Source organism: Copadichromis virginalis, linkage group LG1, assembly GCF_057382275.1.
Source record: "Copadichromis virginalis isolate Kocher_CV1m ecotype Utaka linkage group LG1, C_Virginalis_male_GT1.1, whole genome shotgun sequence".
Classification (NCBI taxonomy): Eukaryota; Metazoa; Chordata; class Actinopteri; order Cichliformes; family Cichlidae; genus Copadichromis; species Copadichromis virginalis.
This window is the reverse complement of record NC_140618.1, coordinates 5,640,161-5,784,339: the sequence shown is the minus strand read 5'-3', so window position 1 is coordinate 5,784,339 and position 144,179 is coordinate 5,640,161. Positions and strand designations below refer to the sequence as shown.

Genomic DNA, 144,179 nt, shown 5'->3' with positions numbered 1-144,179 from the left:
TACATTAAAGATAAGTAGTCAATGACAAACAGGTCTGACACACTACACTTAAATCTCACCAGAGGTTAGGCATGACATATAAAGGGGTGCTTGCAGTCCCTGCATGTAGCACATGTTAAACCATTTATATGTCAGCTTCTGGTTTCAGTTCTGAGCATTAGTTACATTTCAAACTCAGGTTGCTCTGCTCCAAGAGGCTGCAAACTACAATCAAACTGCTTTGAACTTTAAGCAATACTGTCTTCATTAGCTCTATTTTCTGTTTGAAGTAGTCAGGTTGTTCCTTGGACCATTGGAGAAGTGTTCCCAGTAATCCCTTTGAGCTCTCATAGTCAAAGCGTAACTGGAACCCAAATGTTAACCCTCAAGCACTGACGTCATCCTGTGGGTGGTTTAACATGAGAAAATGTAAATCACTGGTTCCAATAAATACAAGCTATTTAATGGTGCAGAAATGACACATAGTGCAAGGCGAGCCTTCACAAGTAAATCAAACCATTGCCTGGAGTGGTGGATAAAATCAATATACTCTGAAAAATCTCCCACATTACCAGTCTCAGACTTTTCCTGCTGATGAAATGATGCCCAAAGGCCAAAAGTGTGCTTTTAAGACATGTCCATTTCCATTTCCTGAGGCCATTTGTGCTAGGGCAAAACCTTGAAGGACAAATAATAATAATAAAAAAATAGACACATAGCACCAAAATATACTATGACACTGAAGAAAAGACAAAGTAAGAATACATCATAGACAGCTCAGTAAGTATTTCATCGTCAGCTATGCATCTCTTCCACAATGCAAGTAAATTTCAAAAATTGAAATCATACAGCTGTACTTCCTAGATTAATGCAGTGCAATAAACAGTGATTACAGGCCCAGTTCCCTTAGGGAAGTATGTAGTGCTGTGAATATACAATTCACTTGATTGATATGTTTAAATAAAAAGAAAAAGTAATCAGACTGAATTATGCTGAATGTCTCAGCAATGGAGACGTCAATTAAATCTTTTTGTGTACTTCCTAACATAGCATATTCATATACTCTGTTTATTGCTTAATATAGTAGCTCTATGGAATAGCTTCATTTTTTAAAAAAGTCAAAGCTGCCATTGATGGTAATATGTCAAACACACCTGGCAGCTGGACAAACAAAACTTGGACTTTAATAATAAAGACTGAAAGTGGTCCCACTCTACAGCCCACAAGCAACGATTACACTGATCAATGAGGTAAAAATGAAAACTTTCGTGGATAAATAATGTTGTTCATGTTCTTCTAGAAAGATCACGAAGGGTCAGTGAATAGTTGGCGTATGTAGTTGACTTGAATTATGCTGGGGCTTCCAAGACAGCAATCCTATCTTAACACCACGGGGAGAATTCGGAGCTGGCTGTGCGGCAGCACAAGCACTGCCATCATTAAAACACCAACGATCTAACCAGAAGAGTCTCTGAGTCATGGAAAAATCTGACAAAGACTGAAGCTGTATATCTGCACCCTTCAACTGGAGAAAGAACTGAAAATGAGCCCACATGCCAGGTAGCTAATAATCCATCATTGTAGAGAAAACTGAGTGTGCATAGTTACTCAAAGTAAAGGAAAAATATAATCCAGTGGTGCAGGTGCCCAAAATATAATGACAAACAATATATCTAGAGACTAAAGAATTGTATTCTTCAGTATTGGGTCTCCAATGTTGTTTTTTTAAATTTTGTTTTTAGATAAGTTGTAAACTGTGCATGTTTGAAACAGTAGATATTTGTTGTTTAATTAAAGCTGCTACTTTTTATAAAGTAATAATGCTTTTTTACAAAAACTCTACTGTCTTTTGTAGCAGAATTTATCTACAGCAGATCCTGGTCCCCAGATCAATTTTTACCATATTTCAAGTATAGTGAAAGAAGACATATAGAGGGCTGTTGTGACTGAGGAGGATGCTGGGCGCACGGAGTGAGGATGGCGGCAGATGATCTGTCGTGGCAACTCCTAAAGTGGGCAGTTGAAAGACAGAAGTATAACGTATTCAGTGGTAGTCCCTCTTTTGAGCCAATATACACATGGTTTAATTCTAAAAGTCTTTGTCTTTCTAGCTGCCATGTGCCTCATAGGTGAGTCTTTTTTCTCATAGAACACAAAATACACTTAGGCAAATAAATGCACACATTTATTGTCAGTGGACTTCATTCTGAATAAGAAAGGAACACCAAACATTTAATTCTGATAGTGTTCACATATCTACACAAAATCTTATCCAGGTGACTTAACAGTAATGTACAAATATGGATAACCAGAAACTTGGAAACTTATTTCTATTGAGGTGATCAAATAAAACAATGGAAAAAAGTTTGGTTTACCTTTGTCGCATTGTGGACTTGCAAGGGGTGTGTTGGTTTATGTTGAGACGTTTGCTGTTAAAATGTTAAAGCTGAATGATAATGATGTTGTGGGTCTACACAGCTATTAAAATAATAATAATAAAAATATTAATAATAATAGAGAATGAAAATGGCCTATTCAGAAGCTCTGTGAGTGTGCTGGATTTTTTTTGCCTGGCATATATCCTCAGCCTACAAACACACAAGTGTAAAATGGAAAAAAAAATGGATGAGATGGTATGATTTCTTTGTGTGTGTACCTTTGACTGAGACTAGAAGCGAGATGGAGAGAGAGAATGGGAGGGAAAGAGGAGGAGGAAAGAGCAATTTGTACATCTCCGCCCACAGCACTGCCAGCTCTGTGATGTGAGGGTCACCGTGTGACTAACCTACGAGCTCTGGCTGGGCTGCCCTTTCTGTCTCGCTGCACCTGTTTCACCACATTAAACACTTCACATGTTCCTCAGGGTCCCAGCTCCACACTGTTCTTTACACTCATACACATGGCCTTGATAAAAATGCTTATACTCACAGACAGCCAAACATAAGCGCATTTTCAAAAACACACACACAGAAGAATGCAGGGCTACTATGAAATGGAGTGAGAATGAAGGTCGAGAACAATAAAGATGATGTATTGAGTAAAGGTTATCCTGTCTCTAAGATGCTAATTGTTCTGTCAACAGTATTCATTTGCCAGGACTCCCAAAGGGCATGCATCCATTTTGTTTGTTCCAAGCAGATGGGGTCTCTCTCTCTCTCTGTCCTCTCTCTCGCTCTCTCTCTCTTTCTGTCCGTGTATACGTGTGCGCATAAACGTGTTTGCCTCATGTAGTTATGTGCCTTTATTCATGCAGATGTTGTGCGTTTGTGGTGTGCACATAGCATGTGTCGCTCTGTACCAGAGATACATGATTAGAGCGCTGGCCTTCACATCTTTGCATGCAATGATCCAATTGCACATTGCAAAAAGAGGGAAATAGCATTCAGCTCTGAGGGTGATGTGAGCAATAATGTGATGATGGGCGAGACTCAGAGGATTAGGATTTTAAGTTAGTATGTCACACTTACGCTGCCCTATACAGAAAAGCTTAATATGGCGTCTTTAGATTACTGAAAATCTGACACAGCCTCTAAATGTAAAGACTGGAGGGAGTAAGAAACATAAAAATACATAAAAATACAATAAATAATGATGATAGGAGGTAAGAGCCCCTTTTATGTAACCCTTACACTTTGGCTGGATTGAATGCGTAGCATATGCAGAGCAGATGGGTTGCAGAAAGTACACCTGCAGCAAATTTTTAAGTCACAGACAAAAAAACAAACAAAAAAAAGCTAAAATGAATCAAAACAGCAATTTTCTAATAGGATGTTTAATAAATCATTAAAATAATACTCAACCAAAAAACTCTCTTAGCTGATACATTTATCTGTTTGCTCAACCCTATGCCCCCTGTCTTATAAAAACTATAACAGTAACAATTACTAGACCTACATTAACCTACAACATTGTTAAGATCAGATTACGGCTACTGTGAAACTCAGCTTTTTCTTGGCTGCACAAAAATGTGTTAAAGACAAACACAAAAGACAGAATTATGTGTCCAAGGCCTCCAGCTGTCCTCATGTTTCCAAATTGCTATAAGAGTTAAAATAAAAATGCTTGCAAGTTATTTTAGTAATTACTTTTAAGAAGGAGGTTTGTTCAGGTCATCTCTTGCCACAGCTACTGGATTATTAGTTGCCAGTATAATGTCTTCATGTTAAAGCGACTTGATGAAATAACTGAATTGTTATATTTTTTTTAGCTCTCTGTCCACTAAAGCCTGTGACATTTATGGTTATTACAACATACTGTTGGTGAATGTTTTAGATATTTTGGTATTGTGACTCCACCACACACGTATAAAAACTATGTGTTTACACAAATCTAAGTGTGTTTAAGTGTACTCTGGAATTTGAAATATGCTAGTGATTATTTATTAACCCAGTTTCATTAATAATAAATATAGTAATATTTTGATGATAGGACTTTCTTTACAGTGACTTACAGGTGCACAGTATAACTTAATGGTAACATAGAACCTATAAATATGCATCATAGTGGGAAATGACTGCTGGTTCTTATTAACACAAATAGTTGGTGAAATTCCACTTCCTGAATCTGTTCATATAACAGCAGGAAAAATAAATAAATATTGATGCTAGGTAAAGCTACTGCAGTTCTAAAAATAGCAGTACACACACACACACACACACACAAAAGAAAAAAAAATCAGATCTATGTTGAGCAAGGAGACTGTAATCTTCCATAGATAACATTGGACATACATACATGCCATATTTTCCTTATTGCTTTTCCACTATATTATTTATCCATGTCTTTCATTTTACTGCAATTGATAAAAGACAACTAATTGCAATTTATATACATTCACATGCTCATAGTCTTCAACTTCAGTATTTCTTTTTTCCCCCAGATGCAATTCAGATTTGAAAATAATCTTAAAAATACTTCTCTTTGAAGAGTGCATGATTAATTTAAAGTAGCCTTGGTTTTTGGTGTCCACGTGATTTTTACTAGGCGGCCTAGCATCAAAGGCCCTTCCATTAATCTCTACAAAGCGACCTGCAGAAAGTTTATGCCAGCACCTAGGCATCAGGCGGTCTGCATGTGAACAGTCAGGTAAATAAATGTCCTAAATGACAACACAATGATCACACTGCCGTTATCTTTAAGAACCGTTCCAATCAGTAAACTGAAGTCCTTAATAGTTTTGTGATTCATTTATAAACATAATGTTTGGATAAAAACATGTAGAAGACTTTGCTTTTACACAACTTCTGTGGATGAAAACCCACTCCCCAAGTGCCTTAAAATGACATTCTTTCTAAAGGGTTGACTCCTGTTGTTTACAAAAAGAAATCAGATTGCATAGAAGTCAATGGGGAAAGACCTCTTAGTAACCTCAGTAAATGCTTTTCTGACAAGTTTAGGGTCCCAGTTTCGTGTCTTCATGTCTATGCTTTAGGAGGATCCTGTGCTGTGATGGACCAGCCATTTTCATTTGAACACATGTCTCTTGGTTTGTCTGTCACAACAGACAAACACCATACAGTTTCATCAAGATGGCCATGGTGAAAAAGGCTTCATAAAAGGACTTCATGAAACAATGCGTTGCATTGTGATGGTAACATTTGTCTTTTATATACAATTTATGTTAATTAATCTAAATAAACATAGTATCTTTTAGGTTGTTTGTTTGTTTTTTTGTAAAATTGCAAAAGTTAGCTACTTACATAGGGGGCAAAATGTGATGGTGATGATGATGAATGGGCAGATAGGTGCAGGTGAAAAAAAACATAGCTTGAACAATTAATATGAAATTAATATGAAATATGAAGTTCTTTTGGGGATTATGAACTCAATTCACAGTTCCTAAATTAAAGCATGAAGATGAATTAATAAATTTTAGTCTGTGTTAACTTGACTGATCATCTCATGTAACGTTTTTTGTTTTTTTTTAATTGACTTTATATTGTTATTGCTCTGTACTGACCCAGGAAAAACAAGTCATCATCAATCATTGTTTTTCATCTTATCCACCTAATTTCTGCTATTCTATCAAGAAACGTTTAGCCAGGCATCATTACTATGATTTCTTTGCACTGGACTGCTTAAAGATCACTTGTCAGTCAGAACAGATGCCTGATGTCTTATTTGGAGTCTCTGCTACTCATTTTTGTTGACTGTTGTTGATTATTTTAACTTAATTATTTTAACTATTTGTTTTTCTAATCTATTTCAAATGTATATAAGTACATGTGTAACAGGTTTACTTTGACATAAAGCATTTTATGGGAGGATATGACAATCCAGAATACAATCATAACCTGCAGGCTATGAAACTAATATTAAAATACACTACACACTTTACAAGTGCTGCATGTGGTTTACAGGTATATAAATCGCATGCATACTTAAAGAAACGCATCAGGATGAATGGCACTAACATGCAAGGTTGAGTCTTCAATTTGGTGGCAGAGATGGAATAAATGGCCCTCAGTGGGAACAGTAGGTTGTCCCTTTGCCACAGGCTTGCTTTCAGTTAAAGAGACAAAGCTGTCAGAGTGTGGCCAGTAATGAGGGGCACACAGCGACACAGCTCACACTTATGCCGTACAGTCTTAAGGTTAAATGATATGACAGTCTCTAACTAAGTCTTTTTTGCCTTAAAGGTCAACTGAATATTTTATTGCCAGCCAGGCTTGGCAGTGTATTGAAATGGTAATGTTAATACCACTACAGGACAGCTTCAGTGAGGGAGGTCCTCTGAAAGGTCAGCCAGTCTCCCAACTGTTCCCTCACACACACGACGCATACATCCAGAAACACTCAAACACGCATATTTACTATAAGTAAATGCAGCACAAAGGGAGATTCTTACCCTGCCACATACAGTAAGAAAAGACACACAAACTCATTAAACCATGCTTTTATATCCATCTACACTTTTATTAGTTTCCCCTTTTCTTTTCCATTACAGTCTGTGTTAAACTTCAATGCACAGTTTCATTTTGCGGCATCATTAGAGCAGAAGACAATTTCCTGCCCACAGACCAGTCATGGACATGAAATGAAAATGACTCTGATTGGCTGCTGTAAAAGATATGAGCTTAAGGGCAATGTGAGTTTTTGACTGGTAAGACACATTTCTCTTTTAATGCAGGAGATTGGGAGGAAAAATAAAAATAAAATCTTAACAACCACATTTCATGACAGTGGAAGGTTCTCAGAAGGGCCAAGCATAAGGTAATGCAAATATAGGCTCAAATGACTTCCTGTAGTTCTTTATGTGCTGTTATATTGCCTCTTATTGGAGGCAGCTTCATCTTATTAGTCAGTTCCTTCTAACAGGTGGACGTGATGGAACCACCAAATGCACATGTTGCAAATGTTCAAATACACATTGAAGCGACAACAATACATTGTTTGGTGTGTTATTCATGTGTTATTGACTGCAGTGATGTCATCACTTACATGTGAACACGTCCTGTGCCTTTTCTCATCTGATATCAGGCACACCCTCTGCCATGTCTGATATCAATATTTTGCCGATAAATAGCACAGGATTAAGGGAAATTTTGCTTGTAATGTTTCAGTTTTTACGTGCAATTTAATAAAGATAACAGGCATCTAAAAAAGTGAGAGCATTAGAAGTGTCATCCAACCCTCAGCATTCCAGGTATTTATGCTCTTAGCGGAAACGTTCACATACAACTCAGTTCATTATGCCAGCATACAGAAGATCTGCTGATTCAGCTCTAAAGGGAGTAGCTCAAAGAAAAAGAAGACCTTATGGCAAAAGAGCATTTCTTAAGGGTGATTTCCTTGCTTACATATTATTTAATTACTACACTAATGTCTGATTGTATAAATTACAAAATTATAAAATACAAAAACGTCAAAATACCCTCGAGCATTGTTAATGTACTCCTATCACTGTTTCAATGCACCAAAACATTATTTATTAATTCAAAAAGGTCTTTAGAGACAAATCACAGCTTTTTAATTATGTAATATTCTGTTTAACTGAGTGATATGTGGAAGGTGGACAAGCAGTAGATAGCAAGGTGATTCTGTGTCCATAGACAGGGACTCATTAAACTTTTACTGCCACATTTTAATCCTCTGAAAATGGAAGCCTCCATCCTCTGCACACACACACACACACACACACACACACACACACACACACACACACACACACACACACAAACATACTGTGTTCTCCATTCTCCATCCCTCTCTTCATCCCTCACCTCCCTCCATTTGATTTTGTCTGGGGTCAGCAAAGCTTCCTTTGCTCTCTTCCTCATGGATGCATTCCAGGCTGAGTTTCCACATATGCTAGGTGGTAGGGAAAGTTGCTGACGCTGGTATAACAATGTGGAGCCCTGTAGAGCACATCTGTGATTTCAGCCCTTACTGAGACCATGCAGCGCAGCAAAAATTAACCTAATCTTATACACACTGGTGGAAGGTTAGAGTTTGAAGTCTATTTTCACAAATATCACCAAGTTTTTCCTTGTCCTTATTGATCCTGAAAGCAATGCTGGATTGAAAAACTGAAAACTTCTCCCTCCCTTACTAAGCATGCAGTTTTGCCTTCTTGCAATGAAATTCTAGTAACAGTATTTTTCACATTCAAAATTGAATTAATTAAATGTTGGAAGTAAATAGTTTATGATTGGATTTAAGGAAAAGCAGGACAAAACCTGTATTTCCTTTGCCTTTTGTCCTCTTAATGTTTAATAAAATCACACACCATTTGGAGAAGAAAAAAAATTATTGTTATGTAGTTTATTATAACAATACTATTGCTCTTTCTTGTCTGTTTAGGGCAGTTGTGGTGTTGTGGATATACATCCATAATAAAATTGCATATGTACACTAACAATGTAAGATCCAAAGGACAGTAAACTGATTTAAACTATTATTTTTATAAACAGAATCTGTTAGTAAAAAGCTAAAAGTGCTTAAAGGTGATGAGAGGAGTTTTTGACCACTAGTGGTGCTTTAAAGCAGTGTCTGTATCACAGGGTCCCAATTGTGTTTGGATGTCGAATTGCGAGCATTCACAAATTTCTGACTGGTTTAAGTTCATTCTACTTGGTGCAGTTAAGGTTCATAAGTATTTGGACAACAACACAGTCTTTCTATTATTCTCCCTCTGTAGACCACTACAGTGGTTTTTAAATCAATCACAATGTGATTGAAATGCAGTCTTTCATTTTTGATTGAACAGATTGCTAATGTGATATTAGTATTGGATTAACTATTACAGAACTAGAGACATTTTTAGTGAATCGTTTTAAGAGGCACAAACGTAACCAGACAAGCTAAACTTATTTTAAATAAAATGACTGTTTTAGTTACTTGATTGAAATTTTTTTGAGATCAAAGATTGCCTGAAAAGGATGGCCATCAGCAAATGCTGTGTTTCCTCCCATTCACTGCCTTTGCTTTATTGCAGCCACATTCAGTTTTTGCTTGTTGTGTTTATCTTCCTTTAGTTTTGTCTGAATTAAATAAAAAACATGTTATATTGGGTTGAGGTCAGGTGTCTCACTTGAAAATTGAAGAACACCCCATTTCTTTAAGAAACTCTTGGGTTATTGTCCACTTGCACTGTGCTCTGCACCAGTTTGCTGAATCTGAGCAGACTAAAGCCCTGTGCATTTAAAAATTCATCTTTATACTTCTATCAGCAGTCCCTTTGTCAATACAGGGAGTGCAGAATTATTAGGCAAATTAGTATTTTGCACGGTGGCACGGTGGTTAGCACTGTTGCCGCACAGCAAGAAGGTCCTGAGTTCAATTCCACCATCAGGCCGGGGTCTTTCTGTGTGGAGTTTGCATGTTCTCCCCGTGTTTGCGTGGGTTCCTTCCGGGTACTCCGGCTTCCTCCCACCGTCCAAAGACATGCAGCTTGTGGGGATAGGTTAATTGGATAATCCAAATTGTCACTAGGTATGAATGTGCGAATGAATGTGAGTGCGAATGGTTGTCTGTCCCTGTGTGTTGGCCCTGCGACAGACTGGCGACCTGTCCAGGGTGTACCCTGCCTCTCGCCCTATGAAAGCTGGGATAGGCTCCAGCGCCCCCCGCGACCCTGAAAAGGATAAGCGGAAGCGAATGGATGGATGGATGGAGTATTTTGTCCACATCATCCTCTTCATGCACGTTGTCTTAGTCCAAGCTGTATAGGCTCGAAACCCTACTACCAATTAAGCATATTAGGTGATGTGCATCTCTGTAATGAGAAGGGGTGTGGTCTAATGACATCAACACCCTATATCAGGTGTGCATAATTATTAGGCAACGTCCTTTCCTTTGGCAAAATGGGTCAAAAGAAGGACTTGACAGGCTCAGAAAAGTCAAAAATAGTGAGATATCTTGCAGAGGGATGCAGCAGTCTCAAAATTGCAAAGCTTCTGAAGCGTGATCGTCGAACAATCAAGCGTTTCATTCAAAATAGTCAACAGGGTCGCAAGAAGCGTGTGGAAAAACCAAGGCGCAAAATAACTGCCCATGAACTGAGAAAAGTCAAGCGTGCAGCTGCCAAGATGCCACTTGCCACCAGTTTGGCCATATTTCAGAGCTGCAACATCACTGGAGTGCCCAAAAGCACAAGGTGTGCAATACTCAGAGACATGGCCAAGGTAAGAAAGGCTGAAAGACGACCACCACTGAACAAGACACACAAGCTGAAACGTCAAGACTGGGCCAAGAAATATCTCAAGACTGGTTTTTCTAAGGTTTTATGGACTGATGAAATGAGAGTGAGTCTTGATGGGCCAGATGGATGGGCCCGTGGCTGGATTGGTAAAGGGCAGAGAGCTCCAGTCCGACTCAGACGCCAGCAAGGTGGAGGTGGAGTACTGGTTTGGGCTGGTATCATCAAAGATGAGCTTGTGGGGCCTTTTCGGGTTGAGGATGGAGTCAAGCTCAACTCCAAGTCCTACTGCCAGTTCCTGGAAGACACCTTCTTCAAGCAGTGGTACAGGAAGAAGTCTGCATCCTTCAAGAAAAACATGATTTTCATGCAGGACAATGCTCCATCACAAGCGTTCAAGTACTCCACAGCGTGGCTGGCAAGAAAGGGTATAAAAGAAGAAAAACTAATGACATGGCCATCTTGTTCACCTGATCTGAACCCCATTGAGAACCTGTGGTCCATCATCAAATGTGAGATTTACAAGGAGGGAAAACAGTACACCTCTCTGAACAGTGTCTGGGAGGCTGTGGTTGCTGCTGCACGCAATGTTGATGGTGAACAGATCAAAACACTGACAGAATCCATGGATGGCAGGCTTTTGAGTGTCCTTGCAAAGAAAGGTGGCTATATTGGTCGCTGATTTGTTTTTGTTTTGTTTTTGAATGTCAGAAATGTATATTTGTGAATGTGGAGATGTTATATTGGTTTCACTGGTAAAAATAAATAATTAAAATGGGTATATATTTGTTTTTTGTTAAGTTGCCTAATAATTATGCACAGTAATAGTCACCTGCACACACAGATATCCCCCTAAAATAGCTAAAACTAAAAACAAACTAAAAACTACTTCCACAAACATTCAGCTTTGATATTAATGAGTTTTTTGGGTTCATTGAGAACATGGTTGTTGTTCAATAATAAAATTATTCCTCAAAAATACAACTTGCCTAATAATTCTGCACTCCCTGTAAATACAGAGAACTAGTTCAACTGACATCCACACACTAATGCCACATATTTTGTTTGATAGATGCTGTGTTATGCTTTAGAGCAGCAGCTGTACCTTTCTTTCCCCATATTTTATTCTCCCATTACTCTGGTAAAATTTAATCTTGGTTGAATATGTCTAAAGATTTTTTTCCCCCAGGAATGTTTTTGACAAAGTCTGTTGTGACCTTCGTGTTTTTAGGTGTAAACAGTCCCACTGTGCAAAGTGACGTCTACTGAACATCTCATGTTGTGCACATTGACAAAGACTTTCAAGCAGATAGTCCAGTTCATACACACTCGCACAAACTTCTTGTACTTTCTTCTCTCAGTCATGCTGCTGATCACAACCACATTCCCTTCTTCATACAAAGCTCTTCACAATAAAACAAGCTACTATATATATATATATATATATATATATATATATATATATATATATATATATATATATAATGCAAATGCTCTTCTAAGCGTATTAAACACATTGTTTTCCTTTTAAAAGCATACATTTTTCTAAATAATTTAACCATTATTATTTTATATTTTAACATGGAATTCAACATTTTTGATATTTCAACACCTTTTAATAAATGACGGTTTTAACCTGGTTACAAACAAATAATTTGATTAACTGAAATAAATTAACTAGTTAAACAAAAACAAAAAAATGTAAAATAACAAAAAAATTATCCACGTGTACTGAATAAATCAATAGGCTCACACATAACAAATTGTGTTTTAGAAAGAATCCATTCATATGTATCATATTCATAACAACAATGTTGATTTTTGTAAATAAAAATATTACTTTTATTAATCATGCAAATTTCCCGCACCTGTCATAGACATCCACACGACGTCCAAAAAAACGACCCAGTCCAAAGTTTTAATGTTGAAAATCATATTGACATATTGATTGTTTTACTGAAAATGTCTGAAACTGCTGGCATACAGTAGCAAATTACAAAACTTTTATTGTCCAAATATTTCAGTGTATATAATGAACCGCACCATGTAATGTTGCTTAAAATGGATGCATTTACCAGTCGCAGCAGAATGCAGATGCTCTTCCCTCAGCATGGTTCTCCCGGACATTTTTTCCTGTTAAAAGGAAAGCGTTTTTTTCTCCCCACTGTCATCTGCTTGACAGTGTTTTTTTTTTTTTATTGTAGTGTCTTTGCCTTACAATATAAAGCATCTTGAGACAACTGTAATTTGCTGTTATATAAATTAAAATTGCATTAAAAATGAAGTGAATGAAGGTTTATACTGGTTTACTGGTTAGTTTTAGTTGTATTAGTCAAGTATTACCTATATAAGAACATACCAAAGAATTACAACAAAAAAAAAGACTTCAGAAGTAGAAAAAAGTAGAAAAAAACAACACCTAAACACCCTTTCACCTATTCCTCCAAACAGCAACTGTGTGGCCACACATATTCAGATCAATAAGACAAATAGGGCCAGTCTGGAAACAAAGAGTGTGCCGCCCAAGAACTTCATGAACCTATTTATAACTGAGGCTTTGTCCATTGGAATAATGATCCCACAGCAAGGCTGAGACATCTCCCCAGGCCAGGATCCATATTCCTGTTAAGGCTGCCACCTCTGCAGCCAAACACATGCCAGGAGCATGAAAATAACTCCTGGTTGTGCCCTCTGTCATGTCTTGCACATTATTCAAACATTCACTATGTGTGTAATCAATCTCATGAGTTATGTAAAGGTTGTTAGTTTGCAACTCACAAAAGTTGACTTCAGTAAATCCGATAAGCTTTTAAACTTTGAATAGAAAGAAGATGTGGTCTAGAAGAGACAGTGATTTGGTTATTGAGGAAATAAATTCCAAATATCTAATTCATGCAGGCTAAGTAAAGTTAAAAGAAAATACATTTTAGACGAATAGCTCAATGCAAATGCTTCATTTATGCACAGAGTAATGTGGTTTTCAGGGAAGACAAGGCACTTAAATATTAGTAAATTCAATAGATGGTCTCATCCACTGTGGTCCCTATGAGAAACCAAACACAGAAAATTGAATTACATACTGTAGGTTTTTGTCTTTATTTCCATAATGTGGACCTTTAATGGAATTACTTCACTAAGAGCAGAATTTTCATTTATCATTTGAAATTCAGATGGGTGCATTGTGGGGAAACTTGCTGACAAAATTGAAAAACATAAAAGTGAAACACAAGGCCGTTTCACCCCATTTAATTACAAACAGCAGCAGAGGACAGACGGGAAAAAAGGCATGCACACATTCAAACTGTGTGTAAGAGGAATATTAAGAATACATTTTTCTGTCTTTTCTTCTTCTTTTTTTTTACAGTGAGTTGGAAAATTAAGATTAAGTATTCTGATCTCCATTATGTCACTGTTTTGTTATGCTGGGACAAACACACACTGGCAAACAAAGTTATTAGGATTTATAATGCATCACACTAATATACTAGCGCAGTATAGTCATTAAAGCCGAGGCCAAAGCTGTGACATATTGATCATGCAAGGATAATTCAGGGTTAATGTGTCTGTCTTTTCCTCTGACGTTCTCCAAACAAATAGATTCTGTCTGAGATTTAAGTTGCTGTGATTGTTTTTTTTTTTCACAAATTATTAAGGAGAAATTCTGCGTTTTGCAATTCCTTCCCCCTGATTTTGTGTAATCTTTCCTATTATTTTTACCGTAATCGTCAGCTCATCAGAAACACTCTGCCATATCATCCTGCTGTGGAAGCTTTTATTATAATCCTTGACAGAAATTTGTATTAGACTATTAAAATAGACAGAAGCACACTATACAAAAATGTGAACTGGTTCTGTAAATGAGTGTTTATGGAGCACAGCACACTGCAGGGACAGAAGCACTTTGCATACTTAGCCAATCAGTGGACGCTCACTTCAGCTCTGCTCTACCGCTCAGCGCACCAATTCATGGCACATTCTGTCGTCAACTAAGTAATCAGTTAGCACTTCCACCTTCCACACTCCCCATGCTGCATTTGGAGATAGTGTGCCATTTAGACCAAGAAGAAAACAATTAAAATTTAAATGTGGAGTTAAACTCTTTGTGCTTTCCTATGTGTCACTCTTGTAGAAATGATCACAGTGTTAAATGTTGTAATTCAGTGTGAAATCAACATTTGCCAGAGTTCCTTTTTCACATTCGGACAAAATCAAGGGATTCATCAGATTTCCTGTAAAAAGCAATCAACTGCAATTATCACAGCTTCATGTCTTGTAATTGGTGTCAGGGGAATGTTGCATGTTTCCCTTTTACTCTATTCAACCCATTAAAAATGAGATTTTTTCTTTTTAAAAATGCACAAACTAAGATGTTTTGCCCACTCAATCACAGATTCACTTCAATTTGAACTGAATAAAGGTAGCATGAAAGGGAGTTGATACATGTTCTGCTGTACAAGGAAATCCAAATAGATATGAATGGCTCTAAATGTACAAATTTTAAGCAAAAGTCAACAATTGTAGACTGCAAACACTCTCAAAGTCAATACTGAGCTTAGCTGTATTTAAATGAAAACAAAAAGCAAAACAAAACTTGATATAATGATACCATTTGCTAACAATTAACGAGGGTTGATACAGGAATATATTTAGTTCCTCACATCCATCACATGATTCTGTTTTCACTAGTCTTTTTTATTATTTATCAGTCAATGTGCATACAGCAATAAACTGATGGTGTGTCTGCAGTAAAACAAACTGACCAGGTTTCTTTATAGTTTAACATTATAGTTTATCTGAAAAAAAGTGTTGGCATTTCCATTTCTAGGGTTGCTTTCCCCCTCTTTTTCTCCCTATTTCTACAACTTTATAGGACTATAATTCACAAGTTATTAGTTCAGTTCGGCAAAACATAGTTAGTACTGGTAATGGCAAACACATGTCAGTGTGGCAGGTGGAAGAGCTCAGTTTCAAATTGACTATTGCATTGATCACTGATAGCAGTAAACACATTCTGAGCTGACTGCATGTTAGCTTATTTTAAAAATGTTGCCTTTTTTTCACATTGGAGAATAGTTCATTGTTGCTGATGTTGTCTTGTAAGCCAAACATGACAAGCTTGAGGTCAGCAGTCATTATAATTATATCACACACAAAAAAGACCATTAATATAACCATGCAGGTTTATTACACGAGTGCAGCACTGATGCTGCAACTTAATGCTTACCATTCACTGCAAATACCTAGTTCTACTGTATTTACCTATGATGGGAAATTCCTTTATTGGTGTTGAATGTTCTGGCTGGCTGTTTGCCCGAAGGTTGATACAGAATAGATGTGAATGAGGCTTTTAGAAGATGTGGGGATTTTTGGACGAGGCTATACTGGCAGCCATCAATAGCTGCATGTTGGCACCACAGTAACTGTTATGTTTAATATTAGATTTTCTGTTTCTTTTTCTTTAATTATGTTAAAAGATTATTATTCACAATGAAAAGTCAAGGAAAGTAGCCCAAGCATCAGATAAATAGTTTGTTATTCGTCTGATACTTGTGCCACCGCTTCATTATTCCATGGTAAAGAAGCTGAGTTCATTTATTTCTACAGGAATAAATAAATATACTGATTCTTTCAAATGCTATAAACTTTGTTCAAACATGATTTTTTTCATGAAAGAGGTATTGAATGAGTAACAGTAAACCACAGTTTATTACCCCGAAGGTTTCATGTTTGTACTCAATGATTGCCATCACACTCCGATTGCTCATGATAGGATGCCAAACTGACATCTGTTGAGTGGGAGTCCTACTTCTAGAAGTTTAGAGGGGCCTGTATGCCTTTAAAGTGGCATTGAACTGTAAAGCAGAGAGCATGTTTTATTCAGATTTCAGACTGAGGTGGAATCGGGTTCCCTTCACATCCATCTGCAGCTGAGAGATAGCCAGGGATTGATGCACAATCAAGAGAAGTGGGTTTCAGTGTAGTGGAAATCATTTCTTTCTCTTTTTCTTTTTCTGTTTTTCTACTTCCCTTTCCTTTCCTTCATCTCTTTTAATACAAAAATTCTGTGCCGTTCATGGAGGTTTGGGGTTTTTTTTGTTTTTTTTTTAGCTTGTCTGCCTATCCTTACCTTTATTTCTCTCTCTCATGAACACCACTGTAGACAGTTCAAGCTGACTTGGGTTATTTGGGGGGGCAGGGTATGTGAGTGTTGAAAGAAAAGGGAGTCTTGAGTGTCTATTAGATGAGAGAGAGAGAAAAGAATGGTCTAAGCAAGAAGGAAAAAAGAAAAACAAAAAAAAGAATAGAGGAGAAATAGAATAGGGAAGGAAAAAGGAGCAATGAAGACCATAGAAGGCGAGAGCAATTGTCCCCAGAGACATAATTAGGTCTAAGAAGGCTAATGATTGGACATAAAATACAACCTCTCTTCCTGTATTAACACATAACCTCTTCCCTCCACTGCCAGGGGGATGGAGGACCCTATAATCACTTATCTAGTGTCACATCTCTTCTAAAGAGGATGTGCAAAGGACTAGGACAAGATGCTTTGAGGTAAAAAGAAAGAAAAAAAGTCAGAATCAAAAGCTTCCAAGTGGCAAACATATCTATGGAAAAACTGTGGTGTTCATTTTTTCTCATCTTCAGCCGCTAGAGAGTTTATGAAACAAGTGAATTGTCAGACATATTGCCTATATGTCTGACAAATTAGTAAGCCCGCCCTGTCTTCCTATGAATGAGTTTTAAATCTGGCTGTCAGTTCAGTTCCTCTGCTCCCCTGCTGTTTTGTTGCATGGAAGGTACCAGCCATTTGCCAGCTCAGCAGGGTGCCTTTAGATCTGTCTCCCGATGGCCATATTGGAAAATACATGATCTCAGGGTGAGAACATATTTGTAATGATTAAAACATGCCACAGTTATAAAAGATTCAAATCAATTTTTTGAACTTTCAATCTGTTTCATCAATTCCTGGTTGTTAGAGGGATTTAATAGATTTTTTAATGATGCATGGATCGGAGATGAGTCAATACAGTATCTGAAACAAGCTGGTGTTGACCTGAATACTGTATGCTTTCAGTGGAGCAGAGAAATTGTAAACTTAAAAAAACTTGTTAATTCAGCGTTGAGTGTCTCTAGATGGCAACATTTGGCCTAAAATACCCTTAGCTCTCTTCAATTTTTTCTTAGCCTGCTATCACTTCATCTCCATGTCTGCTCTTTGTCTCGTTCTTCAAATACTTCTCTTTCTGACTATCCCTCCCACTATCTCACCTCCCGCTGACGTCGTGTCCCTTGGTCCTGTCACATCTTTCTCTCTCCCTCTCATAAAATACAATATTTATCTCAGTCTGTTTGAGTTCACTCACCCTTATCATTGGGTGTGCTCCCAGTGGCTCTGAGGTGGATTAGTCGAGGACTCATTGACATTACATTGGCCATGAAATATGCATATCACGATCAAAGGTGATGGTGTGCAAGGCAGCATTTCTACAAGAGCTCACAACCTGGAGTTTATGTGCTTCTTGAAACCCTAAGCGCCTTTGGACCATTTTGTCCAAAGCTGCAATTTTACAAATAAATTACTTATTTAAAAATAGTTTTAGTTGATGTGAAAGGGTTTGTGTGTTGTCTCTGAAGACTGAAAGAGAGAGAATGGATTAATGTACTTACCATACTCATGGAATACTGTGATCTGGAGGCTTTGGTTTTGATTTGAATATAATGGTATTGATTGCTTGTAACAGAGTCCAGCTGGAGATTAGCTGCAGTCATCTTTTTTTTTACCTGAGGCTTTGGATAGAGAGGCCTGCATGCCAACTCTTTTATTTCCCACATCAAAACAACTCACAGGATGAATAATACATTTGGAGGGAAAGAATATTACATTTGAACCAACAGGATTACCAGCTAGGGAACATCAATATATACATATAACCTGTGAAACCATTTTCAACAAAATAAATGGTCAAATAAAATGTTGGGCATGTAGAGTCAGATTAGCGTAGTAATTCATGTGGGTATCATATGTCCATGGAGTACATATATATGTATATAGTAGTTAATGGATCCAAGAGCACAGTAACCTAAGTAAGAGGCTAAAGAGGCTAAGAAAGAAAGAGTCTTGGACAGTACCAGGCCCTGACGCGATTCACACCTACTGGCTAAAGATGCTAACTACAACTACACTTCATCAATCTCTAGTAGCACAAACAAACAAGCTCCTTATGCACAATACTCACCCTGAATGGACAGTCCCGATCCACAATGATCCCCAAAAGGGACCGGGCCCATCCAACTACCTCCAAATAACCTGCCTCAGTACCACATGGTATCTCCTGGCAGGCATCATAGCATAGCACAAGTTACCATCAAGTGCAAGATTTAGCAAGGAGACGCTCTGTCCCCACTGCTGTTCTACATAGGCCTGAACCCCTTCAGTGAGATCACTGACAAGACTGGCTACAAAAACCAACTACAGAATAGGCCAGTCATTAGCTATCTCCTCTACATGGATGACTTAAGGTTGAATGCCAGGAGTTAATAAGACATCGATTCACTGATCCACTCCGCTAGGATCTACAGCATCAACATCGCAATGTTATTTGAACTGGACATTGTGGACAGTTACAGGTACCTGTGAACTCCACAGGCACCTTCCATCCCAAACACCTCCCTAAAAGTTAAACTTTTGTCTCATCAGTACACAGATTTTTTCCCCCTTACATATACACACACACACACACACACACACATATATACATTGGGGTGCACATAAGTGGTCCGCAGGTGCGCATTCGCTGTCAAAATAAAAGACGCGCACCAGATAAGAAGTTGCAACGCACGTTTGTGTACGTAAGATTTTCTGGAGGAGGACAGACATTTGTTTAGATCTCCTAGCAAGCAAGCAAGCTCCTTTAAGCAATTACTTCGGTGTTCCTCCACCTCCAAAGAAATGTCAGAAAGGGGTCCGAACCGCAAAAGAAGCACGTATTCTCGGAAAAGTGGTTGCAGGAGGTGAGCTGGCTTCAAACAAATGATGAACGCACAGAGATGAGGTGCAGAATATGCAGTGAAAATCCCACTCTAGCGGACAAAAACAGTGCTTTTTGTATGGACGCAAACGTGCGTTGCAACTTCTTATCTGATGCGCATCTTTTATTTTGACAGCAAATTCGCACCCGCGGACCACTTATGTGCACCCCCGTATATATATATATATATATATATATATATATATATATATATATATATATATCTGTCCATATCTGAGGCCTTGGAAACTGCCAAGCAAAGACTCACAGCCTTGGCCAGCCGCTTGAGGAGGTACACAAGAGAGATAGAAGGCAGAAGAATAAACCAGCTGTTCTCCACAGAACCAGCAAAGGTGTACTCTCAGTGGCAAGGGAACAATAAGAGAACAGCACCACCAAGGCTGGAGACGGAGCAATACTGGAAGAGCATATGGGAGAAGGACGCAACCCATAATGGCAATGCTCAGTGGCTAGAGGATCTGAGGGCAGACCACAGCGACCTCCCTGAACAGGGTCCAGTAACCATCACAGTGGCAGATATCCAAGAAAGGGTCTCCAGTATGAAGAGTTGGACAGCACCAGGGCCCGACATGGTTCACGCCTACTGGCTAAAGAAGCTGACTGCACTCCACGAGCGTCTGGCAGCACAAATGAACCAGCTGCTAGTTAACGAGAGACACCCGGAATGGCTAACTGAAGGCCGGACGGTCCTGATCCCCAAGGACCCCAAGAAGGGACCGGTCCCCTCCAACTACCGACCAATAACCTGCCTCAGTACTACATGGAAGCTCCTGTCAGGCATCATATCGGCTAAGATGAACAGGCACATGGGTCAATACATGAGCGGGACACAGAAAGGAATTGGCAAGAATACCAGAGGCGCAAAACACCAGCTACTGGTAGACAGAACAATCAGCCGAGACTGCAAGACCAGACTGACCAACCTGTGCACTGCCTGGATTGATTACAAGAAGGCCTATGACTCAATGCCCCACAGCTGGATACTGGAATGCCTAGAATTGTACAAGATCAATGGGACCCTAAGAGCCTTCATCAGGAACTCAATGGGGATGTGGCGTACAACACTAGAGGCCAACTCCAAGCCCATAGCACAAGTCACCATCAAGTGCGGGATCTACCAAGGAGATGCTCTGTCCCCACTGCTGTTCTGCATAGGCCTGAACCCCCTCAGTGAGATCATTAACATGACTGGCTACGGATACCGACTACGGAATGGAGCAGTTGTCAGCCACCTCCTGTACATGGATGACATCAAGCTGTATGCCAAGAGTGAACAAGACATCGATTCACTGATCCACACTACCAGGCTATACAGCAATGACATTGGAATGTCGTTCGGACTGGAGAAGTGTAGTCGGATGGTAACAAAGAGAGGGAAGGTAGTCAGAACTGAGGGGATTGAACTACCAGAAGGCAACATTGCAGACATAGAGGACAGTTACAAGTACTTGGGGATCCCGCAGGCGAATGGGAACCATGAAGAGGCCGCTAGAAAAGCTGCAACCACCAAGTACCTGCAGAGGGTCAGGCAAGTCCTGAGGAGTCAGCTGAATGGTAAGAACAAGATCCGGGCCATCAACACGTACGCCCTACCCGTGATCAGGTACCCTGCTGGGGTAATAGGCTGGCCAAAGGAGGAGATAGAAGCCACTGACATAAAGACAAGAAAGCTCCTTACCATGCATGGAGGGTTTCACCCCAAGTCCAGCACCCTGAGGCTGTACGCTAAGCGGAAGGAAGGGGGCCGGGGACTGGTGAGTGTCAGCACCACAGTCCAGGATGAGACAACGAACATCCAAGAATACATTGGGAAGATGGCCCCAACTGACCGAGTGCTCAGTGAATACCTTAGGCAGCAGAAACCCAAGAAAGAGGAGGGAGACGAGGAACCATCATGGAAGGACAGGCCCCTGCACGGTATGTACCACCGGCAGATAGAGGAGGTGGCTGATATCCAGAAATCCTACCAGTGGCTGGACAAAGCTGGACTGAAAGACAGCACAGAGGCACTAATCATGGCAGCACAGGAACAAGCTCTGAGCACAAGATCCATAGAGGCTGGGGTCTATCACACCAGGCAAGACCCCAGGTGCAGGCTGTGTAAAGATGCCCCAGAGACAATCCAGCACATAACAGCAGGGTGCAAGATGCTAGCAGGCAAGGCATACATGGAACGCCATAACCAAGTGGCCGGCATAGTGTACAGGAACATCTGTGCCGAGTATAACCTGGAAGTCCCGAGGTCAAAATGGGAGATGCCCCCAAGGGTGGTGGAGAATGACCGAGCTAAGATTCTGTGGGACTTCCAGATACAGACGGACAAAATGGTGGTGGCTAACCAACCGGACATAGTGGTGGTAGACAAACAGAAGAAGACGGCCGTAGTGATCGATGTAGCGGTTCCGAATGACAGCAATATCAGGAAGAAGGAACACGAGAAGCTGGAGAAATACCAAGGGCTCAGAGAAGAGCTCGAGAGGATGTGGAGGGTGAAGGTAACGGTGGTCCCCGTGGTAATCGGAGCACTAGGTGCGGTGACTCCCAAGCTAGGCGAGTGGCTCCAGCAGATCCCGGGAATAACATCGGAGATCTCTGTCCAGAAGAGCGCAGTCCTGGGAACAGCTAAGATACTGCGCAGGACCCTCAAGCTCCCAGGCCTCTGGTAGAGGACCCGAGCTTGAAGGATAAACCGCCCGCAGGGGCGTGCTGGGTGTTTTTATATATATATATATATATATATATATATAGTAGACCTTAATGAACCAGTGTCCAATGATTAACTCATGTATGCCATGTCTACATTATGACCACTGCATCTGCTGCTTAAATGGCAAATAACTAATCATTACTTCTTTATGTTAAGATTAGATTTTTTTACATTCTTTAAAATGGTGCAGTTTATGTCAATACTGCTTCATTATTACTTGGCCATTAGTGACTGCTTTTATGTGCCCTTAAATAGGGTGTGAACAATACTTATTTGTTTTTAAAATTTATTTAGTATTTAATACTATCAACTAAAAAATCAGCATATAAGAATCATTTATGCCACAGTCTTATTTTGTTAAAAGTAAGGAAAAACATTTGGAATTTACAAAACATACATATGTAAAATACTCCATGCCCCTAATCTACTGCTGCTGTCATCTATTAAGAATAATATGCTTTCAGGAAGAGGAGATGAACCAAATGTGGGTGACTGCAGGCTGATTGTATAACAAAATATGAGTTGTTTTATTTATTTATTTTAACCAATGCAAGAGATGAACTAAAACTCAGTAAAAAAAAATGGAGCAACTCAAAAGACACACTAAACATGGAGATGGGCGATGTGAGATGGACTCACACCAGACATGAAAACAGAGACCAGGAGCCAGGAACTGAGTTCAAAACGCAATTCCTGCACCATGTCCTGGATCTGCCCAGGGGCCTCTGCTAGGATATGCTTGTAAACCTCACCTGGGAGGCACCCAGGAGGCATCCTACTTAGATGTCCAAACCACCTCATTGATAAGGAGATGCGATTCTGCTTTGAGCATCTCCTGAATAACTGTGATCCTCACCTTATCTTTAAGGGAGAACCTATCCACCCTTTAGACAAAGCTTAATAAACAGACGTTTAAGTATCTAGGGCCTTGTTCACAAGTGAATGGAGAGTGGAACAAGAAAGTGAAAGATGGATTGGTTCATTACTGCTGGTGCTGTACTGGTTGGTCATTGTGTAGAAAGAGCTGAGTTGTGTTAAATATTTAAGTTTATGGTAATTGCTGATTTAGATTACTAAATACAGGGGTGCATAGACTAAACTTGTTTTCCATTTGGACATTATGGAAAGCATTGAAAAATACATATCTCAGCCCATATTTTCAATTGTCATTTACAGTTCTGGCTGCTTATTAGTTTTATGTAGCTTTTATTGAAAATAAACCAAATTTAAAAAAACAACAATAGATGTGAAGATGTAGGTGTGAACAGCTGTAACTCTCAATAGCGCAGTGTCTAACCAGCTCTACGTGTCTGCTCATAAAACCTGAACTGTACTCCAGCAGGACCAAGTTTCTTTAATCCCAAGAGCAGCTGTGAGGGTTCCGATCTGCTCAGGAACCAATTTAGATTCCAGCAGGTTTTTGGCTGAAGCTGAGAAAACGGTGCATGACAGAAACGGCAGGACAGTTATGGTGCATTTCTGCTGGCTGTGCTATCCACCAACAGAGGTGCTAATTAATGCTAATTGCAAGAGGGGTCAATTATACACTCCATGGTGCATGATTAGGACCACCGTGTTAGCGACCAATGAATCAAAACAACAGCTATCCTCTCTGATGCTAAAACTGGAGCCCACACACAAACACACACCTAAAAAACAAACAAAAAAAAACCCCATATTGGTGCTGAATTAAAGGTATAATAAGAGAGACTTTATGTTTTTCCAAGGAATGACCAGAATATTTTTGAAAGATAGATTACAGCTGAAAACCATAATTTAACATATACTTGGATTTGTGAATACATTTCTGACTAAAAACTACCTTCCAGGCTCTTGAACAATAAATCCACATAAAGAAAAATTTAGTTTCGTGTATGTTTGCCTGCTTGTAGCTGAGGATACTGAAAAAAAAGAAAATAAAGAGTCTGAATGAATGAATTCTCTGTTTTTTGTGGCTGGATTTCTGCTGTAGCTTTTTTTTGTTTTGCATTCTTGGAACACAAAATTTATTTATATATATTTTATTAGTTACCGTCTGACACAAATCAACAAACCAGAAGGAATGGAAGTTCCAACTGTAGCTTAACAGAATGTCAAAGTTTGCTGACTGAGATTTGGTCACACAGTCTTGCATGTCAAGAAAACTTTGAACAGTGCTAGGAGAATGAATTAGTCCAGCAGCTGGGACCATATGGTGTTTGTGTGGTTTGGCGGTTCAGTGACCAGTGGTGAAAACACAAGATTAGTTAGACCATTCTCATGATTCTTTTCCTGGTAGGATTTAATCCCTTCAAATTGCTTTCCATTCTGGAAACAAGCCTAGAGACAGTTTTTCTTTAATGTTGGGTGTTTTCTTTTCTGTTTTTTGTTTTTTGCTATTATCATTTGTGTAGAAACATCTATGTATTCCATTATCGCTGTACCTGAATCCAGTTTTTACTTTGATTTTCTTTTGTAGTGAAGATCAAAGTGGACTAAATTAGCTATGTAAACACTGTTTGATGGAACATAATTAAAAAGCTACTTTTAAGGTTATCCTATCTGAATAAGTTCAATCATAATGAAGGAATAAATTCATAGACTAAAGAAGCAGGTTTGTTTGTGAATTCTGTTGGGATTTTATTGAGAGAAAAGGTAAGAAAAGTATTTAAGAGAAACTGTACAGGGCTTAGTTTTTCATACAGTAATATGTACAGTATGTATTTGGAAGGCTAATGATTTCTTTTAGCAATATCTTTATGAGCAGCTCAGTGAGTTAGATTACAAATATTTAATTTTTTGAGTTATTTTCAATCCTAAGACAGGGGATGTATGTGCTACTACTACTACTACTAATAATAATAATAACTTTATTTATAAAGTGCTTTCAAACAAAGTGCTGTACAACTAAGAGATAAATAGAATAAAAGCGATACATAGCAATACAGGTAAAAGACACAATACAAATTAAAAACAATAAAAATTTAAAAACTAAAAGCCATAGAATTAAGACATGTAGGATAGGGTGAACAAATGTGTCTTCAACTTAGTTTAAAAAACCTCCACAGAAACGGGGCACGAAAAGAAAAAGCACACTCTCCAATTGTTTTTTTTTTCTGGCTCTAGGAACCTTTAGAAGGCCAGAGTGCTGAGATCGTAGAGCATGAGATGGAACATGAAGGTGTAAAAGGTCGGAGAGGTATTATTATTATTATTATTATTATTATTATTATGTACTAAAAGGCAAATGAAAGTCCTACTAAAAGCTGCACAATTATTGTCTTTCGGTTGGTCATTGTTAATTTAACTTTGGGAACTAAATATGCAGCTAAAATGTTGAGAACATTAGGATAAATTTATATATTACTTATATTCAAATTCAAATTCAAATTTTATTTGTCACATACACAGTCGTACACAGTACGATATGCAGTGAAATGTTTAGACAACTGCTCGTGACCTAAAATAAAAGACTATAAATAGGATAGGAAATAAATATGAAAATTAAAATGAAGGGTAAATTTAACTAGGAAAGAATAAAATAAAATATAACAATTAAAGTTAAAAATAAAATAACTGTACAACAAAATACACAATACACAAAATACACAATATAGAAAATATATAAGAATATATGAAGAAATATAGAACAATAAGAGCAGCTGTACGAGTAATAAATGGTAATGAAAGAAATGTAATGTCCAGGGTTGTATCCACATATTTAAGTGTCTTGTGCAGTGCAAATATGCTTAAAAGTGATTTATTTAAGTGACTTGTGATAGAGTGATTTGATTAGATGACCACGCAGTGTAGTTGTGCAGTGGCCACTAGTGTAAACAAATGTCCAGAATGTCCAGTGTGTGTGTAAAAACCATATGTGTGGGTCAGTACTATGTGGTGGTGTGATTGAGAGACCGTATTGCCTGCGGAAAGAAGCTTCTTCTCAGTCTCTCTGTGTTGGTCTTCAGAGATGTGTTACATTTGATTTGTTAAAGTTTTTAATTGTCATTACTGAAATTCTAAACCATAACACTTTTTTAAAATAGCAATAGCTGATAGGATGAATAGTGTTCTGCAGCAGTATAGCATGTTTGAATCAAGCTTTGTTCTTTTCAAGCTCATTAGCTCTTTGGTTAATTGCTTTATCATGAAGTTTAGTGTTAGACATGATCTTGCATTAGCAAGATGATTCCTAACTCAAGACTTCAGCTCACTGAAGGAATTCCTCCCATTCAGACTGCTGGCAATCATTTGGCTACCGTACTTCTCATTCCTCTATTCTCTGACACTTTTAAAATTAGATCAGTGGAAACCACCTCCAATTTTCCCTAATCCCCCATCAGTGGTCCTCACCCGTCCCAACACTACCAGTAAATATTAATAAAGCCAAGGTGAATATGAAATAAATAAATAAAAAAAACAAACACAAAAAACTAAACACACACACAAAAACAAACAAACAAAAAAAAACACAAGAAGAAAAAAATGTGATATCTGTAGCTCAAAGCCAGAATAGAAAGCAGCTTTCTTAATTTGTATGCACCAAAGTTTGTTTATAATTGGGGGCATCTCTGCCAGGCAACAGTAATTACAGTTTCTACACCACACGAGTTGGAGCCACAGGGCTGCCATATAAAATCTGGCACATATCAGCAGGGAACAACGAGCGCAAAGTTGTCACCTGAGGGACACTTCCATTACGTGACAAAAGTGAGAAGGTAATTTGATTTACTCTTTAGTTAGGCAACTTCTGTCAAACCTGCAGCCATACACAGCAGTGGGGGAGCATGAAGATTGACTACAAATGAGTTTGCTGACCTGCCGGGGTCGCACATTCCAAAAAACAATTTGTGCTATCATTTAGCTGAAGATATCGGTTGCTAAAATGTGTTCCATGGCTGATTTTGACTAATGGTTCAGGTGCATAAAGATAGCAGCCTTCAGGCTTAACATTATATCCAAACCCAGAGGCCAATAGCATCTGAAAAACTAAGACCACTCTGGCAAGTTTGGAAAACTAAATGGTGAATAATAGTGTGTAGAATCAGATTTTTTTTTGGTTTTTAATTTAAATGTAACTAATCACTATAGCTAGTATTTGTATTGTTTTCATTGCAGCAGTATTAGCTGTGCATGTGCACTCTTTAAATGCTGTAGGCATTTGTGCAAGCAGATTAGCATGATTTTTTTGTCTTTCAGTTCAGTGAGGCAGTGTCTGTATTTGATACTATCAAATATTTTTTGTATTTATGAGAAACCTTGATATCAGATAAACCCGTAAAAATTCCAATCTTCCAACAAGATTAACAGAAAGAAGACATCAAGAAAAGGAAATATCGTTAAGAAATAACGCTATAAAGGCCAGGAAACAGGAGATCCAAAAACATAAATAAATAAATAAATAAATAAATAAATAAATAAATAAATAAATAAATAGCATGGTCAGATGAGCTTTACTGTAACACAATAGAATCTCTCTGGTTTATATCTGAGAGGAGTAATAAATCAGGTTTAATACACAACGGTATCTTGATATGGCACAGTTTAAATGTTAAGACTAACAAAATGTTTTAGATATTGACAAATGTGTAAAAATGCACACAGCATGTGTAATGCTTCTTGAGTCTATCCTTCTTTCCCTCACTGACTCTGCAACCATAAATGACTGCTGTATTCCAATCTGCATGACAAAGCAGTACAAAGTTCAGTCCTGCTGCACTGTTGGCTACATTCTCGCAAAACTAGAACTATTCCATCTTCATAATGTCAAAATGATAAACAAAATTCTTAAGACGGCACAATTTCTTCAAGTAAGTGGCAACTTTTAAGGATGAAAGGTTACCTTCAACATGACAGCTGTTTTCAAGGAAAGTAAACTGGGAAAGGGGAAAATGATAAGCACTGACATTCTTTTTCTCTATTGATGTATTTCCCTATCTTGATGCTGCTTTTAGGATGCAGGTTTAGTCTAAGGCTGTTTTAACAGAATACTAATTCAAGTGGGTTAGAAGTCCATTTTTGCTTCCCAAAGCAACATCAACAACACAGCAAAACTGACTTTTATAGCATTCAAGCAGCGCAGGGCCAAAGTATGCTAGGTGACTAAGTGAAGAACGGTGTGGGAAATATAATGCTACAGGGCAGCTTCTGTCTTTATCATGCTGTCTGATGATGCACAATCTTGCCAGAAGCATTTTTAGAGAACCAGCACAGCCATCCCGGTGTTTGGAGAATGGGTCCACTTGTGTCTGCTGATCTTAGATTCTGTATTTCCTTTAAATCTGAGTGCACTTTTGTGTAAAAATGTAAATGATTTTGCTTTTTTAAATAGGTCTTCTTCAACTAATTTATATACTTGAATCTTACTTTCAGGGAGTTTAGGAACTTGCAGGCACAAGGTAATGAACATAGCTTAAACAACAGTGGTATCCTAATATTTCAGTAGTCAGCCAAGTTGGCCTGTTCTCAGATGTCTTACTGACATTTTGTCAAAGCTGCTTGTATCTTACAGATTGGTCTCTCACTCCCAATTTATCACATATAGAGGTTCGTGAAGGAGTCCCATTGAAAACCATAGGTGGTGGGGCTACCCCTGTAGCATACCTGACAGAGCTGCCTAGTTGTTGCTGTAGCTGCCTGGGTTTCAGTCACCCCCAGGCCATTTGCTGCATGTAACTCAAAATGTTAGAAATATTCCAGTGTTAGAAAATCAGCACTGCTCAGTGTTAGCCATTGTTAATCTTCAAAACTGACCAGGTTACTTTTAAACATATAACACTGTCAAAAGTGTTAATTTAACACTCAACAGTATTGTATTTAACACTCAGAGGTGTGGACCCATGTAGACACTCTCTAGTGTTAATTTAACACTGGAGATTTTGCTGTGTAGCACTGTCTTCAACGTTTTGTAGTGTTGACCTCTAGCCTGTATAAGAAAAGCACACTCATTCGGCAATATTTATAAAAATATATTTCACAAAGTAGGAAACAATACAGGGTATCTTAGATTACAGTACAGGGAGTAAATAATTGAACATACACATTTATAAGCATTAAAGCACAGTAGAAAATATGATCTGCATGTAGGACTATTCCATATATATTGTTTAGTCTACCGAGAACTGCCATAATACTGTATCAGTACAAACTGAGTATGCACGCAGCTGTAGTGCCATTGAAATTCTCATAATGTGCAAGAGCTAACGTGCAGAGACAAAACCTACCACCTCATTGAAAGCTAATGACGTTAGCAGTAACTCTATGTACAGTACAAGTCTTTTTATTGATATCATACAGTGTAAGCACAATATGCACATGGTCCTGATCCGCAAATTCATTTTTCTTGGGCTAACACAATCTGTGTTTCCTAAATGAGATTTGATGTTTAAAAAGAGTCACTTAGTTCTCAATTGGACTATTGTGCTCAGACGCTGCACCTCGGAATATATTACGAAATATATTTTACACAGAATTAGCATGTGTCAGAAAGATCCCATTTCTGAAGTCCCAATTAATGAATTCATCTGCATTGCTACAGTAACCTAGAGGTCTTGTTTGCCTGCTTAAATCTAATCTACATCATCAACTGCAATAGGTTTATGATATGGTTTGGCTGTTATGAAATAGTGTTTGAGTGGTTAGAAAAAAACTGTTGAATGTGAAATAATCTGAACACACTCACTTCAAATAGTCAGCACAGAAAAAAAAGACTTAGGAGCAGATATACAAAAACTCAGAACAATAATGAAGAATCAACACATCTCTTGTCAAAAACAGTAGATTACAATTGTATTTAATGTTGCTTCTGTAAAAAGAAGGCCTCAGAGTTTCTACATTTCTCTTTTTTGTCTTCACTTCAGTCTTTTATAGGCTAGTAACGCTTGCAACCCACACCTGTAGCATGTAAATACAAAGAGTTGTATAAAGCAAGCCTTTCTGGGCTTTAGATAGTTTATAAATGTGGCCACCAGAGAACATATCAAATGATAACAAATTCACCTTAAAGCCAATACTGGTTTGTCTTTTTGCTTTTTTTCAAATCATACATACATTCATCATTGTAATGAAGACCATATATTGCTTTGTCATTGTCTTGTTCCTTGCAATCACCATCAGCTGCATGGCTTAGGGAGACAGGAAACCCTCTCCACCTTCTGTAGTCCAGCTTGTTGTCCATGGAGCATCGAGCATGGTGTCCGCTCAAGCTTCAGAGAACCCACAAATATCTGTTCACTGAGCAACTACCAGCAATGCCAGGGTTTTTCTGCTACTGGTAGTCACAGTAAATGACTAACACCCAAAATACTGCTAGACACTCCACAACGGAATCTAAGTTACACTCCACAAGAATCATAGATCTCCTAATAAAGACATTGTTTGGCTGAACAATTATAATGCGCTTGACATAGTAGATGACAACTGCTATACCTCACTCTAAAAAGATTACAAAAAGGTGGCCTCCCTTGTTATTAACTGTTTTTTTTTTCTTTTTAAACACCAGTTTCTAAAAGCCAACAAACCCCCTAGCGTTCAATACACAAGTATGTGGACAGAAAAAAAAAATCTTAAGTCTTTTTTTTTGTTTGTTTGTTTTTAAGAAATCAAAGGTCAGGTCTCACGGTCACTCTCACCCACAGAGTAGAGCTCCCCAAGTCTTCTGAAGCGTGGACCCCATTCTCTGAGATAGTCATAGTTCTGGTCAGAGTCTGATGACGCTGTCTCCAGTGAGCTGAGGGAGCCAGCAATGGATCCCCGGCCCTCGTATCCATAGATCTGGATGGAGTCGTAAGGTGGTGCTGTTGGATCATTGTCTGCCTCGTGGAGCCGTACGTTGATGAATTCATCTACATCCACACCATTTGGACCCGAATGTTGACCTGCCCGTGGCATAAACTGCAGGTCAGGCTTGATATCCTTGCGTGGCAGGTACCCATTGATGCCATCCGGGTTCTGCAGCGTGGCAATGTCAAATGCTTCGGTGTCCTCCTCACCTCCTCCTTCATCATCATAACGGATAATATTCTCCCTCACATCTTCGTCATCCTTGATAATCAGAGGCTCATTCTTGTGTCTCCTCAAGGTCACGAATAGTACTACTATTACTGTCAGAAAGAAAGATTGAAAAATAGGTAGAAAAATACACGGGAAACTAGGTTAGGATTGGTCAAGTGGATTTTTGTGTTAGTACAAGTACATCTTTTATGGAGGAAAAAAATCTATGATGTCTACAACATCCATTAAAACCACTTCAATGGAATGATGCACAACAGAACGGATACCTCACCTAGCAGTAGTATAATGCAGGCAAGGATGGCAATTAAAGCCCCCATACTAAGTCCAATGGGTAAGACATACGCCTCCACGTTGCAAGACTGGACAATGCCATCCTTACTGCACCCACAGACTCTGATCGTCAAGGTGTTGGTGCTGCTCATCGGCGGATTCCCATTGTCCGTCACAATGATTGGCAGGAAGTACATCTCCTGTTTCTGTCGTCGGAAGGTATCATGCTTGGCTAGGACACTGATTGAATTGTCTGTCAGAGAGATGTAAAGCCAGAGATGAATTTTTGCAAGGGCGTGAGAAAAACCCATTATTATTCATGGTGGTGACAGACTGAAGTTCTATTATTAAATTGTGTGAAGATCAGTGCAGCATGAGGGTAAACTAATTTCACATCAATCGCCATTAGGCTTTTTAGCATTCTCACATTCCAATGCTGTAGATAGATTCCAACCACCTTCCTTCGTTTCTCTACAGTCCAATTTGAGGATTCTGAAGAAAGGTGAATCTGAATTCGCCGTCCCTCTTTGAAAGTGAAGGAAATGAAGGGACCACGGCAGGCGACACTGGCTAAGAAGATGGCACATGTCGACCCAGAAAGGTGCCAGCTGCTCTTTGATGGCACTTCTGTGAAGCTGTCTGCTCATTAGCTGGCACTCCTTAGCCTCCTCACATTATCAAACACTTGCAGTCCCATAAGAACCTACTCCTGCTGATCTTATGGAAAACATACAAGATTTCTGATAGTCTAACCTTTGCCTCGCAGCTTGAGGGTGATACAGAGAGAAGGGCCAAGTTGAAACATTCGTGTTGACAGAGCAAACTTAATCATAAGATGGAAGACTTCATGATAGAATTATTTGCTTTGCACAATCTGTAATTGATGTGAACATATGCTCAGATTTATTTTCTTATGAGTGCTGCCACAAAGTGATACACTCTGCTTTGTGAGCACCGACATGTCCCTTTTTATTTAGATCATTGAGCACTGCATAGTAAGAAGTATAAACTATAGTGAAGTAAACCATTGGGGCATGTTCTGATATGCAGATGATTTGCATTTTCCTAGCAACTATTGATGGTAAAAAATAGAATTGCCAATCGACATACGGAGTTTCTACTCAAAGAGAAAGACAGCTGTGCACATAACCTTCAAACAGACTGAACTCACTAGGTTTACAACAATGCTGTTTTTATTACCTTTTATATATTAGGCCACTTGAACAGTGTTTCATCTACTGATTGTTAGCGTTCTGATGAACACTGTGTACATTGAAATATTAATTGTCACTATGACAAAAGCAAAGCCTTATTTAAATTAAGATTTGCTATAAATAACGTATTATGTGGGAGGCTACAAATGACAGCAGTGACAGCAAAAGTGACACCAACAGTCTAAACACTTTCAAATTCCCGATGCCTCTGAAGTTTCACAACCTACATAAATTAAATGTTTTATAACCTAACATGAAAGGATCTAAGAAGTGAAAGAGGTCATATTGGTAGGACCAAATTTGCCTAGAAATAAATATGCAAAATGGTTAGGGTGTCAGTTTGTGTCACAGTTGTATTGTGTCCTCATTATTGACATGTCATTGTATGCTGTATAATCACAGACACTAATAATTAGTCCCTAAAAAAGCCTTTCCTTAAATCTGAGTGTAAGACTACATGTTTCACTGACAATCTTTCAGCATCACAACATTAACAAAATTAACATGCAGCAGTAAATGTTGTTTATAGAGCCGGAGACAATTTTGTGTTAACATGCAGTAAAGGCTCATTCAGCAGTGGTGATGAAGAATAAGGACTACAACAATTAATATTTAAACTGACTGACACTTGCAGGTAAAGTTTGAAGCTGTTCGGTGTACAGCTAATTGGCTAATTAGCCTGCAAAATTACATTAGCAAGCATTTTTCCTTTGCTAACCTTTGTCTTGTAGCTGGTTCAGCAAGTCGGGGTGAAAGACACAATTCTTTGGTGTTGTAGGAGGAAAGAGGGGGCATAATGACAAAACTTTGGGCAGTCTGAATAGTTACACTCTTATTTGAAAAGTCTGTTTATATTTAAATTTTTAAGAGACGATTTATCAGCAATGTATCATAACCAGTAACTGCGATATGGACTGTTGCAGTTACTGGACAGTGCTACTTGTCCCGCTCACAATGATGCTAAAAAAAAAGTAGAGGTAAAGTGAAGGAGCAATTTTAGAGAAAATTATTCAGCATCTAACTGTCTGTCTAACTGTATTAGGTCCTGGATTACAAGGTTGCAGTTTAAATTTGGATATACTGTGTGGATTGCATATGTAGAGTGTGTGCAGCAGGCACTCTGGCAATCAAAAGCAGATAAACACATGTACGGTGCATGTATGTATGACATTTATTCATAATATATCTTGATGGTCATGGAAATAGGAGGGCACCTAGAGATGAACCTCAAATATTGGAGGCACCCAGGAAAAAAAGTGTTGCCAAGTAGGAATTAAATTTTTGATGGACCCTTTAATTTTTTTAATAAACAAGGATCACTCTGAATAGTCGCAAGTATAAAGATAATGCTAAAAGGTGATGTAGAATTGAAAGGAGATGATTCTGTTCTATTAATGACGATAAAGTAGTACCTGTCAAAGACTATTTGACATTAGCCACCAGAAACTGTAGCGGTAAAACCCTTGAGCATAATGAATTTAGCAACAGTACATTTTATTCCTAATGTGTTGAACATTGCATTTGTAAAAGGAACATTGTGTTATTTCCTCATACAAATGTTAGTGTGAAAATAATGTCTATCAGCAGAATTACATTTTTTGCATCATGGTGAGTATGTTGTCTCAGCTACCAAGGATGGGAAGCCCTGCTCTGTTGCATCCCGCCTACTGAATACTCAGTTGTGAGGACGCTCAGTATCTTCTATATAGCTGGTCAGAACCTTCGCCATTTTCCCCATGGCAGGCTACCCCTAACCTCTTCACTGTGCATTCCCTACAATTAGACTCATCATCACAAACAAAAGCAGCACACAGAGGCTCACAGGAGCCCGGCGCTCTTCACTGAAGTGTCTCCCACAGCTGCCGCCTCAGATAGAAATAGTCACTCAAGTGCAGAGGAATATGGTGCAATGGTGCTTTTTTCTGTTTAGAATTAACATTACCATAGACAAGTGGTATGTAATATATGGAACCAAACCACAACACATATTTACTTTTGTTTCAGGCATTTGAGGAAGAGAGGAGGCTTTTTGTTCACTGGTCAAACACAGAGCTGTGCTTTTAGAGGTGAATCATTTCTAGTGGAGGTTTTATCTGTTACATCATCTTAAGAAACTAATAAATCTCCTCTGCACAAAAGGACAGGATTCAGGAGCATGCATGTTTTATAAACTTTGAAGTTGATCCAGAGTTAAGACTAAATAATCTGAAGCAAGTCTGTGCTGATGCAGCCTTTTATTCATAACACGTTGGGATGTTATGCACATATCCTGCCAGTGCTGTTCAGAAGCGCAAGGTTTGTTAAAAATATTATAATAAAAAAAATGGTAGCCCACTTGACCTGATTTATACAAACTCATCTTGCATCAAAGAGAGGTAGCAGTAACTTTGCCTACAGCTTCCACATCGGAACAGAAGGGTAGTACCATATGAAGATCTTTCTGCCCCAAGCTGAAACTATTACACAACTCATGGTGAACACAGTCGGTTCAGAGTCGGTAATGAAGGAAAGGCAAGAGAAGAGGAATGGAATAAAAAACATGAGAAAATGGCAAATAAACCATTCAGAGTATTTAGCAAATAAATTTAGTACCATCTGCCACACTGCAACAGCTCCTAGGAAGTCACCCTACATTTAGCTGAAAGAATACCAGGAAAAGCCATTTGGATCCCATTCATTTAGTTTCCCTCAAAACGCGCTGGGGAGTAAAAAGAAGCTGGTGTCCAGACAATTTCACATCTGCTAATTGTGAGCTACACTGATCCACCAGATTTCATCTCCAGTATGGCTAACGTGCCGCGGGTTGGAGATTAGACTGGAAAGCCATTGAAAAAATTTGCAGAAACTTCAGTCATTCTGCCACAAAAGACTTATTTTTCTCTGATGTCACCTGCTTCTCACCTTGGTTGTTTTTGATGGTAAAATTGGGGTTGTTTAGCATCTCAGGGACTAAACGATAGTCAAAGTAATGGCCCTGGATTGGGTCATCTTTGTCCACCGCACTGACAGTCTGGATCACCTGTGTTGAAAACAGATAGAAAAGCAGATTTACAGAGGAGGGCTCAAAACCATTAGAGGAGGCAGCCTATTCATTACTCTGTTTTTGCCACCGCAGATTGCCTCAGTGTAATAGTGGCTGGATCATACCTGATGAAATATGTGCCCTATTCATTCCTGGAGTTTGAGATTATTATCAATGAGGTCCTGTCTAGTCTGGCACACTTTCAGGCTCCTGGCTCTATCTGTTAATCTGTCATCATAGGTCTTATCACACTGTATGTCTTTATGATTTATTGGAAATTAGAATTCAGGCCCGGCAGGACAGTTTCATCTTTTCTCTGTTTACTTTTTTTTCTCTCTCCTCCTTTCAATAAAACTCCCTATGGTATATACACAGGTCCCGTGAATGAGGTCGATTGATGAAAAGGAGAATGCTAAGTACTTGTCCACGATTTTTGGCTGGGGGAAGCATTGTGCCATCTGGAGGAGGACATGAAAGACAGTCTTGAATTATGATCCACTCTGATCAATCCTGACTGCTCTCATTTCCCCTTTGCTCAGCGCACACTGTGTGGAAGGAGGACTTTTGTGGAGAAAAAAGACCGTACTCCCACCTCTGTAGTTTCCCACTGAAATAAATAGCCTATAATTCACTGTGGCCAATCATTACAAAGGAGGAGAAAGAGAAAGAAAAGGACAGAGAGTAAGAAATTGATAGATAACTGCTTTGATGAATGAGCGTCTTCTTTCCTTACCTGTCCAGGCTTTCCATTTTCACATAAAAAGGCCTCGTATTCGGTGGCAAATTCGGGTGCATTGTCGTTAATGTCCATTACTCTGATGGCCACAACTGCCCTTGATATCTGACTGTGATTTCCTGATTAGATAGATAGATAGATAGATAGATAGATAGATAGATAGATAGATAGATAGATAGATAGATAGATAGATAGATAGATAGATAGATAGATAGATAGATAGATAGATAGAATCATAAGGAATCAAAAGATGTAGAGGAAAAGTGGAGATTAATAAATAAGAAGAGCCAGTGATAGAAAAAATGTTATACTTGAAATCCCAGGTAAATTCTGTGACCTAGTTTTAATTTCCTTTATTTTCCATCTTTATTCTCCCTTCATTTCCTGGGCTGATGGGAGGACAGATGATAAGCCACATCAATCTAAATTTCAGCCAGTATCAACGATGCAAAACAGGATTCTAGGCAACAGAAATGGAAAAAAAATCCTATTCAAAGTGCTTTTGAAAATCCCCTGTACACTGTAATGTTTAAAACATGAGGGTTAAAACATGCATATTAATGAGTCATTGGTAACTGAAGTCTAAAAAGACAATAAAAGGCAGTTTAATTAGATTAGATTTTGATTGGAATTATTCATCACTGGTAATTGACAGTCGCTTTCGAGAGTCTCTGTGAATGGTGTATTTATTAATCAGTGGTGCAAATGCCAACTTTAAAAGCAATTATCTATTAATGTGGACCCAAGAGGGTTGTGTCACCATGGCCAGTGACAATAGTGATTTTTGTTTAAATTATTTTTATTGATTTGGAAAATTATCAATTTAAGAGAATGCTTTGCAATGTTATTTTAGATGTACACTACATTTTTCTTGAACCGTGTGTGTGTTTTTGTAATTTCCTTTCATTTTTACAGATTAGCTACACTGAGGACATGCTTATATACAACATACTTTATGCTGTATACCAGGTACCACATCATAAAGTCAGCATATGTGATCGCATTTTCCCAGAGTTCTCAGATTTTATCTGCTAAAAACATCGGGCCATACCAGACAGAGTGAAGCTGCAGCAGCAGAAATCCTGAGTGCCGTGAAAAGTGCCAGACTGCCTTTCACTGCTTATGTTCTAGGATAAGTCCCGCCATTCCAACAGCTGTTGTCTTTAAAAGTTACACTGTCACATTTCTATGAAGAAATTAAACCACTGTCACAGAGGATTACATTAATATACATTTCTGAGCATGGAATACCAAATTATTTGCATAAAAGCATTAGGTTTTTTTCTCTTTCATAATTTCAGTAAAACCTTAAAATGAAGCAGTAGACGCAGTAGAAACTCAGGGCCTTCAGCCTTTCCAGGAGATGAATTGAAAAAGAGGTAAGCAGTGAGGTGAGTGGAAATTGACAGTCTGATAGACAGTGATAGATGGATTAGAGCAGAGGGAGGGGAGACAGTGTGCCCTCCCCTCGCAAGCGATTTCCCCCTAGTAGCAGACAGGGAATAGAATCTGATTAGTCAGATGTCAACTGGTGCGAGGCAGCAGAACGTTCCTCAGTTTGGGTGGCAAATGGCATCGGGATAGAACTGGGAACACATCTATTGCTTTTCACGCCAGAGAAGACACCGGCTTCTCCTCCCCATCCGTGAAGAATAGCAAAACTGCTGTATTTATTTTGGCAAATTCCTATTAGGTGTTCTCAGAGATGCCACTATCTCAAGCCACAGTTACTTTGCCAAGAGGCATGAAAATGTGCTTTCAATGTAAGGGTGCACGACATGACAAGGGAACCAGCTTATCAAATGAGACACATTCAGTTTCTCCAATAGGCTGCTGCGACGGTGGGATTTGTCTTTACCGCATGGCCAAAACATTGCGACAGTGTACGGACTTTTTTTTCTTTCTATTTTCTGACAATTAATATGTGTTTTCTTTGATTAAAGAAAGAAAGCGACAGATAGATGATGAGACATAGAGAGGAGGAAGAGATAGAAGAGATGAATCGGACAGAAAAAAGTTACAAGCTGTGTAAATTTCTATTCCAATAGCTTAAAGGGGTACATTAAGCTTTATCACAACATACAGCCCCCCTGAAACAATCTGTATGCAAATAAAGCCTTACATATGGTTGGAGCTGTTTGTAGCTCTGCCGGCAAGATTTTCTACATAGTCAGTGAGTTTTGCGGTTCGCAGATGTTCTCTAATCTGTAATGGATGCTGGCGTTGGAGCAATCCACTCTGGAGCATGTCTTTAAAACTGTTTATTTGATACGTCTTAATGTTCTTGCACTTTCACAAATTGACTACTGAGCTGTTTAATTCAATCAAAACTCAGCAAATTAACGTATTTAATGCCTCTGTGGATTCAAATGCTAATTGTTTGTGCCATACTCTTGGAGCGATTAAAGTGCTGGTTTAGAAAGCAGCTCTATACTGTTGAATGGAGAACTTTGTGAAGCAGGTCAGTGATTCCTTTGACTGAGAACACCCATAAAGTTGTTCAAAGGAGTAAGATAGCATACATGTGTTTCTGCTGTTACCCATTAAAAAACAAAAAAACCCAAAGCTTTATTTTCTAAAGCTTTGGGGGTAAATCATTATGGACAGTGTGCACAGCAGGGGAGAACAGAGCCAGCAAATGTTACTTACTGACTTCTGTGGCTGTTACTGTAATATTGTGCCACATGTCTGTCTCTCTGTCCAATGGTTTGGCCAGCGTGATCCTGCCATTGTCCACATTGATGTTGAACTGCCTCTCCAGATCTGTGTGTCGATCAATGAAGTACCTACCAAGATAAACAAACACCAGAAATTTGAGCCAAAACACTGTTGCGGCAGCACCACTGAAGCATCTTTTCTAATCCTTGGGGTGTTGTGCCTAACAGGAGAAACCTGTAGATCAATATTCATTTAAAAACAATTGGAAATCAATAATTATCATCCGAGGGATAATTATTGCCTCCCCATGAACAGCAGGGGGCATTACAGCCTAGAAGCCCTCCCCCCCATCTAGGCGATGCCTCCTTCCTGCAAAAAAGACCATTAGTACATGTTATGTCAGGGTAAGAGATGTGGTGCTGTTAACCCTGTTTGGGATCTGTCAATACTCAATGGCTCCCAAAGGCTTTGCATTAATGAGTTAGGACAGCATTGTGTCACATACAACACCAACAACAGAGGGGCATGGGGGTGGGGAGGTAATGAATATTACAGGAGTTAAACAGTGACCTGCCTATTAAGAACCCTTGTCCGATTTCAGCAATTTTTTTTTCTTTTTAAACTAGTAGAAGGAGATGCTTTATTCATTTTTTATTTACGTATTTTTGTCAAGCTGTCCTTTTTCAGATTGAAATTAATCTATGACCCTGCCCGTGACACACTGACTGAGACTTGTATAGTCTTCCAGTTTAAAAAAAAATAGTGCAACACATAAAACTCCCCACCCCAAAAAATAAAAAAAAAGCAGAAGCACTGGAATGCACATAAAAGAGAATTTTCTGATGCCACTTGAAGCTGTGAAATCGCTCTTTCATGTTGCAGCACGCACAGCGCCAATTCTTGGGACAAGCCCACACAAAACTGACTAAAAAAGAATCTGTCATTATGGGTCATCTTTGGTTTCACACATTTCATTTGCCATTATGTGTGACTGTCATAAACATCCTACTCACCCAAAACACAAGGCTGCAGTGATTCACGTGAACTAATTACATGTACTGCACAGCACAAGGGTTTCCATACCTCCAGGACACATTGTCCCTGTTACTTTCTCTCTGTTTCCTCACAGTACCCCACCTACCCACCCACAATATTGCAAAAGTATTTTTTTTTCTTCCTTTTCTATCCAGCTGGGTCACAAGCTCTTACTAATCCAATCCCCCTATCCAATTCTGAGCAAACCCCCTTCCCCACACAGACATCCCGGCCATCAGGCACACTGCTCACCCTGTCTCTCCTCCTTCCTCACCCTGGGTCTCATTCTGTCTCACACTGGAACTGCTCATCCCTATCACTGTAGACCTGTTGGCAGGGAGTCTATAGTATTTATGTGAGAGAATGAATGAAAAGACAGAATGGAAAGGAATGCAGAGGAAAGGAAAGAAAAAACAGAAAAAGAGCACCAGAAAATGGCAAAGACAAAGTCACAATAACTATTTATATGAAGAAGGTTGCTGCTTATACAAGAATGGTAGGGAATGAAATAAATAAACCACTGGCCCAGATTCCAATTGTTGGGGAGATGTACCGAGCCGTGACATTTCCATTTTTGAGATGAAATGGTGTAAAATCCTCTAGACGCCAGGCTGGAAGAGGTCCATAAGGACCCCACCCCCCACTACCAACACCCCACCGCTCCTTCTCTTTCTCTCTTGGCCTGCAGACGCAAAGCACTTTCAAGACAGGCAGACAGCAGCAACCCACCTGGGAGCAGCCTCTCTCCTGCAGACTGAGTGGATCCCAGTCAAAGTCTGACAGCCTCACGTGGAAGAGAGGAGACAGACCCTGAAATGTTCTGCCACCTGTCACTCAAACTGACAATGTGATGTGAAAAGAATTAAAAGCAAATAAAAAAAATGATCTCCAACATTATACGTTCGCAGCTTTCCCGAGTGTGATGTGAGAACAGGTGCAAATGTATTCACGCGTCCGTGTATTTCTATCACATCATTTCAGCTTTGCTTTATGTTTCAGAAGATTTTTTTTTTTTCCAAGGCTCTGGACGGGCCTAGGTCAAACAGTTATCCATCATGTTGAGGTTGTTTGTGCCAAATATTTTATAAGTGCTGCAGCTGACATCCAAAAATATTCAGAATCACTATAAACATCATCATCATACATTAGTGGAACATAAGCTCAAATAGCAAAATAGCTACAAGCTATAATTAGACTGTTTTTGTTTGTTTTTTTGTAATTAGAACTTTGATGCACTGCATTTTTCACAGAGTGTCATCTATCAAACAGTGTGGCCAGGGTGGGACTTCTCTGTTGCAGTTTATGAGGATGGCCCCTTTTTGCCATGCTAGCTATCATTGGTCATGCTTACTATGCACAGTGATGTCTCTTTTCTGTCACAAAATTTTCTTCAGTCAATAACATAGACTAGGAACAAAACCTAATTACATATTATATATTATTAAAAAAAATTCTTTATGTGTTAAAGGAACAAAAAAGTTAAGTTTGCTTTTGTTCACATTGCTGTGCAGTGGGCCTACTCATAAAGTGCAAAATGAATCATTAAGATGACACTAAGGATTCTATTATAAAATGAGTATATTATGTTTTTTTCCTATCCCAAAATTAGGCTCTAATTCAGTTTCTCTATAACCAATTTTATATGTGTGTGGAAAAAAATGTACACATAAAACAGAAGCATTTCCTAAAAAATTTAAATTAAACAATTTTACATATGGCTTTGGCAATGTTGGAGGGAGTTTTATAAAGTACGATGAATTAAAATATTCAAATACAATGAAAAACCAAGAGAAAATGTTATGATAATAATAAATGAAACATTTGTAAAGTTTTCATTAGTTCAAATCGGTTAGAGTTAAAAGTTCAAAAAAGTTATTTAGTCGTTATGGAAGAATTCTTATTACTCTTATTTCAAAATGAAAGACATACATGAATGGTTTACTGTGGCCAAACTAGGCATGATAGTGATGCCTCCCACTTAACTGTTACCGCTAATTGTTTGATGTATCATTATGGAAGCGTCCGATATATCATATAAGCATGCTACACAACATGTGCTGCAGATATGTATGTCTACCTGTGGTTATCTATTATAGGCCAAGCAGCCATGGAAAGGTTTCTATGTCCATTTGTGTTTTTTCACACCCCTGACTGGCTGGGGTTTTATCTCCATTACAGTGTGAATGTGAGTGACTGAGCGCCTGTACAAGTTGGAAGACTATAAGGTGAAAAGATTGAGAATATATATATATATTTTTGTTGGCAGCAAACAAAATGCCCCTGATAATCCTGCTTGCTATTACGTCAGTTATTCCCCTGGGAGGATCACAGGGGTAAAATTAGTTTCCCCGACTCTTAAATGCTGACCATTTATGTTTGAACACAACATCTTATTTAGTTTCATTTCCAAGTTCTTTTAATGGAGATGGTGATTTGCTTGAGAGTTAGAAATAATATATAGTATAAATAACAAAATATTAAAAATATAGGAAAATATCCCTGTGAAGTAGAAGGTGTTTTCTTTAGTGACATTACATTTCCATTTGTTTCAAAACCATCTCCTTTGCTTGACTACTTGTATTACCATACATAGTATGCCAGCTGTCAGCTGTGCCGCAACATATTGAGCCGGCATAAACAAACATTCTTTAGAATTTCATTATGCTCCTGTAAATTACTTCAAAGTGAAAGTAAAAGTAAAAAAAACAAAACAAGAATGAACAAAAATATGAAAATCAAACATGTTTAAAATCTTTTGCCAATGCTTGTCACTGTATCAATATTTCCGATATAAACTACACATATTATATGAAATCAAACAGTTTGTGTCAGACAACCTTAGTGACTGCCAGATGTCACATTGCTTTTTATTTGTGATCAGTCAGGTAGAAAACGACAGAGCACAGGCTCCAGAGAAAAGCTGTACTAAGGAAATATTTCATGGAGTGCACCTGAAATGTTATTGGTTGGATGCATTAAGTACAGCTAAGGGGTAGTTTGTCTCCTGAGTGCAGAGGACATGGCAGCCCACCAGAGCACTCGCCTCGAGTGGTTTTGACTCAAACTGGTTTGGTCTGGTCTGGCAGGGGGGGATTAAGACAGAAAGTGATTCTAATCAGAGGGGTCGAATCAGGAGCTTGTTCAGATGATGGCGGGAGAGCGTCTAACTAAAGCTGCTATTACTGCTGCCACTCCAAAGACATAGATCCGACTTTACTAACGACAGCTTTCTTTTGTAGGAACCTGTTCTTTTAGAAAACCGAAGAAATTAAGAGACTAAGAAGAGAAAAACAGAGAGATAAGAACAAAGGAAAACACAGATTAATAAAGTGTATATTTTAAACCAGTGTTTTAATCATATATTAACTGGCTGCCTCAAAGCTCTGGGAGACGGCTGTTACAGGTGGGGTCACAATAAGGTCCTTGCAGTAATCCCCAAATATACAGACTTCCACAGGGTCAAAGGTAATAAACATTAAGCCCTACCAATCGAAAATATTACGTTTCAAAGGAAAGTAAACAAGACTGCAAAGGCAAGAACAACAGCCAAGTATTTTTCCTCTACGCTGCACCAAACCTTTGACTGAGGCGTTCAAGTCAGTCTTAGAAGAAAGCCTCTCTTTCCAGAAGTGTGGCAGTCAGGACATGTTTACTAAAAACATCTCGCCAGCTGGACCTCACTGTAAGATGGAAGGATGACCTCTCAGTTTCTCATGTTATAAAGAAAGCACCAAAATCTACTTGAATAGGCCATCGTCAATGGATGGCATAAAGCCTCATTTGTTATCAGAGTTGACTGCTGTGGATTCAGTTCAATTCACTTCAGTTTTATTTATATTGCCCCAAATCACATTGGCACAGTAACACAGTGGTCAGCACTGTTGCCTCACAGCAAGAAGGTCCTGAATTCAGTTCCACCATCAGGCTGGGGTCTTTCTGTGTGGATTTTGCATGTTCTCCCTGTGTTTGTGTGGGTTCTTTCCAGGTACTATGGCTTCCTCCCACATTCTAAAGACATGCAGTTAGTGGGGATAGGTTAATAGGTAAGTCTAAATTGTCCATAGGTGTGAATATGAGTGTGGATGGTTGTCTGTCCCTATGTGTTAGACTGGCAACCTGTCCAGCCTCTTGCCCTAAGACAGCTGGGACAGTCTCCAGCACACCCACCATCCTGACAAGTTGTGACAAGCCTGATAAGCGGATATGAATGGATGGATAGCCCCAAATCAAAACAACTGTTGCCTCAAGCCACTTTATATCGTAAGATAAACACCCTACAATAATACAGAGAAAACACCAACAAGAAGATGAGCCCCTATGAGCAAGAACTTGGCAACAGTGGGAAGGAAAAACTCTGTTTTGACAGGAAAAAGCTTCTGGCAGAACCAGACTCAGGGAGGGGCGGCTATCTGTCGCGAGTGGTTGGGGTGAGAGGAAGAAGACAGGCCAAAAGACAGGACAGAACTAATGATTAACTGGGCGTAATGAGTGAAAAAATGTGACTGAAGCAGAAACACTCCATGCATCATGGGAGGCCCCCAGCATGTTATGCCTATTGCAGCATTACTAAGGGAAGATTTGGAATCACGTGATCCAGACCTAACTATATGCTTTGTCAAAAAGAAACGTTTTAAACCTAATCTTGCAAGTAGAGAGGGTTTCTGTGTCAATGCCATTTCTTTGGGAAGATGAGCTTAGACTTTGAAATAATCAGGGTGACTTTGGAATTTAGATTATCCTGAACTTTTAGAATTTTCAAAAAAAAAAAAGAAATTAACTTACATTTTCACCAATAAGAATAGTGTGTTTGATTGCAGTCTACTTACAGTTGGGCTGAAGCCACATTTATGAATATTTACTTAGCATATATTTGTTTTGTATTTAGTGACTGTTTCTATTTAGTGTATATTTTGTATAACTTGTACAGCACTTTGGTCAAGAGAGGTTGTTTAAAACATGCTGTATATATAACTTTTGACTTTCATGGAAACAATGGTTGTCACTTTCTGGTTGTACAACAATGTTCAACATGTTCATTAAGATTTAGTTCATTCAATTTTCATTTTTAGTTCTTTTTTTATTGCTTTGACCACTCAGCTGCCCCAACTAAAAATGTGTGGGTGTATGTGTCACCAAACACAATGTGTGTTAAACCAATATATCACCCTGTTCATGAACATGATTTCTGCCTGAGGTATGACAGATTTTAATTGGCAATATTCTCACACTACTTGAAAACATCATTAAATTATCTATTTTATTATTTTGATTGAGAGGACCCCAGCAGAAGAAATTGGATACTGTGAAGAAATTGCATACTGCACATTTAATGTTTATCAATCATTCCAGTTTCAAAACATGGCTTCTGTGGTGTGTAAATGTTCTACTTTGGTTCAGTTTTCTATCATTGTGAGTCACTGAGCTTTCATTTGGTTTTATTGGACAAAGTAAATCATTTAGAAAGAAAATATGATTTATATGATATTCTTGAGACCAAATGACGACTCAATGTTTGACTTGTTGTATGATAAGTCTTTGTTTAGATTTTCTGTACTGTAGAAAAGACTTGGGATCTCTTATGAGGCATGAAGCTATAACCTTCTGTCAGCCAATATATTTACAAGGACCAAAAACTCACTGAATTATTTTCTCAGAAAAATGCTCAGAGTCACAATACATGCTAACACCAAACTCCAGAGCTGGAAGTGAAATCCAGTGGTCTTTAGTAAGAGTGGTGCAACATACTGAGACCCCCATGACAATAATTTGCTCCATCTCACCAGACAGATCACCTTAATGTGCTAGTTTAAAGCAAATTGTTCTGGCAAAATGCAACCTGGTGTTTGTTTGTATTTTGTTTCCCATGAAGAATGGCACATAAAGTTTTTTTTTACTGCATTCTATGACCTGGTCACCATTTCTTCTGCTTTCTATTTTAGATTAAAATTAGCTTAATTAAAAAAAATAATCTTGAAGCAATGCAACCGTTTCACTGCAAAATATTAAATTAGTGATTAAGAGCTTAGAGATTTTTTCTGCAATAAGTTCAACTAATAAAGAAAGAGAAATAAATATAAATTGCAAATATAGAAATGATCTAGTCAATCACTCAATTTTCACTGTCTCATGTTCAAAATAGTTCAAATGTGCCAAGACTGTGCCAAGAATGTGTTGATATGTGGACAGTTCCATTGCAACAAATGGCCAAAGAGATCATGTCAGCAGGGTTCTGCCATCTGCAGCCACACTCATTCATTATTTAATTACTTTTTCTTTCAATAATGATCCACTGAAGAGAGCAAATAGCAAAAGTATGTGAACACAACTAGCTATTAAAGCTACACCCACTTCAGAGTAAAATGCAATTATGAGATTATTGTATTTAATTATGAAGTGGACTTTCACACACTTAGAATATAATTTCACTAATTTATAGACTACCTTGTCACTCTCCCCAACACAGACTTTCACTAAAAAACATAAGAGCACCGTGACGTAAAACTGAGTTTTAAGGCCAAGGATGTCATTATATATGAAATATCCTTCTCTATTTACCAGGGAAGCAACATGCATCTGTGGGGTTCAATTCCTCCTGGCAATCTCATCACTAAACATGAGGATGACACCAGAAAAGAAAAAAAAAATAGAACGAACGGCCACTGCTCTATAACCTCAGCCAATCTATGAAACCCAGCCTGCTCTCTACCATGCAATTACACACAACCTGTTGAGTGTTGTCCCGGGAATGCGGTCAGCAAGTCACTGGAGAATTAATGAAATGCCAAGATGGAGGGAGAGAAATTGCCTGTATAACCTATCCTCAAGGTGCCCTTGTGGTATTTCCAAGACTAAGTCACACTAGAAGAGAGTACAGCAGGCCTGGTCATACAATGAAAGATAAAGTTGTGCGGCCTTCAACTCATAATCTACTTTTTTTCCGTACATTTGTGGAAATGAGAACAATCATTGAGTCCCTTCCTCACTGCAGAAGACACTACCACATTCTCCAAAGGTCAAAGACATGAGGCGGTTTAATTGCATGGCTCACTGTCAACCATTTTATTAAAACAAGTCATTATAGCCTGAAAAGGTTCATTTTGTTAACCTTCTCTCCACTGTTTGAAGTCAACGTACTTTTTGTGTGTGTGTGCAGATTTTGCTACCATTCTGCTGTGGTCAGTTAACAGCAAATAGTTTTGAGGCAAAGGTGGAAATTCTGTCACAGGCTTAATGTTAACTGCATCTTACCTGATAGGGCTCCCAGTAGCATCCGGGTCCCTGGCAGTGACTGTGCCTATGATCTTGTTGATGGGCGCGTTCTCATCCACTTCTAATAAGTACATAGGTTTGGAGAAAACAGGAGGCTCATCTGAGTCTTCAACCACAATTTTCACTGTAGCTGTGTCCTTAAAGGGCCCATTACTCCTGGGTTCTGAGCGGATGTTGGTAGCTTCAACTTTGAGTGTGTAGTTTCTCTTGCTCTCATAGTCTAAAGGCTGTAATGAGAAGATGAAACAGAAGTTTTATTTTAATTAACTAACCCTGCACCAAAATGTAATGTACAGTCCAGGGGTAAAAAGTAGAGTGGAGTGCAAGTGTTTAAGGATTGTATATCCTCGGCATTGATAACTTTAATACTGATTGTCATTCAACGCAAAACTGAACACCCTTGACATATGATGAAGACATGTGGTGTTATATTATGTATTCAGATAATGTTTTAAGCTTTTGAAAAAAAATTTTAATTGCAGCTGGTGTTTGAAAGGTATGGATGTTCACTATGCAGTAAGGGTCCAATGAAAGACAATGGTGGGTTTTATTAGGTGACATGTAAGAGCCTGTGTTTTTGGAGCTGGAGTATAGGGAACCTACATTTACCCTTTTAATCTAATTAACGATATACAATCCAATTAATATTACCTCGAACTCTGCCAGGTTATAAAAACATAAAAAGAGTCTAAAAGTGTTTACTACAACTTTTTATGTTTGATAATTAGGTATATTTCTCTAATGGGGTGATCGTGGCTCAAAGAGTTGGCAGTTCGTCATGTAACCGGAAGGTTGCCGGTTGCCGGTTCCTTGGGCAAGACGCTTCACCTACCGCCTACTGGTGATGGCCAGAGGGACCGATAGCGCGATATGGCAGCGTCGCTCTGTCAGTCTGTCCCAGGACAGCTGTGGCTACAACATTATTATTAATGTTCCTAAATGTAAAATTTTAAATAATTAAATAATTTTATAATAATACATTATTTTAAAAAATCTGTTAAAATTAATAATATTATTATAATTAATAATAATGTATTTGGTGTAAGGTACCAATCAATCAATCAAAAATCTAATAATGTTATCATTAAATTGTTAAAATGTAAATAACATGGCTCGCACATATCTCATCAATCACACACAATATCAAAAAAAAAAAACTATTTATCTAGCATTAAAGTGGCGAGAACCAATATATTTGTTTTTTACGTGTCCCCAAACCCCTGACAGCATCGGTGCCAAGACCAGCAAATCACACTCAAAGTCTCAGCGTGTAAAAACTTACCGTACTCTTAACGACACTTGCTTTAACCGGCTCTAAGCATATTCATATTGCACACAGACATTATTTTTGAAGAGATTGTGACTGCCTATGATAATGTCTAAGCTATTTGTATATTCTAGCAAGCCATTTTATTTGGCCAGAATTTATTTCAACATCACAACACATCAATTAGTCACTGTGCAATTTTCAGAGTTATATAACCTGAAAATATTTTTCAACCATTATCAACATGAAAGAACCGAAATCTCATCGCTAAAGCTTTCAGTTAGAGTAGATTATTGGCACTTTCATACTGCTATCACAACCAGCTCACAGAACGTAAATGAGACAGGTGTTTATAGAAGACTACCAATGAAAGGAGTAATTTTACAGAGGGAAATAAAAACACTTTGTACAGGAACATCTCATTGTGTGACTCGAATATCTATTTAATCTTTTTTTTTTTTTCTCAATTGATGGCCCATCATTAATATTTCAAAGAAAGAGGATAGTAACAATTTTACTCTCTTGGCATCTCTGAGGGCACCCCAGACTGTCACAATTTCATTCTGAATCACCTCTGGTCGCTCTCATACTACTAGAATAATGGGATCAAGTCACTTCCACGCTCCATAACCAGGATTTATAGGGAAATCAAAACTGGGCCTTGCCGCTTGAGGGGACAAGAGCTGGCTTGGGGGAGAGAGAAGGACTTGGAAGAGAGAGATGAACAAAACGAGAAATGTATTCAGTTAGAGAAGGTAGGAGTGCGAAAGAGGAATTGCCCCTGAGCTCCTAGAGGGCCAGTGCTGAGAGATCAGGGGCCAGAATGTGCAGGTGGGTGGAGGAGTGTCTTGGGGCCCAGCTTTGAGACACCAGCAAGAGCCGGAGGGACGCTGGAAGTGACCTGAGGCTCTGACTTCCACACTTCTACATTTCTGTCATCAGGCCACTAGTAGACCAAAGGCTCTGAGGCCTCTCCACGGTCGGAGGAGCTCTTTGGAACACTCATTATTAACCTCCTCTTCTTTTCCTCCTCACCCTCCTCCTCACTTGACACCCACCCTCTTCTGCCATCCCTTCTTTTTCTCTCTCACTGATCCTGCCTTCTGTGCTGAGAAAGTACAGAGTGTGGCTGGATCTTGAGCCAATGGATTACGCTTTAATTCAGAGGTAGTGGAGAGTAAGAGCTTTTATAATGTTTGGCTGGACACTTGAAAAATATTCTATGGAAATGGAGAAATGGGGAAGACCTAAATTTTAATATGAATTATTTTTGGAATGGCATTTCATCTGTATATCATTATCATCTCAGCAAACATTTTGGCCCATTAAAGCTGTGGTTTCATTTTGCTTTTTTAAATTTAACACAGATATATGTAATTAAATTATGTTTCAGCAAATGGCTATTCTATGCTTTTGCAGGTGTTTAGTTAATATAATTTTAGAATTTTGTTGAGGTTAAAAAAATGATATGAGTCTAACTTTGAGAAACCAATTCCATATTATAAAGATGGTGATTATTGCAGGCTTAAAAGTACTTTTCTGAGCTGCTTCTTATTTATATAGCACCAGTGGCACTTAATATTACAAGCTTATGATCCAACAAGCTTACAAAGAGATCCCAAAAATCACACAACTCTCTATGAGCAAGGACTTAGTGATAGTGGGAAGGAAAAACTCCCTTTTAAAAAGATGAAACGTCCAGCAGAAACAGGCACAAGGAGAGGCTGTTACAGTGGGGCAAAAAAGTATTTAGTCAGCCACCGATTGTGCAAGTTCCCCCACCTAAAATGATGACAGAGGTCAGTAATTTGCACCAGAGGTACACTTCAACTGTGAGAGACAGAATGTGAAAGAAAAATCCATGAATCCACATGGTAGGATTTGTAAAGAATTTATTCGTAAATCAGGGTGGAAAATGAGTATTTGGTCAATAACAAAAATACAACTCAATACTTTGTAACATAACCTTTGTTGGCAATAACAGAGGTCAAACGTTTACTATAGGTCTTTACCAGGTTTGCACACACAGTAGCTGGTATTTTGGCCCATTCCTCCATGCAGATCTTCTCGAGAGCAGTGATGTTTTGGGGCTGTCGCCGAGCAACACGGACTTTCAACTCCCGCCACAGATTTTCTATGGGGTTGAGGTCTGGAGACTGGCTAGGCCACTCCGGGACTTTCAAATGCTTCTTACGGAGCCACTCCTTTGTTGCCCGGGCGGTGTGTTTTGGATCATTGTCATGTTGGAAGACCCAGCCTCGTTTCATCTTCAAAGTTCTCACTGATGGAAGGAGGTTTTGGCTCAAAATCTCACGATACATGGCCCCATTCATTCTGTCCTTAACACGGATCAGTCGTCCTGTCCCCTTGGCAGAAAAACAGCCCCATAGCATGATGTTTCCACCCCCATGCTTCACAGTAGGTATGGTGTTCTTGGGATGCAACTCAGTATTCTTCTTCCTCCAAACACGACGAGTTGAGTTTATACCAAAAAGTTCTACTTTGGTTTCATCTGACCACATGACATTCTCCCAATCCTCTGCTGTATCATCCATGTGCTCTCTGGCAAACTTCAGACGGGCCTGGACATGCACTGGCTTCAGCAGCGGAACACGTCTGGCACTGCGGGATTTGATTCCCTGCCGTTGTAGTGTGTTACTGATGGTGACCTTTGTTACTTTGGTCCCAGCTCTCTGCAGGTCATTCACCAGGTCCCCCCGTGTGGTTCTGGGATCTTTGCTCACCGTTCTCATGATCATTTTGACCCCATGGGATGAGATCCTGCGTGGAGCCCCAGATCGAGGGAGATTATCAGTGGTCTTGTATGTCTTCCATTTTCTGATGATTGCTCCCACAGTTGATTTTTTCACACCAAGCTGCTTGCCTATTGTAGATTCACTCTTCCCAGTCTGGTGCAGGTCTACAATACTTTTCCTGGTGTCCTTCGAAAGCTCTTTGGTCTTGGCCATGGCGGAGTTTGGAGTCTGACTGTTTGAGGCTGTGGACAGGTGTCTTTTATACAGATGATGAGTTCAAACAGGTGCCATTCATACAGGTAACGAGTGGGGGACAGAAAAGCTTCTTACAGAAGACGTTACAGGTCTGTGAGAGCCAGAGATTTTCCTTGTTTGAGGTGAACAAAAACTTATTTTCCACCCTAATTTACGGATAAATTCTTTACAAATCCTAACATGTGAATTCATGGATTTTTTTTTCACATTCTGTCTCTCACAGTTGAAGTGTACCTCTGGTGCAAATTACTGACCTCTGTCATCATTTTAAGTGGGGGAACTTGCACAATCGGTGGCTGACTAAATACTTTTTTGCCCCACTGTATCTGCCACATTATTGTAAACAATTGGGGGTGAGGGGAAAGAGGAGGTGGCAGAGAGAGAGACAGGACAAGAGGCAAATTTAGGAGAGAGAGTTTAGCAATTGCTAATGTTTAAAAAAAAGAAAAAGAAAGAAAAAATGTGTGAAAAGGAAACATCCAGTGCATTCTGGGACATAAGCATAATTAGCATAACTAAGGGAGAGTTCAGGGTTACCAGTTTTCAGACTAATCTTAATAATACAGAGGGTGTCTGCCTCCTGAATCCAAACTGGAAGCTGGTTCCACAGTATAAGGGCCTGACAGTTTATGTGTCTGCCTCTCATTCTACTTTTAATTTTGCTAGGAAACAAAAAATAAGGCTGCAGTCTGAGATTAAAGTGAACTTGGTATAAGTACAGCAATTTTCTTTCTTTACAATATAGTTACTCACTACTACTACTACTCTAAAAGTAAAGATGGCGCCGGTGTACGTGGCTGCTCGTCTGTCGCTGTCAGTTTTGTTTATTTTTATATTGCTCCTGTCGTGTGTCACTCAAGAAATCGGGTCATTACTGGTGTACGATCGCCAATCGCTTCTGAACCTCCGAAGTTCTGGACAAAATACAGCTCCATTTTCTAACGGAGGTCAGAATTCATGGTGTCCGTTGCTGTCACATATCCCAACTTGCCCATGCCGTGCAGTCATGCTACCTCCCCGGCGTAGACGTCGGGGTAGGCGCAGTGGTCGGCTGGTTAAACTCAAGATCTCTTTAGCACACCATCCCACTACCGTCAAAGGAATACAGAGATTATTTCCTGGAGTTTTTGTGCACCGACGTTTCCTGGACCCCGTGGGTTCCTGCCTCATCCCCGTGGTCTGCCAGGATGATGCGCCGCTCCTCCGTGAACCCTGTCCGCCTCGGCTCAACGTGCGCCGGGCGAACCTCCGCAATCTGAGGCCGCTGTGTCGGACCCCCTGTGCCGCTGGGGTTTTTACCTCATCCCCGGCTCCTGTCAGGATTGGGCTGGTAAACGCCAGATCGCTGGTGAACAAATCTTTTATTCTGAATGAGTTATTCACCTCCTGGAAACTAGACTTCATGTGTGTCACGGAGACTTGGCTTAATACTGGTGAGTCCAGTACTTTATCTGAACTCTTACCAGCGGGTTGTTCCTATTTTAACACACCAAGGACATCAGGGAGAGGAGGAGGTACGGCGGTTGTTTTTAAAAAGGATTTTAAATGTAAACAGTGTGTTTTACAGCCTTCGTTTTCCAGCTTTGAGCTCACGTGTTTTGAAGTTAATCGCTCTAACTCTGTGCTCTTTGCTGTTATTTATCGTCCCCCTAAATACAATAAGAATTTCATAAATGACTTTTCAGAATTTCTAGCTGGGATTATGCCCAACTACGATCATGTTCTTATTGTGGGAGATTTTAATATCCATGTCTGCTGTCCTGATAAACCTCTGGTGAAGGAGTTTTTAAGCCTCATTGACTCTTTTAATCTGGTCCAGTCCGTACCTGGTCCCACACATGAACACGGACACACACTAGACCTGGTCTTGTCACACAGTCTACCTGTGTCTAATGTGGAAGTGACTGACACTGCTTTCTCTGACCATATGGCTGTATTATTTGATGCTGTGTTTTCACGCACTACAGCTCAAACCGGTGCTCCTGTTCGCCGCTGTCGGATTATTAACCCTTTCACTGCTGCCCAGTTCTCAACTGCTTTTAACCAGCTGTCTATCCCCGCCGATCGTACTCCCTTGGACACAGAGAACCTCAGCTCCTGGTTTCAATCTTTTTGCCTAACCATTCTGGACTCTGTGGCACCATTAAAAACCAGGAAGCCCAAGGCTAAAACCGATCCTTGGTTTAATGACGCCACTCGGACTGTGAGGAGGGAGTGTCGTAGAGCTGAACGCAGATGGAAGAGGGACAAACTGCAGGTGTCTCTTCAAATCCTAAAGGACTGCTGGCGCCTCTATCAGGATGCAATCAAAGAGGCTAAAAGAAAATACTTCTCAAAGATCATTTCCTCCAACAGTCACAATCCACGTGTGTTATTTAAATCTATTGACTTAGTCTTAAATGCTCCACAAAGTGACTGTTTGGAGGCCTCTCATAAACTGTCTAATGATTTTATGTGTTTTTTCATTGAGAAGGTTGCAACCACGTGGGCTCTCATTTCTTCTCCTGAGTCTGACCCCTCTGTCTTGATCCCTTGCTCTGCTGTTTTTAACCAGTTTGAGCCTGTGTCTCTTTCTTATTTAGAGGATGTGGTTGGCCACCTGAGGCCCTCTGGTTCCCCAAATGATCCTGTCCCACCACAATTTTTTAAGGAGATTTTTCCTAGCATAGGCCAGGCTGTTCTTAGTGTTATAAACAGCAGTTTAATATCTGGTGTAGTCCCTGCTAATTTTAAGCATGCGGTAGTACAACCCTTGCTTAAGAAACCTGCCCTGGACCACACTGTATTGGCTAACTACAGACCTATCTCCAAGTTGTCTTTTATGTCTAAAATCTTAGAGAAAATTGTACATTGCCAATTGATGGATTTTTTAAATGAGAATGGTATCCTGGAGGTCTTTCAATCAGGTTTTAAAAACTTGCATAGCACGGAGTCAGCACTCTTAAAGGTTTTTAATGATATCCTCCTTTCCTGTGACTCTGGCAATCATGTTGTTCTTGTCCTCCTTGACCTAACAGCTGCCTTTGACACTGTAGATCACAACATTTTACTGTCTCGCTTGCACCATCTTGCAGGCATTCGTGGTACTGCTTTGAAATGGTTTAGGTCTTATCTTTGCGACAGAACTTTTAGTGTTAACTTTTTAGGGTATGAGTCTTCCTCTGCCACTTTTCAGTCTGGGGTCCCGCAGGGCTCAATTTTAGGGCCTCTGCTTTTTTCATTATATTTACAGCCCCTGGGAACCATCCTCAGAAGGCATGGAATATCCTTCCACTGCTATGCTGACGACTGTCAGATCTATCTGCCTCTGAAGCAGAAGGATGCCTTCTCTATTAAGCCACTTTTAGCATGTCTAGAAGACATTAAATCTTGGATGTCCCTAAACTTTCTAAGATGCAATTCCAGCAAAACTGAGGTCATTCTGTTTGGTCCTAGTGGACCTTGTGAACCCTCCGCTATTGATTTGGGACCCCTGGCAGAGTATTTTAAATCTGTTGTTACAAACCTGGGTTTTAAGATGGACAGTGATTTTAAATTAGATAGTCAAATTAGGGGTACTGTCAAGTCCAGTTTTTATCATCTAAGGCGCTTGGCAAAGATAAGACCTATTTTATCTCAGCCGCATCTTGAAACGGTAATCCATGCTTTTATTTCATGTCGTTTAGATTACTGTAATGCACTATATTGTGGAGTTAGTCAGCATCTTCTCTCTCGTCTGCAGCTGGTCCAAAATTCTGCTGCACAACTTTTAACCAGAACTCGTAAAAGAGAGCACATAACTCCCGTCCTGGCTTCACTCCATTGGCTGCCTGTATATCTTAGAGTTCACTTTAAAATTCTCATGTTTGTGTTTAAATGTTTAAATGGTCTTGCCCCAACTTACCTCTCTGAGCTTCTGCATCCTTACTCACCCCCCAGGTCTCTCAGGTCAGCTGACAAGCTGCTCCTGGAGGTACCCAGGTCCAAGTGGAAGCTCAGAGGGGACAGGGCCTTCTCTATTGCTGCTCCTAATCTGTGGAACAATCTTTCCCAGCACATTAGAGAGGCCCCTTCACTGTCCACTTTTAAAACACGTCTTAAAACTCATTTTTACTCTTTGGCTTATGACACAGTCTGACCCTGATTTTATTGTTTTAATCTAATGTGCTGATTTTATTGTTTTAAATGTGTTTATATATATATTACTTATCTTATATTATTATTACTATTTTTCTCATTTTTTTTAACATGCTCAATGTATCATGTTTGGCATGTCAAGTGTACAGCACTTTGTGTTCAGCTCGTGGCTGATCTGAAAGCGCTATATAAATAAATTGCTTGCTTACTACTCACATGGGTTTGCTTTTCTCTTGTTAACATATTTCAGTATAACTCCCATGTGATATTATGTAGAAAGAACTCATTACATTTGTTTCCAGTGTCCTAACAGCAAAGGGGAAGAGAGAGGCTTTGAGGCATATTTAATTATACCAAATCCACTTTAAGGAAAACATAGTTGTAAACAGCTTCTTTAATTACCCTTGTTACTAAGTAATTTTAATTATTTTTTGATACAAATTGCAAAATCAAATAAAGCATCTATTCAAACTTCTATTTTAAAACTATTTAATAGCATGAAAACAGAATACAAGTCATATTATGACCAGTTCAAATTATTAATTCAATAAACAAACAGAGTGCTTTCACTGAATAGTCCAGGGAGAGCCACTTTGATTTTTATTAGCATGCATGGCGGCACTGTTATGGAGCTAGTGTTGAGAGATTCATGAGTGCAAAATCAAATGAGTAGAACTACGAGACATTACGCAGCAAACTTTGCATAGTCATGCTATATTCTCCAATGTTCCCACCAAACAACATAGCTTAATTGAACATCTGCAAGTATTTAAAACAGATAAAGAAAAGGCACAAACAGCAAAAGAAGAACCGTTCCTGTTTTTTCAGTGTTAACACTATCTTTGCTGTCGTGTCCCACCCCACCGTGTCATTCTTCTTTCTCACTCAAGCGTTAGCATCAAATCAGTATGTACACACAGGCCATTTAGAGACTTCAAAGTTCAGCACTGGCTGCAGGGGTGAAAGCTCAGCATCCCACTAACATCTCTCGACAGGCCTGGGGGCTAGTAGATAAAAAGCTTAAAACTCAAACAGAAAAGAATCTCTCCCCTGGTTTGTGCCTCTCCAGCCTCAGATCAATATGATTTAACCTTGCCGCAAAGTATCTTTAATAATTTTAATTCTGCATTAGATGGGAGTTCATAGACGTGTTCCCTTGTTGACAGAGACTAGGCGTGTTTGGGAAAAAACGTTATGTTAAAGGTTTAATCTGTCACACTGGATGGTGGATAAGTGGTGAAGGTACAGAATAGAAGAAGAAAAGTGAAACAACTGCTTCGTAAATTCCTTTCAACTTGAGACACTGTCATCTGGAGGGATGAGAAAACAGTGAGTGTGCAAATGTCTTGCTACTTTCCCAGTGCATTATCATCTATCTTGCTTCAGTTATGTAGGCAGCAAACTCAGGGCCACAGAGAGAAAACTGAGTAGACATGGGAAGACTGAGTGTCTCTGTGGGACATGGAAGTGGAGGTTGCCTAAAAGACTAACACATTTGACATTTGCTTTGTCAACAGTTAGAGATTTTATGACTTTGTGTCAAGTTTGTTCTGCAGCGCTGATGTTTTCTTTAGTGGCAATGAATTGTAGTCCCAGCAGATTGCCTTAGCTCTTATACATTCCACCCCCACACAGTTCATTGTTCACACTTTGACAAAGTCACACCACATGTCCTTGGGGTAATGTCATTTTACATCACAATGCAAAAGCATTGTGCATTTGAATGATACGTAGTCCTCAGCAGACACTGAACCAACCATGACTTAAGACTTAAAACCCTCCTCCATCAATCATGTGTATGATTCAGTCTATGTAAATATCTTCTACCAAGCTGAGCTTCTGTGGACTTTGAATATATAGAATACATACATATATAATAGATTTATAAATAGCATGTGCAGTGGTATGTTTGATATTGTTGAAATCTCAGTTTGATTTTCTACAGATGTCCTTGTGATACAGGTGCATCCAGATTTTCCTGCAGGTTATTAAAATGCATTGTACTTTTCAAATTTGAATTTATTATACTTTGGTATTAAGCACGGTATGGGAGGGGGTGCTCTAAGTGTTTACTGGCAAGTGATGACATCTAAACTTCTCAAGCTCTGAACCTGGAGGAAATATTGATATTCCGTGGCTAAAAATGTATAATAATGTATAATAATGTATGAAAATTGCTGGGATTCTTGGATACTTGTTCTACTAGCAGCACGGGATGAGTCTTATATGCTGTACTGTTGGCCTGATGTACTGCCTCGAGGTGAAAGGTTACATTTTGTGACAGAAATAATATTCTTTGATTTTTCTCAAAACCATACATCTGAAAACATCTTGATGAACAATGAGCATTGCCTTTTCTTCTCTAAAATATTGCAACTGTACCTTTGAACAAGGCGATTAACAAGCAACTGTTTTACTAAAGTTACTTTAGGGCCAAACTTTCGCACTGCAGTTTTGTGTTCAGTCCATCTGCTCTTATGGTGATGATGCCAGCAAAACTGAATTTGAGCAAACTTTGAATGTGGGGAGAACAAATTTACAATATGTACCAGTTTACCTTGAGCTAAGAGAAATACAACTGAATGGACTGTAATGCAAAATAAAAGTGTCTTCTCTCAACTCTTAGTCCAACGTATTCTCCAACTTAATGTCAATTCACACACAGTCTGCATTACTTCTGGCAAAAAGAATATTGTTAAAAATTACCTTTAAACTTATTCCTACTATTTATCTTCTTTCATAGATTTTTCTGAATAAAAGAAAAGTAGGTTTTAGAAATGTATTAAAAAAAATGCTCCTTTAGCCTCCAAGCTACTCAGGGGGAAGGCTTTCAGTGTTTAATATTTGATGGTGTACTGTTGAGTACTGCCTTCTCTAAAAGCATATGAAAAAAAATCGCTAGAAGAAGTACAGAAGAACGAGACCTACTGAGAAGGGGATTTAAACATCAATCTTTATACTGTATTGACTTATATGTATGGGAAGTAAAATAACTGATTTACTTAAATTGATTATAGAAACAGAAAAGAAAGAGACAGAAAAAAAAGCCAATCAGCTCTTATCCTGACATCATCTAGGTCTTACTTTTCTGAGCTGTAGAATCCCTTCCTGTGTCGTTGCGTTCGTAATAATCTCAAACACGCCTTGGTCGTCTCCTTCGATGATGCTGTACGTCGACTTGGCATTCTCACCGATGTCGCGGTCGTTTGCTTTCACCTTGCCACCCTCTTTCCCTAATGGTAGGTCTTCAGGGATCACAAACTCATACAAACCTGAGGATGAACAGACACAGCTTTTTGGTTTCTAGAAACGTTGATCAAATTAAGCACAATTACCGAAGCATATTACACTACTGCATCATCATTAGACATTTCACAGTTAGAGGAATTAGTTTCTGAGGAGCATGTATGATGACATTTACAAAATAACATTTATTTTTCCTAATTATTACCAATCAGAGAAATGCTCATTTAGAGCAGCAGTAATTTCTTTTCCCTCTTTATTCAATTTGGGATGGGTAAGGTTATGAAGTTACTTACTTTTAGAGAACTTTGGTGGATTGTCATTGATGTCTTGTAGTGTGATGCTGACAGTAGTAGTTCCAGACAAACCACCCATGTGACCTCCCATGTCTTTAGCTTGAATGACCACCTGATAATCCTCTCTCATCTCACGATCCATCCCATGCAGAGCAATTCTTATGGTTGCTGGAGGTGGAAACAGTTCATAACACATTCACCCAATTATAAATTTGACTGATATACTCTGCACATAATTGTAATGATGCTCATGTGAGTAAACGTAAGGAAGCGCAAGGAAAAAAAGGCATGCAGTCACCTTCATGCTCACATTATTCCCCAGTTTATAACATGCATTATTTTAGACCATGACCTTACCAAACATGAACCCCATACCCAGGAGGGTTAAAGATTTCCCTGCAGGCTTAGTCTCAGAAAAAGCACAGTCTGAGTGAATGTAGTAAGGTGCCCACGACTGAGCCAGTCGCAGCACTGAGAATCAGCTGTGTTTGTTTTTGAATGTGTTGTTCCACCGTCTGAAGTCATTTGTATTCTGATTGAGTGTGAATTATGCTGTCTGTCTTGTATAATCTTGAATATTGTATGCAGAATGGACCTTATTGACTCTGCCGCAGCACTGAATATAAAAAGGGCTCAGCACCGGCATATACGGATAATCCACTCAGGAAACAGAGGCCCGCAGGATCATCAAATGAATATAAAACCCCTCATAAAAGCCAGGCTTTGGCATGACACCCTGCCTTGGTCCTGAGCTGCCTCAGACAATGATAATATGCTTGGCTATGATGGGAAACATGGGAGGGGTTAGAATGTTGTCTGTGTCTGCATTTTATTCTACAGATAGATTTTTCCTCAGAGAAATTTCAGGGTCAGTTGTGCTTTTGGAGGTCACACACGACACAGACGATTTAAACAAAAAGAGAAAATGAAGGACAATAGTTGGACACCTCTTCAGTAAGACTGTACTGAAAAAAAAACAATGCCCTTGTTGTTCGAGTAATTTATTAAAGGAAGTCTTTTTCAAATATGTTATTATTATTTTCACAAGAAAAATATACATTTAGTGACTGTGGGGTGGAAAGACCAATGTGACTTGGACCAGTTGATAACACTGGGGTAATTGATTACTACTCCCATGTTCTAACCTTGAATGGGATTTTTCTGTCCACCAAATATGATGTCTTGATTTTTGCTCGTGTTTTATTAGCAGTAATTCTGCTTGACTTTTTTTCCTGCTTCTACAAACAGCTGAAAGTATAAAACTTACATTTCAAATTAACTCATTTTCTAATTAAACAATTGTATAAAATTTAGTTATTTTGTGTTGAAGGGTTTGTGGCGGAGGTGTGGTCCGGGGCGCGGCTGCATGGGAGGAGTGGTGCAGTGAGCTCGACGGGGCGGTGCTGGTAAGAACAGCTCATGGCGATTTTGGACTGATGGTGGTTTTCCTTCCCTTTATATAGTGAGGCGGAGAGGAGTGGAGGGCGCTAAGGGAAAAGAGACACACATCAGCTGGGATCGAGAGCTGTCAGTCTGTGCGTCATATTATCTGCTGTGTTAATATCAATAAATGTGGTCCTTGGCAATACGGATCTGCGTGTGTGTGCTTGGGCCTGGTATACTCCACAGGGTTCAATGTACTTTATTTTTGTTATTTATTTATTTTTGTTTAACAAAGGTTATTTTCTGACCTGGATGCACAATGTCAGTCCTTAACCAATGGGATTGTTTTTCTCGCCTTGACTGTTCCTGTTTGGTTATGCTAGTAAGGCTGCTTAGCCCACACCCGCCATAGCTGCACCTGTAAGAGGAACGTGGTTGCTGATTTGGAGACCCGAAGCTGTTTTTATGAATACACAGTGCTTTGCACTGGTGAGTAACTGAACTGTTATAGCCGCTGATCGGCTTGCTGAAATGTTGATGTTGTTCGCTTGGGAAACAAATGCTAACGGTGAAGGTCCTGCGCAAGTAGCTAGCGGGTACTATCTAAACTCACAATCCTGTTTGTTCACTGTTATCTGAGAACTTATTAGCTATTGTAGGTTAAGAAAAACAGCATGCATACCTGTTGCATTGAAATGTTTTGTTGTGTTATTTTTATTCACCATTGCTGTTAATTAACAAGGAGGAGAGTATATTGATTCTTCTGCTAGGAGCAGTGTGGATTAGATCTATGGACCTGATTAATTTTAGTTTTATGATTGGTGATAACTACATTGCCACGTAACGCAAAAAATTTTGAATTTGATAGTTGTACAACACGTTAGAAACAGAAATTTGAAACTGATTTTGTTCATGCTTTTTCCCTGAAGCAGAAATGTTTATGGATAATTGTTAGTTAAGTATGTACAATGTTCATTTGGAGTAACTCTGACCTCACTCTTAGGTCAGGTTTTTTGATTTGGAGATCAAGGAGCTGAGACTCTACAGAGAGCTTCGAATTACAGACCTTCTGGAAAATCCATAGAAGAAGAATGATCTTCCATTACAATGGATGGCAAGCCACAGCCCATATGGAACTGAATCTTGCAGTCTGGTTGCCTGAATTGTGGTAGGACAAACTGTGCAAATCATACATCGATCATCGGATTGAGCTCACACCAATAAACTGCCCAGATCACCTAACAGGCCTGAACTGGATCACACTGACAATTTAAAAGATCCGGGTCTAACTTTCTTTTCTTTATTTGTTGGGGGTCTCTGTGTCCGCACACTATTTTGGTTATTGTTGTTAGTTGTAATACAGTGCACAAAAATTTCTAATACAACTTAAGCATTGCTTCATCGTTTATATGGTTGTGTTTTCATTGTGGCGTCCTCTTGGCTCCTGACATTCCTGAAGTCTTCTGATTTGGCCATCGTCTATTATTTTTGTTACACACTGGTTACAAACATGCTATGTATAAAATTATTGAGGAAGTATCTTGGGTAAAACCAAACTTCTACATGTTTGTACATTTAGTGAACCGCATGTATTGTCACGTCAACAAAATAAGCTTGAAAACATTCGAGAATCTTTTTTTTTTTCTTTTTTTTAAATCAGTGAAGTAGAATGATATGAATAGAGCTATAGATGATTACACCAAGGACACACTTGTGATATTATTTGAAAGAATAATTACAGAAAATCTATTTGAAATTGTTTTTAAAAAAGTAACACAACAACACAGCTCTTGTGTTACATGTATATACTCTCTCTTACATGGGACACCCTTAGATGGCCTCAAAGATGAAGTGTGTAAAACCAGCATTTCATCAGCATCACCAAGTCATTGCTTTTTTAATGAATAGGCAGATATTATATAGAGAAATAGGATTTTAAATTACTTCTCTCTAATTTTAGCTCTGAGCTCTGATGTGCAATAACAAGGTAGACCTACCATCCGAAATGCAAACAAACAAATCAATAAGGAAAAAGAGCTACACAAACAAGTTACTTTTCCTCCTCCACACACACACACACACACACACACACACACACACACACACACACACACACACACACACACACACACACACACACACTCTTCCGTCATCCTGCTACAAGCAACACCGTCATCTCTGTTGATCATCGTTAATTATTCAAATTAATTCCTAATCACTGAAAAGGGAAGATAGACAAACACTCATTTCCATAGATATTTGTTTCAACTTTTTTTTTTTCATCGACCATTAACCAAGTGATGAATTGGGGCATGATGTTTATTTATTTATTGAATGCTTTTCATTTCCAGTGTGGTGTTGTAAGTGTCAAATGCATTCTAATGGTTGTTTTCCCCTTACCTTTTATTTTTCATTAACATTCATTAAAACATCTGGCTCACTTGAATGAGCCATCTGCATGTGCACAGCGATCACACAAAGCATGAATGTTAATCCTTAAACTGTCCATTCAGCCCCTTCTCGACAGCCCAAGGTCCAGCTGTAGAGGCTTCGAGATTACGACACCTATACCAGTGAGGACAAGCCCGGTTTTTATGTGTTGAAATTATGAAAGTTCATTCTAATTATGTACATAAATTTTGAGTCCTCCTTTCTTGAAGCTTGTTTATTGTGTGTTGTTTTCCAAATTGTGAGCCGTCAATTTCCATCTCATTTCTTATTAATGTAATTTCACCATTATTTAATCATATTGCTTACAGACACATGTTAAAAAGTCAGCTGAAAAAGCAATTAAAGATCCAATCTAGAATATGTTTTGAGATAACTTTATGCACCATGACGCTGCTGAAGAGTCTGCCTTGTGAAAGGAAGAAGTAATTATTATCATTGCCATTATTTGGAATTCATAACCCAGTGATGTTATGGACCACAGCATCATAGGAGTGCTGCCCCATTAGGACTTAGGACTTGAAGTCAGCTGAGCAAAACATGCAACTCACTGATGCAAAGCTCTCATATAAATCTCATTTGGGTTTCAATAATGAATTCCACGCAACTCGTGGGGAACTGTACAGTACCGTTCACTGTTCAAATGTGTTGACGTTACTTATCCAAGTTACACTTCATTGCTTGATTTATCCACTGAAAAAAGTTGGAATTGTATCTTTAGCCACATACATTCCCACTGTGGCCAAAGCACTTGCTGATAGCGGGTCATATGATTGTTGGGGTTTTCTCTGTTTTCTTTATAATATTGTAGGATCTGTACCTTCCAACATTAAGCACCTTGAGGGAAATGTTGTTGTGATTTGGTGCTGTATAAATGAAATGAAACTGAATTGAATTGAAAATTCATGCAAATTCTATCCTTCCTTTTATAAAAGGTTATGAATGTATAAGGTCCATTTAGTATTGTTCAGTGCCATCCCGAGTGACTGAGTACAAAAGCCATGGTTAGTTAATTTATTATAAAGATCCCCCTTAATTAATACTGCCAATATACAATATTTTATTTTTATTTCATGAAAATATTTTTGCATACTTAGATAGTCTTTTTGTTAAATCAAAATGATATGTTATGCAATATATTATGAACCAGTGTGTGTGGACTATATTTGTGTTTCATTCATTTCTATCAAGTTGCTCCATTACATTCATATCTGTTGTTTCAATCAAATCTGTACACCCCTTGGAACAGTTACAATGCTCCCAGGAAAAAAACTTGTTTGCCACTGCGTATGGTATAAATATTGAAACATAAATGTACATGAATGAACAGCTGTAGAGGGGAATTGTAGCAAAAGGGAGTGAGCCAGGAAGCCACATTTAACAGCACCCCCATGCAGCAATAACCTACAAGCATAAAAAAAACAGATGGTCTGAGTTACCTGCAGAACTGATGTTTTTACACAACTTTTCAAACTATTACATTGTCAGGCTGCCTTTTTACAGACATGTAATTTTGTCCCTTACAGCTTTGTTGAATAGAGTTGAAGTTGCATGATAATGGAGACATACAGCATTTGTTATAATAGTTAAGTGTCAGACTATATCCTCTTTTAGTCCTTACAGAAGGTGTTTGCACTTTATGCATAAATGCAATGCAACAGACTGCTATCACCTCAGGTGGGCAAGCAGGTGGGGAAGCTGTTGCATCTCCACCTGTTGGAATTAGTTCAACCTGTAGCACCTGCTAGCAGTGCACATGTTAAAAGCAGGATATCACTCTCAGCTCTTCTGTTAGTATTTATTTTGTATTTGAATCCCAAGTATTGGCAGCACATAGATATGAGGTACCAGAAAGTCGACTACATTAGAAATGAGCGGTTCCAAACTAAACTAAACTTCCATTAAAATATATTTTAGAGTGGATAAGTATACAGCCTAAATAACACAATAAAGGGGAGCTTCCTCACAGTATTTCATATCATGAATGGACCTTACTGCAAAAAACTCCACTTCAAGTCAGCCACCGGTTTGCAGTGGGTTCAGGATCAACTCATAGTATGCATCAGTGTTTTATTATAGTGATTTTAAATGGGAAAACAATTAAGCCTTGTGACTATAAAGGGCTTAAAAAATCCAGTCAAGTATTAATGCAATTTGTGCTGCGTAACCCTAAAACCTCTAAAATATTATCAGCTATTTAGTGAGATAACTTTCAAAATGTTTCAGTTACTGTTTAAACTTTCAATCTTTTTGATAGCTGATCAGATACAGAGTTGGGTCCATAAAGCTTAAAGCAGTCCCTATAGTTCAGGTGTGTCCTTAAAATACTTAGATTTATGCATAAGCTTGACCTTGGTAAAGTTATTCCTGTCATTTGGACATACTTAACCAGAGACTTGTCCACATAGTGATATACCACAACTTGACCTGAGATGACATTGTAAGCTCATTTATCTAGCTCAAAGCAGGTAATGAAAAAGGACAGTGTTTAAATACTAAAAGGTTCTGGCCTGATGTGCATGGCCCTGTCTAGAAGAAAGAGCCTTATGAAATAATCCTTAGATGGAATCACCATCTCTCTGTAAAACCTATTTCTTTCCTTTTTGTCCCGTTATGAACGCCGTGTTCATTCATTGCATTTTGTAATACATTATGCTCTCCACTGGTTAGAAGCAGACAAAGGACTTGCACATTGTATTAGCTCCCATTAAATTTAATGAAGCAACGTTTTGATCTCAAAGAAATCTTCGTCAGGCTTTGTCAAGCAAACAATGAATAACAGCACAAAGGGCTTTGCCTGCTCCATAAAGGTGCCCTCCATTTTTTTCTCCTTATTTAAAATCACTCTGATTACACGAGACCTATAAACTATTGCATGTTTCCTTTTTTTTTCTTTTGTTTTTTACTTAATATGCAACTAAATGTCATCCTGCACAGATGGCTCCTAAAAACAAAGGAAATGTAATTAAAATAAAATAAATTCCCTAGTTTGCATGTGCAAATATTTTAAATGCATGAATTTTTAAACCCACATGATTGTTAACTCACACAAGACTTGGAATCTGAGGTTTAATCAGCTTTTCCTTCATGAACGCAATGGAGTATTTGATCAAACTAATACTTTAGCTTAAGCCTAAAATTCAGCAATTATCAAGAAATTAGACTTACCTGAGTTGGGGTCAACAGAGAAATATGGTTGTCCCTCCAGTATGCTGTAGACTAGCTTAGCGCTGTTTCCGTACACCGGATCATCGGCATCTGTAGCTGTTACTGTGATAACTGAGGTACCTGTGGTGCAGAAAGACAAATGTATAAACATCCCTACAGGAAATGATCTCCATGTCTCTGTAAACTAAAATTCTAAGTGCTGAGTGAATCCAGATGAGACTCTAGTCCCATTTATCCCATCTTGTTCCACGTAAGGCCCCAATCACACAGGCCTAGAAACCAGCCTAGTGAATGCAAGTGGTTGCCAGTGGTTGCTTTAAAATCAGTTGCTAAAGGCCCATTCGTGGAGGCCTGGAGAACAATCCTAGTAACCACCTTTTGCAAGATATAAGTGTGTATTCTGCAACCATTAGCCTAGTTGAGCCTAGTTGAGGTTGCTTGTTGTCATAAAATTGGTCATTGTAGCTGGTTTCTGAAGTGGTCATTTACATGGAAAATTTACATGAAAAACACTGACTAGTCTGCAGACACTACTGGCCAAGTATTGAAAACTGCAATACAAACTGGAAATAACATTTGTTCTGTCTTACTACTGCGACCAATACATTTTAAAGTGTGAAATTTCTGCTTTGGAAGCAAACATTCTCTTGCCGGATTGGATGAGTGTGTGCAGACATGTCAGTGTATTCCATTCAAACTATGGGTAACCGTAGCAATCTGTTAGCAGTAAAAGCAATCACAAGGAAGTGTTTGGTGCAGCACCCAATTGTGGGCGATTTCACATGGCAACAACCAGGAACCTCCAGTAACTACTTGCCGAACAGAAACATTTTTCTGTTTTGACCAGAGGTTGCCAGTGGGCAGTGTTGGGAAGGTTACTTTTAAAATGTATTCCACTACAGAATACAGAATACATGCCCCAAAATGTATTTCGTAACGTATTCCGTTACGTTACTCAATGATAGTAACGTATTCTGAATACTTTGGATTACTTAATACATTATCATGCTTTTTACATGAATGTACTATTGCTGTATGATTTATTATTTTTACTGAAGGTTATTCACCATATCAATACCAACTAGATTTTTAAATCTTAATATAAAATGTGTAACAGTAGGGTGGACATTAGGTAAGGCTGCACTTTTTGCAGCGATCTCAAATATGGCATGAAAAATGGATCTGAAGATTTTATAATGAAAGTTTCAGTTAAGTGTGCAAAGAAGTTATTTAATTGTTAATTAACTGTCCTTTCTGTGGCATCTAGTGTGTCAGTGACATATATTTGTGTGTTAGATATTAATATAGCAGGCAAAGCAATTGCAGACATGTATGGGCAAATTAGACTACTTTTTTCACAGCTTTTGATCTTTCAGAACAGCAGACAGCATAAGTATTACTCTGTTGATGGTTATTTGATATTTGGATGTAACCACAAAGAAAACACTTCTCCTTCCATTAAAGTAGCGTGTTTATTAAGTTTAGTTTGTCAAATAAAAGTTTTTAAGTTTAAAATTAAAGGCTGTGTTGGTGTAAGTGTTGGCTCATGTATTTTTTAATTCTTATGGGATATCAAGCATTCTTTATCAATTACAGCAATTAAGAATTACCTTCACACCATCAGTATTCAAACATAAATAAACTTCTTTTTTACACCAGCTTTATAAGGTCTTTATAAGTAAAATGTATCCAAGGACTTTCATCAATATTCCAAGTCAGTCAAATGCTCAAATCAGGAAATACATTAGTGGCAATTCAATCCACCATTCACCTGTCCATCAAAAGGTATCGGGACAAAACGAGCACTGAAAATATTGATATAAAGAGGCAATTCGCGTAATTAAAATCATCCATTTTAATCCAAAGTGACCTAACTCCTCATGAGTCTCAGGGTGTGGGAGAGCATTTGAGAAGAAAAAAGAGAAAAGAACCCGACGTGCTGACAGTGAGCAACAAGCTGGCAGAAAGCTACAGATGGTATGGTAATTGTTTCTGTGAAAGATGTTTAGAGGTGTTCTGACAACAAAGTGAGATGTCCCCAGTCACAGACGGCGGAGGTCCTGCCACAGGCACCTAAATCTGTCCGCTGCAACTGAAAATGCTTGTTGCGCAAAGACCTGTGACAAGTTAAGTGCTCTGGCTCCAGAACTCTGATTCAGATGTTCGGCTATGGATTAAATAACGAAAAATAAATAAAAAAATAAAATAAATTTGCCAGATGTAATATGAGCAGTTGTTCCATAGTTTACAAAGTGTAACCCGCAAATCAGACATCTGTATTCTGTTGGTGTATCATCTTCTGCTATTTCTACAAGCACCGAAACAATTTTCATCAAGCCTGCTCACCAGTGTGCACCACAGTAATGACTTACTACTTCTAACCAATAAGGACTCAAACAATCTGAAAATACATGTTTAATATTCACATCAAATAGCTTCAGTAGTGTTTACCAACTGCAAAATAAAATGGGTTAAAAAATTGCAAATAAGATGACTTTCGCATCCATGTGGTGCAGTTTTTGATCTTATCTCCCATTTTATGCCGTCAGCTACACGTGTCACCTGCTGATTAATAGTCACAGCCGTGTCTGCGGTCTTGTAACAGCAAAACAAAGCAAAAGCCCCTTTGCACTCTAACTGGTGTAGCAGTTTCACTGTTGCAACCCAATTATTTCACAGGGAGAGAACCTCAAGTGGTCCTCTGAGACTGAGGTGTTCCAGTAATTCATAGTCTTATGATGACCCGTGCTGTTGTGTTGCCAAGGCTTACCTTGTAAATTTCCTGAGCTTGTTACACCCCATGCCTTTTGCAGTGTTTAGATCATAGCAGATCAATGAGCTCTTTTTCTCTGTTTCTGCTCACTGCACTAGCACTGACAAAAAAAAAAAACAGAAGAAGAAAAGAACCAAAACAAAAAAACAACAACACCCAGCGCAACTTGAGTTTCAGCTGCTAATACACTTAAATAGATGCATTGCTTTTATCTGCTGAAACTGTCATTCACATGAACTGTTCTCAGTCTACATTAAATAGAAATTTTTCACATTTCAGTATCTATTAATGTTTCAAACTCTACTCAACAGAAACTGCATGTGCACTGAAGAAAAATCAGTATGAGGGCCTCTATGTGACAGCCCTGCCAGAGCACCTGATGTAAAGTGGAAATTTCCAACAAACGTGCTACATAAGTGAATGAAGTATTACATAAATTGGTTGACAGAATTTAAGGAAACATAATTATTTGAATTATATCTCACAGATGTGTGCATTAATCCAAATTGGAGCGCTCGTACTGTATTTTCAGGAAGCAAATTATATCCTGCGTGCCATAGGTGTTTGCCAATTGTCAAATGAATAAAATGAAAGACAGCAAGGAAATTGCACCTCCCTTTTTCAGAGATACAGAGCCTTATCTGCCTTAAAGTTAAATTACTACTACTGCAGAGGGAGGAGGCAGCCATCTACACATCCCTAATTATGAAAAGTACCTTCGTACTTCTAAAAGGTGTCTGACTATTGCAAACAGGCTTTAGAAATTCAGTTACACTATGGATTGAAGTAGGGAAGTAGGGGTAGGAAAAAAATCTTCATAAAAACAGTGGAACCAGTGAGGCATGAAATAGCTCCCTCTTTCTTTCCCTCCCACAGGGGTAAAATGCTCCTCACTACCCCTGATAAAAAAAAATGAGGGATTAGGAAAGCCAGTGTTTTGGTCCTGTTTCAAATCAGTGCAGATTAGCTCGTCCTTCCCCTTGATAATGCAGAGAATTCAGGGACACTGCAGAAATGGATGCAGCTGTAGGCCAGGCAATGGGCACAGAAACTCAATTGTAGGAGGAATATTGTCTCTGGCTTTTATTTGAAGCCTGTAGCATTGTGGCGACTACAATAATAGCAACACAACACCTACAGTATAAATGTCCAGGGATGAAGAATATGAATGGTTGCTAAAAACAAAAAACATGCAGGAACGGATTAAGGATGTAAAAAGCCTACAATGGAATATGAAAACTATTCAGTAGAATGTCTTGCACACATCTTTCTTCCTCAAAAGCGTTGCATATTCTTGGTCAGACCTGTTACATACATGGAAGAAACGTGTAATTGCGCTATTTGGTGTCTAAAGGGATTTGTCTCACCTGTTTCCTACTGCTTAGCACATGCAAAGACTCAGAAAGAGTGCACAGAAGCTTCTCCCGGGAAAGCAAATCTCCCTCTATTGGTTTGGGCAGTGGCCCGCAGGGGAAAGCACATTAAGCCTGTATGAAAATACAGCCTGCGTTTACGGGTGTTTTCCCACATTAAGTGTAATCTCATTAATCATGTTCTGAAGTTCACAGGATTTAATACCACACCAATAATTTAAACACAAACTCATTCTCAAAGGACATCATTACTGTACAGTGTGTGAAAATTTACAGCCGTAGTGTTTTGGTTGAAGGGCATGTGGTGGCTAAAAGGTTCCTCGTGATAAAGACACGGGGGTCTATCCTTATGTTTTACCAAGCGACAGAAATAATAGGGCTCACACTTCCTATTTACTCTGTACACTGGCTCGGTGATAGGAAATCAATAGGAATCTTTCTTGAACCAGAGAGGGGATAAATTGGGAGATGCAGCCCAGTGTGACACACAATGGCTGTGGAAGGACGCTGCGGCTTATTTTCAATAACACATTGTACTGTAACACAGCTTGATCTGTATAGTTTGCTTATTTCCTTAGAAGAAATATAAGTATAATCAAACAGACCAAAGTAGTAAAACTTGCTGTGCAGAACAAGGAAAAAAGACAAAGTTTTAGCATTAAAATCTTCTGAAGCTTTATCTTTGAATCAAGATTTTATTTCACCTGTCAGCAGAATCTTCACTTTTAAACCACAAGATTTCTGTCAAAAAGAAAGCATTATTAAGTTCCATTATTATGCTCATTTTCCACAACTAGGATATACTGTAGGATCAGCTGCTGTACAAAAACCTTTGCCCAGTTTCTGACACTGCACTAAGTCTTCGTTATAATGTTAACTGCATACACATACTGGTTGCATTTTCTAACTGATAAACTCCTCTTTTTCCTTTATTGCCCCAAATTCACCCTCAGCATGCTTAGTACAATTCAGCAAATCGCACCGCAGGAAAGCACTCCTGAGTTCAAGTACCATCACACCTATAATCACTCCAAAGAATGTGTCATTACAGTTCATTTACTAACACTGGAATGCTACAATTCTCCTCCACATCTGTCTGTCCAACAAGCATGGCAGCTGTGTAACACCTCAGCTCTTCTCAGCTTGGACCAGCTCAGAACCGTGAAGGGTAGAAGACAGGGGGCATTCATATGTATGCAAGCACTGAGCCATGGAGAAGGGATATCACTGAGGCATGGGGAGAGCTGTGGGCTGCATGAGGCGTGGTGCTAACAGTGCCCTGCTGTGAGCCCTACCCGGGTAAAACAATACTGTTTATGTCTGACTGGCTTTACACTGTGGGTGTTGAAAGAGAGAGAGAGAAACCAGGATGGATAGACAGAAAAGAAGATGGGCGTACACATAGGTGCACAGAAGATTAAATAGCTTGTTGCTTAATATGCAGATTAGACACTGATATTACAATATTTTCTTTGAGGAAAAAAATTGATAAAACAAAATTTAATTCTATTAAAACAACCTTTTTCTGAGGAGAAAAATTAAAAAGTCGTATTTGAAAATTTAAATATTTGAATATCTTAATACGATTTTGTTAACTCCCAATGGCTATAGTGTGTTTGCTATAAAGCTGTCTGATTTTCTTTAGCTATCTGCTCAACTAACTAATTTTATCAAAATGAAACTAAATCAATCAATGAATAAATAAATCTTGCCCAGCACCAAAAAGCACAAACTCAAAGCTACCAATCAGGTGGTGACCATAGTGGAGCAAAGTAGAGCTTAAACAAGATTGAATACTGGACATGCATTCATCTTCTCATCTGAAACACAACTGTTGATGTGTGGTTTTTGTCTATATTTTACTGTATTATATGTTTGCAGCAAGCAAAACTATCAGTCACTTCAGTGTACACGATTAAGAAAAATGTGAAAGGGATACTTCAATTCATTGAAGTGCTGCTGTATTTATCATTGCACCCCGTATACTTACATCAGCAGATTGATGCCAGCTGTACCAGCACAGAATTGAATCAATGTGCTGCTCTGGACAGTGCGAAAGTAAAATTGTAATGTAAAAAGTAATGTAATCACGTAACTAAATCAGTATGTGTACAGATATATATATATGTGTGTGTGTGTGTGTGTGTGTGTGTGTGTGTGTGTGTGTGTGTGTGTGTGTTTCCAAACAAGAATAAGATACTGTTTACAAAATATTTTCTGAATCTTACATCATGTTTTAAATCCCTTTGTTTCCCTCAGCTATATGACGATGTGCTAGTTTTTCATAAATTGCAACATTATAATAGTTTTAAATAATCTGTCTGAAATCCAGAGGGACTTTTGAGTCCCTCTGGATTTCAGACAATTTGACAGTGTATTGGAAAACTCTTCACAGAAATTTCTTTTTTTTCCAGCTTGCTGCCAGGAATTATTTCATTACTATCAGCAATACACTTTCAGCTATGGAGTGCAGATTAAATGAATTAAAATCAATTATGAAATAGGGAAGCAACAAATGGAGTAACTGGTGACAATTGTCAACTGCATGTTTACTGTAGCTGTAAATATCTTTATTGACGCTGTCTTTTTCAGAAACTATGTTTAAAGTCTTATAAGCATGAAACTTGTGCAATTTATCCAAGCATACTGACCATGTAATAATCTTACTGGTATTTACTACATAGTATTTACTGATTAAATGAATCCAGCCCTCACTTAGCCATCCGACCTAGCCTCAACCACTGTGACCCCCACCACCATCACACACACACAAAACAACCGAACCTTTTTTCTAGGTCAAAAACGATGGTCTGCCAAATCCCTTTTTGTGAAATGGCTTGTCTATGAGGCTGGACTGTCCCCCGATAGCACCATTGCAGTGACAGGAAAGTGATTATGTATTGATCATGATCACATAGACACTGGTGTAGCTCTCCCTCCTGTCTGTGGGCAGAGAGGATAATAGCTCATGATCAGACAGGTAGACTGACAGCCCATCTCTCCAGGCAGTGCTGCAAGCACTATTTTTGGACAGTACCACCTATGCAATTGAAATTCATGTTCACGGATGGGGAGTAATGCAAGAATTAAGAGGCGATTAGCACTGTGAGGCAGAGTATTGTCAAACACAAAGTGTAGCGCGGTGCTGTAGTGTGGCAGGCCAAAGCTCTTGATAACACAGAAAACGGTTGTAACGAGGTGGAGAAAACAAGCGTGTCGAGGCATCCTTTCATCCATCCAACCATCCCCATCCATTTATTCTCTCAGAGGAGAAGATGACATACTTGGAGCACTGCCAGTTGATTTTCTGACAGTAGTCAAAGCCACTTTGAGATTCCTGGGCTACAGATGGGCATTTATGGCAACAATGCAGATGGGCATTAAGAAAAACCCTTAAACAAATAAGCATGCTCATAAACACCTGGCATGTGAGAATTTTTCTCATTTACCAGTGCAGCCTCACAACTCCCGTGCTTTCATTTGTCACCATTTTCACTAATCTACAGCCCAGACATCTTCACTAAGATGATTTACATTAATATGAGGCAGATGTAAGTATTTTACAAGGCAGGATGGTGAGGTTAATAATTGCAAAGCAGGGGAAAAAGGGAAAAAACAAAGTCTCCTGTAACACATCAGTGTTTATAACAGAATTAATGCATACTCATGGTAAGCTGCATATTTAGGCAGGGCTTCAGCATGCAGGTGAAGAACGGGTTAAACGAATGAGGAACAGCAAGGAACAACTTGCACCAGATTTTTTCTTTAAAAAAATGTAATGGCTATAATTATTTGTCTCTCGCTCATGTTCCGCGGTAGGCTTGGGTAGCATTGGGTATCTAGTGTGCATGACCTGACTGGGATTCAAACCCTGACCTAATGTTGCAAAAACAGTGATGCTGCCACTACAGTTTCCAGCTGTATCATCATAAACTCAGCAGGACTGTGGAAGGCAACACTGGAGGCCAACTCCAAGGCAATGACACAAGTCGCCATCTTATCACTAAGAGTGAATACAGATATAGATTTAGAAATGGAGTGATCATCAACCTGTATGCCAAGAGTGAACGAGATATCATCTCACAGTGATCCATGATGAGGAAATCATGATATCACTCTGGTTTGGCTGAACGATTACAAACACAGGGGAAAGCGATTGGGACTGAACGAGTGGAGTTTCCAGAAGGCAGAATAGCAGATATACGGGACAGCTAGAAGTACCTGGGTATCCTGAAACTGGAAGAGTGGCTTCAGCAGATTCCCCTTGAGGGGTGAGATTGTTTTTTTGTTTCTTTTTTTTTTCTAGATAAGATATGGTTGTCAGCATCCAAGAAATAGTTCCCCAGAGCCAATGATGGATAAGGGATGCTGCACCTTTGAAGAGTATGGGGACCGTTACACTTAAGCACTTACATTGTCATTGTTGTAGTACAATTACTAGTCTTTTATAAGACAGAGAGGGAGCCGTCACAGAGAAACCGGAGCCAGTGTTTGTGTATGTGTTTATGTGCTGGTACGTGTGTCTCTGTGTGTACATGACATCTCCTTTTCAAGTAGTCGGCTACTGAGTCTGCTGCCTTGACAAGCCATTTACAGGAACGGCAGGAACAAAATAATTAAGAGGGTCTTTTGTTCCCCACTGATGGCCCTGACATATGCCGCCATTTTAAAGGGTTGTGTCATTGATTCACTTTAATTAGTTCATAGGAAATGTGTGCAACATGCAGATAGAGTTCAGGACTGGAAGTCGAGGACGGAAAATTGGGCACTTCACATATTTAATTGCTCCCAAGGCATTTACAATGGCAAGGTAATAACAAAGAATAAGGCAAAGTATATTGTCTAATGAACAACTTTATCATGGGTAAATGAACAAAATGTTGCTTAATTTGGGAACTCTGCCACAGGGGCGAGGGTGTTTAATGTGAATTATTCTTCCTCAATGGAAGAATAAAAAAAAAAACATGTTTCAGCACAATGCAAAACTGAGGTAGGAAATGAACTTGCGGTTAATATTTTTACCACCAGCTCCTGAGTGCGGAAACCAAAGATCAAAGTTATTACTTAATATCAGAAATGAATTGCTTGTGTACATTGTGCCTAAAATACCCTTAACAGTGTATGTAGCCCTGTACTGTTCCAGCGGAGCTGCTCAGTGGTCATGAGAACACCAGGGAAGACAAATCCCTGTGTGTACGCTGATTTATTCTGTACATGCTCCCACGGACAGTATTATAAGCATCCTATCAATTGAAAGCCACAGTAGAATAACACAGTTATTGGAATATGGTATATTTATATATATATATATCTATGCATGATATTGCACAGTCTAACATCCTATTTCAAAATCCTTGTTTAAACACAAACACAAACTGTGCGGTTTCCCTACTGATCAAGTTCAAGCTCCTCACAGTGCATTAACAGCAAATGTCCTCAGGATCAAATCTTCCAGAAAAACATCAGGCCACATCAGTGGGGAGAAAAAGAGCAGCAGATAACTCAGCAAGGTTCCCTTGAAACCCAGACAAGAAAATAGACAGTACTGTGCAGACATGAAGAAGACTTGCTGATTCAATATAAGGAAAAAGCACTACCAAGCCAGAGGAACTTGAAAATTAGATTTTTTTTCCTTCAATGAGTTATGTCTCTTAATGTTCAGTTGTGGTTATGCTTAAAGGCTCTTTAACCATTTTCTTGCAAGCTTTTTATCACGGGTTTTCAAGTCCTAGTCTAGATAAACATAAAGAAGTCTGACTGTTTGGGTTATTTTCACTGAGATATTTCTGAGTGTGGGTTTGTGTGCGTGTGTCTGTGTGTGTGTGTGTGTGTGTTTCTGTCCTCTTATCTGTGTTTTGAAGCAAGTGGGGGTCAGTTATAATGATCAGAATTACAACAGATTTATTTATTTAAATGTGACTGGGATGACAGTTCACAGGTGTTTGATTATCTTACCAGGCCTCCGTCAATCACATGATGGTGAATCTTTCAAATGTTCTTAAAAGTAAGTAAAAGGCTAAATTTAATCTAAAAGCAAAAAATAAATATTTCAAAAAGTAGATTTTTATATGCATTAATACATTTTATAATGACACTCAAGTTCTTGTAAAACTGGATAGTATACTGATCGACAATAGCCTTTGCAAATGAATAGACTTAGTTTAGATTTTTCTAATGAAAAAAAATTGATTTGCCTTAGTTGCCAGCGTGAACATTGACATTCATTCAGAGTGTGTTATTTTAATATTCTAGGGAGAGCAGCAGCAGTGATAATAATATAGCATTAATAACAAAGGACAGAACTGGGGGGGGTGGGGGGGGGGGCATTAAAATCCCTCCCTCCGCAACGACTCCCTCAGGCTGCCACTACTAGAGGATGTTCTCTGTCGATTACATATTTTCTATTCGTATAGCTTGCAGAGGTAAATAAAATAAAATAAAAATTCAAGCCTCTCAGAGACAGTCATAGTACACAGTTTGCAGCCCATAAGCAATTGGCCCATCTAAAAGTACACACAACTGCATTAAGACACCAAACTTAACTGAATCCAGCCATACTGTGGGTCTTTGCAGGGAGCACCTTCTAAGTAACATACACTGTCGTCTGACAGCCGTGCTGGAGCGGGAAGGGTTAAAGCATTTTCCCTGAGGAATCTTGAAACGTACTACATCTACGTGACTGGTGACTTAATGTCTCCATCAGCCGGTAAGAGCGGTGCTATGCTGGCATCTGACAAGTAATCCATCACAGAGAACACACAGACAGAAAGCTGCACGCAGCCACATAAAGTGTCCGCACATAAGACATGCTAAAATACATGCCTAGAGTGTACGCCTACTGATTCGTGCCGACAAAGATGCGCATGCAGATCTATAATGAACGTATAGGCACACAGATGTGCACTTGTTATCATGCTTGTTAACATGTCACAAGTCACAGTGACACACAGAAACCCTTTCCAAATACTGAGCAAACATCCAGCACAGCAATAAACTCTCAAAAGGACGTGGCCAACAAACAAAAAGGGGGGGGGGGGTGACTGAAGAAAAGAAGGTACAATGTGGATTTACAACCCCAGTAATCCCAAGGTTTGTTTACACTCCCAGAAGTGAAGTGAAATTTTAAAGGGCTATCTCTGTTGCGTGCTGGAGAGCAGATTCACCCAATTACACAGCAGCCCCCAGTGTGACATAGCAAACCTGCTGTAGGATTGACTGTGTATTTGGTTGTGTGTGTGTGTGTGCGTGTGCGTGTGCGTGTGCATACTCATGTGTACACCAGACTGTGACTGTGGTAAAACTACAAACTGACTAAATCCATACTGCAGTGTTGAGAGCAATACAGCTGCCAATGCTCCAAAACACAAAAAGGTAGAGCTCAACAAGGTTGCCTGATGCCAAAAATCAGCAGCCCGTGTGATAGTAAGACAGGAGGGTAAAACACACAGTAACACAAGTGGAAATTTGTATCACTTTGCAAAAAACCACAATAAAGATTCATCATTTAAAGTCATCCGTGAACAAAAATCTAAAATAAAAACTGAAATATGAATTTTCAGGGACATATGTTTTGATGACAAACACTGCAAAGACTTACTTGATTTATTTAATGTTCTACTTTCTCGTCATTGTATCAGACAGCTGAGCCGTGGCAACGACTGTATGTGCCAAGCCAAGGCTTTAGTTAATGGGGAAAGACATCAAGAGTAAGGCCTCGCCCGCACTGGAGATTTGATCCTTTCGTCTTATCAGCTTCTTTTTCAAATGACCTTGCTGTACAGACTTTTATGCCTCTCCCCTTTATTCTCTACCAGTGATTGGATGGGACTCTCTAGTCTCAAATCTCTGCCACCTTGATGAATGTGTTCCACCCTCATTTATGTTGCATTGACCAATCCCTCTCCACTACAAGCTACAGTAGGCTGCACAAATCTTAATGCAGCCACACACACACACATGAACACTCACACACACACAAACAGCTAATAAAGATTTTTGTTAAGACTTCCTTTTTGTCTTTCTTTATGCAGTTTCTGCTTTATTTCTTCTGCAGTTAAATTAAGTCTACGCTCTTTTGTGGGAGCAAAATGTAACTTTAAAGAGTGTTATTATGGCATTCATTGGGAAGCAATTGCTGCTTTTAATTTTAGGTACTGACTGTTGGGTGCCTGCGGGGTCCAAATAGCTATAGTTGATAGCTCAGACAATTAATAATGCAGACATGGAGGGATGAGAGTGTGGGGATTCTTTTCTTTCTTTTCATCACTGTAAAATTAGATGCAAAAAAAAAAACATGCACACACAACATCTAACTCACACACTCACACACGCACACCTGCACACGCTATGTTGAGTGGAAAACCAAGGAGCAAAATCCTTGCTGTTTTTGAAGCAACAAAAGTAAGTGGGATTGACGGACGCAGTGCCAGATGCAGCAGGAAATAGACACAAAGGAGCAAAGAGGACTGAACACACCACAGGAAAATTGCACCAAAAAAAGGCCCTACAACAATACATTAAAAATCCACAACATTCTTCTTGAATAATTAAAAGGTGAGCCATGGCTGTGTACTGAAGTAGAAACCTTTCTGGCATCTCAGCAGATATGAGTAAGCATGCGCCAAGTTTAAGGTGCGATCTGGAACCATCCTCAGTTTGCATGCTATAGCAGTATTGTAGAAAAGACCTTCCACTCACCAGCATGACTTCAGTCTATATCAGCTGCTATGTATCACAGGTGATAGTACACACACACACACACACACTTTTTTTTTAATATCTTAGTGAGGACATCTAACTGACATAATGCTTTCCCTAGCTGCTTACCCTAACACTAACAATAAAAAATGAATGCCTAACTCTAACCCTTAGCCTAAACTTAACCACAACCTAATTGTAACTCTGGCACTAAAACTGCATTTGAGCCTAAAATATGCCTTCAACCTCTTGGGGACGGGGATTTGTCCCCATAAGGACTGCTGGTCCCCACAAAGATATGTAAAAATGGTACATGCACACACACCCATACACACATTCACAAAGTGTTTAAATTTCATCAAAAATATCTGAAAATTAACTTTTGAAGTGTGATATTGAAGAAATAACAGATCTAAACTTTAAAAAGGGAAGAAAATCTACATCTACATGCTAATAATCAACTTTTCCCCACTGTGTTTATGCTTTTATAAGTGAAGAGATATCAAAACCAAAATGAACGTGTAATCTGTGTAAAATTATAAAAAAGAACATATTGTACAGTTCAGCATAGCAGAGAATGTGCAGCAAATGGTCACATCTCAGTCTGTTATCTGCAGAGCAGGGGGCCTGTAGGCAATTAGTGAGCAAGTATAGGATTGGCTGTGTAAGACAATGACTGTTTCAGCTGAGCTATACCAGATCTATTTCCAGTAAGATGTGACCTGCTTAATAAATGTAGCTGATGGTATCCATAGCAAACTTCACAGATCTCGGATGAAGATATGAATTCTAGTACTGTCAGCTACACCTGTTGATTCAAGGGTGATGCCACTGAGTTTCTTTCTATTTTCGGGGCTGGAATAGCCAGTGAGGTAGGGCCAAACTACATCCAAAAACAGTTAGCGTAGTGCAATGATTCTTTTAAGAAATTTGCTTTACATCAGTACCACAGTAGTGCAGTGGCTAGGACTGTATGTTTTCCTCATGTCTGGGTGATTTTTCTTCAGGTACTTCAGGCTTCCTTCCACAGTCCAAGCACAAGCATGTTATGTTTATTGATGATTCTAAATTGGTTGTGGGTGTGAATGTGACAGTGAGTGTGAAAAGTTGTCCGTGTCTCTCTGTGTTAGCCCTGTAATAGATTTGCAACCTGTCTGGGTTGTACCCTGTCTCTTTTCCCATTACAGCTGGGATAGGCTGCCTAGACCACCAAAACTCTAAATAAGCTGAAGAATCTGGTTGGATGGATGGATAACTTAACATGTTGTGTGCCCAATTATTTCTCTAAACCCCTGCACATTTGGCCCATATTTTAACAGCAAAAAGACTCAGTAACAAAGTAGACATAGTCCAAAAGAGAACCAGAGAAACTGTGTTTAATGAAACATTTACCACAAATGGGTGCAAAATGACACTTGAAAATTGTCTGTTTTAATGTAAAAATTGTTTTTCTATGTTTATTGTTGCACAAATTTGCAGAAGCTGAGGGGAAAAGCCCCCTAATGAAGGAGCTTTCCTTTCTGATACCATTTCCCATTTGAAATCACCTCCGGCATTACTAGTAAGTCAGATAGCAGCATTTTCTGTTTGAATTATTAGTTGATTTGTTCATTGATTATGCTACAGCTCTCTGTGGGAGTCTAGCAAAAAAATCCCAAAAAGAAAAACCCAAAATGGGGCAGTCAGCTTTTTGTGTGGCTGTACAGTTTTCAATTCTATCTTTATCTAGAAGACGCTGATTATCTGATCAGTCATTTATCATACTCCTGCTATCTCTCCCATACACAGAATTCATTCAAGGTGCTTACAGGACTCATTTTGAGTTTTACAATTTATTCAGGTCTTTCTCTGAAATACACTCATCAAGTTATCAATCATTAATCAGATCTCCCTATTTTTCGCTCTCTCTTTCACACACAAAAGATGCTATTGCTTTCTTGAAGATTTGTTGCTGTAAAAAGCACTATTTTGCAGTACTACTTTTTGAAGGTATATTTTTTTAGCTTAATATTAGTTGGTTCCCTGTTACTGAGTATGAGGCATTAGTGTATTTTGTAAGAGGCTAAAATGGCCAAAAAAAAAAAAAAAAAAACCTCCATAGTTTTAAATACACTGCAATATTGTGGTACAAAAGGATAAATATAATATTCAGTATTGTAGAGGTTCCATGTCTGTGGCTACAAGTGCTTGAGTACTGTGTAAAGAAATAACACACTCAAGGCTGTGCCAAAGTCCTGTGTGGCATCGCTAGAGTTGATATGCACAATAGCAGAAGGCCACCCTCTGCAGATGTGTTGTAACAAACTTGTAAAACACATACACAAAGACCCCTTACATTAAATAGGTCACGTCCATTAAAGAGTAATTAAAGATTGATCGCCATGCTACAAATCTTCCTCGACAATCACATCTATTGCTTTCAATGCAGCATCAGTGACAACAGATTGAATATAAGCTGATACAGTAAGTAGTTGATTGATCTAAACAATGGAACTATTCCCCTTTACATTAACAGTAATTATAGTGTTATTTAAAGTGTTACTCTACCAACAGTCTACAAAAAAAACAGGCACATGCACTAACTGAAGGCTTACTTGGCCGATTCAAATTTTCCTCTTTTTGGGACAGTTATATTTTCTTTCTAAGAATATTTGATCAGATGTGTTTTTAAACATTGCTCTAATTAATGTTTTAATGTATGTGCCGAATAAAACAATGACTGGGCCCTGGTCACACAGGCCGAAACACTTTTTGTTGGCATCTGGCAATTAGTGGTTGTGAGGGGAAAAGGTGTATCCATCACTACCATTTATATTTTGTGTCATACTTTTTCAAATTTTAGTACAGCTGACAGAGTAAACAGTGTGTGCTTGCAGAGCACCAGTTGACATCTCCCATATAAGCTTCTGACAACTGTGGCAATCTGCTAGCAAAGCAATCACACTGAGGTTTTTGTATAAACACCCTCTTGATGACTGATTTAACCTGGCAGCAGCCAGCAGCCTCCAGCTGGCTGCTGCCAGGTGAAGGTTGCAAGCCCATTTACAACTGGACAGGGAATACACATTTTTCCCTAGCGACCAGAAGTTGCCAGGGGGTTGCCAACTGGTCTTTAGGTGTATGTGACTGAGTGTTTACATGACTTATGTGAAATTACAAGTCATTTGCAAGGAAATTGTCATTTTCCCCACAGATATACATTAATGTGTTTCGTAATTAAACCTCCAAAAGGCTAGGAGGCAGTGATGGTTTTATAATACAGTGTTAGACTTAAAAGTGTTTCAGATGCCTTTCAAATGAACTGGATGAATCGCGTGGGATTTACAGCTAATAAATGTTGAACTTAAGCGCTGTTTTACCAAAATTACTCTAACAAAATGATGACAACAGGGAGAATGACCTTGGAAAGTATGTACATGGATTGGCATAGCTGTGAATATGACAGACTAAAGCATTATTCGACCATCACACCCTATTGGATATGGTCTTTTTTTTTTTTTTTTACATGAAAGATATAGTTTTGTTAAATTAAATGAATATGTCATGTAATACTGATTTGGGATTTTATCCAGGCAGCCTGTTGAAGTCTGCACACAGTCTTGCACACATCTTCTTACATTTCTGGACATGCTCGCAACAGGATGCACTGTGGGCTACACATGATTAGCCTTGTGTACTGTAAGTGCTGATCATGCTCAAAACTAATAAAAATGTATGCATTCTATGGAGTGAGATTATGGGAGTTTTAGGATCTGGGGTTTTTGTTTCTCTTTAGACAGTATTTAGGATATTTCGCCCTCCTTCTGATTATTTTTTTATTATTTTGCTGTCTTTAAATTTCCAACTCCAGGGAAATGACAGGAAGGCCAACTACATGGCTGTAGTAGCCTTTTATAATGAGAAGTACCCATCTCAATAAGTGTTTCATTCACAGTATTAAATGAGTCTTTCATTGTGCATAAGCCGTCTCTAATGCTGGCATCAGAAGCATGCCAATTCAAAGCTGATGCATGACAAAGGCTTAACCATCCAAGTAAAGGACAGCGATGGTTAGAGTTACTACTGCAGCTAGCAATTTCATCACTGATTCATCATCTGTTTATTCTCCTAAAAAATCCATTAATCGATTAAAAATTTGTTCGTAGAATAAGGAATGGCTTAAACAATAATAAAAACTACGACTACCAGATTAGTTACTGATTCATTTTCTTCTCATTGAATAATTAACTAATATTTTTGACCCTTAGTTACTGGTGCATCAGATTGTGTAAATTTTATTGCATTAATCTGTACAATGCAATATTCACAGTTAGTCTGCATGCCCACCAGTGGCCATTGGAAGGCATTACACTATCTTTAGATGACACACTGAACTGAATCAGCCCCTCTCCTACTCTGCACTGATGCTGAATTGAGGATGCTGCGTCCTTGTTTCTGTTCTCAGAATAATTAGCTGACCTTGAAATAATGAACAGCAGTGTGTGATAGTATGACAACCACAAATCATCCAATTTCAAAGCAACAAAACGTTCATGACTAATACTTACCGGTAATTGAAAAGCAAGAAACCTGGAAATGCGACAGGTTAGTTGTATGTGATTAAACTTTACCGCAGCCTTATAAATATTTTAAAAAAGAGCATTCAGACAAACAAATTTAAAATTTAACCTTTGATTTTCTCATGTCCCATTGTACTACTGTTGACCCTGTTGCATGAAATTCATTTAATCACATCCACTCAGTGCGACAACACAGACGGTGACACTCATGACAGCCTCAGTTATTCACATCCGTCTCCCCATCATTACAAAAAGATGCACACAAGAGCCACTGCACATGCTCTCACACATAAATAAACATGCACTCTCTCTCTCATTTACCTTCCCTTTCATGAACTTTGTTGGTTATTTATCCTCCTTGCCTTTCATTTTTCTTCTCTTTCTACTCCATAGGAAAAAGAAAAAAAAAGAAGTCAGACTTTGTTTGAGGAATGATGCTGTGGCTAAAGAGAAGGCAGCTTTTTGTCCTTATTCTCATTGAGAGCCTCTTGCTATTCATTGGGGCAAGGCAGCCAGTCCAGCAAGGGAGGCAATCTTATGCAGATCACATTGAAGGGCTTCATTACCTAGAAGCCAGCTACTTTTTGTTCTCCCTCGAGGGAAGAGTGAAGGAGAGCATTAGCTTAGCAAAGGAAAGCAATGGTGAGCAAAAGGGAGAGAGTGCGAGGGTGGCAGAGGTACAGAACAGGAGGAAAAATATGTGCGGAGGGTTGCAAATAGAGTGCATCTCTGCAGGCTACACAGGGGAGAAGGGACAAATTACACCTGAACAACACCATCTTTACATCTGCACTGTGGGTTCATGCTAACAGAGATGCATGTTAGAGATGTATGTGCGTGTGAAACACACAGTTTAGTATGTGTGTATGTGCGTGGATGCCTTTGTGCATTCTCAAAAAGAGAACATACCCCAGGGGGCTTTAAAAGGCTCATATTACTGTATCTGGACCAATGACTGATGATGTTACATGCATAATTCAGAGGTGCATTGGATAATAAACAATATTTGATGAATTAGTAATACACATTTGTAGGTAATATTGAACAGCTACAGTGGGGCAAAAAAGTATTTAGTCAGCCACCGATTGTGCAAGTTCCCCCACTTAAAATGATGACAGAGGTCAGTAATTTGCACCAGAGGTACACTTCAACTGTGAGAGACAGAATGTGAAAAAAAAAATCCATGAATTCACATGGTAGGATTTGTAAAGAATTTATTCGTAAATTAGGGTGGAAAATAAGTATTTGGTCACCTCAAACAAGGAAAATCTCTGGCTCTCACAGACCTGTAACGTCTTCTGTAAGAAGCTTTTCTGTCCCCCACTCGTTACCTGTATGAATGGCACCTGTTTGAACTCATCATCTGTATAAAAGACACCTGTTCACAGCCTCAAACCGTCAGACTCCAAACTCCGTCATGGCCAAGACCAAAGAGCTTTCGAAGGACACCAGGAAAAGTATTGTAGACCTGCACCAGACTGGGAAGAGTGAATCTACAATAGGCAAGCAGCTTGGTGTGAAAAAATCAACTGTGGGAGCAATCATCAGAAAATGGAAGACATACAAGACCACTGATAGTCTCCCTCGATCTGGGGCTCCACGCAAGATCTCATCCCGTGGGGTCAAAATGATCATGAGAACGGTGAGCAAAGATCCCAGAACCACATGGGGGGACCTGGTGAATGACCTGCAGAGAGCTGGGACCAAAGTAACAAAGGTCACCATCAGTAACACACTACAACGGCAGGGAATCAAATCCCGCAGTGCCAGACGTGTTCCGCTGCTGAAGCCAGTGCATGTCCAGGCCCATCTGAAGTTTGCCAGAGAGCACATGGATGATACAGCAGAGGATTGGGAGAATGTCATGTGGTCAGATGAAACCAAAGTAGAACTTTTTGGTATAAACTCAACTCGTCGTGTTTGGAGGAAGAAGAATACTGAGTTGCATCCCAAGAACACCATACCTACTGTGAAGCATGGGGGTGGAAACATCATGCTATGGGGCTGTTTTTCTGCCAAGGGGACAGGACGACTGATCCATGTTAAGGACAGAATGAATGGGGCCATGTATCGTGAGATTTTGAGCCAAAACCTCCTTCCATCAGTGAGAACTTTGAAGATGAAACGAGGCTGGGTCCTCCAACATGACAATGATCCAAAACACACCGCCCGGGCAACAAAGGAGTGGCTCCGTAAGAAGCATTTGAAAGTCCTGGAGTGGCCTAGCCAGTCTCCAGACCTCAACCCCATAGAAAATCTGTGGCGGGAGTTGAAAGTCCGTGTTGCTCGGCGACAGCCCCAAAACATCACTGCTCTCGAGAAGATCTGCATGGAGGAATGGGCCAAAATACCAGCTACTGTGTGTGCAAACCTGGTAAAGACCTATAGTAAACGTTTGACCTCTGTTATTGCCAACAAAGGTTATGTTACAAAGTATTGAGTTGTATTTTTGTTATTGACCAAATACTTATTTTCCACCCTGATTTACGAATAAATTCTTTACAAATCCTACCATGTGGATTCATGGATTTTTTTTTCATATTCTGTCTCTCACAGTTGAAGTGTACCTCTGGTGCAAATTACTGACCTCTGTCATCATTTTAGGTGGGGGAACTTGCACAATTGGTGGCTGACTAAATACTTTTTTGCCCCACTGTATATGTTGTTTTTTTTTTAACTCTTGAATACCATGTGATTTGCAGCTTAGTCTGAAACAAAGAAATCTAAGTTAATAACATACAAGCGAATGTAAAAAGAATGTAGCAGTAAAAGGAAAAAAGAAGTGACTGGGCAATTAACTGGTATCACAAGTAACCAAATCAAGCATGTAAATACACTCAGATATGCAGAATGCTAGTGCCAAATGAGGTGAGATAAATAGTCGTAGCAGGTTATTTACAGACAAACTCCTCCATGTCAGTTAAATCCTTTCTGCCTCAGAGGCCTGTCCTATTCCCATTTAGCATGGCCACAAAAAGGGCAGGCTGGCATGGACGCTTCCTGGCAGTTAGACAGGCCTGAGAGAGTCAGAGCCTTGGCCAGGTTCACTGCTCTGACCCCTTCTCACCCCAGTTCAGCCTGTGAGCCACCCACCACCATCATCATGGTCCCGGTCTGCCGCATCCCTGTCCAGCCCAGGAGCCTGCTCGTCAGATGTGCCCCAGCCCGGCCCTGGCCTAGCTCTGGCCCAGCTGCCCACTATGTTAAAGGGCCAGGGGCCCCCTGCCACTCAGCCCATCTGCCAAGCTGCAGACCAGAGCCTAGGATCAGAGAAGAGAGACACAAACACCAGACACCCTCTTTCTCAGCTCTCAGCTCAAAGCTCAACTGAGAAATGCCAGATAAAAGATGCACTATAAATGGGCTTCTTTTGCTTATGTGGGTTGCTGTGACCCTGAAATACTGTTAGGGTTTATTCAAGTTAAGCTGTTTTCAATGCATTCAGAGCCATACTTTCCAAGAGCAAGATATGTTCAAGATTTACTGCAAGATCAGCACAGAACAATGATATTTTTGGTATATCGAGAAAGAGGATTTTTATAGAACATCTGGCCCAAGTGAAGCATGAAATGGTCTGAAAATATCTCAGCTGTCCCTGTATTGATCTGACCAACTGCAATGTGCAGAAAAATTCATGAGACGAAAGAATAGATAGATAGATAGATAGATAGATAGATAGATAGATAGATAGATAGATAGATAGATAGATAGATAGATATGCTCGAACACACAGAAAGGCACAAGCTATGACAAAATATACAGCAGTATTTAATATCGTTACGCTTCGTTGAGGTTATGTATCTGTGGATCACTTTGAAAACTGCAAGCATATTAAATCAGCTGTGATCACAGTGTACTCCTGTATGTTGGAAGCATGAGACGATCAGCTCTGATAAAGGTCTGCATACTGCTCATTTCCATACGTCTCCCCTTGATCAAGTCTGCTCATTTATCGTCCAAATCTGAGATGACAAGCCTTTACTTATTTTCCCAGCTGCCGATGGTGATGAGAGCGTAATCAGAAACATCATTAGGTCCTACATAGATGGCTGTGCCTGTTAGTCCTTTTATCCGCACCCATAATAACTCTGAAAATGCAAATCAACTCCAGGTAATCTATTAATGTCACTTCAATTTTATGTCTACACTCCAATTTAGCAGATCTTGACACATTTGGCAGGGATCTGTGCTCTCATACAGGTATTCATTTTGCTGAGGTTTCACAGAGCATGGCCCACGCAAAGAGGAGATGGGCCATCTGTCTACGTGCCCGTTTATTAATCGCCCTGATAATGAAGCGAACTCACAGCCCAACACTCCTGGGGCAACTCTCACATGAGTTCCAACCGGCAAAACAACTTTCAGCAAGTTTGTTTCGCAATGTGGCAATTATTGTCATTTGCACCCCCCTTAGCACAGGAAGGAGGGTCTAGCAACCTCCTCCTAATTACCTGTTGTGTCACTTCAAGCAGATTTTGTAATTTCCAACTACATCACAACCCCCTTGTTAGCTGCAGACGGGTGGCAGAGCCTCATAATTCCAGCATATGGTCGACAGACATACAAGGGAATTTGTCAGCTTGTACTGGCCTTAAAGTTGAAGACCCCATTAACAGGAGAACAAAATCTGTTAATCTTGTGAGCTCTTTGCAATCCATGTGAAAGAATTAAAATTCTAATCATGGACCGGCTTGCAACAATAAGCAGCTAACTCCCTCAAGTGGCACTAAAAAAGTTACAATGTAATGAAGAAACTGAAGTAGTATACCTACGTATATTGTTCATTGGATCAAATGAATGGATAATAATTTGCACCCTATTTGTCTGAGGATTAGAGGATATTATAAAAACATAAAAAACAGAATTATCCAGATTATATTTAGTATCCATTATTAAAACGGCAATTATTAACATTTTTTAAATCTATAAAATAATTTATTAGCATGAGTATTCTGGGTATGGTTTCTCATAGTGATGAACTGAGATTGCTCACAATGTTAAAGCAATAGTCCCTAAAGGAATTACAAGCAACAAGATACAGTATCAAGAAATAAACAACAATTTTGTAACATATGGCACATGTGTCGAAGTAAATAAAAATGCAAAAATATAGGAAGACTACAAGTCATGCGCAAGACAACTGAATTACAATAAAGTTTTCAGGGGACACCACATAAGACAATGTTCACAGTAGGTAGAGGTGCAATTTGAGGGAGGGGGGTTTTCAGGTGCAGTCGTTTTATTGTTGACAACCGATCCCATTCAAACCAGAACGCAGAGGAACGAACAAAAGAAAAGAAAAGATGATACCGAAAGCAAATTGAGTTTTGAAAGTGGCCCATTTTTGTGATCTGCCAACTTTACCATGAGTTTAGGAAAAATCTAATTTTCAGAAAGCTGTACGTGATTTGCTCAGATATTCACTTTTTATTGTGCTTAATCATAAATCTATCAATTTTAGGTGGAGAGTTCATAGCTAGCATGAGCCACAGTAATGGGAAATGAAGTGGAATTATTCATAAAGGGTTTGAGCAGCCCAGAAAAATAAAAAATAAAAAATCAGTTAACACAGTTTTGAAGAAATTTTGTAGAAGCATTTTACCCCTAGAAAACAATTCAATGTAATGCACTCACATAAGTTCTAGCAGCTTATGCTAATGGTTTCAAATGTGTTCTGACAGATTTGGCAGATTTAGTGAAGTTAAAACCTTTGCTTTCCCCTTCATCTTATTGTTCCACTGTACCTACAGAGACAATTCACTAAACAATTAAAATGTGAGTCACCTCCATTTTCAGCTATTCAGGAAAATGAAAGTCAGACAAAAGTCACAGAAAGCCACACGTCTTATCCGACTGGCCCTTTTTAAAGGAAGAACAAAAGGTATTTCTCCTTCATTTCCCATTAACCTCTATGCTCCTGCGCACACAGGATACATGGCGACCTCGGTGACCCGTGTCACATATCTCATGCGGCTGTGGGGACCGTTTCCTATGGGGGATGGTGACATTCAGTACGAGGATTCTCTATCTAGCCATAGTCCTTGACAGATAAAAGGTAGGTGTTGATATTTGTCCCTGGTCCCGCTGATACTGTGTGGATACACTCCCGATAAGCAAGGAGCTGCGAAGACATTGATGAAGTCTGAAGTGGAACTGACAAGCTCTGTAAGTGGATAACATCGTCAGGAGAAGCAGGCTGTTACGGTCTGGATTCGATTTTGATTATTTGACACAGGTGGGTTCACGCTAAGCAGAAATTCATCAGCATACTCAGCATTGTCTCAGCTTAGTACCAAATGTAATGCAACGTTTTTTAGCATGTGCAATATTGCATTTTAATGTTTCCCAGTTTCTTGTCACTGTGAAGATTTGCTCATACGACTTCACCATCTTCATCTCTGTTCTGCTCTCTTTCCCGTGGACTTTATTAGTTATGCGCCACTCAAAACGCAGGAATCCACCGAGTCCTGTGCAAATTCTAATTTACTGATGATTTATGAATATGAGGCGAGCAAGATGAACGACTTATTGTTTGTTTGTCCAGAGAGCTTAATTCTCCCCATAACACCACAGCACATGAAAACTTAACAAGAAGGAAACCAGTTGCTAAAAGAAAAGCCTTTCAAGCTAACAACTGAGCCTTCATGAATGTTTAATTAATCAGTAGTGACAAAAGGGAACAACAATCAACAAAGAGATGCCGATTTCCATTTCTTATGCATTATTCCCACTGGCAAATCACAGAGTGCTGTCAACTACCACTTTGCGCTCTACCCTATCACTATGGTTGTTACCGCACTCCACTGACAAAACCCTTGGAGAGCTACAGTACATTTCATTTGAGATCCAAAGCTGAGCAGCAGGGATCAAGTAACAGAGTTCAGACAAGAACAGTTCACTGTTACTTTGTGTTTACATGGATACTTTTGCATTGTGTTTTGTTCCTTTTTGCTTCCACAGCAGCAGCTAATAAGAGTCAGATACAGTTATCATGAGAAGCTGCACAGAAATATATATTTATATAGCTTTCCCTCTGAGAACCGATGCAAAGACTGCATCCTATGGGATGTACCAAATAGACTCCATTACACTCCTAACACCGTATGTCCTGGCGAGTTATGTCAGCTTTGTGACAGGTAACAAGAGGAAGCTCACTGAGGAAACACAATAACAAGTGTATACCACCCAACAACGGACCCCAGCATCCTTGCTGAACTCCTGCAATGTCAACACAGCATAAAGACACACTCTGATCTCCTTCCTGCTACTGATGGAAGCATTTTTTTCTACAAGACTCAGCTGCGCCGGGGTTAGTAGTGAGGGTCTCAAAACAGTGTAACAATCCACTTACAGGCTTCTGTCTGTCCTAGATGAGCTGCATTATCATCATGCAGTGGTCATTTAAATACATGGATGAAATAAGAAGGAGAATATATGAATATATTAGCATACAGTGCAAGGGCAAAAGTTTTGCGTACCAGTTTGAGGGGGCTTGAGGAATAGTAGCTTGCAATTGGCGTCCGTCAGTATTGTCGCGCTAACTGACAGTTTATGGGTGCACATGCAAACATGTTTCTCAACCATGATATTATTATAATGCTTAAATCTTGAAGTAACAGCCATCCATATCAAGCCTTTCCTACTTTGAGGACTGTTAGGCTTTACTGTTGTGAAAGATGGGAAAAAAAGACTAATTGTAAATGCTTTTGACACAAAATAATGCAGTCCACAGAGGTTCACCCTCTTAATCTCCTTGCCATTGCTTTCAACATCAATCAGTATTATATTCTGCACTTTTAAATCCTTGGATAAACATCTATTATAGTGTGCTATAATAATTTTACAGTAACTGACAGAAAGTGCAATACCCCCGCCCCCCACAAAAAAAAACTAACCCAAAAATGGCCCCTGACCTACACAAAGTGGAGAATAGCAGATTTATGCCCTAAGGCAATATCTACATATGCTGCTGTAGCCTGTCCGAAATGTACCACTGGTGCCTTTCAGCTTGTGCAGAATTTTGATTGTGTATGAAAATTTTAAGAACTCACCACATGCTTGCCACATGTGGTGAGTTATTTAATTTTACAATCTAATATCTGGCTCATGTTTCCATATTGTTAGTTCTTTTTAAGTGAGCTGTTTGTTGAGAGCCTTCCCTAAGTGTGTGTCGACATTGACGCTCGATGTTCAGTCACAGCACTGAGCTGTGGGTGAAGTCCTAGTGATTTGATTTGATTTATCATTCTTGTATTTTCATTTGTGGAAAAATACTCATAGCAGGCAAGCGTGTAAATAGGCATACTCATTTCCTCTTGTTCTTATTCACTCATTATTTTTATGCAATAGCCCATTAGAGATCAGCCGTCTCGGAAATCTCACAGACTGATTAGGCTGCTGTGTGAGGCAGGGAGCAGAAATGAGCTCTGTCTGTATTGTGACTTACCAACAGCAGACATTTCTTCAACAGCGGCATGATACGGGCCTTCGGTGAACTTTGGTGCATTGTCATTTATGTCCTGGACTTTGATGATGAACTCAGTCATGGGCTCCAGAAGCTGGCCTGTAATACCATTAGTGACTTTGGCGGTTAGTGTGTATTCAGCCTTCTCCTCGCGGTCCAACCTCTTCATCGCGTGGATGTCACCTGTCTTCTCATTGATGGCAAAGATGGTGCCTGCCCCCTCACCTGCAAGGCTGTATCTGGCTGTGTCATTGTCCACCTTGTCTGTGTGAAGCTGCAATTAAAAAGAGAAGAAAAATAAAGGATAAGTTCAATTTTGTTACAAAGTTCTCAGTTTTTTTCCCAGAGTGTAAAGACAAACTTAGGGAGCCGGGTGTGAAGAGCTTTTAATGAATACAAGCTGATATGCTCAGCAGATTCTACAAGTTCTCACCACATAAATGCAGTTAAGTATACAGTATGACCATAATGCGCTGTTTGCACTGCTGTACTCTGTGGAAACTAGATACTAAACGTGGCTCAGCATAGCCTACACTTTGCTAAATGAGGCCCGCTGGGGACAATAACTTTATAAGTTGCACAGGAAATGGACCTTAGTCTAGGTTGTTCCTCGTTATACATCACAAATACATCACACAAACATGTGTTATGGGGTATATTGCTCCCTACAGTATGAAATTTACCGGACAAAGACGTTAGATGTCCTTTCAATGTTCATCGTACTACACTGGAAAAATAAGAAATCCATTAAAAATTCAACAGGAAACTCTACACACAATGATGCATTCTCTCAAACTAGCCCCAAAGATACTGGACGATGGTTCATATTTCTCATTATTTTTGTAATTACCGTTTCATTAGTTCACTAGAACTGCATGCCCGGCTGAGTGGTTGGATCCCACTCATTGCACGGGCTGAGTATAACTAATGAATTTGACGATGCGGCATGAAGCTGTTCAAATATCTGCGCTGAGAAGAGCAGGCAAAATATTCTGCTGTTTCAAGTTAAAAGGGTCAACTGAAAGGGCACAGGATACAATGGTATGGACACAAAGAGGTCAGGGAAAAAGAGAAAGAGCCGCCTTTTGACTCAAAAGAAGCAAAGAATTCAATTTTTGCTCCTATAAAGAGACAGAGCATTTCCTGTACTTGAAAGTCACCTTTCATATAAGCCTCTTGAATCCTAAAGTGAGTGAGTTTCAGAAGGGAGGAGAAGCAACATTTACAAATCCAACAATATAGCTGGGACATGGCTGGCAGCACTCTTCTTTTCAGTTTGTATTTTTGTCAACTTATGCGTCTCTTAAAAACACACATGCACACACACACACACACACACACACACACACACACACACGTGACCAAGTACACAGTCATACATCAAAACATCTGTATTCAGCAGCTTTAATTTCATTCCCTGCCACGGCGTTTCAACAGAGGTTCCTGTGGTATAGAATAGCAAGGTAGAAATGTGTTGGTGACTACAGACCCCTAAACCCCCTGCAATGTTTTCAGAACCTGGCTTTTATGCATATACTGTCTCCGAGGTGTTGTTTGCAGACACTGACAAAGCACATTCGCTTAAATTGTCACACCTTGCACTTTTGTTTTCCTAATTGTGCCATCATTTCACATGAATGATGTAGCTCATTAACACAAATGCCTCGCAACATCCTGCACACTGAGAAACTCTTTAAATGAGCTCAAATTAATGATGGTCTGTCATTGTTTTTTTTGTTTTTTTAAATCCCATGCATGACTACTTATGTGAAGTCTAAAGCCTGCAGCTCAGCATATATGACTGCATGTTGGTGCTTCCCGCAACGGGAGGCAAACTGACTATTTTAGCAGCATATTGGTTTTGGTTTATTCATTAATCATAAATATTTTTAGGTAAGCATCCTGGATTTAATCCTGGTTTGTTTCAATGTGACGCGCCACTTCTTCACTCTGTACTTATGTAAAGAAAAAAAAGAGAAAAAGAAAACCTTTTTGATCAGCTGCAGAGCAATACTGCGATTTTATAGTACTGTGATTGTGTCTGTTTCCATATGTAATGCCCACAGAGAGCTTACAGAGAGCCATTTTCAACCAACGCAAACGTGCTTCTGTGCTGTCATCCAACTGCACTTTGCTCTATATAAAAGTACAGGCAGGGGCTGCAGTGGACACTGTTTTATTGTTGTTAACACTCTGTTTCACTTCAGTACTGTGTCTGCTATAATCCCACTCTTCTCTGCGGCTGGCTGATGGACCAAAAACAGTTTAAAGAAGAGTAGCCCAAAGACTGGTTGTATATTTTTGACACTTCCCCCACATATTTTAATAATACCCCATTTGCCCCACTACCTGCTCTCTCCAGATAGAAAGCTGGCAATAGCTGCTCACACACTGCTTAGGGACTTCAAATGTGCTACCACCGCTGAACCATAATTTGGCCTTGAGGCAAGCTGAATCCTGCTTGTCTGCTAGTTTTGTCTTGAGGACTGGACCACTTTTCATGTCTGTCTTCCCCTGCCTCCATCTCAGTGTCTGAGAGTCTTAAAAATAAAGCCCACTGTTGCCTGCTTGCCCCAAATAAAATTCAAATAAAATTCATGTACATCTGTGCTGTGCCTGTTCTCCTATTAAACCCAGGGGACTTGCACAGGTGTAGATAATTTTGTGGAGTTGTATTTAAGAAATTTTAAACATTTTCAAAAACAAAAATGCAATAAAAAGTGTCTAAAAATCTACTCTAAAGAACAACAACAAAACATGCAACTTATAAAGCAATCAAAATATTTTAATAAAAAAACCACACCATAAAAATCACACTGCGAAGTGCTATAATTACTACAACCTCATGACACTTAAATAGTTTGAATAAACAAGTGAATAGAACCTAAGTAAAAATAAATAAATATTTAAATAAATAAATATTTATTTAAAAATAAACAAGTTTGTATTGTATTATGGTCCCAGTACTGGCTTAATATGTGAGGAGTGTGGAGATTAATTCTTGCTCTCTGAAATGCTTATCCATGGTTGTATGCTATAAACTCATCGCATGCTGGAAACGACCTACAGTATTATCATGTGACGAAATAAGATGCTGTGGTTTTCTCACATACAGTTAAATCATAAAAGCTGATTTTAAATTAGATTTTAGATGTATGGATATTGGTGCCTGTCTGTGTTTCTCACGTACTGGTCAGGATGCGCCTTGTACAACACCTTGTACAACACCTTGTACACATGGATGCTTGAGACATGGCATGTCAGATTGTTTTTCCTCATTAATTAACCAAGAAACCAAACATAATGAAAAATATTAAAATTAAGTTGCTAAATTAAATCGACTGCGTCAAACACCTAACCCCTGTTTCCCACCCAGCAAACATAAGATAGCAAAGACAGTTTTGAAGCTGAATAATCTAAAAAGAAAAAAAAAACATTTAGAAAAAAATTAATGCCCACTAAAGATGAGTACCACTGATTAAAACACATTTTGAGCTAAGATGGGGTTAAATCTTTTGTCTCTTAGCTTCTATAAGCATTTTTTTCTCTTCTTTTTTAAAAAAATGACATTAAACCATTGTATAGATTCAAGGTAGAGCAATGTTGCCTTGTCACAGAAACCTAACAAAAATTCAGAAGATGAATAAAAGCTTTATAGAAAGGCATGCTGTGTTTCTTTTGAAAAAGAAAAGTCACACATTCAGTCATTTTCCCAGAAGCTGCCACTTTTGACTTTAAATTCACGAAGGGTTGAGTTGAGCTAGCTATAACCAACAACAATCCTCAAAACTGTCTACTCTAAATGCCCTGGGAACCCACTTCGTACACAGCCTTCACACTAGAGTGCACAAATTCTCATCAAAGAGTACAATTACGTGAAAAAAAAAAGGTCTGTCACAGGTCCCTGTCATTAACTGAGTTGCCTGGGCAACTAAAACAGCACCAACAATCAGTGACATTGACTGTGGCATTCAGGAAACTAACAGATAATGGATAACAACACTGTAGTTGTGATGATTATGTGCTACACTGGTGTCAGAAAACAACAAGTATTCTGAGCACAGGGTGAGGAAAGCTTACACCACAATGTCTGTTGTGTCTGTGTTGATTATGTATTGGCTTAGTAAGAATGGCATTGACGATATTCGCATCTGTCTTGGCATCGAGTCAACGCGTTGCTAAAACTCAAATAATACGCAAACATACTACTGCTCTCATGTGTATGTCCAGTCTTCTCATAACTAAAGTGAGCATCGACTGCATTATTCCATGAACGTCAACTAAATCTATCACAAAGAAGAAATAACGTTGTCTGTATGTGCAGCAAGTGCATCCAGGCTCTGGAAGTTATTATATCTCTCGCTCTAGCCGCTGTAGGTCAGGTTGTTGAAAAGACAGACATCCATATGTTTTGAAGCTCCAGTTCAGAAAAAAAGACTTGGGTGACAGAAGATATTTTCCTGTGGCAATACTTGTGTGCTCTGATGTCTGCCAGTATACACACACACACACATAAACATAGAGTACTGCACACCTCCATTTGCCAACCGCAACTCCCAATCAGGGGCTGCATGGGACTGCTTATCCTGTCAGCGGAGGAGGAAACATGTCAGTCCCTGCTGAAGATGAGCTTTTATGGCAATCACTTGAACAATCACTGTGTCCTAATGAGGAAGATTCTACAGATTCTACTCCCACATATCCTCCACCCCCGCCATGGGCCTGGGCTCCTGATGCTTAAGTGTAGCCCTACAGAAGGAACTAATGATTTCCCTAGTTGTCAGGCCAAATGGTAGATAGGACATGTTCTCCTCCTATGTATGTACCAGTAGGACTGTAGAGGGAGAGAGAAAGACTGACGCAAAGAGGGAAAGGGAGGAGATACTGTCACTGTGATGCTTGTCAGCTACCGTCTGCAAGAACAGACTTCACACAGTACGTCGGATTGCTTTCTGCAAAGTCTACTTCAGTTGGAGTAAGGGTCAGAGGTTGATGAATTCGATCTGCAACTGTGTTGGTTTTTTATCAGTGGTGGAAGAAGTCAGATCCATTACTTTTGTTTACGGAAATGTACAAAAATGTAAAAATGTTCCAGGTCTGCAGTTAATATTATACATGGAATCACAGTGATCACAAAAGCAGGAAAAGTAAAATAATTTTTTCCGCCAAAAAAAGAATGAATGATATTTAACAAATTATCATATGATACAAATACTAACTACATTCTGTTACTGACAAACACACAATTTTGTCTTATTATACTGGGTAGTTTAAAAAATATATATATTTATAAATATATAATTTTATTCCTTACAGCCATTAAACAGTTGCAAACAATCTGAACAGAAGATTCATGTTTTGCCGCTGCTGAAAAACAAATGTATGTAGCTACAGTTTGCTGAAAAGCTGAAAAGTAATAAGATATATAGTAACAGTTCAAATACTGTGCTATTTAAAACTACACATTCCTTTCTAAAATATCAAAGAGTGGAAACTCCAAGAATCAGAAAGAGGTACCAATACAGTACTACTACCCCAAATTGCCCACTAACTCAGGAAAAGCACTTAGATTCTTTCCACTGTTATTACATAATACAAGCATTCTGAACACATTTAATGTAGCACACTGCCAAAAGTGCAGGACAGCATGAAGAAGTGCTGTATAATGCATCACTGTGTTGACTCTAAATGTCATGTTTAGCACAATCCCGATGTGGGTTTGTTTAGCTGAGGATGCGAGGTCTGACTGGCCGATAATGTGGAGTAGAAATGCCATGTTAACCATTAAATATGGAGACGACGGCATGTTGTTATGTAAAATGTATACGAACCCCTCAAGGCCGTGCACTGCATGAACTAGTTCGCATAGCACCTTTTGTAAGAGCCAGATGTTGACCTTTTTCTATTCAGCTCAGTCAGTTAATATGGCCCAGTTCTCCTCATCTGTTCAGTGTAATGCCATCTCACAGAAGAAATCCAAAGAATTAATTTGAGAGGGCCCCATACTGCAATGAGGGATCAATAGAGGGTAATTCATTGCCACTGATAAAATTAGAGCTTTTTTGTTCCATCTGTACACCCTCAGGCAACTGTAGCCTAAATAGTTACTCCAGATAGATTCTACTCAAACATGTCGGGAATTAATTGTAGCTTCCTCCCATTTGTTGGATTTTGACTCTGTTAATTACACCTACATGAATAATCTGTAATTCTAAATATTGCAATAACATTTTGAATGTACGGAACAGATGGTGCGATGCATGATATATGATACACTTAGCTATTCTTGGAAACATTTTCCCTCCAGTCTGTCTCATGGCACGTAGCGGTTTATCAAATTGGACAGAAAAGTTCCCTTCTGGTGTGAACCACAAAAGACTTTATTGGAGGAAATCATATAGTGAAGCTCTGTGATGCTGGGGCATTGGAAATAGAAAGTTTAATTCAGAAATATCATAACGTGAAATGCTGTCAGCTCTTCAATTCTTTACACCACAAATGAGGCCAAATTTAAAGGCGTTAAGTAAATGCGTTCAGATGCTATGTGACTTTTTACTTCTGTGGTGAGCAAATATAGATTTTTTTACATACCCCCAATCAAGATAAACTGTTTTAAAGGATCCGTTATCTACTGCTGCTCCCTTGCACATGACACAAAGGAACTGATTCCTTTGGGATTTGTAGCCATTGGTTGCTATATAACAATAATCAATATTGCTTTTTTTCAGAGGTCAATCACAGTATTCACGGAGGCCAAAAAGTGAGAAGAGAGCCTCACATATTTTCCTCTTCATTTATTATTACTGCTGACACTCGTGCTTTATTGAGACAATGAGAGAGAGATGGTGTCATGACCCATATACAGGGAAAGGTGATGGTCTGTAATTGAAGCCAACTCCACACAGAAAAGGTAGAGTAATTACAATCAGTAAAGAGTCTCCCAGTGTTATACCCCCTTCACACACATGCACAGAACTGAATTGTCAGCAAGCTATCACCTTTTGCTTTCGTTCTGCTTTCGTTTTTTTTTCCCAGACAACAATGAATTAATGAGACAAACAAAAAAGGCAACAATTTGTACTGCATTTGTGCGCAGTCTGTACCAAGGTCAATCAGGGCTAATGTGTTTCATGTCTATCCATGCACTTTGAGCAATGGCACATGTGTTCCATTCACTGCCACTGGCACTTTATTGCTTCTGGAGAATAAGTCAAAGTCAAAGCAGCTACCTTTAGTAAAAGAGGGCAACACAATTAGATTAAGCCACCCATGAAAAGCCTTTTGTTTGTGAATGTTGATACATTGGAGGATGCATTTTAATCATAGCGGGGTACAGTGTCACCGCAATGAGAATGGGAAACAGGAAAATAAAAACAATGGCGCATTATGCATTCAGGCTGTCGGCAATATTGGCTCTCAGTTCAAGAAAGACCTGTTGTATGCAAGTAATCTTCAGTATAGATTTTTACCGCCTGCTCATTATATCCTGGTGTTAGAACAAGAGAGAACTGGACAATCACTTTGTTGGTTGGTGTGTGCTTGATATAACCAGAAAACAAAGGTAAATTAAAGCAACACGACTTCTGATATAACACATTTGTCCAATTCATGGCTGCTCCACATGTGGCCCCTGAAGAGCTCAGCAGTCAGATTTAAGCCTTTGTGAGAAAAACCTGTGATTTGCAAAAAAGCAAACAAACAAAAAACGAGGAAGAAATATTGTGAACAATAAAGAGACAGTGTGTGAAAAAGTGTAAATGAGCTCAGCTACAGGGCTACGGCACACATGCCGAGTGTTAAATAGAGGGAGATTTTTTAACATTAACCTCAACTGCTGCCATTACCCTACCTGTGGGCCACAAACTTATCGGTATACACAGCATGCCGAAAATGGGTGGGTGTGGAGAGGTGCTAAACGAAACAAGCTTAATCAAGGACCACAACAGTTTTCTCTTTCTTCTGTGTGGCCGACCTAATCAAATCAAGGAATGAGATTGATTTCACGAGGTGCAGATGGATCCCGTAGCAAGTCTAATTCAATGTGCCGGCTCTCCACTATGATGTGTGTTTTCTCGGTCCAGATGGTGCTGCTCGGGTTTGTAATTCATATTTCAACATTTTACTCCCCCTTTCTCCCTCCTCCCTCTCTCTTTCTTCCTTCCACCCTCTCTCTTTCACTCTCTTTTTTTTCTGATTTTTGCTCGTCGTTTAACAACCAAGTAAATGTGTACTGATGTGGATAAGTATCATAAACTCATCTGTCAAGCTTGCGATCCTCTGATCTTGTTAAATGTCACAAACAACACATGCCGGCTGGTGAGTTTTATGGAAGAGATCTTGGAGCTCAATTGTTGGAAAGCAAAGCAGGAAAAAGCGATCTGTATAAACTGAAAATATAGCCTTCGTATAGAATTATGTTATGTGGTAAACTATTCAAAAAGATTTCTATAGAATTGTTTCTAACCCTGTAGAAACAGTTCAAATGTAACAGTGTTCGGATATCCATCATTTCAGGTAAATAACTCAAATAACAAGATGGTTTAAAAAAGAAAAACCTCAACATTTTCGTACAATCCTTTAACCAAAAACACTAAAACAAACTTACCTCTCCTAACGGTGGCAAGTCATATTCAGATTAAGGATTGTATAAGCGTGATTATGAATATTTGATAAATAAAGAAATAAATAAAGCCACAAATTGCTAGATAAATTAGTGCACAAACCTGCAATGTGCAATTATCAAAGTTTTAATTTTGAAAACATAGTTTCAAATGTGTTTCATGTATAGCATATGTAGATATGCTCAGATTTCCATACTTGGAAGGCACGCAGAGTCGGAGCCATTCTTTTGGGCTTATTCCTGTGGTAAAATGCAGATGTGCTCCACAGTGCCTGTTCGAGCTGTCAAAGTCATTGTTCTCAACCTGAGAAGTCTTGCAAATTAGCCAGTTTCAATGCCAGCTGCCACTGCTGGAAAGGCATGCATTGCTGGTGTTGAATATTCCTGCAGGTATCGTATACAATACATTTTCTTTATGTAACTTTGAATAATGGGTTCTGACAGCCTTGGCTAACCACCTTTTTGACTTGGAGCAAAATTCTGCTATATTTCATTTCATCTTTATTCTTTCTTAAAACAGACACAGACTATGGATTTATTATTTGTTAATGATGATAAATGCAAGAAATTACTCTAATCTTCTTTGAATGCCAAAAATCTTCCCATAAAGTCAGAATAGCTTTTACAAGTAACTGTTGCCAAAAAAGAAAAACTATATCATGCATGTGTAAAAAACATCTAAGGATAGGAACATCGATCTCATGTCCAGCAGGATCAATATCGCAGCTGCAACTTTGTTTTTCATATCAGTAATCTATGCCAGATTTACCAAGAGATCCACAAAGTCCAAACTCATAGAGTCACAAAAAGGCTTTGCACTTATCAGCTGTAGTTTTACCGTATTCAAAGCTAGCGTATCTCTCTATGGGATACGGCTTTAAAACTGCAGGTACTGGAAAGCAGTATTTGCACAGACCTAAGAACAAAAGGCAGTATAAATGAGGGCTTCGTTGGCTATATTAATAATCATCTGTGCCTTCTCCTTTGAGAGGCCTGTGATATCGAGTATCATTAGACATGCAAATAACAGCTCCATTTTCCCGTCCATGGGATTAGGAAGGAAAGAGAGAAAAATGAAGAAGAGGCATGGCTGTGGCAGAAACAATTAAGCCATCCTCTTCGCGGAAGCACTTGGCAGCCAGCTTCAGATTGGTAAGGGAGGACAGGAGGGGTCTTTTGGCTAGGCAGCAATGTCAACACGCTTGTCTGAGTGAATGTGCAATTGCACAGAGCATTGCTTTAAGATGTCAGATCACCTTGGAGTGGACGGCTGCTACAAGAACAAGCACTCCTTCTGTGTGTCATGATGCCACTATACGTGTTTCACACTCTGTCTGGAACACAGACCCAGAGACATAAAGTGGGGAGGGAGGGAGAGAAAGAAGAACAAAGGCACAAGGAACAGAGAAAAAGTAGACAAGAGAAAGGAGACAGAGTCATTTCTGTTGTCTTACATGGCTGATTGCAATGACATTCTTTTTATGCCTTAACTCACCTAACACGAACAACCATCGAGTGCATTGTCACATCGCTCAGGGACAAAATCCCCGAACTTAATCTGCCACAACAAACAGCTAAGGACTTTCACTTACATAATAAAATCTTTTGGCTAAAAAGGGGGCAACTTTTGCTTCTAGTTGCAACATGCCAAAAACACAAACTAGAAAGAAAAATTATATCAAAGGTTCTCCTAGAATGCTGCACTTGCATTGAAGTACAACTAAATATTTTTATACAGTAAAGTAAAAGTCAATTACTCTTCCCTTCGCTGCACACAGGATGGGAGTGGGCATGAAAATTGCCTCTCATAACCCATTTCCCTGATTCCCTTGTTGCCTTCACTTCATTTCCAAGTTATCCTCATCTTTTTACTACTTGCTATCATATAACAAAGATACCATCTCTGGAAAAAAAAAGAAAAAAAGAATCAATCTTTGTCTGTTAAAAGGTTGCCTAGCAAAAAGTAAGAAAGCAGGTTAGGCCTTAAGGGTATTATAACAGTAAGATGCAGTTGAATTAAAGAAGCTTTTTTAAGAGCCAAAAAAATGGCAGTTTCTCTCTGTCAGCTTATAAAGAGTAAGGTAAAAATCATTAAAGATGCCAAATCACAATGCAAGATTGGGGTTGACAGCACGCAGCCTACTGAGTTCAGTCCATCATCTTGGAGACGTGGGCAAGACAGTGAGTCAAAAAGTAAGAAAGTCAAAAGTGACTCTCTGAAATGCTCACGTCTCCTCACATCTCTCTCTCCTTCGCTCCTTCCCCGTCTTTATCACTCTCTTCCTCCTCTCCTGCTCTCGCACTGTGTCTTTTTCTGGAATCGCCCGTCGGTAATGTCAACAGAGATTTCACGGCACAGTGCCGGTGCATCAGCCAGGCTCACATTTCTCCTACCTGTGATTTACATCAGAGAAGAGGCTCATGGGGGATTTTCCATGCCAGCAGAGAGATGGGAGTTGTGACGGTGATGGTGGTGGAGGGTAAGTAGGAGGTGGGGGTGAATGGAGCCAGTACCCTGGGGCTTGACGCAGTAAGGCACTCTAACAATAGTGGCGTCGACCACCCGGCTGAGAGATGCTTTTACTGCAAAGGGAACCAGCATGACTGCATTCAGGCCTTCCTCCTTAAATGTCACCATTCTCCCTATACAGCACACAGGGCTGACTGAGTTATTTCCAGCATATAATCAGTATATACTGTGTTTCCGATGGCTTAAATTTATGTTTTTACCTCATATGTAGACCATTTTTTTAGATATATTCAAAAGACAAAACAAAAAAATCTGCACAGCAATTTTTTTAATGGTTTTAGCCATATGGTGGCATGGTAAACACTCCACCAAACCAATAATACTGCGATTATTTAGCAATTAATATGTAAATTAAAAACTGAGGTAGACAGTAGTGATTATATACTGAGCACAGTTTTGGATTTCCAAACATGCCCCTTCAGTGAAAGACTTGGTATAAGGTGAGCAGAATACTAACTCACACCAGCCAGTCACAGACACTGTGGATCCTCTGGGATGAAATTAACTGTGTGTTGTGGTTTCATGCCTGCTGCGTTTTTGTGTCTGTTAAATTGGGTAAGATGAGGAACTGGATTATAGTTTGATTGTTACGTCTCAGAACTTCAATAAAAAGATGGAAAAAACATTTTGTAGAACACCTGTAATCATATCTATCAACGAAGTGGCGCCGCACTAAATCTGGGCCCCATGCTAGACGAGTCTCGATACTCCATTTACTGCACCCACTGTCATGCCTGTAAGAGTAACTGCATCATGTGCAAACCGATGCATCCAAGGTGGTTGTTAGGGGTTTCACTAACTAAGTGTAGCACTGTCTCACATAGTTCTGCCTATTTTCTCATTGTATTCTATTTACACTTTCTTGCTTTTGCCATAAGGCTTTACAAAATTGTTTATGTCAATTTTTTCCAGGTCTTAATTGAATCATGAAAATATAACAAAATTGGAAAGTCATATTACTTTGATTCCAATATTAAGAAAGGCTTACATAATGTTGTGTTTTATGAGCAAAAAGTAACCTCTTTACACAGATGCCTAGTTTTACTGCTAGTGCTGGTGGGGAGTTGATTCTGCTTTTGTGTGCTAAGACAGCTAGCCTGAAACTGAATGTTACATTCTATTACATGGAGTAAGCTCTGTAAAAAGAAAATCATAATGGACCTTATCTGTGGACTGCATCTGTAAGTCATTTCTGAATTTATTTCTGTTGGCCCACCAGAACCACTGGCAGGAATTTTAATTTTGCTATACCGCTATATTCTTTTTTTTTTCTAGCATTTTTTGAGGGAAATCATGACATGTATAATAGACTAGGATCCATAAGTGAGTGCTACCCCAAACTCTTGCAGTGGCATAATATGACTTTAGGCAAAGGATTAGAGAATGCTATCTCTTTCAAAATGTTTTCCTACTCTTAATGAGCTACTTTCAGCTGCTCCCTTGTTCACGAGGGGTTGTCACAGCAGGTAGCGCCACATATGTGATTTGGCAGATTTTTACGCTAGATGCCCTTCCTGACACAACACTCACGGGATTTGTGTCTCCTCCCAGGATCAAACTGGGGCTCTTTTCCTTATTAGGAAAATGTGTAGAATACAGCAGTGTGGAGCCACATTTCCTAATTTTAATACAGCTAAATAATAGTGCCATTTAAGCTGTAAGGGACTTATATTTCAGTTGCTATCACTAGGATAACCTTTTGAACCTATCATTCTAATAACTACAAAAATGTATATATTAAAAGAATGTGTACATTGTACTAAAAAATATCAGAATTGATGACTGTTATGTGAACTTCAGAATAAATATGATCTATTCCTCCTTATTTCCAGGAAAAAAAAATATATAACTGAATGGTGTACATTTCAGTCACATTTTATGTAATGCAACTTGGGTTCAAGACCTCTGCAATACTATCCTACATGCTATTGTCTATTAATTAACTGAAACTCCAAATAAGCTGCATATATTTCAGTGATTACATGTCGAATCCCAACATGTGTTCTGTCTGACTGCTTCAGATGTTTAACCAACAGAAGAGCGCACACAGTGAAGTGAAATGTGTTGCGATGGTTGTCATGTCCGGAGCTAACCAGTTGGGATGCGCCGTTGGTACGACATGCCATTTGTCTCCCGTAATAAGACATGAGAGCTCGCAGACATTTGAAGAAACTCAGCACTGCAAAACGACTCCTTCCTGGAAAGACACACAGTGAAGCTTGCCAGGAAGGCTTTTTTTTCCTCAGTGAGTCACAGTGAGTGTGCATGTGTGCTTAAATAAATGTGTGTACAATTTACCGTTCTTTCTTTTTGTTTGTTTTCTGTTTTTTTATGCGTGTGTGCGTGCGTGAGTGAGAGAGACAGAGACATAAGTGTGTGCATCCTTGCTTGCTAAACTGTGTGGAAAACACAGCCTGTAGTGTGCATATTAGTTTGTGTGTATTTGTATGTGTGTGTCCCTGTACAAATGCCCCCTCCCTATTACAGCTGACTAGTAGATGGATGCTGGCTGTCACACCTGCCTGACTTTGTTCCTGCCAGATGCGGTGGGGTCACAGGGAAAGCGCCCAAACACTCATCAATCTCAACCATTGTCCAACATTCTTTCGGCTCCGGCAACAGCTTCCAATATCCATTTAGTCGCTCCAGATGCTGGCAAAAATGCTTACACACACAGAAACCGGGTGGCCAAACCTATTGACCTGCACTCTCAGTACGGGTGGATGAAAAAACAAAGGATGTCACAGCATCAGGGATAATCTCTAAGAGTCTGTAATAAATAAAAGTTTAACTTTGCATTTACTCTGTGAGGTCGTCATTGTCATTAGGCTGGCAGTAAAAGAAATTGAATTTGGTGTGTTCCCAAAGGCTGCTGTCAAGTGTGATGCTGTGAGCAAGAGCCAGCATAACCACTGCTACCTGAGGTCTTTTCATGTAATGACATCAAAGCCAACCGGAAGAGCTTTAGAGTCACTTTGGAAGAAGAGATTACGGTGGACTGAAAGGTCTAAAGGACACAGGTATGAAACAAAACCAGCCACATGACAGTGTCGAGTCCCAGGTGGATTTTGGAAGGAGGCAAATATACTTGGGTAAAAAGTTTGGCAGCATATCCAAAAGTGAAATAATGTGCAGATTTTCACTAGCACACTATTACGCCTTTGTGAACGAACCAAACTCAATTACATTTGAAATACACTCCAGGCATGTTACGGTTGCCATAGAGAAAAATAGAAGCCAGGAAAGTCATTTTCATCATTCTAGTTTGTGCGGTTTTGTTGTTCCCTTGATAGGAAGCAGCACTTAAGTAGCCAATCCACTAATGGGAGGTTGGGAAATAGAGATAGAAACTATAAACCTGGCAACTAAATTTTATCCTGTTGAAGTTTTTGCTTCCTACCACTCAAAGAAATGTTTTAGATGAACTTGTATTGCCTGAAATATTTATGGAAAACTGTGCAATAGCAGAGGAAAATTTGAACATGACTGAACAAAGACAAGCTACTGTGTCGTGTCTTTGAGATGGGAAATTATTCAAGTTCTGTTTATAGTTTGTTGGTCAACTGTTGTTGCTGTGGTCACACTGTTGTCTTCCAGAAAGATGTTTTTATGCAGTAGCACATCTTTTTTTGGGAGGTAGCGTAGTTTCTCAGGGTGCTAAAATGTTCTTCAAACAGTAATAGTGTGAAAATACAGCCCTCTCACATTCTCTTAGCTTTGACTGCCTCTCTTCGTCTTCCTCTCAGTTTCTCTGTGTGTCTTTTCTGCATTTTCACCCCTCAGCTCTTCCTCTCCCTTTTTAATTCTCCATCTCCTCCCCTGGGCCTCCTGAGGGTTGGGAAATAATGTACACAAACATAGCAGGCAAACGGGAGAAGCGCTTGAGTTGTTTACGATGCGATAGAGGAAATAGAAAGAGAGGGTTGAAAAAAATAAGGCGGAGGAAATCATCACAGCGTGCATTTCCATTCGTGTATACACTTTAATTGTGAAGAAATCAGAAAGTTGGGAGAATTCACTTCAGTGTGCAGATGCACTTTGATGCTGTCACTCACACGGTATGAGACTTTTGATTAGGACTTGTCTGTACACTGGAGGCTCATGACCACACTTGGCAGACAGGAGCCATTAAAATCCCAGCAACCTTGGCCCCCCTCTCAATCCCACCGTCTCTCTTTGTCTCCCTCGCTCTCCCAACTGGGTCAGCCCTGCGAGAAACGTGATACTGAAGGTAATAGGTTGTTCTTCTAAAAACATTAAATGAGTTAAAATTATTCATAGAAGAAGAATTATTTATCTTGAACCAAGCAGATCATTACTGAAAGAACAAGTGCAACTTGTATCTCTTCTGATAGATTCTAGTGTATTCAGTATTACTATTTAAATATTTGTGTATATATAATATGTGTGTGTATATGTATATACCAGATATATTTAAATTTAAATATTTTAATTCCTCAACTGCATTTTTCCACCATTACTGGTGTATTTTTTAAAGGCAGGACTTCTATTTTTAAGATTTTGTTTTGTACCTGACACTGGTCTCTCATGATTTTTAAAGACTTTTGTCTCAGCAAAAAAAGATATATCCATGACTTCAATGGTAAAGTGCATAAATAAACAAGTATTGATTTCCAAATATATGCAATGAAGGTAAGAAGAAAGCACACATAAAGTCTAAAAAGAGAAACTAAAAGTAAATAAATAAAGTAAATGCAAATAATCTTGTCGTTAGCAGTTAGTGGTGTTAAAAGTACACCTCGTGATTTAGTAGCCTGTAGAAACACCTTTAAAAGTAGTAAGGTCAAGTAATGATTTTCTGTATGACTTTATCGGCCTCTCACATTTTAAAGAACTTTGACCCACTCTTCTTTACATTACTTCAGTTCATTGGAGTTTATGTGTATTAATCTATGCACGGCTCTCTCTCCTGGCACAGCATTTCAATCAGTTCGAGGTCTGGACTTTGAAGGGGTCATTCCAAAACCACGATTCTTTTCTTTTTTTCATCCAGTCATTCTGTTGTTGATTTGGTTTCACATCTGACTCTAGAATACTTTGATACACAGAGCAGTTCATGGTCAACTCAATGACTGCAAGGTGCAAAGGTCCCGTGGCTACAAAACAAGCCCAAATCATCATCCCCCACCACTGTGCTTACAGCTGCAATGAGGTGTTTGTGTTTGTGCTGATATGTCATGACACTGTGCATTACAGCCAAACATCACCACTCTGCTCTGATCTGTCCAAAGAACATCACAAGTCTTTGTTTGTTTAGATGAAATTTTGCAAAGCTAACCTGTGCTGCCATGTTCTTTTCAGAGAAAAGAGAATTTATCCTGGCAACTTTTCCAAATAAGCTATTATTCTTCATTTAATTTCGATTTTTACTATCATGGACATTAATATTTAACATGCTAATTGAGGCCTGTAGACCCTGAGATTTAGCTCTTGTGGTTTTTTGGAGGTTGCATGCTCAGACCATGGGGTCAATTTGCTGCGTTATCCACTCCTGGGAAGATTGATAGCTGTCCTAAACATTTTCTACTTGTGAATAATCTCTCTGTAGAATGAAGGACTTGGAAATGGTGTTATAACCCTTCCCAGATTGATGAGAAGCAACAGTTGCTTTTTTGAGATCATTGCTGACATCATTTCCCATCTTTCCAAACTACTACTGCTTTTCTAGAGGCGGTCACTCTGATAATTCGTTAATGAAGTGCATGTGATTATCAGCACCTGCCTGCCACTTCCCTTCTATGGAAGTGAAAGTCATTTTTGTTAAGTAAATAATGGCACAGTGTAACATGTCATATGGTGTTGGTCATCCGAGGTTGTGCTTATAAGGTAAAAATTAGGTTGTACTTAATTTTAAGACCTATTACGGACCATGTGAGTTATTCTTTGTACTAAGGCCCAAGACTATTTTCTTCTAATCTTTTGTTGTCTTATTTGTTCTGTTAGTGATACATATATAGTGTGTTTTGGAAGCCCACGGACGTATGAGTGAACAAAAACCAAATACAAATACCCCCCTTTATAAAAAGCACATTCAATTAGTGTAAAACCTTTATTTCTATGAGCAGTGTCCTCAGATACACAGGGCAACATCCTCAACGCTTTTCCAGCATGGACCTTCATCCTTCTGTTCCTTTCCTATGTTTCTCATCTGAAAAACTAATCTATACAAGTGTTCTCAATGTGAGCTATCCTTCACTCTTCAATAGTTAGAATGATCATGTTTGTGTAGTGTTTACTGCCTCACAAGGATTCACAAGCAATTGAATACTCCCTTCAAAATGCTGCCATCATTAAAAATAAAAGTCCATTAAAAGTTCTATTTACTGAAAATGTGAATTGAGATATATTAAACTTTGTATGTCATGAAGAGCTAATTTGTTGTGGAATATATTTTCCTTAATCCAATGAAATAGAACACTTAAAAGAATTGGTTGGGTCCTCGGGAGACAGGAATCAGAATTTTGGACATATTATAAGCAAAAATATGTATATTTCCCCACAGCAAGAAAAACTGGTGTGGCAAAAGTTCCTAACATCTAAGAATAAGCAGCAAACTGGACCCTTCAGTCCTTTCATTCATAAGACTTAGTGTCACGGCTGACGATATATTTCATGGATATGTATTTCATAGGCCTGGGGAGTAGTCCAGGGTGCAGCAGGTTATAAATGCTTTTACAATAAAGTGGCTGGACATTTAGAATGTGACAGAAAATCTTAATCAGGAATATGGTGGCCATGTGTAACAGAAAGACAACGAACCAGAGACATTGACACTTACAGAGAGAATGACACTTCCTACTCTTCTGTAAGACCACACTTCCTCTGCCTTTGCCGAGTCCTGGGGACATCTCCCATGCATGCTGGGTGTCACAGCAGACGGATGACTAGCTTCACTAGCACCATGCCATTTCCCCTTCTCACACAAAACTGTCACACCCCCCTTCTCCACTCATTCCCAGCCTGCCGGGCCTTACTGTTTCTTGGCCCGGACTGAGATCGGCACAGACACACACACACACACACACACACACACACACACACAGGAAAGTACATGGATATTCATACATACACACTCTCACAAGAACAAGCATCCATGCCTTTCTCTTTCTCTCTGTGATTTACACTTGGTGGGAAACTGCATAGCCACACATTCATCCCACTAAACAACTCTTGGAGCCTATTTTCTCTCAGGCAAAGTGAGTAACTCTACAAGACTGGATTCACACTGAAATGCTAAAGGTCACGTCACTGGATCTTACCAAACAGCCCATATGGCAAAGAGCGGCAGCAGATGTCGGCCATCACCTCTTTTGCATAATAAGAATAGACTTTTCCTAAAACAGCTGAAAATCCAGCAACACTGTCTAAGCATCCAGCTTGTTTTACTGACTGAACATTCCTGACCTTACATGACTGTTACTGAAGTATAAATGATGGATGATTTCAAGTTTGAGGACTGCTCTGAACGAGTCCAACACAAAGACACTGGTCCCTGGTACGTGCACACACATGTACAAACCCCTGAGCTGTGTGCCCCAGCAGCTTCCAGTACCAGTAATAATTATTAGAACAGTTGCAACCGCTGCCAGGAAATTATCATAAGTAGCCTATTGCTGTTTTTCTCTGCATTCCAATGATTGGAGAATAAACTGGAGAAAAAACAAAACCAGGCATAAAACAAACACTACCCCCAAGACATCACACAACAAACAGAATATTCACGAGTGGGGGAAACTACTGTATAGGAAGGGATAAAAATGTCTCGCTCTGAGAATTCAAGATTTGCCAATAGGAAAGCTGCACACTCTTACAAATCAAAATTTGCCACCAATTTGCTCTTGTTCAGACTTCTGGAGGGGATGTTGGCTTGTTTGTGTCCCCTGTCAGAGTCTGGAGGGTTCTGAAATTAAGCTTGTGACAAAACATGCAGTTACTGTACTAGAAAAAACCATTCTGCTAGTGCTGCATAGCAGCATTTATTCTTATCAATACTCATGCATTAAAGTTCATTTGCAAAACCACATTAACGCCTCTGGTAAAATCTACCCCGGTTCTGTCTCCCCTTTAAATCTCTCATAAATCTCGGAGCATCCCTTCTTCTACTAGCACCACTGCAGAGAGCCACACTTTTCAATTTCTGGAGTGAGAAAAGGACAGGGGGTAAAAAGCCTCTTCCAGTATTACATCTTTTCTACTTTATTACCAGTCTTCTGGGAAAATGGGGGCAGCTTTGCAGCCTGGCTATCTGTTTACATTTTCTTTACAAGACTATATTGGAATTATAATTGTGTTCTATGGCGCCTTCTTTTGGTGTCTTGCTCTGTTTAAAGGTCCTATGGACCTGGGGAGATGAAGAAAAATGGACCCCTTTTGAGGGATTTGATTACTGAGGAAGAAAATGCAGCTGCACACTGGCCCTCTTTTTTTCTTTTTCCCTCTCTGTTTTCCTCCAGGTGCCAATCTCTCGGGATGCTCGATATTAGAGCTGGAATGGCGCTGACACAAGCGCATTGAAAAAATAATTTCTTTCTGCGGCAAAGGTGGAAACAGAAAAAAGGAAATATAAATGGTCCTTATGAATTAGGTGATTAAAAAGAAGTCTGAGTTTGTCCTGCTGACCAGAGAGCCCTCCTTACTCGCTTTGTGAAGCGTTTTTTTTCCAACCAAGGTTATCAAAGGTCACAGTGTTCAAATGCTCTCTGTTGATGAATGCTTCGACGTTCCCTCAGAGCTGATATTACACTAACCTTAAAAAACAATATCAGATATATGGACATATTCATAGTTTTTGAAGCCAGTCTTTGATTTATATTTTAACAGGAGAAAATGCCCCCTGCCAAAAAAAGAGGTAGGTGTGACTAAGAGTTGAAAAGTCTCATTTTAACTTTTTCATATGCACATTCTGAGAGTTGTTATTCACTTTCAAATATTTTGCATTTCTCCAGTTTTAGCATGTTACAACAAGTAAAAAAGAAAGTGTTATCAGCAGGTAGAACACAATATGACATGCAGGGTACACAAACACAGCATAAATATTCCATCACTATATGGATAATTGCTGATATTCCTGCAGCTCAACTACATTGCGTAGTGCAGTCGAGTGAGACAGTGAATTTGTATCCTTAATAATGTTTGGAATTAATTAAAATGCAAAGCCACGAGCCCAGAGTGCAACCACAGGTGGCAGTGAAGTGAGCGCACTAAGAGCTGTGATGAGTGCAAGCCCCCATAACTCATGTCCATTTAACTGATGACTTCTAATTTTATTATTCTTATTCTTATTATTTTTGCCACCATTTCAATGAGATGAGTTTGCCATTTTATACAACAATTTCCTGTGTAATATCATTCTGTCAATAAGTAATTACTTGCTTGGCAAATTGCTGTGCAAAATGTTCATCGGAGGGGAGAAGATCCATATCAATTGTTCATTTGCATAATGCAAATGAATCCTCTGAGAGGAAAAAACAACTTTGCTGCCATCGCTGACAGTTGGATACCAGCACTGCTGCTGGAAAAACATAAGTGTCTTTACTACAGAGCAGCGCAAAGGTCTACAGCATTTCACTGTTAGAAGCAGGAAACTAAACTCTAAGACGCAGCTGATGGAATTATTTTTTTGTTGCTGTTTAGTTATTTTCAGATACAGTTTCAACTGGCAGGAGAAAAAAAACTCCAAACTGCTACCAATATTTGACAAGTGGATCGGGGGTTTCTGAGTAGCTGTCCATTTGCTGACACATTAGCAGAGGATGAGCTACCAGCAACTCCATTAGGCTTTCTCCTGATAGAGTAACACCATTTTAGCCCCCTGTTTACTTAATATGCAGGATCCGGCCCCCTCTATTTGTTTCTAATCAACTGATAAGACAGAAGGCCTTTTCTGCAGTCCCCGGAGGATGAAAACCAAACTCTTAATGGTCATTAGTAGCAATTATGTTCCGTAACTGGCACACCCCCTCTGCTTTTGCTGTGTTGGCTGCTTAGGCACATGTGGATCCGATGTGGACGCAGGGGACCCTGAATGCAGTTTTAGAGCAGGATACGCTCTGATACGCTGCGGCTGACCACAGCTTTTATTTGATGATGGATATGTTTAGTTTCCTGTCTGATTGGGACAAGTTGTTATCTGTGCTTACACATCTGCAGTATTGAGATAGTTTGTTAGCTATATTTAAAAGCATTGTTACAATGTGTAAATTGCCTCATGACCCAAAATACCCCCTAGTCTCCTCTACTTTGAAATCGTCATTAACACAGCACTCTGAGTTTACAGTAATTGCAGCATTGTCAAAGGCATCTTGAGGACACCACATGAAGTCCAACCCGGCATGTAGCAGCACCCCACTCCCCCCCAATTAGCTAACTCAGCTCCTTTGCTACAGGATTCTGGAGACTTGTGATTTTTATGCAAAACCGCTAAGATCAAACGGCCTCTGCCCTAATCCCCTGGGTCGAACCTGGGGAGTGTGATCCTTATCGACAAATGCCGAGCCAGTGCAGACCAAGATCCCATTACGTATTCACATAGACCTTTTTGACATGCATTTTCCCTACGCACCAGTGATGCAACAAAGACAGGAAACCCACTTCTATTTTTGCATTGTAAATGTTAGCACACATTTTGTGTTGATAAAACCTGATCCGAATCCTATCTTGATCCGATGTGGTATTTGTTGAAGCAATGCCGCACACTCACACATCTGCTCAGTTAAATCCCTCCATCCTATTTTCATCTGTGTGTTGGACTGGATATGATCCATTTATGAATCCCCAGAGATAATTTCTAAGAAGCTCCTGTAGATGAATAACTGGATAAGAAATGGGATATTATGGATATTATGACTATTGTTGAGCTACACTGACATATAAATAGAAGCAACATCACACACTTAAACCACAGAGCAGCAGCATGAGAACTGCTAGTGTACTATAGGATTCAGCTGTGCAAACAGGACAACAGAATACCCTGTCACACACTAAAACACACACATACACAGAGTGCTCAGCAGTGATGAGGAAGGCCATTGTCAGAAAACTAATAAAGAGGCAGTGTGTTGCTGCAGTGCGGTAATTACACATCCCAGGATATCAGCACAGTATTTATAAAAACACTGGGCATCAACAAAGAAGAGAAGGTCATCAAGGCAGATATGGCATTAGCATTTTGACAGTATACACATTAAGTGTGTTCACACATGGACAGAAACGTGCTTGTGTGAGTGGGCATGCATTGGTACACGGGCACACCAAAAAGATAATGTCATGTTTTTCTTATCTGGCCACTCAACGAGACACATAGACAATGTGTGTTTGTGTTTGTGTTTGCATGTGCATCTGTGTTTATGTGTCTGCGTGTAACTGTGTGCAGAGAGTGACGCTGATAAACATGCCACATCTTGGCAAGTGGTGGTTCAAGCAGGCCCAGCTTCTGTAAACATTGAGAGGGCTGCACAGATTGAGATGGAGAGAAACGAGGACCTGTGTGACTGCTTCCATCCAGATGGAGGCTACAATGATTTTGGGGTTGGCCCAGGTCGTTTCCCCCAATGACAAACCATTCAAAGATCTGTGGAGGCATTAAAATATTGCTGCTTCACCACAGCTGTTCATTGTCTTCATCAGCTAACAGCAGAAATGCGGTTTCGTGACGTGAATAAAGCAGAGAAAGTAACATAAAAAGGGCACTGTGCCATTTGGCAAAGGGTTCTTTTTCTTGGTGTCGAGGAGAGACATCTCAGGAGGAGGGGGGGGGTTCCCTCTAAGACACAGCTCTTTGTTTTTGTTACCTTTAAAGCATCTTTGCACTTTCTAGTCTCACTCTTCAATGCTTGCAAAGAATTTCCACAAAGCATACTATGTTATTGACGCTGCTACATTTTTTGGATGCATTTGGTTCAATGTATTACTCAAATACAATTATTAATGACAAATGTGAAAAAAGCTTCTCTACTTTTCTTTTCTTCTTTGTTTTCTTTTGTTGTAAATTATAATTTCCAAAATGTAATTCTAAAAGATAGCATCAGAAGTTGAATTGCTATGCATCTTTGACTTTGCTCCACTCACAGATGTATGTTGGGTGAACTGGAAATTCTAAATTGCCTGTAGGTGTGAATGTGTTATGTGTGTGAGAGAGTTTGTGTGTTCGACTGTGATGGATTGGCAACCTGTAATAGTGCCAAACTATCACCTCTTGCCCAGTGCGTACTGGGGCAGGCTCCAAGCCCCATATGGCTCCAAGCTGTTTGTAAGACATATTGGTTCTGCATTGGTATACAATTACCAACATTTAAAGTGGCATATGTAAATAAGAACTCAGTATAAAATATTAAATTCCTTAATTTTACTTTTAGATATTTTAGATATAGCATGCTATATTTAGATAATATAGCATGCTTTTGTTGCCTACAGACAAACAAAGTCTCCAGAGTGCATACACTGTTGGTTGTGCTTTGTAATATTCAGTCATTTGATATGTACAAATTCTGTGTGGGTGACCAGTAAAGCTAATTTTGCTTCAGTTTCACTGACCACACAGTCTGCTAACCCTGCTAGTGGGCTGAAATTGTTACCAGTTCTCAGTCCCATCTGCTATTTGACATTTGAACACTTCATTTGTTCCTCTGTGTAAGGATTCAATTACAGGGTAACGTACAAATAAAAATAACTGCATCTATATAGGGCTTTATTGATTACTCAAATTGCTTTACACTACAAGCTCCATTCATCTGTTCACACACACACGGACACACACACACACACACACACACAATAATTTTACTGTATACATGCAGCACTTTCCTTATCATGTATCTTATCCGAGGACTCTGACATGCAGGCCACAGGAAGCAGAAATCAAAGCACCAACTCCTTTGATGCAGCCAGTACGACTGAGGTAACAGGACAAAAAATTAAAGACACCCCCTTTGCATAATGTGGGATAGACAATGCTGCTCTTACTTTGAGCTCATCACATGCTCACACTTGGGCATTAAATCAGAAGTTCCCTTTTAACATGACAACTGACATTGTGAATATTTACCAAAACCATGATTTTTGTTCTCAAGTATCTCATGATGCCTAAATCTAATCAAGAAGTGAGTGAAACAATCAATCTTCTTTATGATATTACTGTAATGCTGAATGAGAAGGAACTATGGCTGAATTAACCTCTTAAGGTGCCCAAGGGCATAAAGATTCTTGTTGGCTTGTGCTGAAACTACTAATTATTTCACTTTATCTTTTTTCTTTGTTACCCAGAAACCAACCGGCACTCTTGATCTGACAAAGAAACAACTTGGTAAGTAATCCATCCACTTCAAGTAATTAAAAATGCCACTAATTGTGAACATTTGCCAGATTTCTTGAATATGTAAATTAGGCCATTTATTACTAATTTTACACAGTGAACAATGCATTTTTAAAAATGATTAATGTCATCATAGAAGTACAAGACACATACAATGCATCACTAAAGAAATAATGTAACCTTGTGAGATGTTTTCTGTGTGTTAATTGCAGAAACAGGAAAAAAAATAAAGCAATTTGATTTGAAACATCATTAGGACAAATGAGTTCATTACTAAATAAAGTAAATAAGGTCTCTGAACAAGATTGCACAAGTGGTGCCGTGAGGTCTGTGATGATGTAATAGTTCATACTCTTCATCAAAGTTACAAATTTGTAACAAATTTGCAGTTAAAGAAATTACACGAACATAAATGAAGTAGACTAAACCCAGGGCTCTGGGTCTGGAGGCTGAGGGCAATAACCCAGTTGGTAGTCCAGCCTTCGGGGCAATATTAGATAACCGGCTTTTGAGAGCTTCTTGAGAGTCTTGTGTCAACATTCATGTAACACAACATTTTTCAATCACTAGCTTACCATAGAAAATAACTCTGGCTTTCAGATATCACTTGAGTGCTTGGGCTCTCAGTGCTGTTTCTACATTTATGTACAAAAATGGTTCCAACCTTTTTGTGTAAAACCAAAAAACAAACAACAAAATAAAAGTAAAGAATTCAAACATCAGTTTGTCTGTGAAATCATCCTTATTAGCTTTAACCAAAAGAAATACTCGTGTTTATTCATGTATGACATCACCATTAAGCCATAAGTAATCAACCTCTGCAATGATACTACATTTAAACGCTTTGATAACTTAACTAAATGTTCACCCTCCTCCAACATTACATAAGTCCAGTCTTTCATCAAACTCATTTACGATGATGTTACACTAATTGGATGTTCTATTATTCATAATAGCAGCAGTTTTTCTTGGAACTTTGCATTTCATTAAACCACAATAGAGAAGACCACGCATTGGTGAAGATTTTTTAATATTTCATCAGATAGACCATTGGTGCATGTCCGCTCCACAAGCAGAACAACAAGCATTTACCGCTAGGATAAAGGCAATTAGCCAGACTTCAGTAACAGACGGCCTATAGCCCCTAAAAGCTTTTCACATGTTTCTGGCATCCTCTATTCGGTGTCCCTCAGCACATCATTTTGTTGCCATCGAGAGCAGAGAGCAGCTGAGAGAGGCAACGTAACATGCCGTGTCCCTCGTTGTGCATGCTCCAATAGTAGACACACATACACCAGGAATCTTTGAGAACACTTTCAACATCCTGCATGCTCGGCCCTGATTCCCATTAAGCATTCATGATTCATCTGGATTTTATATTATAACGTTTTGAATTTTTCATGCAGCCCCCCCCCCCCACACACACACACTCCATCCCCCCTTCCTCTTCACATCCCACCCCCTTTTCTGATCTGACAGAAAAAAGAAGACTTAATCAAACATCGGAGGAGGGGGAACTATCCAAAGTGTCACTTTCACACACACAAAGACGCATGTGTTTCCATCATCGCCACCTGCTTCTTACATATACATATATTTTTTTTCTTGAAGTTAGTTGATTTATAAGACACAGGCTAGCTGTATCGCATGCACCTTGGAGACACAAACACTAGGAAGAAGGATTATTGAAGGGATACAGGTGTATTCACAGGTAGAATGCAAGTAAGGTTGGGTAGTAAAGTATGGCGGGTGTGTGGGTGCTGCCCTTTTACGTTCTCTGTCGCCTCCCTTGGCTATTATTTCAGCTATCTTTTTGTTCTTTCTGCAGAAAGGATCATTAAACCAAAATAATTCATTTGTGAGAAAGGTCAAAGCCACAGTCTGTTGGCACCCAGATACCCGAGTCAGGAGTGGTTGCATTAAGGCAGAAGCAAGCACAAAGGATGGCGCCGCCAATTCTCCTTATGTATGTGTGTGTGTTTTCTTTTATTGTCACATTCGTGATTGAGGTGAGCAACCCCGAGCCTTCAACTCAACAGTAATGATAATCATCATCTTTAACACCCGTTATAGGTGAAGACACCAATCTTCAAGTAAATGTCACACCCACTGTTTACTAAGGCCACTTTGTTTTTATATTGCATGAGGCAGGTGAGGAGGGGGCCAAGGACTAGCTAGGGAAGAAATAGGAGGGAAGCCAAGGTGTGCCAGTAAGGAAGCAGAGGAAAAATGTTGAGGACTGTCATCTTTTAAGTGCCAGAAATAGGCACTCACCCTCCAACTGATCCAGAACTCCTTCCCCATTGTCTCTCCTGCTCCAGCCCACGTGTGCTCCCAGCTAACCGTGAAGCCAAATGCACAGCCAGTCACACAATAACAACATCCATTCTTAACAAGATTACTCCGGCAGTCCCAGTTTGGCTGATGGGACGTGCATGGGAGCAGAGGCGCAGGGATAAGCCGCCTGCAGCTGCCTGCAGCGTTTCACATACGCTGGGATCTGTCCATAGGAGAGGAGCTTCCTGGGGAGTTGAGCCAAACATCCAGCCCACATGAGCACACTGGCATGGAAGCAAGCATCTTTAGCTACTACTGCTGGTTCTGTGCCTTATGCCCACAAAAGACTATGGCAGAGGCAAGGGCCAATTAGCAGGTTTCAGATATTCATAATCTGTTCATCTGAAAAATCAGATTTGAATAATTGTAACCTCATTTACTGGTACTAATGCTTGGCCAGCGATTTGACTTGAAAACACAATCCATATTTATAAGTATGCAGAATGTCCAACGTCATTCAGATAACTTGTTGCCTAATTTAGCTGCGCATAATATTTTGCCTAAGAAATCAACAAACTTTTCAGCAAAGACAAAACTCGAGTCTGTTAAATTTAACTCTTGATGAAAAAAAAGATGTAATCAAACAAAGCAAAATTGAGCCCATTTTTAAAAGAAACATGGCTAATTTAGACAAACCAATGCATCAGCCAAGCCTGTGAGGTGAACCGCTTTAATTCCTATAAATTAGTTAGAGCAAAGTTCAAGGCAGAGTGCCAGATGATTTAGCCCACTAAGCGCTCCACCTCCGCACAGCCAGCACAGGCCAAGCCCGGTGAGCCAGGGAGAGTGAGGGAAGCAGGAGGAGATGAGAGTTGAGGGGAGGGAAGGCAGTTAAGAGAGGGCTGGGGTAGTTAAGATTCGGACTTAATGAGAGGATAGTGTTTCTCTGGATTATAGCTGGAAGAGTTCGACACTGTTGACTGACAAACAGTGACATGGGAGCAAGCTAATCGCAGCAATGCAGTCCAAGGTGAAACCATAAAGGGACCATTTGTTATGAATTAGTACTGATGCAGAAACTCGGAAAAGTGGCCCCCACATGAGCTACTCACTGTACAACATGGATTTAATCATGCTGAGCCACAGATGTGAGTGATAGCAGCAAGCTTGTTACTTTGCTCAGGGACTCTGAAGCCATGTGAATGGATGTGCTTTCCTGTTAAATTATTATTGCAGCTGATGCATGTACACAAGAGAGCTTCCAGGGATGACGGACGAGGTGCATCCCCTATGATACACTGAACTGAAACATTATTTCAGCTCCCATAAGAAAATACACAAGGAGGAAATATAGTGTGTAATTGTATGTAAGCAGTGGCTGTATGTGAGAGGAGAAGCAGGAAATTGTGATCTGTGGAAGTCTGCTTGTGAGGTGTGTGTGAGTGTGTGCGTGTTTAAAAACACATAAAGGGGGAAATGAAATCAGTGATATTTTTAAATATGGCATATCATACTTATACTAAATGACATGCTGGTAAAAATAAAATTCTTGGCAATAACATTTAAGCTACAAGCACTTTCAGTACACTGGAAAGGTAATCAGGCCAGTGAGGATGAGATCACCTGGAAATTTGAAACACTGTAGATTTCAACCTGCAATTTCTGCTCAAAGCACATATCGTGCAGTTTAGAGAGAAATCTTTCAGAAATATGACCACAGTGAAAACCCAGCAAATGTTTGCTAAGATAGACCAGCTATAAAGCTTCGTGGACACACTGTATTTACTCTTGCACACATAACCCTAATGTCTAAATATACTCCATCCAAGCTGGTGTCTGCTCATCTCATTTTAGTCTGTCTCAACACTCCTGAATGGACTGGAGTACAACACACGCATGCACATACACATATGCAGCTTGTTAATGGGAACCAGGATGACAATACAAAGCCATAGACAACCTGTCAAGCTCTTCGAGGGCAACACTAATGTGATCCCACAGCTCTATCAGAGCCATCACTGGGCCCAGTATTTTATTACAGACTGGGAGGGACAGACAGAGAGAGAGATTGGAAAAAAGGAAGGGGGGGGGGGGGGGGTGACCATGGCCCATTGATATAATGGCCTTGCTGGCATTAGTGATGTACTGTACAGGTGAGGCACACAGGGAAAGAGGAGAGTGTGGTAACAGGGCAGGGGAAGGTGCAGGAAGTAGTGGACAGGGATATGTTAGAGTGTTTTTAATGTTTGTTTGTTTGTTTGTTTGTTTTTTAAGGGAATGGGGGGGGGGGGTTGCTTTTTTCTCTAAACTGCAAATGAAGAGGGAATGGAGATCTAAGAGCTGGAAGACAGAGGAGCTGTAGCTCAATGTGGATCTGTGTGGTGCTGCCTGAAGAGAGATTACAGAGCTGTATTCCAGGAGCTGTTGTGGGTGTGAGAAACCAAATGGAATGGAAAGAAGTCCAACAAACATTGATGGGCTTTCCTTTTCTGGATTTGGTGACAGCTTTTTTTATTCAACCCTCTCACTATGGCACTGGAACCTGTGTCTAATTTGGGCTATATTTCAGAATTAATTATATCTGAGCCAATGCTTATAATTTATGTGTCATAATGGCTATCAATCACTGGCAATAAATCGGCTAATATTCTCATTAACTCCCACTCCTCATCCATCAATCAAGGACATAGCCAGATATCCGTTCAACAGTTGGAGCCAGAGTAAATTCAGATAAAGGTGGGCGATCCTCATTAACGTCAGGCCAAATCGGCACTACTGAGTCAAGGAGCAAGCTCAACCTTTGATCTGCTCGAGCGGCAACAGTGGCGCCTTTAGCGGGACCAGGGAGTCTGAGGCTTCTCTGGCAGCTGTATTCAGGACTCAATCTCGCCTTAGCTTTGCCTCACTGCTTCACATCGCCAAAGCCAAACACTCTGAGAAATTTTAACAATGTCATTGTACCACACCCCATCAGCCCCAGAGGCAAGCTTACTTGGGCTCAAGAGCCACTCTCTCCATAATCACCCCTTCACAGAGAGAAAGAAGGAGAAAGAGGTGGAGGTAGAAGTGGGGGACAGAGACTGAGAGAGGCAATCCAGCTGAGCAAAAGTAGCTTGCATCAGTATTTATAGAGTGATATGCCACATCTTGTAATAGCAGTCCAAAGCAGAGAAAGTAACAAAAAGATCTGAACCGAATTCGAAAAACTGTGCTAGCTAATCGTAATCTATTCAGGTCCAGACTGAGACAATAAACAGACTGAAAAAAATAACATTCTCTTCTGATATCATGTGAAGTGATGGGAATTTTACCTTTTCAAATACAAAATTCAATAAATAAATAAACACATACTGGGGACACATTTTTTCCAAGGAACACGCGGATGGGTTCAAGCTGTGATCTTTCAGTTTCACCTGAACGTACATCTGAAGGGGAAAACAAGAACGGAAGATTGAACCATTTCACACAAGTCAGTACAAGAAAAAAGGTCTTCAATTTTAGGGGGGAACAGAGCTACAGAATATCACCTTAGCTTCCAGCAAAACACCCAGCAGACTTATATTACACCACCAATCTGATAGTGCTCTGGCTCTTCTCGTTGGGAGTTCTGTCAAACAGCTTGTTTGGAAGAATAAAGCTTGCATTTTCTTCCCCAAGAACCTATGTGAAGAAAGACAAAGCATTTTCTTTTCTTCTTTTTTTTGTAGAGATTCATCTGTTGTCTTTGCTGAATCGGTAATCAAAGCCAGATTTTTCTTTCTGCATCACTGTCACTCTTGGCAATCTTATAGTTTCACCTGAATTGATGAATATTAATGGTCCATTATTCTCTTTGTGAAAAAAACACAAAACGCATTCAGTCCTGTGGTGAATAAAAGTGCTAGACAATAGGATGAGGGATCACTCAGTTTAACACATTTTGAGTACAACTCAGCCCTGGAATCCATCATTAGCAATACTACACCATATGCTAAATGATTGCCTGGAAGTAAAGCTAAGAGTTAAATCTGAGACTGTGAGATTGTTCCTTCATAAACTGCCATCAATCTGCCTTGCACTACAAAGAAAACACATTCTGATATCTCTTTGGTGCAAACACAGCAATTTGTTCAGTGTTTGTCTTCTGTTCTAAGGCAATGTTTTGCCTTTAATGGCCTGGTGTAATTGAGTTTCTTTGTTGTATGTTTGAATAATTGAAATTGCTCTGATTAAAGATGCAAAATGGTTGGTAAACATGGCTAATGCCTTGCCAGGCATTGTACAGAAACGCAGAAAAAAAAGTCCGAAATTCGACTACAATACTCTTTTTTATACTAAAATAAAAGCTATTTTTCACCATTGTGATAATGCAATGGTAAATCGAGAGCTGCTTTGCCCAAAATTACCCTCTGCCTGGTTTCCAGTGGTCTCCATAAGAGTCTTTACGCGCTCAAGTGGTATTGGTATCTCCCACTCATTGTCATCGATGAGCAAACATGTGTCCATATGAACTAGCTCTCTGTTCTTAATGATGGGATATTTCTGAACCATCCTAGCTGATGATGAGTAATCCTAAAATCCCTTCCAACGCTGTTCGTTTTAAGCTACAGCAACAAGATTTCACAGCTGTCTCCCTGACTTCACTTTAACAGGTACTGCATGTCTGCTTCCGCGACACAAGCAGGACTGACGGGGGTTGACGAGCACGCCGCTCAGTGAATCACAATGTCGAGAAACGATGCGCTGAAGAAGAACACCAAAAGGGAAGGGGGCTGTCACGCCTTATGGCCGTCCTTCTCACTCTTCCACACCTCCCTGTCCTCCCCCTCCTTTCCTGCATTTATGCTAATAGTCTCTGCTGGGAGAGAGCACCGTGGCTGACACACAGTTAAAAATCAATGGCACAATTTCTCTCAAATACAATCTCTTACTCTTGTTACCAGTATTTGTATAGTCATCAGAGTGCACCAGCAAAAAAAAAAAAAAAAGCTATAGGATGGAAAGAGTCCAGTCTTGGCCTGGACTTCGCTGACAACCATCCCGCAACTGCAGACACAGGCGGCCTCACACAGCAGAGAAAATTGTGCAAAATACACAGAGAGCTTTGTGACCCATTTGAATCACACCTCCCACCTATTTGATTCATTTTTTAATTAAGCACGAGAAACACTGGGAAAGGGGAAGAAAAGGAGACAGAAAGGAAGAGAGATTTATAGTCTTAAAGGGATGCAGTGCCATCTTGGTCTAACACAGGACTTATCTTAGCTCTGCCAGGCATACTCATGAGCACTTAACCTTGCAGTGAACGCTACCCATCATCATCGCTTTACAAAAAAAAAAGGCTAGCTGCCTTTTTCTCTGCCCAGAGCTGCCCCCCAACCCTACCCCAATCCTTGCACTGTCCTTCAACAGGAAGATGCTTATATCTATGACTAACCTATCCTACAGTCAACTTTGCAAAGCATTAACTGAGGCCTTGAGAGAACACATCCTTCATGACCGAGAACATAACTTGATTTTGTGCCACCAATTCTCTGCTGACAATGTGCAGAACATTTGACACTCTGGCCAGGGGCACACAGCACAGTATTCAAAGCAAAAGTGTGTGTAAGCTTGGAACTGAAATCACAACCGTGTTATCCACATATTTATCTTTATTAAAGGGTGCTGACTTTATTCTGTTTTTAGAAACTTGTTTTATGTGGCTAAATATCTGTGGATATATAACTGTCTGGGTGATGATGTGTGAAATGTTCAGTTGCAGCTGTGAGCTACTGAACATCTAGCCTGTGAAATCCAGGCTCAAGAATGGAAAATGTGGATCCGTTACTGTTTGTTTGTTTCAGAATTCCGATGAGCAGCCATTATTAAATTCAGCAGTGGCTGCCTAATTGATACGGTTGAAAGATTAATGCATCACTTAACAGCATTTTTGTGTTAGCATGGTATTTAGAAAACACAGGTGCAAATCCCACATGGTGGTAAATGTTTAATTGATGCAGCCATATGACTACGCTCAGCATAAACGAAGAACAAAAAAAGACGGAAAGTGAGAATAAAATGATGCACTTGCCTTGTTTTTTTGTTTTGTTTTGTTTTTTTAAACAAAAAAAATAGAAACAACTTTTTTGCATCAGTCCAGCCATCAGTTATAACAGAGGGAGTGAAATAAAGAATTAAACTCACTGCAACGGCAAAAAGTCAAACAAAAAAGACATACTAACCAATTATCAAATATTAGCTGTGATAAACTGTTTGCAAAAACTACGACTGAACAAGATCAAATATTATGCTTGATGGCCTGAATCCCTGCCCATGCCAGAGTGGCTGGGTGATATTCTGAGGGAGGGATGTGAGCGTGGCTGCCAGCCTTACTCTCCCCAGGTGAATCCCAGCAATGAGCTGTGAACAAGCTGCTTTGGCTGGGCTGGCCAGCAGCCTTCCCCTCCCCTGAAACCTGCCTGACACTTCCACACAGGCCAGGGAGCAGGTGGCCTTTAGCTGCAGGATTAGCCTGCAATTCTGTCCATCACACAGCCGCAATGGAAAATGTAACCAGTGCTAAAATAGACCTATTATTTCAAAGGATTTTATCGATGCTATAAACTGTGTCTAAAGAATGCATTTACATGTCAAAATACAACACTAACATTTTAAAATGAAAAGAAAAAAAAATCAGGGACTGCAGTCTCATCGTGTACCTTTACTTTTTGCAAAAAAAGTAAAAGTTAAGAACTAACAGTTGTGTTTGTTTCTCTGTTTCTGACTAACTTGGATTGCAAAAACATCCACATGTAACAGCAAGAAATGTGCCACCATTATTTGATGGGAGCTTAATTATTTCTATGAGCATTTTCTGACCCTCTCTCGCTGCCTTCCGCTCTCGTTCCCATATCTCTGTTTCCCCTTGACAACCACAACCCTCCCACTGCCCATGGGAAGAACAAAAAAATGGAGGGAGCATTCAAATGGCCGAATTAATGTTTCCACACGATAAGCGAGCTTAATATAATGCTGACAATCACAGCACTCACCCTGCCAACTAGAATTGGATCTGGTCCAGAAAATTCCTCCAGCACAAACATTTGATTCCAAACCCATCCTCTCTTGGCGCGGCTTAGTAATCTTTGTCCTTCGCCAACACCGCTCGCCACCACTGCGGACCCACCAGTTTGTGTACTTTTGGACTGGCCTATGATAGGAGTCATAGACACGGACAGAACACAAGTAATCCACACCAGCAGCAAGGACAGCCACAGATCCATGAGCATCTCCTCAGACCGCTTTGGCATCCTGTCGCTGTGTGTTTTGTTTGTTTGTTTGTTTGTTTGTTTGTTATACGGGATTCTTCTCTCCGCGTTGTTTGCCCCCTCCTCTCTTCAGATCAACCGCTCCTTGTTAGATAACAAGAAAAGGTTACTTGTGTCCTCCTTTAACAGCAGTGCTTGCATTCATGGTGTGGTAAAGGTCACTTGCACACCTTGGCATACCTCCATAGCATTTGGTGAGGGGGTAACTCTCTTAGCACAGCATCCATTTGGCATTATTCTGAGGGGGGGACCTGCAACGAAGAAATCACAGTTTGTTAGTTGTCTCTTGGTTTTGTGGGGAGCTGTCAGAAGATGATGAAGACAGAGAGAGGTAGAAAAAAACAAACAAAAGCAAACTAAAAAACAGAGTCAAATTAACATTTGAAGAAATCAGATGACACAGATAGCATGAGAGGCAAGAAAAAATGTTTCTAGAGTAGCAAAATGATACAACAAAGATGTTTTTAATAAGAAAATAAATTCTCATTTTAGGATAAGAAGTCTGGATGTCACTTCATCTTTACAAATGATCTATCTGTAGCAGCCTGACCCTTTGCTCCAATCTTGTTTTCATATTATTCTGCTACAACAGAACAAATGGTTATGTCTCCACTCTGAGGCTATTCATCCTGAAATATCAGATTGCTTTGCTTTAATCTGTTGTTCTGGGGATTATCCTGATAGATTTTGAGAAATTACACGTTCCTTGTGATTAATGTTTTGACAATACATTTCGGGTTAAGCATTGTTTAAGACTGCGGTCATATTCCTTAGATATTGGTGCGTGCATGCATGCAATAGCACCAGGTTTAAATAGAGAAGCTGGCAGCAGGTGAGCCATGTCAACAGCACTGCAGCTCACTGATATCCAAGTAATCCAGATGAAATAATTGCTGTGGTATTTAAAGCCATGTTTACTCACTGAAACAAATGTGCAATATTACACTTGAACTGCTGTTTTCTGATAAGCGTGAACATAAAGTTGTTTCCGTAAACACAGAAACACAAACACACAAAATTGGATACAACAGACTGATGTTACAGGAACACATAATAGAAGTAGTGAGTAAATTAATGTAAATTTTGCCCTTCAATCAAGAACAGTTTCGGCTCCTTAAATACTTCGCTCAGTCTGACGGGCAGTGTTCAGCTGAATGCAAAATCAGAGGGTAAAACAGGCACAGGTACAAAGGGTTGGCTTTGAGTTGTCCTCAGCTAAAACTGATGGAGGTGGAGATGCTACCGGAGCACAGAACGGCTTACTTTCAGCGCGGTTTAATCTTAGTTTTGGTAACTTTTACTATGCACCGAATCTCACTGTGGTCATATGCTGTGTGATTACAGCGTCCCATTCCGAAGGACAGTAACGATGAATTCCACCTGAAGCTGCACTATAACAAAGTGTGAAGAGATCCGAATTACTGTGACACCGACCCGGAGACTAAGAGATCCTGGACCAGGTTAAGAAAAAAAAAAGATTAAAGAAGAAGAAGAAGAAGGAAAACGGAATTGTATACAGATGAGAGAGTAAGTGAAACTGGTAAAATGCCAAATCGTAGCCAACTTAAAAATCAGTCACATTAAATCACTGACATAATTTCTTCGGCATTTTAAGTCTCTGTGGTGCGTGACAGAGCAAGCGATTTCAGCACCAAGAAGACAGAACAGCTCCCCGCCAGAAAGCAGCCGGTCCAGACAGCTCAGCCGCGAACAGAGCGGCGAAGAAGAAGAAGAGCTGTCCAAGGTAGGAAATTCCCACATAGGGAGATTTTAATTGCTAGTCAACGAGCAAAATGAAAGGATAAACCCCCAAAGTTTGAGCTTACTACTCGCCTTTCATGGCTTTAAAATAGTCTGAGGCAGTATCCTGATTACCCAAATTTGCTCTCTATCTGAAGTTTTACCCTTTGAGGAGACAGTCACTCCGTGTCATCGCATTAAACGTGCATAAGAATTCAAAAAAACAAAACAAAAAAAGCATTCAGACATACACGACCGGCTTATACTGGTGACGGAAGCATGAATTACAAAAGATGTAGCCTAAGTTGCTGAGCTCTCTGTAGACTTGCTCTGTCGCTCCGAGTCACCTCGCTCCTGTAAACGAGCCCGGCAAAATGCGCTGAAGCCACGCGTTGGAGAAAGGGGTTATAAGAAGTCCTGTTCAACCTCTCCACAAAACACCAATTTACCTCAATAATACCTGTTAGGTTTATATATTATGGTGGTGGGCTGTACTTACCAGTGAGACTTGCATCCTTTTCCAGTGCTGCATTATTTCTCCCCTTAAAACGCCAGAAACTCCAATGCGTTTCATTCGAGGCGGTGGATAAATAAGCAAAAGCCGGAGAGTCAAACGGCTAGAAATCCTTCCCGCAGTTTGTCAGTGCGGAGTGACAGTGTTGGTGTTGTAGTTAAGAGCTCCTACAGGCTTGCTGGCCGACTGGAAAAGTGAGGAAGAGATGGAGGAGAGATGCACGGTGGCGAAGAGAGCCTCCCCTCCACTGCGCTCATTGGGTTGATGAGGAGTCGGGTCAACAGGCGCACAAATGAATGCATGCCGCTCTGCCCAGGCACGGACGCGCAAAGGTTATCGTCTCACATTGCCGGCTGCAGCTGTAGGTATTATCTAGATGTGTGCAGGTAAAACGGTTCTTATCGCAGTGTGTGTGTTTTCTCTACTCTCTCTTTTTCTTCTTCTTTTAGTAAGTGACGCATGCGTTGGCCTTCGGTTCTCCGGGTTAATAATGAAATTAAATAGGCCAGACGACCGGTGAAACGAAGCCAAGTTGCTCATTTACAATGCCATTTGATATGGTTAAACAATAAACAGATGGACACACACACTGCGGGGCTACCATGGAAAGCAATGGTAAGCAAAGAACACAGAATACAATGGTCACATTTATTTACATTTTTCGAAACTAAAGTTGGTGTAAAAAAAAGAAAGGAAACGAAAAGCATAAAAAAAGGGCGTAAATCCCAGAGTTTTTGAAAACAAGGAGAAAGGAAAAGGTTAAACAGGTCTTCATTAAGACTGTTAGTGAAAAGGTCACGCCCATCATTGCATGCCTGAATGTGCGTGTGTGTGAGTACAGAAAAGTGCATGAGTGACAACAGAGGCCCGTGCTGCTGTCCACATAGAGAGCCCTCTAGTGTTTGTATAGCTACTTAGCAGCAGTCACGGGGGATGGGGGGGCTTCATTAGCGCAGCGGGAAAAGAATGTCAGTATACTGTCGTATTGCTGTCTTTTTCCCCGAATCTCTTTGTGAAACTCACTTCCTTCCACTGAGCACTTATTTGCCTCCTCTTTGTTGCAATGATAAGTCACGTTCCCATCACTTCAACACAAGAAGTTGTTACACCTTACTACCTTAACACAGAGAGTTGTTCCTCTTAGGTTTTTCCTGGTGGAGCCCTTTTGACCCAAGTGCCAGACATCCCAATTAGCAAAGACATCAAGTCTACCATTATATATTTTTTGTACCATTTAATTTTCCTCCCACTCGTGCTTTGATGTTGCAGCTGCATTTCAGATGGGAATTCTCCAATCATCTTTTTTAAAAGCTCCTACTGCATAATGCATAAGGCTGTAAATCTTGAGCTATGTTACTCTTTCTCGATATGAATGAAGATTTCACCGACTGACACTTGAAGCATAGCAGATATGTGTGGACAGAGATAAATGTATAAGAATGACTGCTTGGGAGGGGCTGTGCATTTAAAAAACAGAAAATACTCCAAACTTTAAAGTAAATAAAACAGCCAAAAGGCATATTACAGTAGCTGAAGCTAATATTTCTTAGATGCAGTCTAATCTTCCTCTCTCTGTCACACACACGCACACACACACACACATAAACACTGCCTAACACAAGATGTCAAACTTCAAAGCGCAAGCCCTAATTCATGTTTAATACAAGAATATACACTTTCATAAAACTTGCATTGTCGTTATTCATTGCACGTTCTTTCAAAGGTAGGGTAACAGCTCCACTGACATCAGGTGAATCTGAAACTAACTAATCATTCAAAAATCTCCTTCTGTGAGCAGCGTTTTGTGCAAATTAGAAGGTTTCAACTTTAAATTAGTGATTAATTCCACTGACATGGCCCCTGCCAGTGATCAAAATATCAGATGGCTTTGAAAAAGGCAAAGTAAGTGAAGGGGAAATGGTCTTTGGAACCCAAGCATCCTCAATCGATCATTAGTTACTGCTTTGTCAGTACTATTAATCACAGAGCTGTTGCAGCGTGTGCCACATTTCCACGTCTCAGACTCCACATAACAAGTCATCACCACAGGGATTGTTAGCATATATAAAGTTTGTTGTTTGTTTTCTTCTGCTATTTCTTGACTGTTCGACATCTAAAGCACAAGCTTGTCCACACTTATAGATAGTCACTCCAGGGTATTCTCTGTTTAGGAGTTCATGAGTAGGGATAATTTTGCTGCCCCCACTAATTTCACAGAGTCTCCAACCCAACACCTAGAACTCATTTTAATAAGCAGTGAGCCTTGAAACAGCACTGGGCTAAGGTTGAGATAACTAGAAACTTCAAACTAGCCCATTAGCTTGACATCCCTCCTGTGCTCTGCTTGACTTTATTGGTGTTATTGCTAATAGCTTCTAAGTGTACCTCTATCTTCCCTGCTGTGTTATCTCTTGAAAATTGTAATCTTCTTGATAATAATATGATCCTGATCACCTGATCATCATACATTTTACTTAGTACTTTGATCACTATTGTTGTGCCTTGCAATGATGACTCAAACACACGTCCCCACTTGTTCTGTTGGCAGTCTTTATCCTTCAAGTTTGGGTCCTCTACCAGAGGCCTGGGAGCTTGAGGTTCCTCTGTAATATCTGTGCAGTGCCTAGGACTGGGTTTTTTCTGGATAGCGATATCTGATGTCATTTCTGGGGTCTGTTGGAGCTACTCATCAAATTTGAGTTCTCTGATTACCATGGGAACCATTGTTGTTTTCTCCTTCCACATCGTTTCTAGCTCCTCTCTATGCAGCCAGGAGACAACAGTGAGTGCTCACAGCCAATAATAAAACACAGTGGAGGCTCTGCCATAGTTTGTGGCTACATTTCAGCCAACAGTGTTGGGGAATTAATTGAATTATTAACATAGAAAAGTAGAGTTTGATTCTAATCCATTACGCAATACCATGTGGAAAGTCTCTGACTGATAACAGCCTCATTTTGAAGCATTACTGTAATCCAAAACACATTGCCAATGCAGTAAAACACACCTGTATTAAAAACAAACAAACAAAGGAAACAAAGGGGCAAAAAGAAAATCCTAGCAATCATGGAACACTTTTAATTATCGATTGGCCTCCTAAGATCTAGGACCTCATCAGTACTGAATCAATGTGAGATCATCTTGAAAAAAATGGAACAAAGGGAAGCCAAAGAAGACCTTTTAAATGACCTTCAAGAAGCCTGGCCATGGACTATTCCTGAAGACTACTAAAAGAAACTACTTAAAGAAAGCTTGCTTAACCCGTAAAAGTTGAAGGGAGCACCCACAATTCCATTTGCATATATTTTTTAAATGGCAACCAAATAAGTTAGAGCAATAATTCTTTTTGCATATGAAAAGGGAGGAGCTTTACTTATATATCATGCATTCAATTTCATAGGACTTCCTGTGTTGGAATAAATGTCATCACCTTATCAACACAAACTATCACATGGTTTAATGTGCGCCATTACCTGCGGAAACCAGAAGTGATGCCATTTTCGCTGGAAATGTAGTTTTCTCTGGGACCTTTCAAAGCTCCACTGGTGCTATTGAAAGTCATGTTTGACTTTGTGCCTTTCTATATAGTTCCTGGGACACTTAGAACTTTGATTATACTTTTGAAAATAGTTTATTTTGTAGCACATGCTGGGGTTTTTTTTGCAAATTGTGCACAATAATATCTATTTTTGTTTTTGCTGCAGTTTTTAAAAATGTATGTATCTTAAAATAAACTTATGAAGACACTCAAATAAATGTACTTTCAAACTTATTAGCACTGTATAAACTCTGCTTTTGTACTTATATACTGTACCAAAAATGTACATCTGGAAATGTGCGTGTGTACCTGTGTGGGTCTAGGAGTTTGTGTATGTGTGATTTTCATTTTAACTATATACAACAGAGAAAGGCAGTAAATCCACACAATACAGAAACTAGAGTGAAACAATTTAAGGCATTTAGCTTAGAAAATTATTCCTACTATTAACTGATTATCAGATTAGGTCATGTTTTTGTAGTTCTTATATAAATAAAGTTTAAAGTGAACCCTGTAAGTCACTGTCACTTCAGTTACTAAGGTATCAACACTGCAATGGTCATGTTCAGTTTGTGAACAGTGAAAAAGACACAGTACTATTTTACTGTAAAAAATAAAATAAATAAAAAAGCTTTAAAGGAAGTGGGACTATTGGGACCAGTGCTTAATCACTCTCCTCCCAGGATTTCCCAAATGATTGAAAGATCAAAAGTACCATGGTTTTCCTTCAGTCACAAACTTGTCTAGCTAATCTTTGTGCTATTTACACAACCTGTAGGCCAATAGAAGGGTTACAATAGGATATCAGTTGTTACAATGCACTCTGGAAGCTGGGCTGGTCTGCAAAATGGCAGTGGGTGGAAGAACTCTGCATTAAAAGTGACAACATTTTCTTCTCCTTTATTTCTTCCTCTTCTTCCTCCTCTTCACCTTCTCTTGCTGTCTTGGTCAATGGAACATTAAAATAGCATATCAGTAAAAGAGCTCTACTCAATAGGCATGTGGCGGGTAGACATGAAAGGCTTGGAAATACTCATTGTTCTTCATTGTCAAGTGCTGCCCTCTCCATTTGACAGTATGATATTAACAGCACAATTGAGTACTCAGGCTGGTTCCTTCCATTCGGCTCCTTCAAAACCACTCTGGCTCATTTCAGGCAGTTTTTTAAAATCCTTTTTAGAGCTACTGTGAATTGTTTAAAATGTCAAAATATGCAAATCACTTCTGACCTCTTTTGAATCATAAAACACAGCATAAAAATCCAACTTAAATTTGAGTATGAGAAAAAATTCTGAAAAAATACGGCTCTTGCTTAAACACTCAGTGAGCAGTAAGCAACCAGTCCCCCATGCTTCAAGTCACTGAAAAATTTGTTGGCGATGTATGTGCTTGAGCAGACCGATATATACTGTAAGTACAACATGTGGCACATTAGCATTCCTAAAAGTCACACTTTAATTGGTTACAGATTAAAGTTAATTGATTTAGCTGATAGTTTTAAAGCTCCTGAAGATAATTAAGTGCAGTGCTGAGAATTCTGATATGTTGACATTTTGAGAATGAACAACCTGTAACGTGTGGGTACAACATAACGTTAACTAACATCTTAATCATGCAAATTGAAAAACACGGCCGATTTAATTATCACCGGTCGAATCATTGGTCCTCATTAATTACATTGGGCTTATTTATTCATATTCACATATCTATTCCACTTACTTCCCAATTATGCAGGACAGTCCTCAGACCCCCGCTGATATAACAAACAGTGATTCCATTCCTGCTTCATTAGAGGATGCATGTAATAGGACGCCGAGGGGATGGAGGGACAAATGAGCATCCAAGGTTGAAAAGCAGTAGACAACAAGAATCCAAAGCATCTGCAATGACTGATAGATTGCCTTAATAGTCACATATCTATATATATTGCGCCTACTGGAGGGGGTAATGAAATGTGTAAGGAGGAGGCTCAACTTTTATCTCTACTAATGCAAATAAATTAACTCCACATCATCCAACAGCCTGCCCATACTGCAACTTTATAAATCATTAAAATCGCAAGGTGATTCAATCAGTAGTACATAGCTGTTTTCCACTATACTACTGTTAAGAAATATACTCTAAAACACTTCTTCAGTAAAGACTCAGAGAAGAGAAACACACAGAACTTCTTGCTAGCAAGGGCAGTCTCCAGAACTGAGAGTCGCACTGAGAAACTGCCCCAGTCTTTATTCATACTTCAGTGAGCGTTTGTTCCTTACATTGGAATGTGGAGGTGTACGTACGTGTGTGTGTGTGTGTGTGTGTGTGTGGGGGGTGGGGGGGGGGGGGGGGGGGCAGAGTGTGGCCCCATAAACGACTTCCCTTAACCTGCTGGTCTGGAAAATCCAACAGTTCATCTATATGTAAAGAAGCACTTAAACTAAAACTGACATAGCTACGTTAATCCTACCGTAAAACAATAAGACAAGGTACGACCTCTCTCATGCTCCTAGGATGTGGGGGTGAACACCCTAGAATGTTACAGTCCTCCTAGGATGAGACATTCTTTCAATATGCCACCAACTATATACTTCTACACACAAATAATTACATGCAGCATTCTACCATATGCAAACTTATATCATTAAAAGATTATGCTGACTACTAAGTACAATTTTCCTATTAACAACTACCTATCATTTGCCACTATACAACTGTGGGAAAGTCCAGATTAAACTGGAATTTTATTTTTAAGTTGTAAATATTTATTCTTTAACAGACAATGACCTGCAATTCATTTTAGCCATCTTAATAACAAATAACTCAGTGGCTTCGCTGCATTCTATGAAATCACTAATGAGGTCACCGTGTTTTATATTTTACTGTGAACAAAGGCAATAAGTTTATTTTCTCTTGAGGGGCTCCTAATATACTGTTGCTGCCGTATGGTCCATGCAGCATTGTGAATCACTTTTTGACGGCACCATATCATTACATTAGCCAAAATAAAAAGACATTAGTCTCTGAAGTCATTAGTATTCATCATTATTCAGGGTGAAACAGCACAGATGTGTTACTCATGACAGTGCCACACTTTTATGGTTTCTAAATCTTGCCCAAGGTCCTTGCCAAACAGATTAACATAAATGAAATGAACTATGATTACACAGAAAAGAACATTGAAAACAACCATAAAAAGCCTGTGGTGCTCAAGAACATGCTACTTATTTATTTTTCTTTTTTTAAAGGTACAGTAAGTAATTTTTTTTTAGATTATTAATCAGAAAAATTAATGTTGTACTCATAAATATACATTGATTACTGAGTAATTTCAACTTTAAACATACCTTGATAGAAAAATCTGATTTAATTCATTAACAACATATAGGAGTGGGCACTGGCATAGTAACCTCCTCATAGGAAGTAGGCTATATCTTCCACTTACTTAAGAGAGGGACAGAGTATGGCATGGGCCCATGAAAAGGATAGAAAAGAAGGTTTGGGGTTCTTCCTCTAGTTTCCCATGTATGAGTGGAGAACTACAGCTGAAGAATCTAACTCTTTGTGTAACACTAAAGGTAATAGTTTGTGCCTTCCATGGTTGTTACCAGTCACTCAAGCCCTTAAAAATTAGCAGATCTCTTGGGGCCTATTCTTTTCCTGGCCAATGAAGTAGTAACCATCCAAATTACCAACAGCAAGCATATTGAGGAGAACTGCTGTTAAGGGGTGTGGCTGACAAATTGCACTTAACCTGCAAGCGTTCTCCGGGAAGTATTTTGTCGAGTTTAGAGAGGGGCATGCACAGGTAGACAGTTAGAGCTATGCAAGTATCCTCAAACATTTCTGCACTGGGGAATACCCCTTGGAATCAGAGAGAGAGAGAGAGAGAGAGAGAGAGAGAGAGAGAGAGAGAGAGAGAGAGAGAGAGAGAGAGAGAGAGAGAGAGAGAGAGAGAGAGAGAGAGAGAGAGAGAGAGAGAGAGAGAGAGAGAGAGAGAGAGAGAGAGAACCTTCACCAGTCTCTGTAAGGATTCTCCTCGCATTGTGATTTGGAGGCACGTAATCTCCCACCAGTTGATCTGTGCAATCGCCTTGCTATCTAAAATGGTTGAAGATGTAGCTGGAACCCTTCCAGCTCCACTGTAACTTGAGTTTCATTTAAGAAAATGGATGGATGAATAGATGGACATAATGCCATACATGTTTCTGCTGGTCTAGGCTTAAAGCATGTCTAGGAAATTGGTTTTATTTCAAACTAGTTCTGCAACAACATTAAAACCACTTGTCTAATATTGCATAGGTCCTTCTTGTGCTCTGTGGTTTATCATACAAGCAGTATATGGCACCAGGTTGGCAGTGGAGTTTTTTGTGTCTTGCATGTTACAGTTTGGTGCCTATGTGGATGTTTGAGTTGACTGATTGGGGGGCACTGATGAAGCCAAGCTGCAACTGACAACATGAGTGTTGCTATGGTGTGCTTTCCCAAAAAGTTGATTCTGTTCATCTGGGCATAGTGTTTTTAGTTGGAGAAATGTTTCGTCACTCATCCAAGTGACTTCTTCAGTGTGCTCTGTTTGCAAGAAATCTTTACATAATTGGGATTGTCAAGGTAACATTCACATGAATGCCACTACCAAGTTTTCCAAGAGAACATTGCATTGTTATACACACTTACTTTGTTATAAGATGCTCATTTCATCATTTAGTGTTGCTGTGGTTTCAGTGGTCTGGCTAATGTGTGTATTCACACTCAATATGAGCATACAGAGCATGTGTATAGTTGTATTAACCTTTTGAGTTCTAACTACCTCTTTTCTCAGTTGACCTTAGAGACTTTAGCGACAGAACTTTCAAGAGAAAGTTGTATCAGAACTTCATGTAAACCATCTCAGGTTATTAACATGAGTATCTTTCCATTTGTCTAGCTCGTCTAACAGCCATGTTTTGCGAGCACAGTGCAAAACTAAATGCAGAAAAAGGAAGTCATTTGACATTAATCTGGCGTTATGTGAGGCAGAGGTTATAGATGAAGACAAGTGCTCACAGACAAGTTCTATGATTAGATGAAGAAAGACATCAATAGACATTGATGGCTGTAATGAATAGACACAGTAATCCAGTAATGACACTTTACCTTTTATAGTTCTCATTAAGAGCACTAGCCACTTGGTTAACAAGAATGAGAGATGCAGGCCCTGTACAGAAGAAGATCATGGACACAGGTACTATGAATTTTTTGAAGGATAATAACAGAGATGAGAAGGCCCTTGTAGCCAAATGCAAGCATTTTCTGGTCTAGAAAAATTTCAATAGGGCCCAGTTTGTGGTTTTAAGCAGCTGAAATGACAGCAACTGTACTTCTTTGTGCAAAACTGAAGAAACCTATTGGATGAGAGGTGAAACATCTTCATAAACTGAAATGAAATGCAGGTTTTTCATTTCATATGCTCAGACTACCATGAGCTGGATGACTGAGATTCTACACATACTAGGCTGTGGTATACACTCAAACATCTATACTTAGCCAAACTTAGGAAAAAAATAAATGTAAGAAATGTTAGAAATCACATTCTTTCTTCTGAAAAACTGGAACTGTTGTCCAACTTAGTCTGCATGTGATCACAGTACAGCAGGCTTTTGTCTGACTATACTATATTTGCACTATTTACAACATAGTAATAGTGTCTCATATGTGGCTGTAGCACAAATACAAATGATTTAGATTTTATGCTGTTTCATGAGAGCTATATATGCTTATTTCATTCCTTCTCATTAAACAACAATACTCAGTCAGAGATAGCCTGCTGTGCAGTTATGTCCACATCTTGAATAAACAAATCCAAATTTATGAAGTCCTTTGAAACAACTTACTTTCCTCACCAGCGGCTATATCATTTATTAAACGCAATCTTAACCATTTATTCCTTTGTAATTTTAAATCTACTATTCTACATATTTGGTTCATATTTTGAAATATGCACTTTTTGTTTATGAACTTTTGGCAGTCGTAGTGAATGATAAATTGGGAACTTCTTCAGATCTCCGTCCCTTTCCTGCAGCCTGGCTTTCCTGCTTCTGCCTGTGTCTATTGCTGGTGCAGCCGTTAGTAAATAGTTCTTGCAACCCAGATTTTTTTCTTTAATTTTCTCTCTGGTTAATGGTAGCAGTAATGATTTGAATTCTCTTTTCAGCAGTATACATACCTGAACCTGATTCTTTTTGTACAAAACTGATATGAGATCAACAACGATTAAAAATGTAATAAATTACAGCAACCGCTGTCCAATTTCAAGTATATATAGATAAAATATCGACAGAACTGCATAGCTTCACTTCATCTTTATAAAGCTATGCATTGTGTATTTGTCAGGGCTCTGTATGCAGGCGGATGGAGAGGAGGATCCAAATGCGAGACTCGGACACTGAATACAACTCAAAACCTCAACTTTATTGCTGGCACGAAAACAAAACATGAAGTGAACACTGAATACTGAGAACAGAAACACACAGGCATAATCTGATGGTACGACGCGACACTGAGCACAGGAAAACACAGGGCTAATATACACAGGGTGGTAATCAGGGAATGGGCAAGAGGAGGGAGACACAGCTGGGAGAAATTGGACTAACGAGACTGAACACACTCACATGAGACACAGACCTTCACATTAAAACAGGAAACCAGAAACCACTAAACAAAGACGCAGAGAGGCAGACAGAATATAACACATGCAACTCAAACAATACATGAAACAACAAATCCTTAAACACGGATAAACAGAAACATGGAACTAATAATAATAATCATCATAGCATCAGAGAAACAAAACAATCATTCAAAAATAAACCAAAACATAAGAACTCAAAATGCTGGGTCGAACCTTACCCAGAACCATGACAGTATTTTCTATTCATCGAAAGTTTGTCTATATTACTTGTTCCACCCACTTTTTCAGTAAAATATGCAAATTCCTTGCATATGTTAACACATAGGGCTTTGAAGATCATTTTACCAAGTACCAGTAAAGCTTTCCTGTACTGAGTATACTTTCATGAGAAAAATAACGTTTCCACAAAGATGTTCAGTACTATGCTGTATTGATTCCCCACCCTTGGTTTATATTTGGTATTTACTTCGGTTAGAGCGCATTTATGACTAAAAGCTATTAATTTTTTATGACAAAAAAGAAAAATCAAAAACCAAGATATGGATGGAAAAACATGTAATGTAAATGTGTAGGGAGGGTACAGTGTGACATCATTAAACATGCATTAGATTATAGGTTCTTCACAGAATGTGAATCAAAGTCTGAGACTGAACAAACAATAACTTTTTTTTTTTTTAAATAAGTAAACACTGAAAACCTTGCAGTTTTTGGTTTGACCACAAACTCTTCTTATTATCACAGTATTCTAGAGTCAAATCTGGGGCCATTTTCTGACATCTAAAACTTGGCTGTAGTTCATGTAAAAGGACAACGGGGTGAAGCACACAAGCAAATCCACAATAGACTGTCCGAAAAACAAAGGAATCAAGGTGTTGCAATGAACCTTCACCCCCCTATGAGGCTGTGCATAGACAAGTGCCTGCAAACCACAATAAACTGAAACAATGTTGCAAAGAAGAGTCCACTCTTCCAAAATTCTCCTACAAAAAATGGTTCCAAAATCCACTCTGCCAAAAATCCCCCACAGACTAATAAAATCATAAAGAAAATTATTACTTTAAGTAATTGCTGCTAAAACCTCAAGGGTGTACTTAGTCTTTCACATAACTGCATAGGAACCTGTGAAAAAACTCTGTTCACGCTTTTGGACTCCATCTATTTGCACTGTTGTATACAAAAAACATCTATTCATTTTTTGTTGATCTGCAAGTTTAGAAAACATCATCTGTCACTCGAAATACAACATATTGCCAAAAGTATTCACTCACCCACCCAAATCATTGAATTCAGGTGTTTTAATCGCTTCCATAGTTAAAGATTTCAGATACAGAAAGTTAAGCACCTGGGCAAGCAGACTGTTAATGGTAGTATTAAAAAGTGGAAGTGACTGGGAATGACAGCCACTCAGCCAAAATCACAAAGTGGAGTCACTGGTTGCTTGGGCAAATACTAAGAAGAGGTCGCCAACTTTCACTTACTAATGAGCTGTGAGCCAGGTCTTGCCATTAACATCAGTGTCTGACCTCACAAATATAGTTCTGAAAGAATGGTCAAAAAATCCTGTAAACACTTGTAAATATTGTGGAAAGGCTTCCCATAAGACTTAAAGCTGTTATAGCTGCAAAGGGTGAGTCAACACCACATTAAACCCTATGTAGTACTTTGTAGAACCACCTTTTGCTGCAATTACAGCTGCCAGTCTTTTAGGTTATGAGACTGAAATCTTTGCCCATTCTTCTTTGCAAAACAGCTCCAGCTCAGTCAGATTAGATGCACAGCGTTTGTGAACAGCAGTTTTCAGATCTTGCCACAGATTCTTGATTGGATTTAGATCTGGACTTTGATTGGGCCATTCTAACACATGGATATGTTTTGTTTTAAACCATTCCATTGTTGCCCTGGCTTTATTTTTAGGGTCGTTGTCCTGCAGGAAAGTGAACCTCCGCCCCAGTCTCAAGTCTTTTGCAGACTCCAAGAGCTTCCAAGATTGCCCTGTATTTGGCTCCATCCATCTTCCCATCAACTCTGACCAGCTTCCCTGTCCCTGCTGAAGAGAAGCACCCCCAGAGCATGATGCTGCCACCACCATATTTGACAGTGGGGATGGTGCGTTCAGAGTGATGTGCAGTGTTAGTTTTCCGCCACACATAGCGCTTTGCATTTTGGCCAAAAAGTTCCATTTTGGTCTCATCTGACCAGAGCACCTTCTTCCACATGTTTGCTGTGTCCCCCACATGGCTTGTGGCAAACTGCAAACGGGACTTCTTATGATTTTCTGTTAACAATGGCTTTCTTCTTGCCACTCTTCCATAAAGGCCAACTTTGTGCAGTGCACGACTAGTAGTTGTCCTATGGACAGATTCCCCCACCTGAGCTGTAGATCTCTGCAGCTTGTCCAGAGTCACCATGGGCCTCTTGGCTGCATTTCTGATCAGCGCTCTCCTTGTTCGGCCTGTGAGTTTAGGTGGACGGCCTTGTCTTGGTAGGTTTACAGTTGTGCCATACTCCTTCCATTTCTGAATGATCGCTTGAACAGTGCTAAGCCTGCTTTAAATTTCTCAATAACTTTATCCCTGACCTGTCTGCTGTGTTCTTTGGACGTCATGGTGTTGTTGCTCCCAATATTCTCTTAGACAACCTCTGAGGCCGTCACAGAGCAGCTGTATTTGTACTGACATTAGATTACACACAGGTGCACTGTATGTAGTCATTAGCACTCATCAGGCAATGTCTATGGGCAACTGACTGCACTCAGACCAAAGGGGGCTGAATATTTATTTGTAAAAAAGTTTTGGAATCATGTATGATTTTCATTCCACTTCTCAAGTGTACTCCACTTTGTATTGGTCTTTCACGTGGAATTCCAATAAAATTGATTCATGTTTGTGGCTGTTATGTGACAAAATGTGCAAAAGTACTTTTGCAAGCGACTGTAGTTAAGGGGTTTGCTCCTGGTAGGGACTCTAGAGACAAATTGGTACTGGGTAAGGGGCCAGACAAAGAGTAATTCAGAAAAACCCTATGGAGAAAAAAAGAACAATTGACAAGTTCATCCAATATTTGATCTATATGGCCACAAGCTCTGGGTAGTAACCAAAAGAATGAAACTGCTGATACAAACAGTGGAAATTAGCTTCCTGTGAAGGTTAACTGGACCCGCCTTTTGGTTTAGGGGGAAGAGTTGGTCATACAGAGGGACTCAGAGTAAAACCACTATTCCTGCACATTGAAAGGTGCCAGGAGGCTATTTAGTCATCTGATAAGGGCAACTATTGGGTTTTTAGGGCATGTCGGACCCCCCCCCCCCCCACACCGATCTCCCAAATTGCTAATCTGCAACAATAATAGCCAAAACACAAGACATATTGAAAAAAAATGTTTTGTACGTTACTTAGTACTGTTTGTGTGTTTATTAACTTTATTGGGAAATGTCCTGTTAATCTACGTACTGATTCATACTCTCAAAGCACTTACATTTTTAAAGTGGATTTTTAATATATATACAAATGCAGTAATAAGCATTTAAATAAGACGCTACTGAAACACAGGACAAGAATCTCATGAAATTGTGTCACTGTGTAAGACACTACAAAATCTGAGTGAAGATGCCTTAATTTATCTAGCTATACACCTCTTGTACATCTTACATTTAAATGACTTGAAGTTTGAACTATGGGACAATGTACGCCTTGTTTTTCTTTTTTTGTTTTCTTTAATTTCACCAAGGAAAGCTCCCAGTGGAGCTTCTAGTTTCTAATTAATAATTGGTATATGTGGCTGAAGCTCTATGAGATTATTTGAAGTCATTAGAAAACACCCCCTTCTTTGGAATCTCAGTAGAGATAAAAAGGGACGAGACATCCTGGGGGATTTGCATGGCTGAGTATTTTGTTCGGGAAATGTAATTGCAGCATCTACAAACTTGTTCCTTTGACTATTACAAAAATAATGACTCTGTTGTAATGTAAAATTAAAAGCAAAATATATATCTTTATGTTATTGCCCCCCCAGGCTGGATTGTTCTTTATGGGAACATATTAATACACTAACACCCCAAGTCTTGTTGTTTTCAGTGCCTTACTTAATTGTTTGATAATAAATTGTCACTTGTCCTGACTCTCAATCTAATTCCTTCTGTTTGTTGCTTTCTCAGTCCAAAACTCCTTCTCCTTTGCTGCAGCTTACAGAAAGTTTCCTTTGTTCCCTACAAAAATAACCAAAACAAGCAGCTAAGTCTGAAGTACTGTTTGATGACAAACAGTGGAAACTGTGAAATACTGTATCATGGCAAATCACGAAAATGTAATTTGCAACAGCTTCTAGATCACATCTAACAAATAAGCTTAAAACCAAGATGCAAAAGAACAAAGGGAAACGGATATCAAAGGCAGCGTGTTGAGAGTAGCAAAGGGAAAGAAAGGTAGTTCAGGACAGGCGCGTATGGAAGGGGCTTGAGGAGAATGAAAAGCACCAGGACAAACACATCTAGGCTATTGATTTATTGGAGGGTATAGTCTTAGAGACGGGTGCAAAATTGATCAAATGGAAGGTTATCCTTACTCACATAGGCAAGCTGTTTGCCAATATCTATCACTGGCAACTCACAATGGCTCAAAGGATCCTTGACATTCTCCAACACTATAGAGCCGGTAATAGGCCAAGTTGAGATTCTCTGTGTGAAAAGGAATTGTTTTAGACTTCACACTGACTGAAAGACTGCACACCATTCTTTGTGAAGACAAAACAGAGACCAGAGTCAGTTCCCCATTAAATATACCCTACATGTTTTTCTCTTTTTGTTTGTTTGTTTGTTTTAGCTTACCTGTAAGCCCCGCCTGCTGCCAACAAGTTTTATCCCACAGATTTGATATTTCAAGTGTTCAGCCCAGTACTCGATTTCTTAGACCTGATTTAGACTCCTGGGAATGTTTGTAGAATCTACAACATAACCCCCATAGGTGGTCAATGTAGGTTATGTGTTAATTACTGTATGGTTGTATATAATATAATCTCACTTATAAAATGAAAAAGAAGACGCGGCAATGGAGGAATAGATAGTACTGAACAGGCCAGTCACAATAGCTGTAGGTTACAGCATAAACGTTAGTGTAGTTGTGACAAAGATTTCCTGCTGAGCCATAAATCCCCTATAAGGGGGCAAGCAGTGTAGTAGGGATGGGAATCAAGAACCGGTTCTTATGGAAAACTGGTTCTCAGTAGCCCAATTCCTTGGAATTATTAGTCTGCCTGCCTGTCCATCCTGGTTATTGGTTCTTGAACTCACACTACAATCAGCTGATTTCAGTTCGAGTGTCAGAGGA

At 39.4% G+C, this 144,179-nt stretch overlaps 1 protein-coding gene across 2 annotated transcripts; it reads right to left on the bottom strand.

Moving 5' to 3' along the window:
• Window positions 1-29,309: 29,309 nt before the first annotated feature.
• cdh8 (cadherin 8) lies at window positions 29,310-128,916 on the bottom strand. Of its 2 annotated transcripts, XM_085435847.1 has the most exons (13): window positions 128,654-128,916; window positions 126,595-126,665; window positions 126,139-126,498; window positions 92,351-92,642; window positions 66,503-66,622; window positions 59,504-59,671; window positions 59,049-59,236; window positions 47,550-47,797; window positions 39,258-39,394; window positions 36,606-36,727; window positions 35,752-35,869; window positions 31,638-31,889; window positions 29,310-31,455 (listed from the first exon to the last, which is right to left on the bottom strand). In XM_085435847.1, exons 3-13 carry the CDS (start codon window positions 126,394-126,396, stop codon window positions 30,962-30,964), a joined length of 2,397 nt encoding a protein of 798 aa, XP_085291973.1. In that variant the 5' UTR covers window positions 126,397-126,498; window positions 126,595-126,665; window positions 128,654-128,916; the 3' UTR covers window positions 29,310-30,961. The 2 variants fall into 2 exon arrangements, with proteins under 2 accessions (XP_085291973.1, XP_085292053.1); XM_085435927.1 differs by having other exon boundaries at window positions 29,310-31,449; window positions 126,139-126,665.
• Between the last annotated feature and the right edge of the window lie 15,263 nt (window positions 128,917-144,179).

Coding starts and splice junctions, on each gene's coding strand:
- cdh8 (XM_085435847.1), bottom strand. CDS start 126,396: ATGCCAAAGCGGTCTGAGGAGATGCTCATGGATCTGTGGCTGTCCTTG. Junction 39,395..47,549: donor GCTACTGGGAGCCCTATCAG/GTAAGATGCAGT, acceptor TTATCTTGGTAG/GTACTTCATTGATCGACACA. Junction 35,870..36,605: donor AAAATGGAAAGCCTGGACAG/GTAAGGAAAGAA, acceptor TTTTCAACACAG/GTGATCCAGACTGTCAGTGC.